The 144,179-nt window shown below is 42.0% G+C and overlaps 5 protein-coding genes across 6 annotated transcripts; 3 read left to right on the top strand and 2 right to left on the bottom strand.

Moving 5' to 3' along the window:
• The first annotated feature begins 62,777 nt into the window (after nt 1-62,777).
• Nucleotides 62,778-64,398, top strand: LOC119477597. The gene has a single exon (XM_037751753.1). It carries the CDS (start codon nt 63,228-63,230, stop codon nt 63,870-63,872), a length of 645 nt encoding a protein of 214 aa, XP_037607681.1. The 5' UTR covers nt 62,778-63,227; the 3' UTR covers nt 63,873-64,398.
• Nucleotides 64,399-79,389: 14,991 nt separating this feature from the next.
• On the bottom strand, nt 79,390-80,470 carry LOC119477601 (leucine-rich repeat-containing protein 15-like). The gene is made up of 3 exons (XM_037751756.1): nt 80,346-80,470; nt 79,951-80,086; nt 79,390-79,799 (listed from the first exon to the last, which is right to left on the bottom strand). The coding sequence occupies exons 1-3, from the start codon at nt 80,415-80,417 to the stop codon at nt 79,609-79,611; spliced, it is 399 nt and encodes a 132-aa protein (XP_037607684.1). The 5' UTR covers nt 80,418-80,470; the 3' UTR covers nt 79,390-79,608.
• Nucleotides 80,471-82,663: 2,193 nt separating this feature from the next.
• LOC119477440 (leucine-rich repeat-containing protein 15-like) lies at nt 82,664-85,922 on the bottom strand. Its single transcript, XM_037751529.1, has 4 exons — nt 85,766-85,922; nt 83,370-83,558; nt 83,036-83,220; nt 82,664-82,942 (listed from the first exon to the last, which is right to left on the bottom strand). Exons 1-4 carry the CDS (start codon nt 85,782-85,784, stop codon nt 82,664-82,666), a joined length of 672 nt encoding a protein of 223 aa, XP_037607457.1. The 5' UTR covers nt 85,785-85,922.
• A 21,233-nt stretch (nt 85,923-107,155) lies between these two features.
• rpl7l1 (ribosomal protein L7-like 1) lies at nt 107,156-112,430 on the top strand. Its single transcript, XM_037751752.1, has 6 exons — nt 107,156-107,301; nt 108,229-108,337; nt 108,463-108,626; nt 109,546-109,683; nt 110,337-110,446; nt 111,660-112,430. The coding sequence occupies exons 1-6, from the start codon at nt 107,288-107,290 to the stop codon at nt 111,866-111,868; spliced, it is 744 nt and encodes a 247-aa protein (XP_037607680.1). The 5' UTR covers nt 107,156-107,287; the 3' UTR covers nt 111,869-112,430.
• A 2,063-nt stretch (nt 112,431-114,493) lies between these two features.
• Nucleotides 114,494-142,786, top strand: slc5a6a (solute carrier family 5 member 6a). 2 transcript variants are annotated; one of them, XM_037751717.1, is made up of 19 exons: nt 115,816-115,953; nt 127,510-127,612; nt 128,946-129,195; nt 129,313-129,534; nt 132,268-132,333; nt 134,193-134,244; nt 134,394-134,461; nt 135,244-135,398; nt 135,513-135,653; nt 136,079-136,208; nt 136,316-136,404; nt 137,044-137,156; nt 137,661-137,728; nt 137,898-137,984; nt 138,070-138,254; nt 138,351-138,454; nt 139,108-139,238; nt 139,335-140,334; nt 140,729-142,786. In XM_037751717.1, the coding sequence occupies exons 3-18, from the start codon at nt 129,070-129,072 to the stop codon at nt 139,533-139,535; spliced, it is 1,938 nt and encodes a 645-aa protein (XP_037607645.1). In that variant the 5' UTR covers nt 115,816-115,953; nt 127,510-127,612; nt 128,946-129,069; the 3' UTR covers nt 139,536-140,334; nt 140,729-142,786. The 2 variants fall into 2 exon arrangements, with proteins under 2 accessions (XP_037607646.1, XP_037607645.1); XM_037751718.1 differs by lacking the exons at nt 115,816-115,953; nt 140,729-142,786 and adding an exon at nt 114,494-114,672 and having other exon boundaries at nt 139,335-139,535.
• The last annotated feature ends 1,393 nt before the right edge of the window (nt 142,787-144,179 follow it).

The raw sequence follows: 144,179 nt of genomic DNA, 5'->3' as shown, positions 1-144,179 counted from the left end.
ATGTTGAAAATGTGAGAGAGCCCACACATAACAACACGTTATGTTAAATTTAACAGTTGTGTTCCTATAATGTGTGATGAGAAACAATTTGGTCAAAACAGCACACCACACACTAACAGATTCATTCATGAACAACAAGAGTCCTGACTAAAAAAACATAGAAATCTCGCAAAATCTCTCGCGAACAAACGTGACTTTAGTGTAAACAAACATGGCGGACAATGGGCAGGAAGAATTAGCGATGTTAGTTTTGCACAACTTTCTACTGAAAATTCACGAAGGATGGATGGATGAAGTCATGGAGACAAGTTAAATAAACACTTGTGTTGTTGCCACAAATCAACAGGTTGCTCCTCCATTTCTGAGCTCAATCTTACTACTACTTTATACTTCGCGTTTTGCATTAGCCACGGCCGCCATGACGGTGGTGGTTGTCCTTCCTTCTTCAGACAGCTTGGTTCTCAATTGGCTATTGTTCTTTCCCACGTGACTGCGTCATCTGCTGTCCTCTTGAACATGTTTAATATTTAAGAAAATCGAAATCGGTGCGAAGAGGATGGACTTCCGTGACGATCAGGGGATGTAAAAAACACTCTTAATATACCTCACACCACAGGAATATCTGGAAAGATAATCTTTAGAACCATCAAAAAATCTGCGTTTTGCTGACCATTGTTGGGAGGGAGGAATCAGGCCCCAAAATGGTCTTGGTTCTTGTGTAGTGTGTACACTGCATTAAAAAGTTGCACACCTCTGGGGCAGCAGTGTAAATCTTTGACCTTTGTAAAGGAAATGAAAAGGAGCAAAGATTTTTAAATTTTTAGGAAATTTGTGCAGCAAGTATTGCACGTATGACTGTGTACATCTGAGAGACAAGAATATTACATAACGTTTACATTACTAAGCAACTGTGAATTAAAAACATTAAATTCGGCGTGGAGAGGAGGTCGTGTTGCTCTGGCTCTACCTATCTAGCGTGGAGAGGAGGTCGTGTTGCTCTGGCTCTACCTATCTGGCGTGGAGAGGAGGTTGTTTTGCTCTGGCTCTACCTATCTGGCGTGGAGAGGAGGTTGTGTTGCTCTGGCTCTATCTGTTTGGTGAGAAAGAAGGTTGTGTTGCTCTGGCTCTATCTGTTTGGCGTGGACAGGAGGTCGTGTTGCTCTGGCTCTACCTGTTTGGTGTGGAGAGTAGGTCGTGTTGCTCTGGCTCTACCTATTTGGCGTGGAGAGGAGGTCGTGTTGCTCTGGCTCTATCTGTTTGGCAATGTCGGGAAGCTGCTCGACATCCTCCTGGATCTATCTTCTCACATATGTTCACATTATATGTATTATTTTTTTTGTCATATGGATTGTCTATGTTGTTTTTTCATTATGCTGTTACTCTGTACACACGACATCTATTGCACGTCTGTCCATCCTGGAAGGGGGATCCCTCCTCTGTTGCTCTTCCTGAGCTTTCTAACATTTCGTTCACCGGTTAAAAGGATTTTTTTTTTGGTCCAGTTTTTCCTCATCCGATGAGAGGGTCGTACTGTAAAGGACAGAGGGTGTCGTATCCTGTACAGATTGAAAAGCCCTCTGAGGCAAATTTGTGATTTTGGGCTATACAAATAAAATTGACTTGACTTGACTTGAATATGGATAGATTAGTTAATCGCACAATAATGTAATTAAGCTTCTTTTTGATAACATCCCCTCCCGCATCATCTCTTAAAGACACTAAAATATCTCATCATGTTTCTCAAACCATCACATCTTAAAAATACATTCCCCTCCTCTCTTTACGCATATTTTCAGGATAAATGTGTTTTGTTTGCTTTTGGATTAAGGATTAAGCCTTTTATTAGTGTGAGGCACTAACCCATTTTATTATAAAAAAAAAAAAATATCAATTACCATAAAACCCTCAGCTGAAAGTTAAACCTCAGCAAACCAACGCTCCAATTACCTCCTGGTAGAAATGGGGACGTTAATGCATTTACCGCACATCAAAGGCATTTTTCTGCTCTTCTTCTCTCATGAACGTCTTCTCTATTCAAGGATTTGGCGCCATACTTGGAGCCCCACTCTGTATTCTACATGTTAGGCATTCATTCCACCTCTATCCACAGCTACTCCGAAGACAGAGATTAATGGAGGTTTGATCGTGTCTTACATTGATTTAACGATCTCGCTGTTAATGGCGGGAGCTGCCTTCATCTTGCCTGCCGTCACCTGGAAGTACCTCTCTACACTCACCTGGGGCTCTGCGTTGTGTTTTGGTAAAAAAAAAAACTCATTCATTCATTCACTGAAGAGCAGGAAACATGGTCAGTTAGACATGAAACATATGATGCAATCCTGCTGCCTGTCCCAGTATCCCCATCATCCGTCTCTCCCTCCATTCCTTATGCTTCTCTGCACTGTCATCTGTCGAAGAAAGCATACGAAGTGACATACAAAATAAGGAAGACGGGAGAAAAAAAAGATGCTATTTTTGCGTATTCTTATCAAAAGGATTGTAGTGTGCGTGTGTGTGTCCCTCTGTCTTCAGCCGATGACTTATTGCTCTAATAGCAGACTGCTGAGGCAGTGAAGCTGCAGAAATACAGAGCTACATTCACAAACAAGGATATCCTTCAACTTGTAACTATGTTTCTAATACACTCCTAGTTTTTTTTTGTTTCAATTCAACAGCTTAGACAGACATCTGTGATCTTCTCTTTTTTGAATGGCCTTTCAGCTAAATAAAATCAAATTAACAACACTAGTGTGAGCCAGAACTGAGATGAACCCTGGTTCACAGCTAAGCTCAGACAGCGAAGGATGGAAAAGGACTAAGCGTTTAGGGGTGGGGACGGGTGGTTTTAAAAAGTCAAAGTACGGGTTGAGCTCCTCTCCACGCTAAACAGATAGAGTCCGAGCAACACGACCTCCTCTCCACGCCAAATAGATAAAGCCAGAGCAACAGGACATCCTCTCCATGCGAAACAGATAGAGCCTGAGCAACACAACCTCCTCTCCACACCAAATAGATAGAGCCCGAGCAACACAACCTCCTCTCCACAACCAGATAGATAGAGCCAGAGCAACACAACCTCCTCTCCATGCCAGATAGATAGAGCCAGAGCAACACAACCTCCTCTCCACGGTAAACAGATAGAGCCCGAGCAACACAACCTCCTCTCCACGCCAGATAGGTAGAGCCAGAGCACCACAATCTCCTCTCCACGCCAGATGGATAGAGCCAGAGCCAGAGCAACACGACCTCCTCTCCACCATGGAACCTAGAGAGAGGACCATATTTTTGTTTTTAATTCACAGTTGCTTAGTAACGTAAATGTACGTTAGCCATGCCAATAAGCCCCCTTGGACTGAGGTGAGTTGTTAGAGAGGCTAAATCTCCCGGAGGACGGAGGTCCAGGTCTGTCATGTGGAACGAGGCACCACCAGCCGGAGAAGCCACAGCACTGTGTCTGTGTCGTGCGATGTCTGAAATATAGAGGGTTGCATGGAGATCAGAAGTAGTGTGTATTAGAGAGCCGTACTGAAACAGTGAAGTGATATGTACTATGCTGCTGTACAAAGCCAGTAACTGCTTGAGTCATGAAATTGAGAAAAATCCCCTTCAGTGTTATCTGCTATTCTGTTACAGAAGCACACAGACACTAGCTGTCAGGATACTGAGCACGATTCATTCCTTAAATTTAAAGTTATGGGAACTTTTTTAACTAACTGTAATAAAGTGTAATAAAGTGTAGTTTTCTTGGATGGTAGTCAATCCTTCCCAGCTGTATTGATATGTAGCCGACAGATTGAATCAAACTGTGTTGAAATTTTTGTTTCAACTTTACTGAACTGTACTGGGCTGTGCTATCCTGTACAAATGTTACTGATGTGAACCTCTTTGCAATTGTTCAAGCAAAAACAGACAATACTCAATTTATCTTCTTTGATTGCAGGGTGTCTTCTTCACAATTCTAATCCAATGAACTCACTAGATTATGTGTAGGGGACTTTTTTCAGCCCATAATCACAATAGCTAAAGGTATTTATTAGGGCTGTCAAAGTTAACGCGATAACGCGTTAACGCAAATTTAACCCTAACCCTGTGATTTTTAGGTTGTAGCGGGCTCAGTTTTAAAGCTAGAGTGAAGATGCTGGCATCATATGAATCTAGAAAACCTAATGAATCCTTTGGTACTACCCATCGGGTCCTTTTCACTGGAAAGAGCCAGTTTAGGTAGTTCAGACATCTGACATTCTGATCCTCATCTAGTCTAACATTTAACAAAATCAAGTAAATACACTGACCAGTTTATTTGTTCACCAACAAGATGTTAGTGTTTGAAGTTGTTGATGAACAGCTGCTTTTCTGTTGTATGCCTGCATTATTCCTGTGATGCTTTACTCTATCACATGCAGTTGTCTGTAATAAGGTGTAGTTTAAAAAAAAAAAAAAGGTATGTTTGGAAGGAAAATGTTTCTGAAACAGTATTTTAAAGCTATGTAATTTAAGTTAGACTTGGGTCTCAACTTAATACAAAGCCATAATGGCTGAATTATAATTTTTGGAGAGGCATGGCAGCCTCTGCCACCAGAGTATGAATGTGTGTGTGAATGGGTGAATGCTGACATGTAGTGTAAAGCGCTTTGAGTGGTCAGAAGACTAGAAAGGAGCTATAGAAATGCAAGTCCAGTCCCATTTAGAATCCAATGCCATTCAATACAACTTCCCTGTAATAAATAAACCCGTTCTCACTCCCAACTCATCAAATACTGCAGCTGTCATGATTCCATTCATGACTCCATTCATGACCTCACCCTTCCGAGTGTGTCTTTTCCCTTTTCCCCTTTGTGCCCATTTCCCTGTCTGTCTAGTGTGGGCGTGTCTGGCTGTCTGTGTGGGTGTGGGAGTTCTTCCCCGGCAGACTCTCTCTCTCCTTCAATGAGGCAATAAACCCACCTGAGCAACCTGCGCTGCTGCAAATCAGCTCATCATCCACCTCAGCATAAATACCCCGGCTCTCCAGTCATTCGATGCCAGATCGTTGACTCAACCCAAGCGGTAGTTTCGCCTCGGCCTCTTAGCTTGTTGCTCTTTTGGAAATCTTGTTCATAGTTTTTGATCTCGTTCGTGTTTTTTCTAACCTTGTGTTCTCCTGTGCCTAGGATCACCGCCTGCCTGCCTGCCTGCCTTGCTCATTCCAGCCTGATCATCCAGTCCTTCTGCCACCATTCATGCTTTTTGGCAATAAAGCCTTTTTGTTCAACTTCCGCCATTGTCTGTGTCTGCATTTGGGTCCAAAACTACACTGATCGTAACAGCAATCCATAATATCACCACGTTGCCATTTTAATGCAGACAAGCGTACAGTAGCTGGTGGCAGCCACAGCAGAACGGCCGCAGGACCATGAACACGGTGATTTAGTCTGTCTTAAGTCTGCTTCTATGGCAGCTAATGAGAGCTCATGTACTGACTGCACTGCACTGATTTGCCTCCTCTCTTTTTACACTCTTTTTTTAACGTCCCTGGAGGACACAGCTCTGTTCATCTCTCTGTCTGTGTGTGTGTGTGTGTGTGTGTGTGTGTGTGTGTGTGTTGCAGACCATATAACCATTTGTTGAGTGTTCACTGTTCATTAGAGAGAAGCGGAGGAGAGTTGCCCTCTGCACATTTGGATATGGGAGGGGGGTCTTACTGGTTCAGACATTTCAACCATGAAAGTGATGCTGAATGAACACACACACACACACACACACACACACACACACACACACACACACACGCAGACATACATATGTATGCATTTACAGACATTAATGTAAAGGCACACAATCACATCCACACACTAACATACATGCACAGATGTGGATGAATATATGAGAATATTTTTCACGAGTGCTTCGATGCATAAATACCAATGCAGATGGCTTGGTAACTACACACACACACACACACACACACACACACACACACAGCTGATAACAGGAACAGAAAGGGACAGGAAACGGAGTACAAATTATTTTCATCAAGCATGACACATCCATTTGACATCTCACCATGAAAAAAAGTGCTTAAGCAATCACAGTTTTGGTCGGCCAACATCGGAGCTGCTAATACATTTTCTATGGAGCTCACTGGTGCATCCCCACACACACCCTACAGTATCTGTCCTCATTTCAAAGACGACTGGAAAACATGGAGAGATTGAATGGGGAGAGACAGAAGGGAAGGTGTGTGTGGGGGGGGGGAGACAGCGGATAGGGGGGGAGGAATGGATGACAGAGAGAAATAAAGACAGAAACTACAAATCTGATCTTTTCCTTTTGGAGATATTTAGAATTTTCTGAAAATATGCAATATTTTGAAATTCAGCATCTTTTTTGGCCAGATCACAAATTTGATTGCAACCGTTTCTGAAAAGTGAAGCCAATGCGGAAGTGCCTTAAACTTGCATTCTTTCTAACAGCCAGCAGGGGGCGACTCCTCTGGTTGCAAAAAGAAGTCTGATTGTATAGAAGTGTATGAGAAAATGAGCCTATTTCTCACTTGATTTATTACCTCAGTAAACATCGTAAACATGAGTTTATGGTCTCTATCGCTAGTTTCAAGTCTTCTTCAATACAGCATGATGTTCATTCAGTAAGGATGTCAGTTGATTCAAATATTTAAGCGCAATTAATCACATGATTGTCAATAGTTAATTGCGATTTATCGCAAATTAATCGCGCATTTTGTTATCTGTTCAAAATGTACCTTAAAGGGAGATTTGTCAAAGTATTTAATACTCTTATCAACATGGGAGTGGGGAAATATGCTGCTTTACAAATGTATGTATATATTTATTATTGGAAATCAATCAACATGGGAGTGGTAACGTTAGCTGTTAGCAGCAGGTGGGCAGCACAGTCCTGCTTGGTTAAATAATGGAGCTACTAACATTAGCGGAGGTGCCATTGCATTATGAGGCGTTCAAGCTCTGCTCAGTAAAAATGACTATTGGGTGAAGGTAAATTACAACGTTATCATGATGTGTGTTCAAATGTAATCTCGTAAAAATTTAGTTTTTGGAGAGAAACTTAAATAAAACCAAGACATGATCATTTGATTATTAAAACTACTAATGCCAAGATTTTTTTAAAAATCAAAGCAAATATTTAAATAATCATAATCATTTGAATAGTGTGATTTTATGCAAATAACCACGATAGATGACAATAACAAAGTACAGTACAGTACTGTGTACTAGGGATGGAATGGTTCGGTTCCCTAGTCACAGTTCGGGACGTGTATGAATTGTTCAGTTCATTTGAAATAAGTTATGAGGCCAATTGTGTATTTTTTCATGTAGAGTTTGGCTCCCGTTTATGTCCAACTAGAAATCACGGCCTATGGAAGGAGCCTGGGACAAGGGCGGACATGGGTCTTGAGGTACAGGGTTTATCACATGTGCAGTGTAACTGAAGCTGCGGTCGTGTGTTGCTATTGGCTCAATTTCGGCGAGTGCAGAGCAGATTTTACTGCGCATGTGTTGATGAGGCATGACCCAGCCCCCTTCTCAGTTGGCCCCGATGAAGTTCAGAGTGCGGCTGTCAGTCAGTTTAGGAAATGGCGAGTGGACACAATAAAGTACAGTGAGAGGATCCACCATCATCGTTTGGCTCTGCTGTATGGGAGCATTACGGATTAAGTGTTACTTATGACAATGACGGAAAGAAAATGGTGGATAAAACAGCGACTGTGTAAGCACTGTGCAACACATGTGTCATTTATGAAGACATCACCCCGGTGTGTCCGTTGATAGCGCAAGGAGAAGAGAGTCGGGTAGGAAAGAGCAACTCCTTCTATAATTACATCATATTTATATGAAAATAACAAAGCTGCATTTTTTTTGTTTGCAGTAATACTTACTGTAGAAGACCTTTTCTTTCAATTAAGATTTGTCAATGAAGAAGTGTTTATGTTCTTTATGTAAGCCATACTTTTGTTAAGGCAAACATTTATTAACTTATTTTTGTCAAATAAATGAAAAGTATGTTGAAATCGGAAATTGGCCCCCTCGCTGTAACATAAATGTACCGAACCGAACCGAAAACTGTGACCCCAAAACCGTGATATGAACCGAACCGTGAATTCTTGAACCGTTCCACCCCTACTTGTACAGTACCCTACCACCCCCAAAAATAGGGCTCCCCCCGGAAGTTACGTTGTAATTCGATACTGTAATTTACCATGCATGTGATTTTTATGTAAAATATATTGAACATTGAATGACATCAGATCTAAAATGTTATTCCTTCATTTAGCGCAGAAATTTCAAAAGTGGCAGATAAAATCTCTGAGTGGCACTGTGGCATACTTGTCTGCCACAGTGGCAGGAAGTGAAGAAAGTTAATTTCAGATCCTGCTTAAAACTATCTAAAGTTACCGCTTTTATTCAACATTCAAATATTATTCCTTTTTTTATAACAGTCTGTTAGAGCACTTCCACCAAAAGTTTATTGCACATAATGTGTAATCTCAGTTTGAATAGTAAAAATCGGTATGAAGCTTTAGACACGTAGAATCAATGAATAATGATCTCTATCACTCATGATCTGATTGGTCACACTGACAGAACATAATTCCTCTAATATTGCAGATTATCTGTTAAAGGTCCCATATTATGCTCATTTTCAGCTTCATGCTTGTATTTTGTGTTTCTACTAGAACATGTTTACATGCTGTAATGTTCAAAAAAAACTTTATTTTATTTTTACGCTCCGTTTTAGTGCATTTTGACAGAATTGCAATGGAATTGCAACAGATTTGCGTTGCTAGGCAACAGCCTGGGTCCATGTGTACACATTTAGAATGTTTACGTTTAAAATTGTGTCAAGGGTCTAAATATTGTAGATTCGTGACATCACAAATGGCAGAAATTCTGACAGCTTTTATCAAATGCAGAGTTTCTGAATACGGGCTGTGTGTATTTCTCTGTGGATTGAGTTTTTTTCAATACTTTCACAGTATTTATATAGGACATAAGCCTGCTTTATAATAAAAAACACATGAAAATCTCACTTTTTTATAATATGGGACCTTTAATATTTGTGAGTGAGCAGGATGGGGATGCAGCTGAAGGACGGAGTTAGAAAGTGAGTTTTAAACCTGTTTTAACAGCATTTCAGTGACTGTGTTTAAATTGACTCGATTTGTTAACGTAGCTGAAATAAAGTCTCTGAATGCTGTTAAGCCGAGATCCAAATAGTTGTTTACTATTTAAAATCTACTGTATTTTAACCTTTAAATCACCAAACACATTATTACTGGATCAGATTGGTGAACTGTGTGTGGTTGAATCACTGAAAAGGAACATCGTGTACAATCACGTTTCAGAGCTGATTAGACGCTGTAATTATATGGAATAACTAGATGGCGATGGTAAAAAATAAACAAGGAGATTCTATCAGTATTGAGGAGATGTAAGTTTTACTTCTTCAAGGTTGGGAATGCTACTTTGAGAATATTTCCCATTACAACTATTGAATACCCACACAAATGACTATATAACCTACTGAAATACAAATGATGTTATCTTACTAATCTAAGACTCTGCAAGAGATACAGTTTGTCACAATCATCAAGCGTGATAGACAGGCAGGAGGAAAGCAAAGTGATTATGAAGGAGAAGAGGAAGTGAAAGGATTAATTTATACCGATTACTACTAGATTGCCTCATTTGCACATGAAACGATGAAGAGCCGGAGCTGTTTATTTTGTACTGATGAGCGTCTCCTGATTGAACTCCGTCAGGCTGTTGACTGGTTGTATTAATAGTATATCTTCTGCTTCGTTACATATGATTTATAGTGTGTTTCTATTGGAATTCCTGTCTTGAAATTAAATGGTTTTGACAAAAAGTTGTAAATTTATTAAAGGAGACATATCAGGCTCATTTTCAGGTTCATGTTTGTATTTTGGGTTTCTACTAGAACATGTTTACATGCTTTATTGTTCAAAAAACACATTCTTTTTCTCATACTGTCTGTCTGACTATACCTGTATTCATGCTCTGTCTGAAACGCTCCGTTTTAGCACATTTCAACGGCATGGCAACGGACTTGCGTAGCTAGGAAACAGCTTGAGTCCATGTTTACATCCTGTCAGCTGATGTCATTCACATACACTGCAACAAGAAATAAACTGGGACACATTTAATATGTTTACGTTTAAAACTGGGAAATGGTCGAAATGTTGTAGATTTGTGAGATCACAAATGGACAGAAATCCTGACGGCTTGTTTCAAACGCAGAGTTTCTGAATACGGGCTGGGTGTATTTCACCATGGATTGAGTGTTTTGATACTTTCACAGTATTTATATATCGCTTAAACCTGCTTTCTAATATAAAATACATGAAAATCTCACTTTTTATAGTTACATATAATACTACTCTTTAGAACCAGATTCTTTATCTCTGTTCACATTCTAGAGCGATAGGTGATGCACATAAACGCAGGAACAGTGCTGCTAGGTGCGAGTACTGTAATATATGACTTTTGTAAACATTGAAGACTGTCTCATATAATACTGTGAATTTGAGTTTACATGCAAGGCTGGTGGGTTTAGCTGTTAACATTAGCTGTTTACAGGCTAATGTAAGTGTTGGCACTTAGTATAGCAATTCATAGGCTAATGAAAAAGTGCTGCCATTAATGGTCATTTGATAAAAGGTTTGGTTAAGATTGACAAAGTGCAAGCAGTAGACCATAGACTACGGTGACCAGACATCCCGGTTATTCCGGGACTGTCTCAGTTTCAGTCCCGACAAATATCTGTAAAACATTCAAAAGTCCCGGTTTTCAACAGTCACTAACAAATTGTCCCGTTTTTCACTACAATTAAAATAATAACAAAACTAGAATGGCACTCTGAGAGCGCAGACCTCTGCCCCCCTCTCCTTCAGCTTGCGCCATTCCGAGTGTCTTTTTGTTTATGTTGACATCAGCTGTACGTAGCGGAGCATCGTAAAATGCGCGTCATCAACGCATCATCAGTTACATTGCGCATGTGTTATACCCAGAGGTCTTAATGTTCTGGCTGATTGGAGTCCTTCAAAAAATTCCTGAATAAATCAAAATCAAATGGATTGTTCATTGTGCCAAACCCCACCCCTCCAAAAAGTTTCATCCAAATCCATCGCAGACTTTTGGAGTAATCCTGCTAACGGACAGACAAATAAACCAACACCGGTGAAAACATGACCTCCTTCCTAGGCCTTCGGCCTTGGTGGAGGTAATTAAGAAAGGTGTGCTTATTGCGCGCTAAACGCCTTGAGCTTTATCGTAGCATTTATACGCCTCTTCGTGCAAACGAGCCGCTCATTCTGGCCACATTGACTTTCCCTCCCTGTCAAAGTTCATGTCAAGGTTACCATTCTGCATCAAGAGCTATTTCAGTGTGTAACCTCCCCTTCTTAATTTCTAACATTATCACAAACTATCAACTGCAGGGTCCATTATGTTTGTGTGCTATTTCTATAGAAGGGAGAATAACAATGGAGCATGAGTCACAGGGTTTTGTTTGGCGAGGCTGAATCAGTGCCGTTTTTAAAGGGAGACCCCCCGAGGTAGGAGCCGTGGGAATCATAAGGATTCCAAGACATTAAAGGGAACATACTCCTAAAAATAGAATTGATTCTATGAGGTCAGTTATGTATGTGAGCATGGGATGACTCTCTCATGGTTGGAAATAAAAAGAGCTCTTGCTTCCTTGACAGTTTTAGCATAAATGAAATTCTTACACCAAACATTCAGATCAGATGGCGCTTAAGTTAGCAGTTGTCCAGAGGCTTATGAATTTTAATGCCCAAGAAGAGAACAATACTCATTCATGTCCCTGAGTCAGATTTTTTTTCCATCTGGTCAAGGGATGCAGGCTGCCCACGCTGAGTGAAAAGCTTGACTCCAGCAGCATCTTTATTAGCACTGCAACCTCCAAGAAAGACCTTCGTGATTCAAAAGAGCCCACTGCCAGCATAAGAACACATCATACACAGTGCATAGCTCAATCTCGCTCTTTATACATCTAAACAAGACTTATTAAAGCTCTGCTAGTAACCAGAATAATGCTAGCAACCTGCCTATTGGGTTATAAGATTTATTGTGTGCAAAGTTGGCTAGATTTAATCTTGTGGTAGCATCCAAAATGGAACTTTCCATCCCTCGAGGACCATAACAGCCTTTCTACACTGGGCGAGCTTTTCTTTTTTTTGTCATCCAACTGACATGCGTCTGACGGATCAGATAACGGTCAAGTTTCAAACAGTATGCAGATGCCTGCAAAGCCAGCCCATTCGCACGAAAAGACATATAAATGCCACGATAATGCGCAGGGCCTTTAGCGTGCAATAAGTACACCTTTCTTGACTTCCACAAGTCTTTTGTGCATCCTGTACTGATTTCAATGTCAACGCATCCACGCATAAATGCTACAGTAAAGTCTCGTCCACATCAGGAATGTCAGGAGCACGTAGCGGCTGTGTTACCTGTTGTTTTTTATTTCAGCGTCCGTGTTAACAGGTTAGAGTGATCATGGTCATGGGTAAAAGAGACAACATCGGTAGGAAACAGAAAGAGAACAGTGGTGTCCAATGTTTAAGCCCCATGTTTGTTGTCCCATCCATCCATCCCATCCTCTGAGGACTTTGTCGCCCTGTAACATCACCCAAGTTCTCCTTTTGTCCCATCAAACAAGGGTCATAATTCCTGCGGCTGCTTGAAGGCTTTGTCACTTGAATGTAAGCATATCTCATTTGTAGTCATTTGCTGAAATCACTGATGCTCCAGTTCATCACTCAAGTTAAAACATTTTCAACATGTTTGTCTCAATTTGTGCCCCCCAGAGCGAATACACTCCTGTTTGCACCCACCTTTGCATTAACTTTATATTTAATCGCACTACCTCTAAACTTCTGCATCACAAATGGCAACCAGAACTCTGTCAGGTCTTTGTCAAGTTAGGCCTAAGATTGATAAATTCAAGAGAAGGACAGTGTGTGTTAGTGTATCCGTTCCACCTTGGACTCAAGGTAACTGTCATCCTTTGTTATGCTATCTATCATTTGTGAGCAGATGGAATTTTTTTCCACACAGTGGATGTCTCATTTTGTGTTGACATAATTGATTGCCCAAAGACTTTAAATGGACGGGGAGGAAATGAGCTGAGCGTGAAACCAGGAATGCAAGATCTTTAAAGACGTCCTTCTAGTTCAATGTATCCTCATAAAATAGTTTGTATGAAATCTTACGAAAAGTTATCGCGTTATTTTACATGCCTTTTCCTACGAAGGTCCAGGAAAGGAAAGTTTCGGTTAAAATAACAAACGGAATTGGTGTTACTTAAAGGGACTGTTTGTAACTTCTTACACGTTTAAATCATTGCGGGTCGGTGTCCCATGCACGCTGGCGTGTGGCTACGCTGTTCAGACTCAGACTCCAACACAAACTATACGCTCCTCCAGACCAACAGAGGTTTCCCGTGTCTTGTGAAGTGACGGGGCTACGCAGAGAGAAACGTTATCGCCTCTGACCAAAACTCAGGTGTCTCCCCTGTTCTCTCCGGCCGCGGTCAGGAGGCTGAGGCAGGAAAAGCCAACACTAGGATCAGCAGTGATTCATGGAGAGACCTCCGTCTGGTCAGCTAACATTACTGCCAAGCAGCTGAAATATAGAGTGATATTGTGGTTTTAGCTGACGTGTGTCGCCTCACTGTTTTGAGCGATGCTCGTGCATGTCTATGTAGAGCGTGCACAAGCGCGAGCAACAGGACGCTGACTTTCGCTGACTTAACGGCCACAGGTGAAGCTGTTAACAAGCTATTTCTGATTCTTACAAACAGTCCCTTTAAGTATGAAATTGGTGACGGAATACGGAAGTTGCGTGACAAATAAGTCAACGTTTGAGTTAAAATAACTACAGAGGTGGCGTTACTTAAGCGCACTTTACACAACATATAAGTCAACGTTGACAGGACACGAACTGCGGTCTCCTGGGTGAAAGTCCAGTATGTTTAAACCCACCTGCTCCCTACACAGACTTCGTCGCTCTTTATACTACATCACCTGTCCTGGCTCACAATGATGTGGATTACATATGAATTGATTATGTGGTTTATATTCAAATCATAGTGCACTACTTTTCATTGGTATATGAGAACAGCCTTCTTAGTTACACTCCAGCTTCATTTAGCATTCGTCCTTTCACACGAGCAACATTTATCAGTGACTATGAAGTATTTCACCTCCTGTTGTAGTTATTTTTCATACTGTGCAACACCATGTGACAGACCGTACATGCTGGAAATTTGAGGAGCGTCAAGGGAAGGATTCAATCTCTCAGTCATTTCATTACTGTCTGAGAGATGAATGATGGATGGATGCAGAGGAAGGGGTGTCCTCCAGCTCATGAATCATACCGCTAATATTCCTCATCTCTCTATCCGTCCATATCTAAATGTATATTTGTCCATCTGTCTGCACCCCCCTCACCATCTCTCTCTGTGCTCATGTTTTGGATTAATGAGCTGGTCTGTATCCTTGGAATGTCCTCCTACAAGACGTGTGTATTTTTCCACACCTTTGTGTAAGTCTTTCATCAGATAGAATAGTTACATGAGCGGATGGAACAATATGGAATCTACTGGAGGAGATGTATCCAGGCGGGTCATGCGGAGAATTGAAATGAGACTGTACTGAGATAAAAGTGAGATCAAAGTATGTGGAGTTCTTTGAAGGTCACTGACAGACAAAGCTCGCCTCTCTACTGGCCGGTAGTTTGCACCACTATGTCGCTGAAAAATGCTCTCACCGCTATCATGAATCTTAAACAGGAGCAAACAGGATACTGTTGGCATTTTAGATAATAATGATGTATTGTATATCTAAAGGAATCGTTTATGCCGTGATGTTAACACCATTGAAAACAAGCTTTTTACCCAAGTTTGAGAAAAATGGCCTGAAAATATTCAGTCAAAATTGAGTCAAAATGGGCAAAAATATAGTCAAGTCAATTTTATTTGTGTAAAACGTTTGTAAAACATCTATAAGCATTACCTAGATAGATGGACCAGAAACCGATTATTAAGTATTTATTAACCATTTAACAAGGTAGTATAATCATCAGTTGCAACTTTATAAGATCCATCGAAATAATGTTTACAATTTCTTTAAGGTTTACAAATAATATCTTAATCATTAACAGATACGTATACATATAATATATACATTTTTATAATGTGTGCAATAATAAACTGTTAAAATAACAAAAGAAAATAGCATAACTAATAATTAGTAAATATTATTAGTTATCATTTCATTGTTTGTTAACAGTAAAATAACTATTATTTAAGTTTAAATAATTATCAATTTACCGTTTATGAATGATGGTTATCATAAAGTGTTACCAAATTACATTTTCTTTAGTTTTTTTTCTTGTGTAGAATAAAGGGCTTGCATTTTCGTTTCATTGTGCAACCCTGTGTTGTAGAATGACAATAAATGAATTTTGAATATATCTTGTTGTACACATGAAGTTATGGAAATCTGATATTGCAGGTAATACAGTATGTATTGGTAACCACATCTGCTTCATCCTGATTCTGGTTTATTTCTGGAACACGTGTGGAATTGTGAACATGTGTGGAACAGGCATGCTTTTATTCATGACACACTAATAATCATCATTATAAAAAGTAATAAAAAGCACTATAAGATTGTGTGAGAAAGCCAAAGTGCAGCAGTCTAGCAGTTTGGATGTTGTGGCTGAAAAAAACGCCATGTTAAAAATGTTAGCGATGTTAGAAGCGAACAAATTAGAAGCGGTTAAGTTCAGTTTTAACAAGTTGAACGAGTCGCTGAAAGTTTTCCAATTTACGGAAGTTTGTCTCTAGAAGTTTTCAAGTTGAAATGTAACCATCTCTCAGCTGCAAGAGGGCTCTGATAATGATGATTGTAAGTATTTTTGACTAAACGCACCCCCCCCCACTTTGCAATCATGCAGCTGTTCCACAGCTGCACAAGTTGGTAATATACAGTAGTGTGTATGCACGTGTGTGTGTATATCCTTGTGTCGTGCATGCTTGCACATTATTTCTTTGCAGTTGCACTTTTCTTTTTTATATTTTTACTAGGGCTGGCAATCGAGATTTGTCAAGTATTTAATGCTCTTATCAACATGGGAGTGGACAAATATGCTGCTTTATGCAAATGGATGTATATATTTATTATTGGAAATTAATTAACAACACAAAACAATGACAAATATTGTCCAGAAACCCTCACAGGTACTGCATTTAGATTTAGCATAAAAAACCCATAGAACCCATTTACATTCACATATCTGGAGGTCAGAGGTCAAGGGACCCCTTTGAAAATGGCCTTTCCTCGCCAAAATTTAGCGCAAGTTTGAAGCGTTATTTAGCCTCCTTCGCGACAAGCTAGTATGACATGGTTGGTACCGATGGATTCCTCAGGTTTTGTAGTCTGTAACCACCTACTACATACTACTGATGAACGTAGTATGCCGTATGAAACAGTTAAAGGGATTTATTTAGCAGTATGCTAGACCAGGTATTAGCCTTTAAACCAGCTCTTAAAGCACTGGACAGAAAAACAAACTCGTACCACTATTACAATATTATAGAAAAATACAACTTATGCAGCAAACTGACTAACTTGTACTACTAAATACTGCATGGTTTAGCTCCACCACCCCTAAACAATTTATTCTAACAGCTCATGGTGAAGTCAGACAAACAGGATCATCAATGAGGAGAGACGGGAAATATAAAACATTGCTCAACAAAACTGCTTTTTCAGTTACAGCAACAAAACAGTGGACTGATCTCCCTCCAGATATTAGTGTAATGTTAAAAAGGGGTCATGTTGTCTCAGCAGGTATCTCTCTCACATCTGTGAGTGTGACTGGCCAGCTCTCCAGCGAGCTACGCCCACGGGCGATTGTGGAGCTTTTTGACTCCAAAAAGGCAGATGATCACAGGTTCCTGTTAATTTATAATGGACATCTGTGTTGTGATATTTAAACAAACTATCCGTCAACAAGGAAATAAAAGCCTCTCGTCTACAGACCGGTCTCTAGAGAGAGCTCCAGCCAGCTCATAGCGGTCTGTGAGCGTGACCGCCCGGCTGGCTGGCGAGGTAGTGGCCCCGGCAGGCGCTATAGCTAGCTGTCACAGCAATGTGTTGAGTTTTTCAACTTCTCAAATGTTCAATTCGCCATCTAATATTGTAAAACAGCCGATATTCTAAATCTACAGAGTTGATTTCTCACCTCAAAAATTTCCAGAAGTGAATTTAACAATGAAATAGCTACAAAAAATGTAAAAAAAAAAAAAAAAAACGAGCCGTTTTTGGCTGCTGTTGTTGTTGTGACCATAGACCCCTACCGTTCCATATTGCATTGTGGGAAACAGTAGGCAAGGCAGAATGGAGATTTTTTCCAAATCAGTACGATATCCGGGTACTTTTGGCATACTGTAGATTTTGCTTTTGTTTGCATACTGCATACTACATGCTACATTTTGGCCAAATCAGTACATACTACTATTATAGTATGCGGTTTCAAATACAGCCCTAGTTTCATGTGATGCCAATATCTTCATTCTAGCTTTAAAACTAAACTCACTACAACCAAAAAATGGCAAGTTGCGTTAATGCGTTTAAGAAATTAGTGGCGCTAAAACTAATTTACGTTAACGCGTTATCGCGTTAACTTTGACAGCCCTAGTTTTTATACATATATTGTTATTGTTCCGCTACAGCAGGGAGCTTACTGTCCCGCTCTCAAGCCTCGGACACACCAGGAACGTCAGGAGCGCATGGTGGCCGCATGGCGTGGTGGCTGCGTGATTCACGTGTCGGGCGTTCAGACCAGCTGCATTTCAGCTGCGTGTCAGCTGCTGCTGTCAGCCCTTTCTTTCTACATAGAGTTTGCCTTTTAATGGCCATTTCATTTCATTATAAATATAATTAATATTTATTTTAGACTGAGAAAGGTTAAGAAACGTGTGGTAATTTGTAAATAATAGTAATAATCCACAATTAAAACTCCGTACTATATTCATTCATGGAGCTCTCCAAGTCACTGCATGTTCTAGAACATTGTCCGGCACATATTTCAGAACAAAAGCCTCATGTTAACAAATGAAGGAATTCTGTCCACAGAAAAAGCGCTTGAGGGCTTTTATTTTGAAATGAAAGCAGGAAGTACTGATTTAAAAATAAGTCTTTACTTTTTTTTTCATCTCATTAACATATTCTACAGATAGAGACATCAAAACTGTAGTAATGTGGCTGATATGATGTCAATATACAGTCAATAGATCACTTTCACTGGCTGTTACATATTCTACAGATGTCTAAACATCGAAACTGTAGTAATGTAGCTGATATGATGTTAATATACAGTCAATAGATCACTTTCACTGTCTGTTGCTGCTGTGAGACGCGCAAGACCTCTATTCTCTAGAAGAGACGCAGCTGAGACGCGCGTCTCATACAGGCAGTGTGGCTGCTCTAACCTGTTAACACGGACACAGAAATAAAAAACAACAGGTAACGCAGCCGCCACGCGCTCCTGACGTTCCTGGTGTGTCCGGGCTGTCAGCCTCTCTCTCGTGTTTTTCCATGTGCCTTTCAGTCTGGGCTAACTTATCACTGCTGTCAAAGAGTCCAGACAGCTGCTAAATGCTGCTGCCCGGACTCTTTGACAGCAGTGATAAGTTAAGCCCAACAGAACACGGAGGGCTCAGGTGTCCTGTTTGGTTTCCTCAAATGATTCCTGTCCGCTCTTATATTCTGCCTATACTGTAATATGAACCCGACAGTGAGCAAATTGACTGTATGTGTGTGTGCTCCTGAAGAACTGCTCTGTCAAATTAGTTTTAGTTACAGCACAGACATCCAATAAACCAGCCTGAAGTTTGTCACCGTGCTGCAGACGGCAGACTCGTGCATTGCACGATAATTGATAGCTAGTTTGAAACGTCTCGATTCTATTCATGTCCCTGCCGTTTGTCTCGCTGATTTATGACAGCGGACGCCCACCTGAAATCCCAGACTGGATGAAATATCCGTGGTGAGGAAGTGAAACAGGAGAGGATGCTGGGTAGGTTTTAAAACTGAAAGGGGACACAGTTTTTAGCCTGGCTGCATTGTGTATTATCTGTTTATCTATAAGATGACAGCGCACATTCATCAACGCTGACATTTTAAAAACGTCAATGTACAAGTGTCAGGGTTATAGCTACACAATTAATTTGCACCCTGAGCGTGATCATCCTTGTTGTGGTAGCCAAACTTTGTGCATTTATAAATGCATTAACACATTCAAAATGAGTTGTATGGATACAGAATTAAAGGGGAACTACGCCCATTTTCAAAATTCCTCCATGTTATTCCTATGGTCTAAAACAGTCCAAAAAATACAACAACTCTCTCCTAAATCCACAAACTAGAATATTCTGAGTATATGGGAAAATGTTTCTGTTTCTCAACTGACAACACTACAATAGAATAAAGATCATTTGGGTATAAAAAAAAAGAAAACAAACATTCTTTGCGTCTCCCATTCATCGTCTACGGAGCAGCTCCAGACTTTATACCCTATGACATCACAAGTTTGAGACTTACTTCTGGCTTCACCACTGGTGAAGGTGGTTAGACTGAATGTGGATTGGGCTAGAGATTAATTATAATAACAATAAGTTTACAATCATAAATATATATATATACACCTTATGAGTCTTTCCATAATGACGATGAATTTCTGAACATATTAGCATTTGTTAATTCTTTTATTGAGGACAATGGTTCAACTTATATTTTTGTCAATGGGGGATTTTAATGCCGACTTGTCAGATAGCAATTCTATATTTGCAAAGCACTTGTTGCAATTTTGTAATGATGTTAATCATATTATATCCAGCAAAATGTTCCTGCCTGATAAGAGTTTTACTTACATCAGTGAAGCTCGGCACACGACATCTTGGCTTGATCATTGTTTATGTACAGCAGATGTTCATGCCTCTCTGGATAATATAGAGATAAACTATGGGAAAACACTGGCGAGATATGATGAATTGCTGTGGTGTTATCTTGTATGTTTTCTCTTTTCTTTTATTGCTATGGACCCTCCTGTGTGTCTGAAATCATGTTTGAATATTAGTAATATATTAATATTAAAACTTCTTCGTATTTGTGTGATATTACCATACGATCCTCGTGCCGAGCTCGGATTGGTTAGTAGGCGGTGCTTTTATACGAGTTGATCTCTTATCTGAAACATAACCTGCTCCGGAGAAGGTCAGCTGTTCAGCATTAAGTTACCATGGTGATCTACCCCGGTAAGAAGTGATCCACCTTCGTAGGACAGAAAACCCACAAGGGTTAACCCTGAAGTTACCTCACTAACCCCAAATCCTGCTTCGTAGTCCAGGCCTCAGGTTGAAAGTCTTGTTTGTTTGACCCATCCCCCACACCTCCCGCCCACCCTGAGTGGACTCTCACGCTGTTAATACTACGTCACTTGTGCCGACTGTTGAATAATGCACATTCGTCACATACCGTCGCTAAAGGGTGCCTCTCTGCGTCGGTTTCCGATGCCGGGGAGCACTTAACCAAACGGCAATATTTGACGAGTTGGTAGTGAGAACGGGTTGCATTGAAATATGACCCAAAGAATCTCTCTGCTGAAGATAAAAACACCAGCAGGTGATGGAGATCCTGTGGTAAACTTTGATTTTGTCTTTTCACAGCTTTAAAGTTTGGGTGGAGACGCCACACAGTCCCATTTCCATTTGGATTCATCCACAACAAAAAATATTTTCATTAGTCTGTATTATTTATGTGCAGCCCTGTTACCATCTACCCAGACCAGAGTCATCCCAATGCTTCATGGATGGTTAAGGCTAGAGTTATAGGGTTTGATCCATTGTCACCGGTTGAAATTATGGAAATATTCCAACACCTAAGTTGATGAAGTGCCCACGAAAATGTGCCATGACTCAAAAAAGAGCTTAAATTTCAGGCTAAATGAAGGTTGAAAACATATTTCCACTTAATCTTTGGAAACTAGCTCTAGATACATCATGTGCCTTTACCTTTAAGATGACATCTGCCTGAGTAATCACTGTACTTGCTTTGCTCTTCCTGCTCTACTGTATTAAACTGGTGTGCTGATACTGTCAGCCAACACTGCCCTCCTCTCACTGAAACATCAGTGTCAGCAATCAGCATCTATTTCACGGCCTATATCTCACGTCTCAGGCAGGATGTTGCACCAAACCGCTTCACTTATGGTTAGTTTGACATTTGCACAACACCCCTGAGCAAAGGCCGACTCTGTAAAATACCAAGGGTTATATAAAGGCCTGTCCAGATGGGATTAATTGTAACAGAAGAGGTCAAGTTTGTAATTTCAGTCTTGTGCAGGGAAGCATTATTTAATGAAAAGGAAAAAAATATGTGCCTCAGCAAACTGGGGGGAGGTACAGCTAGCGAACGATTCATCCAGGACGGAACATTAAATGAAATCACTGTCCTGCAGTGTTGGGATTTACAGAGCCAACACCATCCTGACGTATAGTAAAGGGTTTAATGCCACAATTGAGTGGTGGGAAACAAGTCAATCGCAGTGGTAAACAGTCTGCAGCGTTGCCCTTTACACCTCGAGAGTACACAATGAGCCTCATTGAGGTTCATTCATTTTCCTTTCCCCGTTATTGACAGCAGCATCTGGCTGACACTGGCTGAAAGTCCTATATTGTTCTACGTACATGTTTCAGCCCCCCATCCTGCACGACCGGCGTTGCTGCTTTTTGAAGCCGTTGTTGAACTGGTATGTAAATGATGAGCTGATGTAACCCCGCAGCAACTGTGTCACGCCAGAGTAAACACTGGAACAAAAAGCAACGGGAATAGTCACATTCTGAGAAAGAAATGTCTTAATTAGCTGCTGCGTCTTCTGCTCGCTGTGTGTCAGACTGTAAAAGATTCAGTTCAGTTCAGTTCAGTTGTTTTAATTCATTCTGAAGATTGCACATTAACCTCCATGTTAAATGGGTTTTAAATAGTGGCCACCAGCAAAACATGTCAATGTTAGCTCGGTGCTTAAAGTGGCTACGGTCTTGTTTTATTAACAATGTATTAAAGGTCCTATATCGTGCTCATTTTCAGGTTCATACTTGTATTTTGTGTTTCTAATAGAACATGTTTACATGCTGTAATGTTCAAAAAACACATTATGTTCCTCGTACTGTCTGCCTGAATATACCTGTATCTACCCTCTGTCTGAAATGCTCCGTTTTAGTGCATTTCAATGGAATTGCAATGGAATTGCGTTGCTAGGCAACAGTTTGGGTCCATGTTTACTTCCTGTCAGCTGATGTTATTTACATACACTGCAATAGGAAATAAACTGAGACACATTTAGAATGTTTACGTTTAAAACCGTCTAATGGTCTAAATATTGTATATTTGTGACATCACAAATGGACAGAAATCCTAACGGCTTGTTTCAACGCAATTTCTGAATACGAGCTGTGTGTATTTCTACGTATATTGAGTGTTTTGATAGTTTAACAGTATTTATATAGCACTAAAACCTGCTTTATAATATAAAAGACATGAAAATCTCAACTTTTACAATGTAGGACCTTTAAATGACAATATGATGATTATGTCACTCACAATGATGAACGTACAGAGACTAAACAGCTGAATTTGCAAGACAAAATATAGGACAAAGCATAAGTTAACATAAAATTTACATACATACATACATACATACATATACGTACATACACATACAGTACACCCTCAAGCCTTGGCCACACTGGGAACATCAGGAGCGCGTGGCGGCTGCGTTACCTGTTGTTTTTTATTTCGCCGTCCCGTGTTAAAAGGTTAGAGCAGCCATATTGCGCATCTCACGCGCAGTTCGGCTGCGTGTCAGTTGCGTCTCTTCTAGAGATTCGAGGTCTTGCCTATTTTTGACGCGAGCCACGCGGTTCACAACAACAACAGACGGTGAAAGTGATCTATTGACTGTATATTAACATTATATCAGCAACATTACTACAGTTTTGATGTCTATATCTGTAGAAAATGTTACAAAGATAAAAAAAAAGTAAAGATTTATTTTTAAATAAACACTTCCTGCTTTAATTTCAAAATAAAAGCCCTCACGGTTTTTTTTTCTGTCGACAGAATTCCTTTATTTCAGCTGACAGCTGCAGCAGCAGCAGAAACACAGCTGGTGTGAACATCCGACGCGTGAATCACCCAGCCGCCACGCGAGGCGGTCTGTCTCGGGTGTTAGGGAGGAGGTCGTGGTGGATGGCTGGGTCAAAAAACACAGGACTTACGCCCAGGAGACCAATGTTCGTGTCCCGTGTAAAACCACAAGTCAAAGTTGATTTATGTGTCGTGAAACTTCCGTACTTAAAATAGCACTTCTGGAGTTATTTTAACCTCAATCCGTGACCTCTTTCTAGCTATGTAGTTTTTGTTATGTAACTTCCGTACTTAAGTTACGCCACTTCAGGTGTTATTTAAACTCAAACCGCTATCTTTTCCTAAACCTAACTAAGTAGTTTGTTGCCTAAGCCTAACCAAGTCGATCTTTTCCTAAACCTAACTAAGTAGTTTAATTTTGAAAAGACTGGAGCAGAAATTGACAGGTGCTGGACATTCATAGGAAAACACATGATGTTGAAAGTCGTGCTGAGCGTCACCAGAAAAAAAAGGGAAATTTGGAGGAGATTGTGTTGATACTCCATATGGCTCATAACTCACACCACTCTCCTCTAGTCTAGTCTATACCACAGAAATGGATATTATCCAAACTGCAGAGCAGTGCTGCCAGCCCTTTCCTCAGGAAAAATTGCTATTTTCTGCTCTAAGCATCACTAGAAGTCTCCAGATGATGCCATACCTTATTTTGCATGTTAATATATTTGCTACAGTCCCTGCTCTTCGGGGTGATGGGGCTGGGATATGGCAATTTATCAGATTTAGAATGGATTACATAATTATTTCATGCAAATCAACATCAGCTACATCAAATGGAGTGGATACATTAGTCACTGGTGGCGGCTGTGGCTCGGAGGTTAGAGCAGGTCGTCCCCCCAATCGGAAGGGTTGGTTTCTTCTCCAGTCACATGTCAAAGTGTCCTTGAGTAAGACACTTAACCCCAAATTGCTCCTGAAGGCTGTGCCATCGGTGTGTGAATGAGTATTTAGATTAGATCTGGCGCACTGATGGGTAGGTTGGCACCTTGTATGGCGGCCTCTGCCATCAATGTATGTGTGTGTGAATGCTGACATGTAGTGTAAAACGCTTTGACTAGAAGAGCGCTATTTAAAAACAAGTCCATTTACCATTTACTAGCCACTGTAGAAAAATAAAGTAAAATACCAACGCTTGGTCAGTGGCCCTATGCTTCAAACTATGACACTCAGGGCACCCCTCTAGCGTCAGTTTTGGATATGTCAGAGACGGCGTGTCAATTTCCATCATGGACTGGATACATCGTCAAAGGCAGAGCCCTGTTCATTCCTATGAAAGTTGGTCAGTTGCGCATGAAGCAAAAATAGCTTGATTTCCAAGTATAACATTACCCGGATCTTCTAGCAATTTTCCACATCCATTGGGTCCATAGAGCAGGAGCAGTAGGGTTTCCTTTAATTCCGGCTCATTCACAAGAATGGGTAAATAACTCTGGATTCGGCTATTAGTGCATTTTTACAACTTTTAGGATGATTTAAATAAGGGCTATTCAAGTGTTCGTACTGGGAAGTTGAGTTACCTCAGAAATTCCATTTGTAAAAATTTGCTTCAAAATCCAGCTCTCCCCCTGGGGGCCTGGTTTCCACTTGTTACATGCATAGTGTATTTACAATATGATATTGCGATTCAGTTTTTCGTCTCGACGACGCATATCGCCACGTTTTTATATCGCGATATTTCGTGACACGATATTTCGTCACACCCCTAATGTTTAATAATTATTAGTAATGCTATAATTCCTTAGTTATTTTATCATTAGTCTGTGTAATATGAACTAATTAGTTTATAAATTCTATATTGTATCATAGCTGATAAGAGACAATTACAAATACATTCTGATTACAATAGTAAACTATTTATTATCACTTTATTGTTGCACACGTTATAACATTTTATATACTATATTAAGTATTTGTTAATGATTACCGAATGATTTGAAACCTTTAAGAGTTTTTTTTGTAAAACAAAAATAAATGTTACATAGATAGATGGACCAGAAACAAAATATTAACCATTGACAAAGTATTAAGTATCTATCTAAATAATGTTTATAGATGCTTTACATCTAGGGGTATTATAATCATCAGTTGCAGCTTTATAGTAGCCATCCATATAATGTTCATATCCATAGAGTTATTAACCATTAACAAAGTGTTACAAATATCTATGTAATGTTTATAGATGTTTTACGAACAATTTCTTTAAGTTTACAAATAATATCTTAATCATTAACTGATACTTATATACAGAGTTTATAAACTATTATAATGTGTGTGACAATAAACTGTTAAAATAACATAAATTATAGCATTACTAATAACTAGTAAACATTATTAATTAACATTTTGTTATTTGTTAAGTAAAAATAACTATTAACTAAGTTTGATTAACCATCAATTTACTATTAATAAATGAAGGTTAGTATACCGAAGTGTATTTTTTGTCCTTGCGCCGAGGTCAGCGGAACACTTTGCAAAATGTTCATCCTACAGAACACGATCAACATGGTGTCTGTTTGACAATAAAACATCCGTCTTTTTGTGTGTTTCCCTCTCTGTGATTTCCACTGCTCAGTCATTTCACGGATCCTTGTTCCTCCGGTTTATACGGGCCCGTCTCCTGCCGCCGCCGGGCTTAATAACTCCTGTTCCTAGCTGTGTGGATCCAGAGAGCCCCGGAGGAACATGTTGCTGTGGCTGGAAAAATATCAATAAAGTTTTATTGGTCTGCGAGGACAGGATAAGAAGAAAAAACAAATTGCAGAATGAAGCCTCGGATGTGGAGCACAACGTTACATAACATAAGCACATAAATAAGATTTGCTAGGTGTGTTCAAAAGATCTGTTGGAAGGAATGACAGACGAGACGAACAGATGGACGTTTACTGCAACTACTAGGTAGATATCTTCATAGGCTGTCTGAATCAATAACAGCAGTGATTACCTTAGATATAATCATACTAATCACCTCAGAAGCTAAGGTAATGAAACACTGCTGATGTGATTTCTCCTCCGTGCACGCAACGAGCATGCATACGGTCCCGTGAGGAATAACAAATACCTTATTATTCTGACAAAAAAGAAGCAATTTCCACCCCCAGGGCACTTATTAAGAGCTCACTTGGCCCATATTGGGGGCTCTACGAGGAGCAGAACAGTCTAACTCAGGACATTACTGCTGTCTTTCAATGCTACAGAAGACCTATAGAATATAGCCACAGGTCATCTGAATTATCCTGAGATCACCTCTTGTTATGAGGAAGTATACAGATGTGCCAGCGTCCAGCACAATAACCGTCAAAGTTAATCCTGTATGACTTCACCGAATGGGTAACATGATATGCACATCTGATATTTTTTAATCAGCATATTTCTGCGTTTAAGATGTAAAACAAACCACTGGGAGGGCCCAGGCACTGCATGCATGTTCCATATAATATATGGATGATCGGCATTTCAAATGATCATATAATAGCCTCTCTACACTTTAGCGTAAGGTACACAAGATCTCCGTTCTTATCAAGTCAATCTTTCCCCGCTCTGAATGCAGAAATACCATCATGTAATGCTTGTGACGGCTTTAAACACGACTGCATGCATCTTCCAAATGCAGTTTTTCTTTGAATTATTTATTACTAGGGCTGTCAATCGATTAAAATATTTAATTGCAAATGAATCACATTTTTTTATCTGTTCAAAATGTACCTTAAAGTGAGATTTGTCAAGTATTTAATACTCTTATCAACATGGAAGTGGGCGAATATTTGCTTATTTGAATTTGAATTATAATGCTTTATTTATGCAAATGTATGTATATATTGAAAACGATGACAAATATTGTCCAGAAACCCTCACAGGTACTGCATGTAGCATAAGAATATGCTCAAATCATAACATGGCAACAGCTGTCAGTGTGCTGACTTGACTATGACTTGCCCCAAACTGCATGTGATTATCATAAAGTGGGCATGTGTGTAAAGGGGAGGCTCGTGGGTACCCATAGAACCCATTTACATTCACATATCTTGAGGTCAGAGGTCAAAGGACCCCTTTGAAAATGTCAATGACAGTTTTTCCTCGACAAAATTTAGTGCGAGTTTGGAGCGTTATTCAACCTCTTTAGCAACAAGCTAGTATGACATGGTTGGTACCAATGGATTCCTTATGTTTTTTAGTTTCATATGATACCAGTATATTCACTCTAGATTTAAAACTGAGCCTGTTACAACCTTAAAATTGCAATTGAGAAAAAATTAGTGGAGTTAAAATGAATTTGCGTTAACGCGATATTATCGTATAACTTTGACAGCCCGTTCTCACTCCCAACTCGTCAAATGCCGACGCTTGATCTACCTGTTTGGCGTGGAGAGGAGGTTGTGTTGCTCTGGTTGTATCTGTTTGGCATGGAGAGGAGGTCGTGTTGCTCTGGCTCTATCTGTTTGGCGACACCAGGAAGCTGCTTGACATCCTCCTGGATCCACCTTCTCACATATGTTCACATTACATCTATTCATTTTTGTCATATGGATTGTCTATGTTGTATTTTCATTATGTTGTTACTCTGTACACACGACATCTATTGCACGTCTGTCCATCCTGGAAGGGGGATCCCTCCTCTGTTGCTCTTCCTAAGCTTTCTAACATTTTTTTCCCTGTTAAAAGTTTTTTTTGGTCCAGTTTTTCCTTATCAGATGAGAGGGTCGCACTGTAAAGGACAGAGGGTGTCGTATCCTGTACAGATTGTAAACCCCCCTGAGGCAACTTTGTGATTTGTGATTTTGGGCTATTCAAATAGAATTGACTTGACTTGACTAGTGGCGGCACAATTTTAACGCATTCCGTTTCCTCACCACATAAATGCGCAAACAGGAGTTAAAAAAAGCGACATTCGCCGAAAAGTGAGTTTGTTTGCATCCCTGTATCAGACGCCGAGGGGCACTGTCCAAGCATTAATATTTGATAAGTTGGGAGTGAGAACAGGTGGCTCTGAAACAACTTGCCTTTTGTTTTGAGTAATCTCCATGACGTCGGCCACGACAGCAGTTCATTTATAGCTGCTTTTATAGCTGCAACAATGTTTGTGATTTCAAAGTGACATTGACAAACTTGGCGTAGACTGTAGTTAATGGGCCACAACAGCAACAACTCCCAGTGACTGAGGGAAACACTGTCTGGCGTCCCAGCTGGTGTGACGCAGCAACTGGTGACAAAGCGAGAGGACATCAAGAGCCGGACATGACTCAGCACAAAGTTACAAGCTTTTTCCTTTAGTACTTTCTTTCTGAGAAAGACGTGACGCATTTAGGCAGCATGTCGAACTGTAGCCAACCACATCAGCCCGCTGTGAGTGACATTCAATTACTGCAGGCTCCTTTGGTGCGCTCCTCAAATTCTCTCCCATGGACAACAGTAGTCTCATTTCCATATGAAATTATCCCATCATTTCTTCTGGCAGCTGACTGTGCCTTGATGTGTTTCTCTTTTTTTTTTTAGATTTTTCTTAATTTCCCCCAAACAGGCTTAGCGGAGCCAAGAGGGGGGTCCAGGGGAGAAGTTTAAGCAGCTGCTGGAGCCAGACGAGCATTTCAAACTTCGTGAGTTTGGATGAAGGGGTTTTCTTTTAGTCCGACTGAGATCAACAAGCAGCCTCGGATTTACACTGATGGAAGGGAAAATCCGATGCCACTCTGCATTCTGGAGATAACAGCGTTTTTACAGAAAAAGTCAGCGGGCGACTTTGTTCGGTTGAAACCCGGGTTTTGTGGGCTGAGGGAGGGGGGGGCGGTGTTTGATGGGCGCAAGTCAGCAGCCATCTGGAAACGCAACAATGAGCGGGGTCAAAGGATGCGTCTGCATCCGACTGCACGTACGGCGCGTGTGCGAGTGTGTTTCCGATGTGTATGCAAATGTATTTTCTTTTGCGTATGCAGAAACTTGCTTTTTACCATATGTCTGTGCCTATGACTACAGTACAGTATGTCCCCCTGCACATGTGTGTGTTTGTGTGTGTGCTAATTAGGAGTGTAACAATCTATCAATCTGGACTTATATATCGGTTGAATGATCAACGATCCAGTATCATCATAAGAAACAGGAAGGCAATCTAGGCACTCCAAAATATCAAAAAAGTGGCAAAAAGGAAGAGAATATATGAAAAAGCCTTTATTGTAGTGGCTAAATCATTTAAAAAGCCAACATGTTTCGACCACTAGGTCTTTGTCAGGGCTTACAAACAAACAGACAAGGCGGATGTGGCCTCACCTATATGATATCAACAACCAATGGGAGGCAATCACATGATCATCATAATTAGGGATGCACCGAAAGCAGACCGAGTACAAGTACTTACATTTGGGTACTCGCCGGTACCGAGTACCGATACGAGTACTTCTCTGCGCCAAAAGACCCTCGTTAACAGCCAGCTGGAGGGTGTGAGAGACACACGGCAGGCTGGGGAGTCCCGCATACGAGGCGGTGCGCCGCCACCGGCTCTTGATCGGCTTGGAAAGGCTCGGGGCGAAGGTGGCTTGCGGCCGCAGCTTTACAGCACTCCCCACCCGGACTTCGCCACACTGTTGACAAAGGGCTCCCTGCGCCCTCTCTCCCCGCCGGGGAAGGGCCGGGGCTCCCTGCTCCCGGAGCGACTGTCAACTGCCCTCAGTGCGCCCCAACCGTGTCATGCTGCCAGGGTGGGGCTCAGCCCACGTAAAAGGCGCAAAGGGTCTGCGGCGATGTCGGCAACCCACCCGACCTGTCTTGAAACACGGACCAAGGAGTCTAACGCACGCGCGGGTCAGAGGGTGCAAGCAAAACCCCATGGTGCAATGAAAGTGAGGACCCTCCTTCTTCTTCCTCCTCCAAATGGCCGGCCCGACCCACAGCTGAACAGCAGCTATTATTGTCAAATGAATTTCTGTTGCTTTATTCATTGAAGGACATCTCTACTACAGCACCTAAAGGATTTTATACGTACTTCATGACCACACTGCTCCTCTGCAGGTGGCCACAGAGCAGCGTCTTTGGAGTAGCATGTGACTTGCCTTCCTCAAGGGCACGTTGACTGTAATTACAGAGGCTGTTCTTTCATCTTGCTGAAGGTGACGTCCTGTGAAGTCGGTTTCATATTTGTGCATTTGCATCCCGACAGTGTAAGCCTCTCCCCGTATGGCTTTACAGTACATGTTCACCTTTTAGATCTAGGAGGCTCCTCAACCCTGGTCCGACCTCAGCTCTCAGGTTACCGAGGTTCTTAATATAGCAGCTAACAGGGCTGATCTGGGGTCTGATTTCAAGGTTTTATGCTCTGACTGCATCTTTACCCTTCTATGACCTTCTATGTTTTCAATCTCTCGCACGTCCCTGGATTTCACACGTCACTGCTGCTATGATGGGATTAGTCTGGTTATATGTTCTCAGTAAACATCTAAGGGTCGATACGTTACACATCTCACGAAAAACAATAGAATCCCTTCCAAAGATTTAGTATATTGTTGTGTTTGTATTGGGGTATGAAGACCATGCCAGAATCCATCGCTACCAACCATGTCATACTAGCTTGTCATGAAGGAGGCTAAATAGTGCTCTAAACTCGCGCTAAATTTTGGCGAGGAAAAACTGTCATGGACATTTTTAAAAGGGGTCCCCTTGACCTCTGACCTCCAGATATGTGAATAAAAATGGGTTCTATGGGTACCCACGAGTCTCCCCTTTACAGACATGCCCACTTTATGATAATCACATGCAGTTTGGGGCAAGTCATAGTCTTGAGGAATCCATCGGTACCAACAATGTCATACTAGCCTGTTGCCAAGGAGGCTAAATAACGCTCCAAACCTACGCTAAATTTTGGTGAGGAAAAACTGGCATGGCCATTTTCAAAGGGGTCCTTTTATGATAATCACATGCAGTTTGGGGCAAGTCATAGTCAAGTCAGCACACTGACACACTGACAGCTGTTGTTGCCTGTTGGGCTGCAGTTTGCTATGTTATGATTTGAGCATATTTTTTATTCTAAATGCTGTACCTGTGAGGGTTTCTGGACAATATCTGTCATTGTTTTGTGTTTTTAATTGATTTCCAATAATAAATATATACATATATTTGCATAAAGCAGCATACTTGAGCCACTCCCATGTTGATAAGAGTATTAAATACTTGACAAATCTCTCTTTAAGTTACATTTTGAACAGATAAAAAATAGTTTAATCGATCGACAGCCCTAATTTTGTAATATGGACAACAACCTTTCTCACAGACGCACACAGAATTTCCAGCTACGTTCAAATGACTTTGGATGCAACCGAGCTCTGCTCTAATTATTTGTTGGTGACGGGAGCACAGTGAGAGGCTAATGAACAAATCTAATGATGCTTTATTCGCTCCTGGACTCAGTCAAACTAATGGAACAATCTGCCCGAAAAGAAGCATCCAGCGTCATCTAAATCTCCACTGTACGACACACATTACGGCCTTCTCTACTAATCTATACCACAAAAACCCGAAGCCTAATCCAGAGCGATTATACGGATACTTCGGATCAAAACTTCAACCCGCTATTTTTGGTCCAGACTGATCAATAGGCAACCTCCAGAGTGATGTCAAAGTGTGCGTGACCTTCAGCAGATGAAAGAAAGGTCAGCGTGGCTTTTTAGAAGATGAGATCAATAACTAGTGGGTGTACCAGTCCATAAAGGTATACTGTACATCATAAGACTGTGCAGACACACACATTTACCCTTCTTATATGTTATAATTGATTCTGACTGCCAGGACTGTAGTGAGAATATAATCTTGGAGGAGAAATATAAATCCTTTTTTATTTGATTTATTTTTTTGGTCTAAAAGCATTCATTATTTATTTTTTATATTTATATATAAACAGTATATTAATAGTAGTAGTATTTTATTTATTTACATTTTTCTTTTTAGTCATTTATTTTTCCCTATGCTATTTATCAATTTTTTTGCAAATTTCCTTTATCGCTCAACTTACTTTTTCTGTTACTGTTAAGATGTAGTATACTGAAGGTATTTTCTCTGTATTGCCTATAATGTTAACTTTATTTATCCATAATTTAGAATATACAATAACGTGTTATTATCTCATTGACTTTGACAGCCCTGATTAAAATATTCCCGCAAATCCAGTGGTTCAAGTTCTGAAATTCTTTAAAGGTCCCATATTGTAAAAAGTGAGATTTTCAGGTCTTTTATATTATAAAACAGGTTTAAGTGCTATATAAATACTGTTAAACTATCAAAACGCTCAATATACGGAGAAATATACACAGCCCGTATTCAGAAATTGTGCGTTTGAAACAAGCCGTTAGCATTTCTGTCCCTTTGTGATGTCACAAATCTACAATATTTAGACCATTACATGGTTTTAAACATAAACATTCTAAATGTGTCCCAGTTTATTTCCTGTTGCAGTGTATGTGAATGACATCAGCTGACAGGAAGTAAACATGGACCCAAACTGTTGCCTAGCAACGCAATTCCATTGCAATTCCGTTGAAATGCACTAAAATGGAGTGTTTCAGACAGAGGGTAAATACAGGTATATTCAGGCAGACAGTATGAGTAAAGTATTTCTTTTTTTTAACATGTTCTATTAGAAAACATAAAATACAAATATGAACCTGAAAATGAGCACAATATGGGACCTTTAATTAAAGTTCAGAAACGGACAATGTTAGCAGGCTTCATAGTCTATATGGGGCAACTGTCGTTTATGATTTATTTTCATGAATACAAATGTTTCACAAACACCCTTGTGATTCTTCCACAAATCGCACCCTGGCTGTGAGCTTGAATTCAGCCACTGCGAACCCCAGGTCCAGGGGTCTGATCCCGTGGGGGGGGAACGCCCCGTCTCCCCGCCAGATCAGCAAACGTTTTGTCGCTGCCGTTACACAGGTTAGACCCAGCGCTCCACCGCCACAGCCAGCAACTGAATTTCCGTCCAGCAGCCCCTCAACAGTCCAGCTGACAGCTGATGGATCTTTTTTTTTTTTTTGTGGATATGTAAATATCGAGTTCAGTTTCAGTTCGAGCCAGAAAGCAGAGTTTAGCAGTAAGACATCTGCCCAGTACTAGTACATTTTCCTAGCGCTGATCAACAGCCCTGGAGCCCCCCTAACAGATATACAGGGGTCATTTTGTTGCCATGAAGTCAAAGTCATATATCCCCCACCTAAGGTTGAATGAGCTAAATGTTCCTCTGGTGTGTGACCTGGAGTTAGGATACAGTGGAGTCATTTCAGTTCTGCTAATGTTATGTAACCGTGTTTGCCATGTACGACGGTGTGATGTAAGCTGTCGTGTCCTTATGTGCACTCGGGCTTTGTGTCAAACAGAGCTCTTTGGAACCAAGTCTTTGGGAGCTTGCACACCTGTGGTTCGGTTGATTTGATCCCGACCACAGACCGTATATAAAGATGGACGACACGACAGCTCCCCAAAAGTGAAGCCAAAACATCTGGATCGCCCCCTGGTGGCTGGCAGCAGTATAGGTCATAACCCCCCCTTCCAAGTTAAAGGAAGGGACATGGGCCAAACAAAAAAATCAAAATACACGTTAAATACATTTTTCCCAAAGTGTTCATTTTTCTGATATGTTTGGTTTTAATTAGTTATTTGATGCTATAAAAAGGGGGTGAGACGTCATGATTGGCAGCTGTGAGTCGCGATTGGTTTGGTGACCTCAATAACGCGGCACCACCGCCTGATCACTACTGCGCAGACTCTGGCTCCAAATGACGTCAAAATCTCAAGATGGCAGCTCCCGTATCCGGGATATTTTGGCTTCACTTCTGTACAGTGGGAGGATGTGGAGATACGTCATCCATCTTTATATATACACCAATCAGCCATAACATTAAGACCACTGACAGGTGAAGTGAATAACATTGATTGTCTTGTTACAATGCAGTGGGTGGGATATATTAAAAAAGCAAGTGAACATTTTGAACTTTGTGTTGGAAGCAGAAAAAATGGGCCAGCGTAAGGATGTGAGTGACTTTGACAAGGGGTCAGAGCATCTCCAGATCTGCAGCTCTTGTGGGATGTTCCTGGTCTGCAGTGGTCAGGACCTACAAAAAGTGGTCAAAGGAAGGAAAACCGGTGAACCGGCATCAGGGTCAGACCCGATGCCCATGCTGACCCGTGTCCAACGCCAAAAGCACCTACAACGGGCATGTGAGCATCAGAACTGGACCACGGAGCAATGGAAGAAGGTGGCCCGGTCTGATGAATCACGTTTTCTTTTACATCATGTGGATGGCGACGGGTTCGAGGTGTCGACTCGGCCTCCAAATTCTCCAGATCTCATTCCGATGGAGCATCTGTGGAATGTGCCGGACAAACAAGTCCGATCCGCGGAGGCCCCACCTCGCAACTTACAGGACTTAAAGGATCTGCTACTGACGGCTTGGTGCTAGATACCACAGCAGACCTTCAGAGGTCTAGTGGAGTCCATGCCTCGACGGGTCAGGGCTGTCTGGGCGGCAAAAGGGGGACCTACTCAATATTAACCTACCATGTGTATTACTTACATTGATTTTTCTAGGTGGGCCTATCTCCCAGGTGGCCAAAATACGCCCCTCTGCCGGCCCTGTCCACAGCACCGCATTGCCCCGCTCCGGTGTCGACACTCCTGTCTCTTTCTCCAAGCTGGGGGCACGCCGTCCATCATGATACATCTGTCACATATGGGGAAATCCTGATCGTGTGAAAACCTAGACTTTCTCATTTTTACAATTTTTTCTCACAAAAAAAAAGTTTAGATGACATCTCTCATTTTACTGCAGTTTTTGCCATTATGAATGAATTATGAGACGGCAGCCTACCGTGGGATAACATCAGTTAGGGGAGCTCACTGCACATGATTAAAAACAAAGTCCCTTGATCCTTCTGGGAATGTGCAGATTACACATGAAACAAGGGAGATAATCTTCCTTGATTGGCAAAATGTTTATCTTTAATCTCCAAATATGAACACTGACATCTCAATCAGCAATAAAGACTGAAAGCTGAAGCTCTGGATCGAACTGCACCACCTAACAGTGAGACCTGAAGAATCATTACAATATCTACACTTTCTTTCCTTCTTTTTTTCATAGCTGCTGACTGTTCGTTCATATGTAGGCTCACTTGTGTGCCGGCAAAGTCCCTGAAAAAGCTTATAACTAGTTGGAAAATAGCATAAATAGTATAGCCTTCTCAAATCTAGCCGACGATGAATCATCATGAATTTTGCGGGCTGATATTGATGACTAGATTTGATTAGCTGTAGTTAGCTGCTAGTATTAGCTGATGTGATTACTCCAACTCTGTGAGTCAACTTATGAGTGTTGATTTTGAATGCAAAACCTGTAAAAAATATGCACGTAATGGCTACGTAAGTACATTAGGGCTGCACAATTAATCGAATAAGCGCTTCCCGAACTAACAGCTAGCCACCAGGGGATGATCGGGTTGTTCTGGCTTCAATTTTGAGGAGCGGTAATGCCGCTGTGTGTGCACCATAGACTTTATAAGAAGTGGACGAAGTCACCGTGAGATCACCCATTGGTTTGTGGACGACAGTTTGAAGCCTCAAGTTCGGTATTTTGGCTGTCATCATCTCGGTTTTTGGCCATCGCCATCGTGGTTTTTGGCCGTCGCCATCTCAGTTTTTGGCCGTTGCCATTTCGTTTTTTGGCCTTCGCCATCTTGGTTTTTTGCAACCACAAGTACAACCGAATGTTGAATAAGACATTTTTAGGTGACCAAAAATGTTACAATTTCATGAACTGAAAACACACTGTGAAAAGGTTTAAAGTTGTAAGACGAAAACACACAGACGGACAACACCCAGACCGGAAAAACGCAGTGGTAGAGACCTGTCAAGCATAAGGTAGCCACGCCCTAAAGCATCCCCCACTTTATGGTCTATCTGACTCTAAATGGGACCATAATTTACTAAATGAACATCATGCTGTATTGAAGAAGACTTGAAACTAGCGATTGAGACCATAAACTCAAGTGAGAAGCAGGCTCATTTTCTCATAGACTTCTATACAATCAGACTTCTTTTTGCAAATGCAAGTTTAAGGCACTTCAGCATTGGCTCCACTTTTCAGACCCGGAGGTAGCCCACTGCTCTGAACTCTTAATGAGCATATTTCTAACATTGCTTCTGCAGGTATAAACTGATGTTACTATTACCTTCCTTTCCAATAGGCGATGCATGTATAAACTGGTCTGACAATAACCAAAAAGTTCACTCTTGTGGAGAATCTGCAGCCTGGTAAATATAAAAATTGAGTGAGTGAGTTATAAACCAGGTCCATACGGTGCTTTGCATCTAATAATAGCACTACAGTACCTGCCTAAAGGTTAATAACAGTAGAGGAAGAATGTGGGGCTAGAGTGTAGCCTGGGATTAATTAGAGTGGACTGAGTGGCTGACTCCTTCCAGGATGTTAATGACTTGTATCAGCAGTGGACAGGGATTAACAACACGCTTTGTGTGCACATGTTCAAGAGGGAGAGATCAGCTGGATGAACTTGGTTAATCCATACTGGTATTGTACAGAGAGACCCTGCTGTTCCCCATTTCTCTTCTCACACACGTGTCCAGCTCCTGCCCACTCTAGGAATATATTACTCCGGCTCGCTGGTATGATCTACCCGTAACAAGACAGAGGATGGGATAATGAGATGGAAGGTGAAAGAACATGAGACAGATGAAGACAGGATGACAGACAGAAAGAGACAATGAGGATGAGGAGTTTGCTAAGCATTGAGAAGCCATGATCGGAGTCTATGAAACAGAAGTTTTATATACTTTTAACGTCATGTCGGTTGCTCGGTCACATAATTGCAACTACAGCTCTCAGTTGACTGTGCCCGCTTGTTCTTTTATTGTGAAAAGCCTCTTCCAGAACAATAGATGAGTAAATCGACACAAGTCTCATGTCATGTGCAGTTAGTATGGAGCCAGAGTTTATTATTTATTAGAATAAATGTGGGTATAAGGGATGCTTTTAATGCATAGTTGGGTGCCTTAAAGGTGTAATGTGAAATGAACAAACATTATGTTATCGTTATCTATCTAACTATCTATCTAAATAATGTTTATAGATGCTGTACAAAGTATTTATTACCCATTTAAAGAAGGTGTTATAATCATCAGTAGCAACTTTATAACAGCCATTTGAATAATGTTTATAGATGGTTTACAAACCAGTTATTAACCATTAACAACATGTTACAAATATCTATGCAATATTTATAAACAATTTCAAAATTCAAATTACAAATAATATCTTAATCATCAACAGATACTTATATATATATATATATATATAAATATTATATAGTATATAAAATGTTATGTATGCACCAATAACCTGTTAAAATAACAGAAATTATAGCATTACTAATAAATAGTAAACATTATTTACATTCCATTGTTAGTTAATAGTTATTTTACTGTCAACAAAGTTTAATTAACTATCAATTTACCGTTTATAAATTAGGGTTATTATAAAGTGTTATCCATTTCACTTAATCATTTAATTCGTTGCTCGGGCTCTATCTGATTGGTGTGGGGAGGAGGCCGTGTTGCTCTGGCTCTACCTATTTGGCGTGGAGGGGAGGTTGTGTTGCTCTGGCTCTATCTGGTTGGCGTGGAGAGGAGGACGTGTTGCTCTGGATCTATCTGTTTGGCGTCGAGAGGAGGTCGTGTTGCTCTGACTCTATCTGGTTGGCGTGGAGAGGAGGTCATGTTGCTCTGACTCTATCTGGTTGGCGTGGAGAGGAGGTCGTGTTGCTCTGACTCTATCTGGTTGGCGTGGAGAGGAGGACGTGTTGCTCTGGATTTATCTGTTTGGCGTCGAGATGAGGTTGTGTTGCTCTGGCTCTATCTGTTTGGCATGGAGAGGAGGTCATGTTGCTCTGGCTCTATCTGTTTGCCGTGGAGAGGAGGTTGTGTTGCTCTGGCTGTATCTGTTGCTGTGGAGAGGAGGTTGTGTTGCTCTGGCTCTTTCTGTTTGGCAACGCTGGGAAGCTGCTCGACATCCTCCTGGATCCACCTTCTCACATATGTCAATATATGTATCATTTTTGTCATGTGGATTGTCTATGTTGTGTTTTCATTATGTTGTTACTCTGTACAATATACAGTGGTGTCTGTCCATCCTGGAATGGGGATTCCTCTTCTGTTGCTTTTCCTGAGGTTTCTAACATCTTTTCCCTGTTAAAAGGTTTTTTTTTTGTTAAGTTTTTTCTTATCCGATGAGAGGGTCGTACTGTAAAGGACAGAGGGTGTTGTCCTGTACAGGGGCCCCGAGGCAAATTTGTGATTTGTGATTTTGGGCTATACAAATAAATACAAATAAAATTGACTTGACTTCATTGTTGATTGAACAAAGCAACAATGCAAACAAGAATCGCGCTGGGCAGGTAGTGTATAGAGGGTTTATCAGAGACTTTGTTTTTTGCCAAAACAGCTGCCAGCTGCAGCTGGAAACAAAGCTGAAGGGAGCGAGACTGAACCAAAACAGTTATGGGCCATGAAACCCACACAATGAGCTGAAAGCGGAGGCAACCTGTAGAGTCTGTGTGTCTCTGTGGTTTCATCAACTCATTTCCATTGTTAATGTAGAAAAATACTGATTAGTGCAGCTTTAGACTTGTAGAAAAACATCTTTTCGCTGTACTGCAAATGAGTGATTGAATTGTAAGAGATAGCTGAAGGCCAACGGCCTCCAACACTTTTGTCCCCGGTGTGAAAAACCTTCACTGTCAAGGCCAGAGAGCGTGGGTGAAAACAAAATGGAAAACAGTGGATTTAGAGAGAGACTGGTGATGAAAGAAAATGAGAAACATAACCATGCCGATAACCCAGTTTGAATCTAATTGAAAAAAACAGATTGATGGAGGTAGACAGAGAGAGAGGCAAAGACGCCCAGAGACAGTGAGCCAGATGCAGACAACCACCTACGGCGACGCCGAATTTCCCCCGCTGCCTCTCCTAGTGCCTCTGCGTCTCGGATACATGTGTTCGCACTGGGGGAACGGAGCTAGGAGAAGCAAAACAAAGACAGAAATCGGGAACGACAGCACGAGAGCAGAAAGACAGAAAGACACATGGCGAGAGCAGGGAGAGAGAACGACTGGAAACAGCCGACGGGCATGACGAGAGAGAGAGAGAGGATGCTGCATCCCGAGCATCTGCTGGGACCATTAGAACACACACTGGGATTTATCTGACCCTTGCATTATGGAGAGTAACAAGAGACTGTAAGCTCTGAATAACAAGCTCCGTATATAAGGGAGGGCAAGTACCAAGGTTCATGCATTGTACGGCACACGTGCATGTAAGCTCGAAGCAGTCGGCTACCGCTAGAAGTCCTTTTGATGTGTTTGATATACGCTGCCCTCAAAGGCACGGCCACGGGGGCTAGAACAAAGGAGGAGAGAGACGAGTAGGATAATAATCCTTGGAAGGAGGATGAGAACAGACAAGGGGGAATAACCTCTCCTTATCTGGGGAAAGGAAAGCAACCCGAGTCTTCATGTTTCTGCAAGAACACGTGGTGCCTCCCCAGGCTCATCGGAAGACAGCTGGTTTCTGATCGGAACGCTTAAGAGCTCAGCTAGACATGTCTTCTGTCTGTCTTCACGTCATACCAGAGCACCTTCAGCCGTAGACTGAGACCACCGAGGTGCACCGCAGAACGCCATAGGAAGTCTTTCCTACCAACGGCCATCAGACTATGTAACTCCTCCCCCCTTCTGCAGGAAGGACAGCTGAAAACACCGGACACTGAGGACTACAATAATATCAATATCATGCGCAATATCACTGTCCATTGTGTGCAATATTCATGTCCATCATGTGCAATGTTACTTCTTTTGTCATCATATGCAATATTAACTTCCTTCTCTGTTTGTTTTAGCTTACTTTACCTTCTTATTTTACTTATCTTATTTACTCATTTTACTAAATGTATCTTACTTTATTGTTATTCCATAAGGCACTGGTGCTAGAAATAGTTTTTTATTTTATACACTTGAACTTGTTGTAATTCTGAGCAATCTCTGGCACAAGAATTTCCTTTGGGGTTTAATAAAGTTTTATCTTATCTTATCTTATCTTCTGCAGAAACAATAACTGATATCTCATTCAGTGTGACTTCCCTAGGATATGATTGTACATCAGACCGGCAACACGTCTTCCAGAGTTATAGCTCTCATGACCACGCCCCCTTTTGGGGGAAAACTGTTAGTAAACAGAAGAAGTTGAAGCATGTCTCCAAACTTCTATTTCAAACAAACCGGTAACAGTAATAACGCTATGCTGAAGAGTTGCTGTGTAGTTGGTCGCACCAACAATAAATCCAAAAAACGCTGATCTCCGATTTGTTCCCCTGCCGTGTCCTAAAAAATATATAATAGAGGGTCTTTATGGCTCCAAGCTATAGACCAGACCTGCATGGCTTTATGGGTCCAAGCTATAGACCACACCAGCATGGCGTCATCGCCGAGGCTCCTTTTTGGGGGAAATTTTCTCTCCTCGCTGTCACAGGAGAGTAAATTATGTAAAGCTGTTGTGTAGCGGGTTAAAGCTGCAGTAGGCAGTATATTTTTGGCATCACTGGGCAAAACAATCCATAATAACCTTTCAGCATATTGTAATTCAAGTGTTCTGAGAGACTTCTGCACCTCCTCATGGCTCTGTTTTCAGGCTTTAGAAAAGATAGCCCGTGAACAGAGACTTTGGCCAATCACAGGTCATTTCAGAGAGAGAGAGCGTTCCTATTGGCTGTGCTCCAGCTGCTGGGCGGTGCTTAGTATTTTTTTAATTTTACATTAATGTTGTAACTGACGTGTCTTTTAGTGACGTGTTTTCTGAACTTCTGTTACGTTGTATCCGTACGTGTTTTGCTTAGTTTACGTACTTATTTTAAGCCCAACCATGATGTTTTTCATAAACCTAGCTAAGTGGTTTTGTTACCTAAACTAATCCTAACTGCAGCCGTTACCGTAGTTTTGTTGTGTGGCGTAAAAATGACACAAAATTACTACAATGCGTCCTCATGACACACAGAATGTCCTTGTATTGTCTTGCTATTTATACACCTTCCCATGAGATTGGGTTGTCATCAGTGTCCATATTTTGCTTTTCATAATTACACTTTTAAACCGTTGTTCAGTGTGAACAATAAATAAAGTGATGTGAATGGCACATAATTATTGTGTCATTCAAAGTAACACCTGATTTATGACTCATCGTAAGTCTTAAACATCCCAGCAGGAGACAGGAGGGTTCATTTGTTTGTGGTTGACATTACAGTGGGTAGTTTGATAGAAAACATGAACTCCAGTGTGTTCGTTTAATAAATTCATACGTGTTAAGTGTGTTAAAACACTGATCAGAAGCAATGAAAACTTCAAACCATGTTAGGAGATCAAGCACATCATCCCTTGCTAGTTGTGGCTTTGATCAGTTGAATCATCCTGACAGTTATTCCCATATGATGATGATGATGATGATGATGATGTGGACGCAGAGTCAGTGAGAGGAGCTTTGTTTGAAGACATTCATCTTTTTTTACAGACAGCACTAACCACATGTGATATCCTGTTACCTATAACCTTTCCATTCATTGCTTTTACTTTATAAAATAAATCTGCTACATTTCAGATTAAGTTCATTAAGATGATTCCTAATTGCTGCTACTGTATTGATCCAAATCTAATGAATGAGAATGCCTTTGGTTATCTGGGATCGCTCTCTGGAGAATCTACGAACAAAAGCAATCAGAGAACCAAAGACTAAGAAGACATATTTTCCCCTCTGGCACAAATATACCAAAAATAGTAACATATCTGTTCTTTTTTGCAGCCATGGAAAAAAAAAATAGGAACCAACCTACACGTTTGAACTAAACCTTTAGTGGAGGTTGGACCACGAGCACACCTGACCTCACCTTTAAAGGTCCCATATTATAAAAAAGTGAGATTTCATGTTTCTTTATTATAAAGCAGGCTTAAGTCCCATATAAATACTGTGAAAGTATCGAAACGCTCAATCCACAGGGAAATACACACAGCCAGTATTCAGAAACTCTGCATTTCAAACAAGCTGTCAGGATTTCTGTCCATTTGTGATGTCACAAATTTACAATATTTAGACCCCTTTACACAGATTTAAACGCAAGTATTCTAAATGTGTCCCAGTTTATTCCTGGTTGCAGTGTATGTGAATATCATCAGCTGACAGGAAATACACATGGACCCAAGCTGTTGCCTAGCAACGCAATTCTGTTGCAATTCCGTCGAAATGCACTAAACCAGAGCGTTTCAGACAGAGGGTAAATTACAGGCATATTCAGGCAAACAGTATAAGGAAAATAAAGTTTTTTTTTAACATTACAGCATATAAACATGTTCTAGCAGAAACACAAAATACAAGTATGATCCTGGAAATGAGCACGATGTGGGACCTTTAATAACTGGGGTCTCATTTATAACCATTGCGTACGCACAAAATGGAGCCTGAAAGGGGAGTACGCCACTCCCCACGCAAAAGTTGTGATCTATAAAAACAAATTTACCACAAACGAGAATCTGCACGGAAACTCTGACCCATGCGTGTGCACATTATTGAGACGGGAAATTGGCGATGCAGATGGTGAGGTGGTGAATTGAAGCCAGATTGCGCTATATAAATGCAAGTCCATTGTATAAATTAACAAATTAACACACACATTTAATTTCACTTCACTTCATGTCACACGTTACTTATAGATCAACGTTATCATAAACATTCAATCCAGCGGTGTTATTTGTGCTCGTGTTAATGAGCCATAAATATAAGCACCTATCAGTTGAAAACTATATCAATAAAACTCAATATTAACCTCGGAATAAAAAGATATAAATCGACTCAAATGTCCAATCAAATTCCGCTCAATATTCCATCAGCACTGTCTCACCATCACGTTCCCCCAGAGCACAGAGGAAAAGGCCGGTTGATGAGCTGATGAAATTATCATCATCGGTTGCATAAATCCAAGATTATGGCAGCCCATTGCTGCCACACTAGCAAAAACAAAACGGTTCAGTATCACGTTATAGTGTGAAAAATGTATTGTTATAACATGATTTTCACGTTATAACAAGGAACTTTTCTTCTTATAATAATATACTGACAATATACATTATATTTTTATCTTGTTATCTTGTCAAACTTTTCATGTTAAAACAAGATAACTTATTGTTATAACATAAAACATTTCACATTTTAACAACAATAACAATATAGCAATTTAACACGTTATAACGTGAAATGTTTCATGTTATTATAACAATATAAATGATGATCATATTATAGCGTGAAAAATTTTATGTTATAACAATGACGTGATTTGTTTGTATGTCGTAACAGCGTGAAAATATATTCTTATAACAAACTTATCACAATATAACAAGGAACTTTTCTTCTTATAACAATAAACTGTTTATCTTGTTATCTTGTCAAACTTTTCACGTTAAAAAAATGTTATAACAATATAGCAAGTTATCACGTTAAGCGTGAAATGTTTCACATTATAACAATATAAATGATGATCATGTTATAACGTAAAACATTTTATGTTATAACAAGTTATCACATTTAAACATGAAGAGTTTCATGTTACAACAATGACGCGATGAGTTTGTATGCCGTAACAACGTGATAATATCGCTTTATAACAAACTTCTCAAGTTATAAATAGGGCTTTAAATATTTAATGATGCATTAACAAAATTTGTTTTAACGCCACTAATTTCTTTAACGCATTAATACAACTTGCGACTTTTAGATTGTATTGGGCATGGCCATTTTCAGAGGGGTTCCTTGACCTCTGACCTCCAGATATGTGAATGTAAATGTGTTCTATGGGTACCCACGAGTCTCCCCTTTACAGACATGCCCACTTTATGATAATCACATGCAGTTTGGGGCAAGTCATAGTCAAGTCAGCACACTGACACACTGACAGCTGTTGTTGCCTGTTGGGCTGCAGTTTGCCATATTATGATTTGAACATCTGTTTTATCCTAAATGCAGTACCTGTGAGGGTTTCTAGACAATATTTGTCATTGTTTTGTGTTGCTAATTAATTTCCAATAATAAATATATACATACATTTGCATAAAGCAGCATATTTGCCCACTCCCATGTTGAATATGACAAATCTCTCTCAAATAACTCCAATAACATTGGAGGTTGCTGCCTGTCTGTGCAGCGTATATTTTTTTCATGACAGCTCTGTTTTTGGATGGCACAGACGAGACAGGAGATATGAATTTCACGCTCTGCTTGTGAGGCAGGGTATCTCAGCAGATGGGACAGGGAGAAGGAGATTTTTTACCCTGCTCTCATCATCTCTAGATCTTTTTCTCTGTCTGTCTTTGGCTAATTAGCTCATGCTGTTTATCTCTTTTTAGGGCTGTCAATCGATGAAAATATTTAATTACGACAAATCGCATATTAATCTCACATTTTTTTATCTGTTCGAAATGTACCTTAAAGGGAGATTTGTCAAGTATTTAACACTCTTATCAACATGGGAGTGGGCAAATATGCTGCTTTATGCAAATTTATGTATTTATTATTGGAAATCAATTAACAACACAAAACAATGACAAATATTGTCCAGAAACCCTCACAGGTACTGCATCAAGCATAAAAAATATGCTCAAATCATAACATGGCAAACTGCAGCCCAACAGGCAACAACAGCTGTCAGTGTGTCAGTGTGCTGACTTGACTATGACTTGAGCCAAACTGCATGTGATTATCACAAAAGGACCCCTTTGAAAATGGCCATGCCAGTTTTTCCTCACCAAAATTTAGCTTAGATTTGGAGCATTATTTAGCCTCCTTGGCGACAAGCTAGTATGACATGGTTGATACCGATGGATTCCATAAGTTTTTTTTAGTTTCATATGATGCCGGTATCTTCACTCTAGCTTTAAAACTGACTACCAAAAAATCACAAGTTTTGTTAAGAAATTAAAACAAATTTGCATTAACGCGTTATTATTGCATTAACTTTGACAGCCCTATTTCTTTTATTATAATCGCAGGACTCGAGCACAACTGTACGTCATTTTTAAGTGAACCCTGAGAAGAATAGCTGTCCCTCCTCAACCATCTAAAAGCAACTCTTCCTTTCACATTCCTTCACTCCGTCCCCAACCTCGACATGTCTGTCTTTTCCCTGTGCGAATTCACAAAACACCTCCAAAAACCCCAAATAGAAAAGGTTGTCAAAACTCATGCTTGGGAAATCCCACATGGAACAATTAGTTTTTTCGTGTTCCCCCCTCCCCCCTTCTCTAATCCTCTTGCTCTCCTCATAGGGAAAATGTCAAATGCTATTTCTCCCGTGGGTGGTCTGAAAGAAAAATAGAAAAACAAATGAAAAAAACCATCCCACACATCTGAATCCAGCCTTCCTGTCAAATGCCACTCAGATAGCTTTATCTGCAACAAACTGTGAGTCACCTCCGGGTCCTCTTGTGTCCTGCTGACAATACTGTGAGTGGATCCATCCCTCCCTAGTGGACCACCGGATCTATATTGTAGTGTTCTGAGCAACCTATCATACTGTACGTCTGTCACATTCCTATCTTGTAATCTATATTCACGACTAAAGTTATGCAGGAGACATTCTCACACTTCACTAAGCCTCTTATCTCACAAACAGAGGGACTCTGTATATGTTGGCTCGCCAAACCCCCACGGGAGGAACGTCGGTCGCGTCCAATTATGCCACTCGCGCTCCCCGTTCGGTTTTTATCACCAACTACGCACTCTCCACCTCATTTCACTCGCCTTCCACCTCCTCGCTCGCTTCCCCAGTCACATCAATATCACACCACCGTTCTCTCGTCGTAATATCAAACGGTCCGCTGGGAGCGTTTTAGCTTGTCCTCGGGCAGCAGAGCAAAAGGTGCTGCACAGCCATCGCATTTACCTCTAGTCTAGTGGAAGAGCTTCCTATGCAGTTACACAGTGTGTATGCATGTTTCTCTACTGTAATAGTGCTTAAAGGATCAGCTCACACAGCAAAATGTAGTTTCTGATAGCCATGCAGACCTGTTTGCAGAGATTTAGGTAGATTGAGTACTTTTAATAATCGCATCAGCCAAGGAACACTACTTGAGGTATAGTAGGTAACACTTTCTCATCCCAACTCGTCACATACCGCCACTTTGGCATCACTTAATTTTGGCGTTACTTAATTTTTGCCTTCAAAACCACCATATTTAGGTTTAGGAAGGAAAAAAACTACATTGTTGGGCTTAAAACTACTACATTTGCACAGTGAAAATGACACTGATAGTTGTGAACACGGGACATGAAGGAACAGCTGATTGCAACGTGAAAGTGAAATTTAACACCCAGGAATGCACGGGACACGAACAGCGGATTCCTGAACATAAGCCTCGTGTTTGTTGGAGAAGATGGAAATTCTTAAAAAAAAAAGTTTCATAAATACGTTTTATATCAGCCTCGTATCACGCTTGCAAGAAATGCGAAATGCCACGTGGTTAACATTGTGAAACGCTTGGTTAGGTTTAGGCAACAAAACTACTTGGTTAAGGTTAGAAAAAAGATCAAGGTTTGTGAATGACAAGGTAACGTGACAAGGTAACGTGACAAGGTAACGTGACACCGTAACGTGACACCGTAACGTGACACCGTAACGTGACACCGTAACGTGACACCGTGGCACTGTAACGTAGCGCTACAATGGAACGCTACAGCGGAACGCAACAACGTAGCTAGCGTTACTTAAACACAAAGTCAACGTTTACTCCATACATGTCCTGTGTTTGTTTGACCCATCCACCACCCCAACCTCCCTTAGTGGGCTTTCTTGCTTGTTATACTCGTTATTATACCACGTTACTTTCAATAAGGTCACTTGATATACTATGTCACTTGCTCTACCTGAATGCCAAAAAACATTCAACGTATCTGGGGTTTTAAACGTACAATGCCAAGATTTTTTCCTAGCGAATGGACTGTCCGGCATTGGAACTGAACATTGGCATTGGATGTAAATTGTGAAATCCAAAATTGAACCATATGAACTTAATTCCTAGGATACTGGGCTGCTGTCTAGTGTCAGTGGACTAGTTGAGGAAAAACTAACTAACTGACTTTACAAAACACTCGGCAGTCACAAAAAAACTAAACTTTTTTACAGAAGTTCACCCATGTACAGTGTTGTATATGCATTGGAGTTGAGTTATTGCCATGACCCTAGCATAGTAATCGTGACATAAGCAACCTGTTCTCACTCCCAACTCATCAAATACCACCGTTTGGTAAGCGCACACAGGCACCCTTTAGCGACAGTATGTAATGAACCGGGCTTTCAACTAACTCCAATGTAAACCCACCCGCGGGTTATTCGACAGGGGCAAGTGACATAGTATTAATAGCATGAGAGTTTGTTCAGGGCGGTTGGGAGCGGGGGGGGTTAGATGGGTCAAACAAACACAAGACTTTCAACCAATATCCGGTGTTCGTGTCCCACGTGAAACTAGTCTAACTTTAGGCACATGACTCGTAGGTATCGTCAATCCCGTGAGTCCCGTGACTCGCTAGTATTGTCTGTGTTAGTATCATCAGTCCCGAGAGTCGTTAGTATTGTCAGTCCCAAGAGTCATTAGTCATGTAAATCGCTAGTCCCATGAGTCATTAGTATCGTCAGTCCCGTGAGTCACTAGTCAGTGAAGTTAACGTTAACCACAACCTTTTCCTAACCCTACCTAAGTGGTTGCTAACTTCCTGTGAAAACAGAAGTTTATTTTGAAAGGACACTATGCATGGAACGAGCGTATATTGACAGGCCGTCCCTGATCCGTCCAAAAGTAACACAACAGGGGTACCCAGTGTGTCGGCCTCCGATGCCGAGGAACACTGACCAAGCGGCGGGATTTGACAAGATGGGAGTGAGAATGTGTTGTCATACTTTAGAACCATAACAGTGAAACCAATGAGGAAGATTGAGACTGTCATATTAGTATAAACAGAATGAAAGCAAGTGAACTAAACAACTGAAGTGATAGAAAAATGTAAAGTGACTTTGCTCATGCAGCCCACTGGAAGCATTTGGCCCGCTTCACCCCGTAAGTTATTTCTAGAAGCCTTTGACGTGGCCGAGGCTCTCTGGTGATCAGCAGGGGAGACCTGGGCTTTAATTTCTACCCAGTAATCACCTCCCACTAGTGTCATTACTGGAGATAAATTGCACCTCACTTTTTTGTGTCTCTGTTTATTGGCTCTCTTTCACCCTCTGCTTCACTGTCTCTGATTGGTCTGCCTGTCAATCTACCTACCTGTCTATCTATCTATCTATCTATCTATCTATCTATCTATCTATCTGTGCTGTTGATTCTCTCTCACCATCTTGCTTTCCCCACATATCTATATGTAATATCTTCTCCCTCCCCTCTTTTCCCTCCATCCTTTCCATCCTTCTTTCCCCACCAGTGTACCGCTCTTATCTGCCCCCCACCCCCAAATAAAACGCTGACAGACATGTTTCTGAAATGGCTTTTTTCCTGTGAAAAATCCCACCGGCCAGCCAATCGCTTAGAGTAACTAAAAAGAGCAAAACTCCCCCTCTGGTAGCTCGATGACATATTTTTGATAACACATCTGGCACAGAAGCAGCTCCCTGGGAAAATCCAAGGGAATACATGACACCAGAGCAGAGAGTGAAGTTCCATGTAGCCTAAGTGGATATAAAGATTGTTTATCCATCTAGTGAAAAGTCTCACTCCATCCTCAGAGGTCGCCTTACAGGATGTCCGAATGGTCTCTTTTCCACAGCCAGTCCACATGTGTCTCACTGTGTAAACTTGTTTGCCTTTTCAAAGCACAGATGTGGAATTATCTCCTTTGGCAACAGTATGTGACAAAGTGATGCGCAAGGCCCATTGGCTCCTCAGTGGTACCGGTTTGACTTTTTGAAATATGGAAGAATTTCATTTAATTTTTTTAGGGCAGTCAAAGTTAACCTTGAGTTGCCCTGTTATGATTAGATGATTTTTAACGTCTGCCGACAAAGTGCCCTACAAAAGTAAAACTACATTATTTCTATGTTATTGTCATACTTTACTATTATAAATGTGCATACTATTATAACTATTTACTTACTTATTTTTTTATTAAACTTTTTGCCCAGCTGATTTCCAGAGGAGCATAAAGTGAGCGATGGACATAGATGAAAGTTAGAAAAATCCAGCACACAGATTTTGAGAGCATTCTCAAACGTTTTCATGTCAAGGATCCAAAATGGAGTCCAATAGACCAAAGACCACGGATGTAGAAGAGGTTGTGTCCTGTGCTTTTGCCCTGCCTGTTAGTAAATAGCCTACAACTCCATTAAATTCTGTTGATGTCATGCTACTAGCGCTACTAGCTACTGGCCGATAGCCGGTTGTTTGGGAACAGAGACGTTAATACATCCATCACGGTACAGGCTTACAGCATACAGCCCATGGGTGTATTCAAGATAATAAAAGTGATGAATTACAGTTAGCAGGATATGTCATATGAGTGTGCAGGGTGGTGCAGTCCCATGGGTCTGATGCACGTTCATTATACCGAGAAAAATAACTCTGGATTCAGCTATTAGTTCGTTTTACAACTTTTGAAATAATGATTTAAATGAGGGATATTTAAGTGTTCCTACTTGGAAGTTGATTTACCTAAAAAAAACAAGGCAAAAGTTTGCATGGCTCACATACCCCTGCTCACCACTTGACCCCTACTAAAGTAGGGCCAAAAGTTTTGCCCTTTTGGAACTAATGGAATTAGTCTGTTGAGCACAATGTAGCTTGTTATTAGCACACCTTCCTCAAGTACAGGGTGGCCAACATTTTTGAAATGTTGGGACTTCTAACCCCAAAAGGTACAACTAGACTACACTGTCAATCATCATACCAAATTTGAATATCCTAAGTTAAATGGTTTCCGAGTTCTGCTCCGGAAACAAAATTGAAGTCGAAAAAATCCCAGTTTTTGGCCAAAATTTAAAAGATGTTGGGCACCCTGGACTTCTAACCCACAAAAGACACAACTAAACCACACTGTCAACCATCATACCAAATTTTAAGTTCCTAAGTTAAATAGTTTCCGAGTTCTGCTCCAGAAACGAAAGTGTGACACGCGAACAGACGGAAGAACCAAGGGAAGGATGGAAGGACGGACACGCGGAGCGCTATATACCCCCGACTACGTTGTCACGGGGGTGTAATTATCCTCTGATTTACAGACGTCTCTTTATACATCCATGGCAATGGACTCATTGGCGTTTTCAGTCCAAAATGGCGGCAGCGCTACCGCAGAGCCATCTAGTGGCTATCGTCAAAAAGCACCAGAGTTTTGTCTCTTTGTTCCTATACTCTTTGCCTCGAATCTCTGAGTGGGGGTATGTGAGCCATGCTCACATTTGCATTGTTTTTTTTAGGTAAATCAACTTCCCAGTACGAACACTTAAATAGCCCTCATTCGAATCATTAGGTCCTTTCAAAATAAAAGCCCTTTTCTGTGGACAGAATTCCTTTATTTGTTAACACAAGGCTTTTATTCTCAAATATTTGCAGGATAGTGTTGTAGATCATGCAGTGACTTGGGGAGCTCCATGAATGAATTAAGTACAGGGTTTTAATTGTGGATTATTACTATTATTTACAAATGAGTACACAGTTCTTAACCTTTCTCTGTCTAAAATAAATATAAATGATCTTTATAATGAAACGAAATAGCCATTATGAAAGGCAAACACTATGTAGAAAGAAAGGGCTGGCAGCAGCAGAAACGCAATTGGTGTGGACACCCGACGCGTGAGTGATGCAGCAGTTCATCGAGGCAGCCGGTCTGGACAAGCCGTAAGCCCTGTTGGCGCTGCTGTGGAATCAGCCCTCTGTCAGCTGACCCACAAATGACCCTGAAGACATTGAGACAAGCACGCCGGCTGGGCAGCCTAATGGATCAACATGACTGACCATTTAGAGACGCAACATTTAACTGTATTCTTCTCATGAGTAGGCATATCATGTTTAAAACATGTTTGTCCCACACAGCCGTGAAACAAAAAAGGATTACATAAAGCTCAGCATACAGCTACAGGAGGTGTATCCTGGGTCAAGCTAATTCTTCATGACGACCACATGTCACATGTAGAAGTTTATGTGTACGTAGGCCGACTATCAGTTTTGCTGACGTTTGCAGTTCATGTAACAACATGAACGGCCGCACAAAGTTGTTTTGCTGCTGCGTTTCCTCGTGACTCCTCCTCTGTGGATAACCTCCAGATAGAGTTAATTACTTTAGTGGTGCTCCAGAAAAAAAACTAGTCAAAGATAAGAGCTGGAAACTGCTGACACAGGCTGATACGGTTAATAGTTAGCTTTGAGACCAAAAATCCTCCCTGCCTCATTATCATTCCTCTCCAGTTTTCCCTCAAAAGCTCCGCTTTTATGAGAGCGTTTCCTAAATTAAATATTAGTTATAGCAGACGAGGATATGAGGTGTGTGTGTGTGACCGCGGAGCAGCTGGAGCATAATTTAATACCGAGTTCAACTCACAAACGCAGTTTAAATTCTGTCCTTTACTGGTAATAATTATCACCGATACTTGTGACTGGAACACACCGTGTTGGTATTTCTCATCAACAAGATTTATAGGATGCCCTGACAAAGAATATTTAACTTCATCTAATCACTCAAAGCTAATTCAATCCGTGTCAGATCATTTTCAGGATGCAGCGATGCATCTGTGCTGATGCAGTGAAATAATCAGGTTTAGACAAGAGAGAAAAAAAAAACACATGAATCATCCACTTTTCTCATTATTGAGGGCTCCCTCGCTGACTGGCTGGGCTCGGCTCTGCTCTCCACTGAGTGCCCATAGGCGACGCGGTAACAGGATATTGTTTCATATTTTATCAGCCCTGCTTAGTTTGACCGTTTGATCGGAGTTCAAAGCTTCAAGAGCAGTGATTGACAGCTGCGTTGGAAACTCCTCAGCTCTGAACGGTTGTTTGCAACCATGCAAGTAGTGATACAAGCACAAAATTTGGCATGATGATTCCAGAGAGGATATGTTTTCTAGCACGCTGGATCTAATTTTCATAGTTTTAACAATTTTTAACTGCAATATGGCGGCCATTTTGTGTCTGTTTCGTGTCTGCTTCCTCATGAGAGCATGGGGGGTCACAGCATCCAGGAACTTCCTATTGTTGCTGATGGTTTGTCTCCTTGTGTCGCAATTAACCGTGCAAGATATTTCAGCTTCACACACACTTTCTCGGCGGGAAAATTAAATAGCTAGGTCTTGATGCTTGATTCTCTGGCCGCCATATTGCAGTTAAAAATTAATAAAACCATCTAAATTAGATCCAGCATGCTAGAAAACATATAATTTGACACCAAGATCATTCAAATCGACCGCCTGGATGAATTTCTATGAGAGAAATCTTTATCAGCAGGTCAATTTGGTGGCCATCTTGAAAAATGGCCGCCATCTTGGAACTTTTAAACTAACCGTTGTCGATCCAAAATAAAGACAGACTCAGCAACTGCGTTTTCAGAAACACATTTTGGTGAAATAACAGAAGTAGGTCTCCGACACGCTTGGAAAGGAAGCAGTGAGCAAAGGGGTTTTGAGTCGGTTGCAATCTGCAACCACAGCGCTAGATGACACTAAATCCTACACACTGCTCCTTTAAAGCCGCAGTAGGCACTACAAGATGATTCTGAAAACATTTGAGGAGAGAAATAGGCATTACAGTAACATAATATTGATTCATATTTGATCAGCGCTGCCTAGTTTGACCGTTTGGTCGGAGTTCGCGAGTGGTTGACAGCCGGCTCTCATAGACAGCAGCTGGACAGCAGACCTCAGATCAGCTCTTACTGCTTGTTTTCTTCCGGTCTGTGAAATCTTGCAGATGCCGTTAGGAGCACTGGAGGACACAGAGGAACATGATTTTTTTCAGATTACCTGTTCCATGTAATACTGTCACGATATAGCGACCGTTTTATAAAAATAACTTTTTTATTCATATTTGCTCCAATCTCGCCTCCTTTAGCTTTAAACAATTTAGCTCCTCAAATTTACCCAAGTTATGTTTTCTAGTTGCGAGAGTTTAGATGACCCATATGTCTTAGTTTGAAGTCCAAAACTTTGCTGCCGTAAGCCTTTTAAAAGAAGCAGACCCTTATTCTTAAGCTCACTATCAACCTCTCTCGCTCTCATTAGCGGCTCTCCCTGGTGCCTGCAGAAGCTCATTATTGGTGCTCGGAGTATTGATTATGGAACAGGTTCAACATAACATCCCCAGCCCAGATACCATGGCCTGCATTGTTTGGCTCTGTCCTCTGTGTTCCAGCAACATGGCAGGCAGACAGGAGCTCCCTGGCCAAATTTATGGACACAAGTCACTGCAACGTGCGTGCTCTAAGTTGTTCGGAAGTTAGAAAGGATGCACTTAGAATTTGTTAAGGCGTCTAGCTCTTGTTTCTATGGAGTTTGAATGCACTTATTGTGAGTTGCTCTGGATAAAAGCATCAACCAAACAAGCGTAATGCAACTTTAAGAGAACTTCCACACACAGTACGAAGTGCTCTGGCTCTTCGTGTTAAGAAAAGGTCAAGATGGCAAATCAATTTGTTGTTTTTTTCGAGATTTCTGAATTAGTGGATGATTGAATTTTCCAAAATTACCTTCGTGTTTTCTGCTGAGGTTATGAAGCTAATTGGCAGCTGTCTCCCAGCACTGTGGCTTGCGTGACTGAATGAAGAGCAGTGAGTTCAGATGTTGGCTGTCAGGTTTAGTTTTCATACTGCTTTCTCTCTCTCTGCAGTAACAGTGTGCTCTGGCTCCTGTAGGCACGCTTGTCAAATGTGCAGCCCAGAGTCCCATTTTACAGCTTCTTGTTGTTCAATTAATATGTAATGCTTTTGTGTGGGAGCAAAAATGTTCCATTATTTATCTAGAAGCCAAACAAAGATAGTATAAGTCCAGTGTGGTGTCCACAGGGCACATCTTCACTTTGTTCAGCTGTTCCTAAATCATTTTTATCACACATTGAAATCACAGAAGAAGAACTTTAAAATACTCTGTTTACTTTCCTTTCGCTTTGTGTCTTCACATATCTGAAGTTACATTTAAAAATAAATGGATTGTTGGTTATTAATTTGTTCATTTCAGCAAGTCACAAACAAAAACCTGTAATATGTGTTAACCTGGGGGAAACTGTCCCTTTTCACCGCCTTATCTCGTGTTCTCATGTTTCTGGCTTGTGTTTCCTGAAACGCAGGCTTCTCCCTCAACCTCACTGCTGTCGCCTTCGGTATGAATTTACTTTAATTTCTTGATTACAAAGCTGTGCTAAAACTGTGATGAACCTGCTAGATACCAACCTGATCTCATGGAAGAGAAGGGAAATCAACACAACAACAACATGAATTAATTAATTAACATTTAATGCCATTCCGCGTGTCATGATAACACATGGCTTTTCGCGTGTCATTAAACACCACATTGTTACCGTGAAATGGTCGCGGTTATGTTTAGGCAACAAAACTACGGTAACGGTCGCATTTGGGTTTAGGCAACAAAAGCACTTAGTTAGGTTTAGGAAAAAAAATCTCACGATCGTGCTTGAAATAAGTACATAAACAAAGTAACATAAGTACGGAAAAATGTCACTAACGTAACTTCAAAATAACTCTGCAACACTTCGGGACACGAACACCAGTCTCCTGGTTGAAAGTCCTGTGTTTATACCGCCACTTGGTCAGTGCCCATAGGCATCGGAGACCGATGCACGGGGTACCCCTCTTGCCTTACTTTAAGACGGGCCAGGGACATGCATAGTGTCCTTTCAAAATAAACTTCCGTTTTCACAGGAAGTTAGGTTTAGGCAACACATCCACTTCGGTAGGGTTAGGAAACGGTCGTGGTTGACGTTAACTTCACTGACCAGCGACTCACGGGACCGACGATACCGACAAGTCACGTGACTAACAACGTACGTGACAAAATAAGTCAACATTACTTTTAGTTTCACGCGGGACACGGACGGCGGTCTCCTGGTTGAAATTGTTGTGTTTATTTGACCCATCCACCACCACTTGCTCCGACTGTCGAATAACGAACCAGGTGGGTTTACATCAGAGTTAGTTAAACGCCCGGTTGGTCACATACTGTCCCTAAAGGGCGCCTCCATGTGTCGGTTTAAAGTGCGGAGGGGGATGCTGCCCAATCGGCAGGGTTTGACGAATTGGGAGAGAGAACGGGTTGGGTAAACAGTTACAGTCTAGGGCTTTTATTGTGAAAGGTATAAGAAGGGATAGAGTGGATCTGATATCCTCTGCTTTTGTTGAAAGGAGTAATACTGTCGGTTCATACTACGGAGCCTTTGTGTCGTACACTATAGTGTACGTTTTGAATATGTCCGTTCCGCACAACATGATTGGTTGATGCCTTTAATGACATTGCGAAAGCTCAGAAAAATCAACCTAGTTCCGAAAAAAAAGTATGTTGCTTTCACGCCACGTAATATTCATGTTCTGTGTGAAAGTACAGTTTGTCTTTGGAGAATCTTTGACCTGATGGAAGAACCTGCAATTCAGAGTTCTGACTGCCTAGAAAGCAAAGCAGTTCAGTTCCCGAGATAAGCAGTAAGAAGCCGACACAGTGAAAGAGAAACTCCCGAGGTGTCCTTGAGGAGTGAGTGGAAATGTTATCGGTCTACTTTTGCCATTCAAATTAGTGCAACATATGGTTTCAGATACCCCAGGGGGGGGGGGAATATCAGCGTGGTGCAGGGCAATGCAGTTCGAGCAATGGGTGCCTCGCGACAGGAAGCACCCTTACTCATTAGAGATCATTAATTCATGTTTTTGCTGTTCCGGTCATTAAAAATGAGCCCCAAGGGGGAATGGTTTTCATTAATGCAGATGTTAAGCGAACACGAAAAAAAACTATTTATGAACAAAAACAGAGGGAAGGTCACATACCACTCAGCCTGGAAATAAGAATATGATATTTATTGAAAGCACGTTTTAAAAATGAATTACATCAAGTGTTTCTCTGTCTCTCTCTCTCTCTCTATCTCTCTCTCTCTCTATATATATATATATATATATATATATATACATATATATACATAAAAATAGCAACAACCTGTTATAAGCTGAGTAACACTTAAGGAATTCACTCGACACAACACAGCAGTTTGTGAAATAGTCACGAAATTGAATGTATTTGATTTGCGTACATAGACACAATTTTTTTTGTGACGCCCAGCACTGACTGACTGTGTTTTTTCCTACGAATGTCCAGCAACACGTGACGCATGTGTCAATTTCCGCTCCAGTCTTTTCAAAATAAAACAACTTAGTTAGGTTTAGGGAAAGATCGCTATTTGGGTTTAAATAACACCAGAAATGCCGTAACTTAAGTACAGAAGTTAAGTGACAAAAACTACTTAGATAGCTTTCGGAAAAGATCGCAGTTTGGGTTAAAATAGCTCCGTAAGTGCCGTAACTTAAGTTCGGAAGTTACGTGACAAATAAATCGACACGTAACACACGTGTCAATTTCTGTTCCACTGTTTCCCTGCATATACATGGATTGATCATCTATTTGCAGTATAAATGCCTATCAATTTACCATTTATAAATGATGGTTATTATAAAGTGTTACCAAAAGGGCAAGTTTAGAAGCACAGTTGACTCCCCCGTAGGTTCCCTGTCCAAAGCCTGCGCCTTTGTTTTTAATTTGACTTCAAATTGACATCACTGACCTGACTGCCCACCAGATGCCGAACAGCAATCTACTTGATCTCAACAGAGACGCGGTGTACTGGAACTCTTAAATGGTGCTTTGAGACCTGGCATTATTTTCCAGCTCTCTGACCGACCTCCGTATTATTCATAAACCAACTGCGAGGGCGATGCTGAGCTCGCCCCCCTGTGTGTGCGTCACCCGAGCCCCCGTTAGTGCCCACATACCTTCAGATGATGTCAACAAATTGAATCCTGGACATCTGCAGCCTCCTTCTGATTGAGTTACTCTGTTTATTGCCTCTTACGAGTTTCCCCCCGCCCCCCCCCCTCCTCAGCCCCCCCCTCCTCAGCCCCCGCAGCCTCTGTCAGCATCCAGCAGGTGTAACGCTGCTACTGTCAAAGGTGTGAACTGCTGCGTATGCGTAGGTGAAAGTCACCGGTGTGTGTACAACACCTTACTGACTGCTGGGTGGCGGTGATAATAGTGTGTTGTGCTCACGGATGATTCCTCCTGCCTGGTTTCATAAAAACAGGAAATCCCCCTAAAAAAGCTTCAAACCTGTAGTTCCAAACTTCCCAATAAACCCATCCTGTCACATCAGCCGGTTTCTTATTCTACTGTATCCTTGCCGTATCCTGTGTCCTTGGATGTTGGTGTTGATGTGTATTAGCAGGGAGGTTAAAGCATGTGACAGCCAGCATGGGAGGAAACACATAAAGACAGCATATACCCCCTCTGCGGGGATTGCAAGGGGTTACCATAGCAACAGTGGGAAGGAGTGGTGGTGGTGAGATAGCACAACAGCATTTGGAGTTGAGCATGCTCAAAGTCATCCGTTACTTTGTTGTTGGCAACACTCTGTATGAGAGCATGCACGTTGCCCGTATACGCTGAATGTATGTGTTCAGTCTGTGGTGTAAGAGTAGGTTGGAGTATCAGAGATTAATGTGGAATGTCTTTGTGGAAGGACAAAGGAACGCTGGGCAGGAATAACATCAAATATTTTACCCCCTCCTTTAATCATATCCAAGTCTCCTGCAGCACAATTAGTAAGGTAACTAAGGTAACTAATATTAGTAAAATATTAGTAAAACATCCCCAAAACATTAGTAAAATATCTCAAAAATATTAGTAAAATATCCCCAAAAAATTAGTAAAATGTCTCAAAAATATTAGTAAAATATCGAAAACATATTTATAAAATATCGAAAAAATATAAGTAAAATATCCCAAAAATATTTGTAAAATATCTAAAAAATATTAGTAAAATATCGAAAAATCATTAGTAAAATATCTCAAAAAATATTAGTAAAATATCCCCAAAAAATTAGTAAAATGTCTCAAAAATATTAGTAAAATATCGAAAACATATTTATAAAATATCGAAAAAATATAAGTAAAATATCCCAAAAATATTTGTAAAATATCTAAAAAATATTTGTAAAATATCTAAAAAATATTAGTAAAATATCCCAAAAACATAAGTAAAATATCTCAAAAATATTTGTAAAATATCTAAAAGATATTAGTAAAATATCCCATAAGTATTAGTAAAATATCCCCAAAACATTAGTAAAATATCTCAAAAATATTAGTAAAATATCCCCAAAACATTAGTAAAATAATAATATTTTTCTTTCCTTTGTGATGCTGATATTCTGGTTCATTTTATGGATTATATAGGATAGGCAAAAATAAGCTTTGGGGCTTCCTATTCCTTTTTCGGTCAATGATTATCTGAACGATGTTGTTTGAAATGTCACGGCTCTGGCCTTGACTCCAGTAGTTTTCCGGTGTTCTGCTTCCCCTGGGTCTCCCCCTCCCCTGCCTGTGGGTGTGGCAGGGGCGCGGCTTCCTCATCAGGCACCTGGTCTCACTCTCCACTCTGCACTCTGCACCTGTCAACAATCACCTAATCAACCCACAGTACAAGAACACCAGCTTTCCTGCCAGTCCTCGCCAGATTGTTCTGCCTACCAGTTGGTATTCTCTCAGCCACTCTGTATTATAATTACCAGAGTTATTCTTGTGTTTCCTTGTGCTTCTAGTATTAACATTGTGTTCTCCTGTGTTCTGGATTCCAGTGCCAGCCTCCCATCGAGCCATCCTCACGCCGCCTCAGCTCATTCCTCCAGCCACTCCACCCTGCTCAGCAGCCTGCCTGTCCCCTGCCTTCTCCAGCACCCTCACCACCTTTATTATAATAAATCCACCTGCTTTTCAACCACCATCCAGCTGTGTCTGTGTCTGCATCTGGGTCCTAACCAACAGCCCTCACAGAACAATCTGGCCACCATGGACCCAGCAGACACAGATTCACTCCGCCAAGCTTTGGCCTCTCAGGGTGCTCTGGTTGGACGTCATGACAAAGTCCTCCATGAATTGGTGGAGAATCTGCGAGCCCTTTCCTCCAATGTCATTCGACTCGGCAGCCAAATGGACCAGGTCAACGCCCATCTCACAGCCTCATATGCCTCGTCTGCCACAGCAGCTTCACCAGCTGACCCCCCACCAGCGCTCCCCACGCCTCCACCAGGGCATGCCACCCCAGCCCCACTAGCCCGTGAGCCTTTCATTCCGACTCCAGAACGCTACTCTGGGGATTTGGGGGCTTGTGGGCGGTTCCTTCTCCAGTGTTCTCTCGTGTTCCAGCAGCAACCTACCACCTACTTATCAGATAAGTCACGTGTAGCATTTATTTTGGGGTTACTTACTGGTAAAGCTTCTCAGTGGGCTACAGCTTTGTGGGAGAGGCAGTCTCCTACTTGTGATTCTTACCTGTTATTCATAGCTGAGTTGAGAAAAGTTTTTGACCATCCTGTTCAGGGTAAAGAGGCTGCTAACCGTCTCCTCTCCCTCCGTCAGGGCTCTAAATCAGTCGCAGAGTATGCAGTTGAGTTTAGGATCCTGGCAGCAGAGAGTGGGTGGGAGGAAGTTTCTTTACAAGGAGTGTTTGTTCTTGGGTTAGCTGAGAATATTAAGGATGAGTTGGCAGCAAGGGATGAGACTGATAGTTTAGACTCCCTCATTTCCCTGTCCATTCGTTTAGACAATCGTCTTCGTGAACGCCGTAGGGAGAGAACCGGCTGCCCGCATGTCCCCACTTCTCCATTCCTGTCCAAATCTGCCCCCCGGGTGATCCCTGATAGCCAGTCCTTCACCAGCCAGCCCCTCAGTTCCTCAGCTCCACCCTCAATGGAAGAGCCCATGCAGTTGGGACGAGCTCGCCTCTCACCCTCAGAGCGCCAACGGCGAGTCCAGGCTGGTGTGTGCATCTATTGTGGCAAGGCTGGCCACTTCCTCGCCTCTTGTCCTCACCTGCCAAAAGATTAGGCTCATCCGGAATTGGAGAGGCCCTGATGAGCCACACCTCCACCTCTCCATCAGCCCCTCACCCCCGAATGCAATTTAATGCATCCCTTGTGTGCCAGGGTGACTCTATCCCCCTTCTTGCTCTGGTTGATTCTGGGGCTGACGATAATTTCATTGACTCCACCCTCGTTACCCAAGCTGGGATCCCTGTTGAAGCCCTTCCTGCTCCTAAGGATGTCAATGCGCTGGATGGAAGGCTCCTGGCCCGCATTACTCATCACACTGTTCCCCTGAGTCTCATCCTATCAGGTAATCATCACGAATCTATAAAACTGCTAGTTATTCCCTCACCTCATGCTCCTGTGGTCCTAGGTCAGCCCTGGCTTAAACTCCATAACCCCCATATTGATTGGTCCACCGCATCTATTGCTAGTTGGAGCACCTTTTGCCACTCCCACTGTCTCCAGTCAGCCCTAGCTCCCTCTCATTTAACTGCTGCTCCTACTTTTGAGCCCCCTGACCTCTCTTTAGTCCCTCCTGTGTACCATGGCTTAGGTGAGGTGTTTAGTAAGCAGCGGGCCCAAACCTTGCCCCCACATAGGCCCTATGATTGTGCTATAGACCTGCACCAGGGTGCCCCCCTTCCCTCGAGCCATCTCTATAAACTCTCCCGTCCCGAAAGGGAGGCTATGGAGAAGTACATCAATGACTCACTAGTTGCTGGCTTTATTCGACCCTCCTCTTCTCCTGTTGGTGCCGGCTTCTTCTTTGTTGCAAAGAAAGATCACACTCTACACCCCTGTATTGATTTCCGTGGCCTCAACGACATAACTGTTAAAAACAAGTATCCACTACCCCTCATCGACCCCTCTTTCGAGCCCCTGCACAAGGCCACTGTTTTTTCAAAGCTGGACCTCCGGAATGCCTACCATCTGATCCGAGTCAGAGAAGGAGATGAGTGGAAAACTGCATTTAACACTCCCGTGGGCCATTTTGAGTATCAAGTCATGCCCTTTGGCCTCACCAACGCCCCTGCAGTTTTCCAGGCCTTGGTTAATGACATCCTCCGTGACATGCTGAACCACTTCATTTTTGTTTATCTTGATGATATACTCATCTTCTCCCGGAACATGGAAGAACATGTTCAACATGTGAAGTTAGTGCTCCGTCGTCTTCTGGAGAACAAACTGTTTGTAAAAGCTGAAAAGTGTGACTTCCACGTGACTTCTGTGAGTTTTCTGGGCTTCATCATCGAGCAGGGGCAGGTGAAGACGGACCCAGCAAAGGTTCAGGCGGTGGCTGAGTGGCCCAAACCCACTACACGGAAACAGTTGCAGCGGTTCTTAGGATTCGCCAACTTCTACAGACGGTTCATTCGAGACTACAGTAGAGTGGCGGCCCCTCTCACACAACTCACCTCCCCAGCCATCCCCTTTACTTGGACGCGGGAGGTTGACATAGCATTTGACACTCTGAAACAGTTATTCACTAGTGCTCCAATTCTAACTCACTCTGATCCCTCTTTGCAGTTTGTTGTGGAGGTGGATGCCTCTGATTCAGGTGTGGGGGCCGTCCTCTCTCAGCGGTCTCCTAAGGATCACAAGCTGCACCCCTGTGCCTTCTTCTCCCGGCGCCTTTCTCCGGCAGAGCGCAACTACGATGTGGGAAACCGTGAGCTGTTGGCGGTGGTTCTGGCACTTGAGGAATGGAGGCACATGCTGGAAGGGGCCGAGCAGCCATTTGTAGTTTGGACAGACCACAAAAACCTCTCTTACCTCCGCTCTGCTAAACGGCTAAATTCCCGCCAGGCCCGGTGGGCTCTGTTCCCGGGAAGGTTTAACTTCACTCTCACTTACCGTCCTGGCTCACGCAACACCAAACCTGATGCCCTCTCCCGCCAGTCTGTCCCAGAGAAATCCTGCTCTGAGCCAGAAACCATTCTACCTCATTCCTGTGTGGTGGCCGCAGCTACATGGGAGATTGAGACCTGCATACGGGAGGCACAGCGCTCTCATACAGACCCAGGTAATGGCCCTCCTAACTGTCTGTTTGTGCCTGATTCAGCCAGATCTCAAGTTCTACAATGGGGCCATTCATCTAAGTTCACCTGCCACCCTGGCTTCCACCGCACCCTCTCCTTCATCAAACGGCGGTTCTGGTGGCCTTCCATGACCCGCGACACCCGTGCCTTCGTGTCCGCCTGCTCCGTCTGTGCCCGCAGCAAGGCCTCCCATCAACCCCCAGCTGGTCTCCTGCGTCCTCTGCCCGTCCCCAGCTGACCCTGGTCCCACATAGCTGTGGACTTTGTCACCGGTTTACCCCCGTCAGAAGGTAACACAATCATATTGACTGTGGTAGACCGTTTTTCCAAGGCTGTGCATTTTGTCCCTCTCCCTAAATTACCTTCAGCCACAGAGACTGCGGACCTCCTAGTCCTCCATGTGTTTCGTCTTCATGGCATCCCCCAGGACATCGTCTCTGACCGGGGACCACAGTTCTCCTCCCAGGTCTGGAAGGCCTTTTGCCAGGCTCTGGGTGCCACAGCTAGTCTCTCCTCTGGGTACCACCCTCAAACAAATGGGCAGACGGAGCGGGCAAACCAAGATCTCGGGGCAGCCCTGCGTTGTGTCACTGCTCACCACCCGTCCTCCTGGAGTAGACAGTTACCCTGGGTTGAGTATGCCCATAACTCACTCACCAGCGCCGCCACAGGTATGTCCCCCTTCATGGCCTCTCTAGGCTATCAACCTCCCCTCTTCTCAGTCCAGGAGGAGGCTGTGGCAGTGCCATCGGTCCAGGCCAACATCCAAAGGTGTCGGCGGATTTGGAGAGAGGTCCGGTCTGCCCTTCTCCGTTCAGCTGCCCGGAATCAACACCTTGCTGACCGCCATCGATCCCCTGCACCCACTTACCAACCCGGTCAAAAGGTATGGCTTTCCTCCCGTGACTTGCCCCTTCAGGTGGAGTCCCATAAATTGGCTCCCCGATACATTGGACCTTTTGAAGTTGACAAGATCATTAATCCCACTGCTATCAAGTTAAAGTTGCCTTCATCTCTGAGAGTCCACCCCACGTTCCATGTTTCGCTGCTTAAGCCTGTGTCTTCCAGCCCCTTGTGCCCTCCAGCCGAACCCCCTCCACCCCCCCGGATCATCGACAATCACCCTGCCTTCACTGTTCGGCGGATTCTGGACGTCCGCCGCCGAGGCCGGGGGTTCCGGTTCTTGGTTGACTGGGAGGGTTATGGCCCAGAGGAACGCTCATGGGTCCCGCGCAGCTTCTTTCTGGATGCCTCCCTCATTCGGGACTATTATCGGGAGCATCCAGACAAGCCTGGGGCGCCTGGAGGCGCCCGTTGAGGGGGGGGTCCTGTCACGGCTCTGGCCTTGACTCCAGTAGTTTTCCGGTGTTCTGCTTCCCCTGGGTCTCCCCCTCCCCTGCCTGTGGGTGTGGCAGGGGCGCGGCTTCCTCATCAGGCACCTGGTCTCACTCTCCACTCTGCACTCTGCACCTGTCAACAATCACCTAATCAACCCACAGTACAAGAACACCAGCTTTCCTGCCAGTCCTCGCCAGATTGTTCTGCCTACCAGTTGGTATTCTCTCGGCCACTCTGTATTATAATTACCAGAGTTATTCTTGTGTTTCCTTGTGCTTCTAGTATTAACATTGTGTTCTCCTGTGTTCTGGATTCCAGTGCCAGCCTCCCATCGAGCCATCCTCACGCCGCCTCAGCTCATTCCTCCAGCCACTCCACCCTGCTCAGCAGCCTGCCTGTCCCCTGCCTTCTCCAGCACCCTCACCACCTTTATTATAATAAATCCACCTGCTTTTCAACCACCATCCAGCTGTGTCTGTGTCTGCATCTGGGTCCTAACCAACAGCCCTCACATGAAATGGATACAGCGTTGATTTATATTCACACAGATTGCAAAGTTGTGTTCTTTTTGATGTATGACCGAAATAAAACTTCATTCATTAATTCATTACTATTAAATGATAAGGCCTTATCAAGAAATTATGACATAATAGCTACATCAAAAAAACACATCAAATATCCTGCTTATATGTTATAAAATTAATCATATTTAATTATTGGATTCTTTATGAATGTTCAGTGTCCATATGAAAGTCATTGTTCTTGACTGTGTAGATTTTATATGGTGGTTAAAGCTGAATAAATCAGTTGTATTTAAGACATTTATTTTTATACTCTTATCCAGACAAATGTACAAAGTGCAATCACGTAACGGTCTGTGACTTCACCAGCTGTGTGTTTCCTGTATGACTTAACCCAGAGGCATGCAGCCTGTGGGCTGAATGCAAACACAGACTACAGTGATTGACTGTAGCCGTGCCACAGCAGCAGGACAGTGCTAAACCACACTGAGCTGGAATCCCCAACCAGACGTTCACCGCTGTGTGCTTGTCTCTTCATTCTGACATGTGGCTCAGTGTGATAAATCTCACACATCGTTGCATAGTCGGTACCTCTGCAACTGGACAGGTTGATGTTTACGTTATTTAGTTATACTTTACTGTTAGCCTGAAGAAAACTAAGCACACAAAAAACACCACAACATGTGTTTGAACATGTAGTTTTTCGGTTTAATATTGTGCTATAACACTCTTGTAGGTGACATTTTTTTTTTCCCCTCTTATTTAAAGGTCCCATATCGTGCTCATTTTCAGGATCATACTTGTATTTTATGTTTCTACTAAAAAAAACTTTATGTTTCTCATATAGTCTGTCTGAATATACCTGTATTTACTCTGTCTGAAACGTTCCATTTTAGTGCATTTCAACGGCATTGTGTTGCTAGGCAACAGCTTGAGTCCATGTTTACTTCCTGTAAGCTGATGTCATTCACATACACTGCAGCAGAAAATAAACTGGGACACATTTAGTATGTTCACATTTAGGGCTGCACGGTGGTGCAGTGGTTAGCACTGGCGCCTCACAGCTAGAGGGTTGCAGGTTCGAATCCGGCTTGGGACCCTTCTGTGTGGAGTTTGCATGTTCTCCCCGTGTTAGCGTGGGTTTTCTCCGGGTACTCCGGTTACTCCGGTTTCCTCCCACAGTCCAAAGACTGCCCGTAGGTGTGAATGGTTGTCTGTCTATATGTGTCAGCCCTGCGATGGACTGGCGACCTGTCCAGGGTGTACCCTGCCTTCGCCCAATGTCGGCTGGGATCGGCTCCAGCCGCCCCGCGACCCCTAACGGGATAAGCGGTTGCAAATGGATGGATGGACGTTTAAAACTGAAATGGTCCTGACAGCTTGTTTCAAAAGCACAGTTTCTGAATACGTTGGTATTTCTCTGTGGATTGAGCGTTTTGATGCTTTCACAGTATTTATATAGCACTTAAACCTATGTTATGATATAAAAGACATGAGAATCTTACTTTTTACAATATTGGACCTTTAAGTGATATGGCGGAACTTTTGAACAGTAATAGAAATAGAGTCCTAGAATATTTACTTAATTTAAAGAAGACATATTGTGAGGGCTGTTGGTTAGGACCCAGATGCAGACACAGACACAGCTGGATGGTGGTTGAAAAGCAGGTGGATTTATTATAATAAAGGTGGTGAGGGTGCTGGAGAAGGCAGGGGACAGGCAGGCTGCTGAGCAGGGTGGAGTGGCTGGAGGAATGAGCTGAGGCGGCGTGAGGATGGCTCAATGGGAGGCTGGCACTGGAATCCAGAACACAGGAGAACACAATGTTAATACCAGAAGCACAAGGAAACACAAGAATAACTCTGGTAATTATAATACAGAGTGGCCGAGAGAATACCAACTGGTAGGCAGAACAATCTGGCGAGGACTGGCAGGAAAGCTGGTGTTCTTGTACTGTGGGTTGATTAGGTGATTGTTGACAGGTGCAGAGTGCAGAGTGGAGAGTGAGACCAGGTGCCTGATGAGGAAGCCGCGCCCCTGCCACACCCACACAGACAGGCAGGGGAGGGGGAGACCCAGGGGAAGCAGAACACCGGAAAACTACTGGAGTCAAGGCCAGAGCCGTGACACATATCATGCTCATTTTCAGGTTCATGCTTGTACTTTGGGTTTCTACTAGAACATGTTTACATGCTTTAATGTTCAAAAAACACATTCTTTTTCTCATCATGTCTGTCTGAATATATATATGTATTCACCCTCCATCTGAAACACTCCGTTTTAGCGCATTTCATCGAAATGGCAACGGAATTTGGACAGCAACACCGGTCTCCTCCCGACTGTACGTGGTGTTCGCTGCTCTCTATACTTCCCGGTTCACTTGGTTCAGTTGATTTCGTGCTGACCGTCATGAAAAAAATGGGAAATTTGTGTCTTTGTACAAAAAAAATCAATACATTCAATGTTGTGACCATTTCACGAACTGCTGTGCGACCGGGCTGGTTATCTATAGAACATTTTAAAATAATAATAATGCTGTCAGTCAAATCTATCTGTTCATTCGTTTATTGTACATTTCATCTCTTTATTTCGCAAATGAATTACACTCAAGATACGAGTTTAGGGAGGCTGAGAGAGAGTTTGTAATCTTTCTATATCTCTGCCGATTTGAGAACGTATTTTTAAACTGTAAAATATCCTGCCTCCATTACATATATATTGTCCAAAATGACATCATTGCCCGAATTTCTTCACTATCTCAGCTGCTAAAAATAACCTTTTTCATTCCCAATCCCATTTGCTGCCTCTAACACCGGGAAGCCATTCAGCACCTTTCGACCCCCTCTTAATCCCCGTCCACCTACTCTTCTCTCTCTGATAAAGACTCTGTTACCTAACCTTTGAGAAGGGGGCTCATATGTGAAACTCTTCCTCCCCGCTATATTTACAAGTCAACTTTTTTCTCTTCTCTCCACCAGTCAAATCCAGAAAATGTCATCAGACTGAACACGAAGCAAAGATGCGAGTGGACACAAACGGACGCAAATTTGCACAAATTAAGGCAAGTTTGCGCTTTTTCCAAGTCTTATGATTCCAGTACAGAACCAAAAAGAAAAGAAGAAGCATCTGGAGGAAAATAACAGGAGAAACTAGAGTATCTGGCCCAGTCTGAGAGCAGTCACACAACACATGCACAGATGTGCTCTGCACACGGGGTCTGTCCATACGTTGCTAGCTATAACTACAGCTAATGGGTACCCATAGAACCCATTTTCATTCACATATCTTGAGGTCAGAGGTCAAGGGACCCCTTTGAAAATGTCCATGCCAGTTTTTCCTCACAAAAACTTAAACGTACGTTTGGAGCGTTATTTAATCTCCTTCCCGACAAGCTAGTATGACACGTTTGGTACCAGTTGATTCTTTAGGTTTCCATTTTATGCAGTATCTTGACTAGTTTTAAAACTGAGCCCGCTACAACCACTACTGCAAGATGTGTTAAAGAAATTAGTGGCGTTAAAACAAATTTGCGTTGACGTGTTATCACATTAACTTTAGTAGCCCTAAAAAATGTGTTTCATATCATCACACTCGCAGAAACGCACAATGCCACATGGTTAATGTTGTGTAACAACTGGTTAAGTTTAGGCAACAAAACTAGGCTACTTGGTTAAGGTTGGTTTGCGCTAAAATAGTAACGTAACAATGCAGCGTAACAATGCAGCGTAACAACGCAGCGTAACAACGCAGCGTAACAACGCAGCGTAACAACGCAGCGTAACAACGTAGCGTAACAACGTAGCGTAACAATGAAGCGTAACAACGAAGCTTAACAACGATCAACAACAGCAACCTCCCGTTTTGAAAAGTGAAGCCGATGCGGAAGTGCCTTAAACCTGCATTCTTTCTAATAGCCAGCAGGGGGCGACTCCTCCGGTTGCAAAAAGAAGTCTGATTGTATAGAAGTCAATGAGAAAATGAGCCTAATTCTCATTTGATTTATTACCTCAGTAAACATTGTAAACATGAGTTTATGGTCTCAGTCGCTAGTTTCAAGTCTTCTTCAATACAGCACGATGTTCATTTAGTAAATTATGGTCCCATTTAGAGTCAGATAGACCATAAAGCAGGGGATGCTTTAGGGCGGGGCTACCTTGTGATTGACAGGTCGCTACCACGCCGTTGTCCCGTCTGGGAGTTGTTCATGTTTTTGTTCGGTTGTACACCCTCTCGTGTCATTTCTGGTTGCAAAAAAACATGGCAACGGCTTGTCCACAAACCAGTGACTGACGTCACGGTGACTACTTCCACTTCTTATATACAGTTAATGGTTGTACTCGTTATTATACCACGTAACTTTCAATAAGTCTACAATACCTCACTTGCTCTGATCAAATGCAAAAACGTCCACATTCAATGTATCTGTGGTTTGCGGAAACATACAATGCCAACATTTTTTTCTTGGCTGACTGATTGACACACATACTGACACCTATTAACAATTAGGAGCCACAGTGAACAGAACTGTGATGGTTGAATAAAAGTGGAATAAAGCCAGAAAATCCAGGCCCTGTATATTCCTGTGCTGCTGGTGCTGACCTATTTAGGTACTGCGGACAGTCACAGGACAGTTCATACTCTGCACCATTGATACATGACCCCTTTTTCTAAATGGCTTCTCAGTCACCACAGCCCAAGTTGCCCTTTAGCAAGGCATTAAAGCCCCGGTGGAGCTGCTCAGGGTAACTAAATGGATTACCTCGGGCCGTAATACAACATGTACTCAATACAGTTGAAACCAAGCCGTGAGAACCAGTGAAAAGGCTCAGTCAGCCATCTCGGAAAAAATAAAAGTTTCAAGTTTGCGAAAATGTCAAAATGTTCAATTTGATGCCAAAAACATGAAAACGAGCCATTAAAGCTGCTTTTTCTGGGTCAAGACGAAGGACACTTTGTCCCAAAAAGGTCCCACTGAGCATCCCAGTTAGTTGTTCCATTGAGCAGCTGAGGAGATATTTTTATGGACCGACACAGTAGACACATACACACAAAGCACGTGTACATTTTTGGCATATGTAGGATGTTAGGGAGTCAGAAAACTCATAAATAATTTCATGTGTGATTTCATCCTTACACCCCCATACTCTGTTGGATTCTCTAAATCCTCTTCTCAACTGTTTTCATATCAAAACACTGAGTCTCTACGAACCGTACAAAGCGTATTTTTGTACACAAAAGCAAGTACAAGAGGGGAAATTACCTATCTGTAATGTATCCCTGTTGGTATCAGGCAGTATTTTTCTCTGTGTCGTGCATTGAAAAGTCTAACCGAGCCAAAACAGTCCCATGCCTTCCAGTGAGCACTCCACTGCTTCATCCAGGGAACAATCTGTCGAGAGGGGATGGGGGGGGGGGGCATTTCCCTTGTTAACACAAAATAAATGAATCTCCCTGGTTAAATACTAGTTTTAGGTAGAGAGGGAGAGAAAAACAGTTTACCTGCTCACCTTGTGCCTTGTTTAATTAAAACAAATCGCCCCCTGTTAGTGAGATATTAGAAGCAAAAGAGCAATTGCGCTGCACTGTTTGGGGAATTATATAGTAGGCATATTTTTCATAGAACATGTGTCATACCTAAGTGCTCATATGGGACAGTATATAATGTGCCAAGGAGGGAGTCCATGCAAGGTTATACTAACATCATTTATTAAACTATGGTTAACACAAAGCCAACAATAGAGTGGGTATGTGAGCAATTGTGCTGTGAAGGCACAAAAGATAGATGATGCAGGGTGGATGTAAGCTGGTGAGATGAGGGAACACGTGGGCCAACTTTTCCAGAAGGGTTCCAGAAGGGTGTACTATGAGGCGAGATAAATGGGTTAGCGAGGTATGTTGAGCCTAAAGCCAGAGTTTTCAATGTCACGAAGGTGGCCTTCTTTTTTAACCTGGCTGGCTCGCCATAATAACTTATACTGCACACCTAACCTCCTCCGACAACCCGTTCTCACCCCCAATTCGTCAAATACCGCCATTTGGTCAGCGCCCCTCAGCATTGGAAACCGACGCGCAAAGGCACCCTTTAGCAGCAGTATGTGACGAACCGGGCTCTCAACTAACTCCAATGTAAACCCACCCGTGGCGTTATTCAACGGTCAGAGTGTGATGTCGTATTAATAGCTTGATTGTCCGCTACACAAGACTTTCAACGAGGAGATCGGTGTTCGTGTCCTTTGTGAAACTAAAAGTAACGTTCACTTATTTTGTAACGTAAGTTGTTAGTCACGTGACTCGTGAGTATCGTCAGTCCGGAGAGTCACGTGAGTCATTGAAGTTAACATCAACCACGACCATTTCCTAACCCTAAGTGGTTGTGTAAAAGAGACTACGCATGTAACAGGCGCATATGGACACGCAGTCCCTGGTCTGTTCAAAAGTAACGCAAGAGGGGTACCCCATGCGTCGATCTCCGATGCCAAGGGGCACTGACCAAGGGGCAGTATTTGATGATATGGGAGTGAGAATGCTTTGCCTCCGAAGTTATGTTCAGAGTTCCGTATTGAAAAGACCGTTCTCTTCGGAGAGAGAGAGAGAGGTTAGAGGCCGAATAGATCCATTGGCTTTTCCTGACAATATTCTCTATGAGCGATACAGATTCTCAGCTGAGGGAATACGTTATAAATGCTATAAAGGCTTGTTGAGTCGTACTTTAGTGATGCCACCGAACAAAGCAACGTATCATCATACAATGGTTCGTATCATATCTTATGAAATGGCCAGCAACACGTGTCAACTTCTGCTCATTACATGCGTACAGTCTTTTCAAAATAAACTTCTGTCTTCACAGAAAACAACTTATTTAGGTTTGTTAACAAAACTTCTTGGTTAGGTTTAGGAAAAGATTCTGGTTTGGGTTGAAAAACTACGGAAGTGGCGTTACTTAAAGCTGCAGTAGGCAGTATATTTTTGGCATCATTGGGCAAAAATTCCATAATAACCTTTCTGCATATTGTAATTCAAGTGTTCTGAGAGAAAACTAAACTTCTTCACCTCCTCATGGCTCCTTTTTCAGGCTTTAAAAAATCTACCAATGACCAATCACAGGTCATTTCAGAGAGAGAGCGTTCCTATTGGCTGTGCTCCGATCATGTGACTAGAACTTGGTGTTCCTTCAACAGATTTCACAATGGCGGCAGCGTCACAAAAAATTCTCATTTTACAGCTAAACCGTGCACTACTAGATGATTCTGAAAACATTTGAGGAGAGAAATAGGCATTAACATAACATAATATTGATTCATAGTTGATTAGCGCTGCCTAGTTTGACCGTTTGGTCGGAGTTCGTGAGTGATTGACAGCCGGCTCTCATAGACAGCAGATGGACAGCAGACCTCAGATCAGCTCTGACTGGTTGTTTTCCTCCGGTCTGTTAAATCTTGCAGATGCCGTTAGGAGCACCAGAGGACACAGAGACACATGATTTTTTTCAGGTTACCTGTTTCATGTACTACTGTCACGATATAGCGACCGTTTTATAAAAAAAACTTTTTTTAATCGTATTTGCTACAATCTCGCCTACTTCAGCTTTAAGTGCGGAAATTACGTGACAAATAAGGCAACGTTGACTTCTGGTTTCACACGGGACATAACACCAGTCTCCCGGGTGAAAGTCTGGCGCTTTTTGAGTCACCCATCCACCCCGACCTGCTCCCTGTTGCTCTTTCTACTTCCTGGTTCGCGATTACATGGATTAAATATGAATTGATTTTGTGGGATATATACAAATTACAGTGCATTACTTTTGGTATCTAGGTAGTAATAGCTATGAATGGTGTAAGAGAACAGCCTGATAGTTCACTATATTACTAATCAGTCAAGTTTACTTGCATATGAAATGCGATATAATTCCTTCATAGGATATCCTATGGTCATAAATGCAGTAGATTGCACTCATATCATCACTGGGGCCTCAAGGGAACATGAGGTCAATTTTCCTTTCACAGCATCAATTGTGTAGTCTGTCGCAGGTATATTCAGACAGACAGTATGAGACAAATAATGTGTAAAGTAGAAACCCAAAATACAAGTATGAACCTGGAAATGAGCATGATACTGTATGTCCCCTTTAATGAAACAGGGGTGGGGTAGCTTTGTTTCGTGAACATTTTCCCGATTATCGTTGATTCTGCTGAGCTATGCATGCACCACACATACAGTGTTAACACGTAACATAGGCCAGCCAGTTAATTAACAGGGCCACAAAGAGAAAATGTCAACGAATCGAGTGTTAGTCTCACTTGAAGTTGCCCTTTAAGAGGAGACCCAGAAGTCCAGAGTCTTGAGTGCTCAGCAGCAGCAGCAGCACTCTGAAAAGATCCTTTGAAATAAGACTGCATGGACCGCATCGTGTGTGTCCATTCCCTAAATATATCTGGCAGCGCATCAACACATTCATAGTGGAAGAATTGGCAGCTAAACATATAAATCCAGCTTCATTTTTATTGGCTATTTTACAAGAATGTTTAGGGTATACAGCCTTTATCTACCAAGCATGTTCCATCGCCTGAAGGATCCACGGAATCCTTACAAAACACAACAGCCTGAATAATTGAAAGAAACAGAGAGCATGCTTGTAGTATGCAGTGGGATGTTGTACCAAAGCACACTATGATAATACATTATTTAATGCACGGTGCATACGAGGGATCTTGTCTACCCAAGGCACAAGAACATGTTAAACAACTACATGTTGTGTAAAGAAAAGAAACTGGGTACACCACAACTATTCAGACATGCAATCTTCACATAGTTTCTGTGATGTTCACATGCAACACATTCTCACTAACGCGTCAAATACTACTGCCTGATCAGTGCCCCTCGGCATCAGAGGCCGACGCACAAGGTGCCCCTCTAGTGTTAGTTTTGAACGGACCAGGGACGGCGTGTCAATATACACTCGTTACATGCATAGTTTCCTTTCAAAATAAACTTGTGTTTCCACAGGAAGTTAGGTTTAGGCAATACAACCACATAGTTAGGGTTAGACATTAACTTCACTGACTAGCGACTCACGTGAGTCACGGGACTTACGTGACTCACAGGGCTGACAATACTAACGACTCACGACAATAGCGACTAACAGGACTCACAGGGCTGACGATACTAATGACTCATGTGACTGGCGACTCACGTGATTTACAACTCGCGTGACTCACAGGGCTGACAATACTAGTGAATCACGGGGCTGGCAATACTAGTGACTCACGGGGCTGACGATACTAGTGACTCACGGGGCTGACAATACTAGTGACTCACGGGGCTGACAATACTAGTGACTCACAGGGCTGAAGATATTAGTGACTCACGGGGCTGACGATACTAATGACTCACGGGACTCATAATACCAATGACTCACAGGGCTGACAATACTAATGACTCACGGGACTCATAATACTAATGACTCACGGGACTCATAATACTAATGACTCATGGGACTCATAATACTAATGACTCACGGGGCTGACAATACTAGTGACTCACGGGGCTGACAATACTAGTGACTCACGGGGCTGACGATACTAATGACTCAAAGGACTCATAATACTAATGACTCACGGGGCTGACAATACTAATGACTCACGGGACTCATAATACTAGTGACTCACAGGACTCATAATACTAATGACTCACGGGGCTGACAACACTAGTGACTCACGGGGCTGCGATACTAGTGAATCACGGGGCTGACGATACTAGTGACTCACGGGGCTGACAATACTAGTGACTCACGGGGCTGACAATACTAGTGACTCACAGGGCTGAAGATATTAGTGACTCACGGGGCTGACGATACTAATGACTCACGGGACTCATAATACCAATGACTCACAGGGCTGACAATACTAATGACTCACGGGACTCATAATACTAGTGACTCACAGGACTCATAATACTAATGACTCACGGGGCTGACAACACTAGTGACTCACGGGGCTGCGATACTAGTGAATCACGGGGCTGACGATACTAGTGACTCACGGGGCTGACAATACTAGTGACTCACGGGCTGACAATACTAGTGACTCACGGGGCTGACAATACTAGTGACTCACAGGGCTGAAGATATTAGTGACTCACGGGGCTGACGATACTAATGACTCACGGGGCTGACAATACTAGTGACTCACAGGGCTGAAGATATTAGTGACTCACGGGGCTGACGATACTAATGACTCACGGGACTCATAATACCAATGACTCACAGGGCTGACAATACTAATGACTCACGGGACTCATAATACTAATGACTCACGGGACTCATAATACTAATGACTCATGGGACTCATAATACTAATGACTCACGGGGCTGACAATACTAGTGACTCACAGGGCTGACGATACTAATGATTCACGGGACTCATAATACTAATGACTCACGGGGCTGACGATACTAATGACTCACAGGACTCATAATACTAATGACTCACAGGGCTGACGATACTAATGACTCACGGGGCTCACAATACTAGTGACTAATGATTAGTTGAAAGCCTTGTTGCTAAAGGGTGCCTTCGTGCGTTGGTTTCCGATGTGGAGGCTGCGCTTTCCAAACGGCGGTATTTGGTTGCCACATTACACACTCGGCAGCAAATGATTTCTGCTGTAATTTCGCACTTCAGTGTAAAAATCAAATATTCAGAAGTGCTGATACAAGTGAAATGTTTCCACTTTGTGAACTGCTGAGATGTTGCTGTATGATCTCAGTGATCAAAGTGAGCCCCCTTTAAAGATGATAGGTGCTTCAGCAGCCAATTAAAATAAACACCAAGAAAAGACACGGTGGGGAGGAGAAAAAAAATCTTTGACTGTGTTGTATAATGTGCAGGAGCCACCAACGGAGGCGAGAAAAGCTGCAGCTCGGAACAAAGCCTAGCTATTATATTGTTCTCGGGCGCTCTCCTATAATAGCAGGTTTAATGCAGGTGGAAATTATGGCGATTATCTCCCCCGCCGGAACGGGAGACGCTGGCGTTTTCATGTCAAAGTCATTGTGCAAGGACGTCGATGGGAGTCACCTTGTCAATTGCAGAAAGCTTAGGGCAGGATATCATGCTCTGCTATCCCCCCATCATCTCAACCCCACCAGCCCCTCACACACATCACCCCTTCACATCCCACTCTTCCTCCTATTCAGTCGATCTATTCCTGTTTCCCCTCCATAAACTGAGCTAACTGTCACCATCTCTGCCTGCTCTGTTTCTTTCCCTCTTTGTGGATGTTCAGTGATGAGGTACTGAACCTGAAGAGTGTGTCTCTGACAGCGGCATGTATGAGGAAGATTGCAACAATATCAAATCACAGTGTGAAGTGTGATGCAGGTGCACTGGCAGAGGAGAGTAATGGGAAGATGTGCTGTAGCAGCAGCAGCCAGTGCAGGACAGGTTTTTTATTTTTTTTGTTGTGTAAGTCCCTTTATGCACTTTACCAACCCGTTCTCACTCCCAACTCGTCAAATATCGCCGGTTAGTAGTAGTTTGGAAGTACCCCTTGGTATCGGAAACCGATGCACGGAGGCGCACTTTAGCAGCAGTATGTGACCAACCAGGTTTTCAACTAATTCCAATGTAAACCATCCCATGACGTTATTCAGCGGTCGGAGCTAGTGATGTCGTATTAATAGTGTTCAGGGCGGGTGGGAGGGGGGATGGATGGGTCAAATAAACACAAGACTTTCAACCAGGAGACCGCTGATCATGTCCCGTGTGAAACTAAAAGTAATGCTGACTTATTTTGTCAAGTCAGTCTTTAGTCACGTGACTCGTTATCGTCAGTCCCGTGAATTTAGTCACGTGACTCGTCGGTATCACGAATCCCATGTATCGTTAGTATCCTCAGTCCTGTGAGTTTAGTCACATGACTCATCGGTATCGCAAGTCCCGTGAATCGTCGGTATCGTCTGTATCGTCAGTCCTGTGAGTCCTGTGAGTCCTGTGAGTTGTTAGTCACATGAGTCATCAGTATTTTCAGTCCCGTGAGTCACGTGAGACTTTAGTCACGTGACTCAATGGTATCGTCAGTCCTGCGAGTTCCGTTAGTCGTTAGTCACGAGTCATCAGTATCGTCAGTCCCGTGAGTCTTTAGACACGTGACTCAATGGTATCGTCAGTCCCGCAAGTCCCGTGAGTCGTTAGTCACATGAGTCATCAGTATCGTCAGTCCCATGGTTCACGTGAGTCTTTAGTCACGTGACTTGTCGGTATCGTCTGTCCCTCGAGTTATGTGAATCTTTAGTCACATGACTTGTCGGTATCGTCGGTCCCGTGAGTTACGTGAGTCTTTAGTCACATGACTTGTCGGTATCGTTAGTCATATGAGTCGTTACTATCGTCCCCCCTGTGGGTTATGTGAGTCACTACCCACGTGAGTCATAAGTCAGTGAAGTCAATGTCAATCACGACCGTTTCCTGACCCTAAATAAATGGTTGTGTTGTCTAAATCTAACTTCCTGTGAAAACTGAAGTTTATTTTGAAAGGACACTATGTATGTAACAAGCGTATATTGACACGCCGTCCCTGGTCCGTCAAGAGGGGTACCCCATGCGTTGGTGTCCGATGCCGAGAGAGCGAGGTTCTAACTTCTGACAGAAGAAGACAGCCATGTCCATTAACCACATATGGGAGTAACGTGCAGGTGTCCACATACTTTTGGCCATGTAGTGCATCACTGCTGCCTGGGCTGCACGGCTCCATCAGCCTGGATCATCTTCCTTATATCACTTTAATCTTATTTAGAGATCACAATTTCAATAAATTTAGATTATCTCCAGCTATCTTCACTTTTAGTTTTTGGTGTGCACATCCTGGCAGTGTATCATCTCACTATCCAAAGGCCGTTAATTTTTATTTTTTTTTACATCAACTATAAAAGATTACAGAAACCATTTCCTGGAATCGGATTAATATAATCCCATTGCATGTAATCCGTCACTTTCCAAACCTGCGCAGGCTCTATGCGACAAGCAATATGAGATTATAATATTAATCTAAGTGTTGAATTTGGAGATAAGGGACAGCGCTCGTCCTTTGTTGGTGGAGAATACAACAGTGATGCACAGTCGCGCTGTTCAATTAAAACCTCATAACTCCACTTATTAGTGATTTTAACAGGTGATGTTTTATGGATGTTTTATGGATGCACCTCCAACGCTGTATCCAGTTCTCTTAATACATCCATGATAGATACTGTTTATACGTAGATACTGCATTCACTGCTTCAGCCCATTGCTGCGATACGTCAGCATTGCCGCCATATTGGTGAGGTCAGGACTGGCCTGTAAACACATTCAAGTGAACGGGGAAGCTTCCGTTTTTCTGGATAAAAGGCACTATAACGTTTACATTTCTTAAGCGATCTCAATGAGTCGTTTTTATATTCGTTTTTGTCTCCAGTAACTTAAAATCTCAACACTAGCTACTAACTGAATTACTTACGTTGTGGAAAATAATAAATTTTGCTGAGAGTCAACGTTACTGTTCCAAAACCCAAGACGTGACATCAGCTTTATTGTTTGCGATATTAGACGCATATCGTAAATTTCAAGTTTTAAACACAATATTATGTTAGACATGAAGGTCTATAAGCTAACATTAGCTTTGGTTGGAGGATAAGCTAGCAATAACAAACGCTAGCTAGGTCTTATCTGATGACCTACGGAAGAACATTTTTTGTAAAGATGTAACTTAAACTGTAATGTTGAGGATGTGAACAATTCTTAAAGGCAAATGTGTTATGAGAGTACGACTTTTTAATACCATATCAACAGACAGACCGGCCGGTGATCTATGACCCGGAAGCAGCAACGTAACTTTACTGAACCGTTTTTCACCAAAAGGTTTTTTTGTGACGGGAATCTAACCTACAGTACTCCAGGTTTGCTTGAATTGAAATCGGTTGAGAAATATAAACGTTATAGTGCTTTTTATCCAGAAACACGGCACCTCCCCCATTCACTTGAATGTGTTTACAGGCCAGTCCTGACCTGCCCAATATGGCGGCTATGTTGATGTATGATCCAAAGCCCATTGCAGCATCTACGTACAGTATATATCTAGCCTATGGTTCTCAAGCTGTGGGCGGTATATTCTAATGAGCCTTCATGTGACATAGGAAGGGGAGTCAAATCTGAGTCGCTTGTTTAATCCCATGTTTTCTGATCAAGGCAGATCAAAGGTTGGTAGACACTCCAGATACCCAAATAGATGTCAGAGAAAAAGTGAGTTTTTCATGCCCACTTTAAAGTTGAGTAGATATACTATCCTTTTGAAGCTTTGATAAAATCATATAAGAAACAAGTTCACTCTGCAAATATTAGGCTATAAATTAGGCTATACGGAGGGAAAAAAATCAGTTTTGAGTTAAAGTTCATCATCTGAAAAGAGTATAGAGGCAAAGAGACGAAACTCTGATGCTTTTTTGACAACAGCCGCATGATTACGCCATTTTCAGCATAATGAACCTGCATCAGACCCACTGGACTACACCGCCCTGCACACTCATATCCGGTTCTGTCAGCTTCCTGCTAGCTGTATGCGGCTGTAATAATGGATATATGGCTGTAATTCATCACTTTTATTATCTTCTAGACACCCATGGGCTGTATGCTGTAAGCCTGTACCGTGGTGGATGTATTAACGTCTCTGTTCCCAAACAACCGGCTATTGGCCAGTAGCTAGTAGTGCTAGTAGCATGACATTAACAGAATTTAATGTAGTTGTAGGCAATTCACTTAAACGCAGGGCAAAAGCACAGTACACAATCTCTTCTACATCCATGGTCTGTGGTCTATTGGACATCGATTTTGGAGGTTGCTCACTTTATGCTCCTCTGGGAAGCAGCCGGGCAATAAAGTCTAATAAATAAATAAGTAAGTAATATTCTAATAGTTTGCATTTTTATAATAGTTTTATTGTTCACCACAAGCCATTTTGATAGAGACGTTAAAATTATGAAAATAGAATAGAAATAATTTTGTTTTACTTTTGTACGGCATTTTGTAGGCAGCAGTTTAATGGCGCTAGTCGCTTTCAGTCCAAAATGGCGGAGTTGTAGCTCTGCTGCTGGGCGCTGACGTTGCTGACGTTTACAATATACGTTCTTTGCCCCGGGCTGTGGCCTTCATACAGGTTTTCTGGCGTTAGGCGCGGCAGAGCAGTTTATCAGCTTGAAGGCTGGAGAGGCTCTTGTTTCGGAGCTCCGGAGGACTCGTGCACCTCAGGGCGTCCCGAGGCGACAGTGCGGCCTTGGTCTGTCCCAAATACTGCGCCAAGGAGACGATGTTACAGTCGCACTGCCATGTGTTGTCGTGGAGGTAGAGCTTCTTCAGACCTGACGGGGGTCAGAAAAGACAAAATCATCATTAAAATTGAATCATCTATCACTAAACAATGTAGTCATTTCTACCTCTACTATTATGAGTCACTTCTTTTGTTCCTGTGAAAAATGGGGCCGTTAAAAGGCAGGCTGGTGGTAGTCGTACCATGCATATGGGCGAACGTGTTCCCATCCGCTGTCTTCAGGCGGTTTCCACTGAGAGCCAGCTGAGAAAGCTTGGCCGTGTTCCTGAACACATCAGGTGGCAGGTGCTCCAGCTCATTGTTCCTCAGGTAGAGTTCCTGGATCAACATTCAGCACATTTTGTTTTTTCTGGCATTCAATGCACAATAACTTATGTGCGATGCAGTCTCAGTGAACACATTAACAACTATGTGCAAGTGGATTCAAAAATGTTTACCGGTAAAGTCACCAAATTGGCTATGAATACATCTTAAATTTACAAACTAACAACAGAAAAAAACACGGACCAGATCTGATTATTTTTCCACATTAAACTGACTCTATCTGACTTTTTACTCAGATTTGTGTATATGTTACCTGTAAGTTGCCCAGGCCATCCAGAGTTGACGAGCTCAGTGTGGACAGAAGGTTGTTGTCTAGAACCAGCATCTCCAGAGATCGCAGCGGTCTGAATGCTCCGGCTGGAATGTTCTTTACACTGGATTTGGAGAGTCAGAATTCCTTAATTAACATCAATACACTGCACAACAATCTAAAATGGATGTAAATATCTATTGGGAAGTATGAAAACATAATACAAAATGTTCTCATCGTGTGATGAGGGCATTCACTCGGTGTGCAACATAAAACAAACTCTTTTCATTTTGATTGCCTCCGCACGGCTCTCAACATGGCGACAGCTGAACCGGCGGCTCACAGCTAACGATGCTAACAGTGAAAACAATGGCAAAAACGCTGACAGAGCTAACAGTGTTAACATGGGGGGGCACCGGAGATTGGGACACCGTTATCAGATGTAACAGCCGTATATGAGAGCAGTGCAGAGCGGCGGCCATGAGCAAGCCAGTGGGGCACGCTCACATGCGCTAACATGCACTAAAAGGCACTCATGGCCAGCCCGGCTATGTTAACAAAGCACGGAGAAGCTCTGACGTAACAACACACACAGAGAGACTTCATTCTCTGCTCAGGTTACATTACTTTTCTTTACATAGGTGTTTGCCGCTATATTAATAATCTGGATATTGTACAGAATACCATTAACTGAGTAGTCATTTTAACTCTCACAATGTTTCCTTAAACATACGTGTTTTTTGCGCCTAAACCTAACCAAACAGGATAGCACCAACAAATAATGTCATCCTGTTGATAGGGGCGTCAGATTGGAAAATGTTTCTACAGTATGTGTGGTTCTATATGGAAGTTACATACAACGTATTTTGTCATTTTTAATTTGGAGGACTTATAGGTCCGAACAAACTCCATCCCCAGACACAACATTGATATTGGGATATTGACATCCAATAACAATGTTTTTTTTAACGTTGAATGCCAACATTTTGAACTGATTAATTTCAACAATATTCATGTATGTCAATTATAATATAGTTAAGGTTAGGTACGACTGTGGATTCTCTGAGATTAAAGTAGTAAATTTACAACAAAAAACTCTGAAAAAGTATGGATTTTTTTGTCAAGGAACCACATCGCTTCAAGGTTGGATCAACCTCTTCATAACGAATGATGAACGGCCAACCTGCCTGCCTACCTGGTTAAGATAATTTTGGGGGAGTGGCTTTGGAGTGAGGCCTGAAGGGACGGACTGTCAGTGTTGCCGACTTGGCAACTTTCTCTCTAGATTTAGCAACATTTGGAGCTAGTGCTGCTAGCTACTTTCATTGGGAGGGAAACAGTTGGCAACATTAGGCTCAGTTTTTTGGTGTGATGACGTTGAACCAACCTTGCAAAGTAAAGTGATGTAGTTCCTTGACAAAAAAAAAAAAAAAAAAAGAGTTTTTTAGAGTTTTTCTCATAAATGTATTAATTTAATCTCTGAAATTATTAGTTTTTTCTTTTTGAATATTACCCCCCCTTCCTGACTCCTTCCTTTTTCTTTTTTTACCTACCGTGGCCCTAATACGCCATCATTGTTAGGTTAGGTAATGTTACGTTGTATATATTATGTTTAAGGATAGAGTCAAAGAGAGGTCAACATGCACATTCTCAAAATTGTTTGTGGTGCTGGGAGTAGATCCCCTCCAACGTGTACTTTTCGAAATAAAAAATGACTTGCTCCCGCACACACTTTTCTCTGCTTTATTAGTCGTTAACGTTTCGGTCACCAAGGGCCTACATCAGGACATTAAGAGGATAAAATGGTGGTGTGTGTTGTTTTAAACACCACCAAAACAATGTGATTGGAAGTGTCTGCCATCCCTATTGGTTGAGTAAGTGACATCATCACATATCCATTGCACCATGAAAAAAAAACAGGGAGATCCATTTTATCCTCTTAATGTCCTGATGAAAGACCTTGGTGACCGAAACATTGACTAATAAAGCAGAGAAAAGTGTGTGCGGGAGCAAGTCACTTTTTTATTTGGATAGGGATAAAGTTGAGCCATTAAAACACTTGCTTGGGGTTAGGTGGGTTAGGGAAAGATTGTGGTCATGGTTATTTGTCGGTGGTGGACATTGAAGTTGAACTCCCCACATGCTCATCCATAACTTACACACACTTCGCAAAATAAAGGGCGCATGCCATTCTAGCGAGTATGTAAATCATGCACTGTAGTATCATCCAACATGACATCCCAATATCCCAGAAAACTTATCTACCTATGGTATAAATAAGTGCAATATGTTTGGCATTGAGAGGATCATAGCAGCATCCACTAAAGGGGCTTATGTGATGACCTGTTATTGTCCAAGTTGAGGAACATGAGCTGTCTGAGTCCAGTGAAGGCCTTAGGAGAGATCTTCTGGATGCGATTCAGGGAAAGGTCCAGAACTTTGAGGGCGATCAGAGGCTTAAAGGCATTAGAGGTGAGCGTTGTTATCGCGTTGAGAGGAAGATCTAAGTCTGACAAGTTCCTCATTCCAGCAAACATCTGAGGTTTGAGGATGCCAATCTGGTTATTTCCCAGCATGAGAAAGCGAAGGTTCAGGAGGTCCTAGAGACACAGAAGGAACAATGTTTTTTTTGTGTTTAGATTATTGCGTTGTGATTGCTGTAAATGTAATCTATTGCTCTCCAAACTCTTTACCTGGAATCCCCTCGGTGGAAGGTTGGTGATGTGGTTGCCGTAGAGATTGAGGAGCATCAGTTTTTTTGCACCAGAGAGGGCTTGGGGGTGGATGGACTTGATGGCGTTTCGTTCCAGGTTGATACTCTCAATCTTTGGAGTCGATCTCAGAGCATTAGCCTTCAGGTCCGTGATACCATTCTCACCTTTGGACAGCAGTAGGAAAGTTGAGACACTGCTGCAGTTACAGCCCATATGGCTTATGTTTACTTACAGTAAATGTCAGATGAATTATAAAGTGTCTTGAACATCACAGTAATCTCAGTGATGATTTCATTAACGACAAGGTATTTACCTAGTTTGAGGATCCAGGCATCAGGGGGCAGTTTGGAGGGAAAGGCATGGAGACCCCTCTTATGACAGTTGACCTCTGATTTTTCTGGACCGGTCTTCCTGGAGCATTTACAGACATCGGGACAGCCCTCCACAGCCTGCACCATACCTAAGATCACCAGCATCAACCATGCCAAGTGCTGCATCTCCCCTGCAGAGTGGAGGATGTAGAGAGAATGGGACAGAGAAAGAGATTGCGTTGGGATAGCCTTGACAATGACCAGCCCAGTCGTACAGCAGTTCGTGAAATAGTAACGAAATTGAATGTATTGATTTGTGTACCTAGACACGAATTTCACATTCTTTTTGTGATGGTCAGCACTAAATCAATTAATATGTAATCCATGTAATTGTGAAGCAGGAAGCATAAAGAGCGTTGAATGACGCATACGAAGGAGGTCGGGGTGGACGGGCGGGTCAAAAAACACAGGACTTTCGCCCAGGAGACAGATGTTCATGTCCCGTGTGAATCCAGAAGTCAAAGTTGATTTATTTCTCATGTAACTTCCGTACTTAAGTTATGGCACTTCTGGAGATATTTAAGCCAAACCACAATCTTTTCCTGAAGTTAACTAAGTATTTTTTTCCACGTAACTTCCGTACTTAAGTTAAATTAATTAGTTTGTTGCCTAAGCCTAACCAAATCAATCTTTTCCTAATCTTAACTAAATAGTTTTATTTTGAAGACTGGAGCGGAAATTGACACGTGAGTCACGTGTTGCTGGACATTTGTTGGAAAACACACGTAAACTACGTTGTTGAAAGTCGTGCTGAGCGTTACGAAAAAAAGGGAAATACGATCTATGTACACGAATCAAATAGATGAAATTCTTTGATTATGTACAACTGTTCTATATCTGTATAACTGCTGTGAGACTGTGTTGGAATGACGGTTGTTGCAGACAGATTGCCGATGCTTGTGGGACGAAAATATTCCATGTGTGCTACTGGAGCTCATTACCTGTGAGTTAGGTAGGAAAGTGATGATGATTTCTGATTCAATGCTTTGTATTTTTATTTATCCAGCGTATTAAACAGCGTGGACACATTTTCTTTCCTCTGTAAAATGAAGTAGCTTTAAGTGATTTTACAGGGCAGCGCTATGAATGTTTTTCCGTTGTCTCTTCCCCCAACCCGGTCTCGTACAAATACCCCAACATTACACCGACACGTGTCATGAATAGCCATTTTAGCCTTTACGCGTGTCATTTGTATGTATGTTCATTTGTATGCACGGTAATGTCTGCAGTTAGGTTCAGGCTTATGTACTCAAAATAAGTACATACAAGTAAAATATGTACGGAAACAACATAACACAACTACGGATCCCAGCTGACATTGGGCGAAGGCGGGGTACACCCTAGACAGGTCGCCAGACTATCACAGGGCTGACACACATAGAGACAACAACCATTCCATTCACGTTCACACCTACGGGCAATTTAGAGTCAACCTAACCTGCATGTCTTGGACTGTTGGGGGAAACCTGAGATCCCGGAGAAAACCCACGCTAACACGGGGAGAACATGCAAACTCCACACAGAAGGGCCCCAAGCTTTGTAATTCATCCTGGCAATTATTATTAGTAGTAGTAGTAGTAGTAGTAGTAGTAGTAGTAGTAGTAGTATCAGAGGAGGAGAGGATGTTCCTCCTAACTCACAGTGAAAGAGCCGAGTTTTCCATGGAAAAGACAAACATGTCAATGTAATACTTCTACAGCAATACTTCTATAATCACAGGAAAACTTTCAACTCCGAAAGCTAGAGATCATAGACATGTGAATAAATATTTGTGGTCCCTCTGGATAATTTTAGGATATAACTCATACTGCTACAATGTGACCATTATCTATTTAGGAAAAGCTGAGGAAACCAAAATGTGTAAAAGCCTCATATTATGGCAAACAAAGCTGATCTCATGCAGTGCAGTATTTCAAAAGCTTTCCTCTCTAAATAAAACTAGGCTAAGTTAAGGTCCCCATTAATAATTGGAATTTACAAAACTAAAAATACAAATGTATTTAAAAAAAAAGTAGTTTCTTAAATGATTTGCCAAAGCACTCGGGCTACACAAAGGGATGTGGAAAATGTGAAACTTCTCCGCAGCTAATCCCATTTTAAAGCCCACCGTGTGCCGAGACAATCCTTTGAGACATCAGAAGGAAAGTGGCCCACTCACTTGCAGTGACACTCTAAAACAAAGAGCAGCTTTTCATCAACTCTAATACCTGATTAGAGTTTCAAAGAACTGAACCGGCTGAGGTGCGTTTGATTTCTCCCACTCAACGGAAAAAAATCCAAAGGTAGGACGGATGAGGCTCATTTAAAAGCTGTTTGTCCTCCTGCTGGTGCCACTTACCTGAACGGGCTGCCATCATGCTCTCTAAACAACACTCGGTTCTCCAGAAGTCTGTCCACTCTGTGGTGTTTGAGAGAGAATAGACCCTGTTGTCTTATTAGTATTATATTTAATTCTCTTTAACATCAGAGGGAGCAATGCAAAATGCTCGGCTCGTCCTGTGTTCTGAAACAGGGAGATGAGAGCATGCAGCATATGAAGCGCTCTCTCTAACCTGACATAAAAGCAGCTGTGAAAGCACTTTGCCAGTGTAGCAGTGTGGGAACACAGAGCAGACAGTGAAAGCAGGGTGTGAAAGTCCCGGAGACGCAACTCCTGCAATGTCACAGAGCCCAGAGAAATGTGGCATCCACAGATTATGGCATCAGTCCATGTTATTCTGCTGCCAGGTCGACTGACTGGTTGTCTGTGTGTGTGTGTGTGTGTGTGTGTGTGTGTGTGTGTGTGTGTGGGTTGGTTGATTAGTGTCGCTTTAATTCTTCAGATCCAATTTTGGGCATTCAAACTGTGGACATTTTCAGCTCTCAAATTTTAAGGATTGGTTCTGAAGCTGAAGTAGGCGAGATTGGAGCAAATAGTATTAAAAAAAGTTATTTTTATTAAACGGTCATTATATTGTGACAGTAGCACATGGAACGGGTAACCTGAAAAAAATCATGTTCCTCTGTGTCCTCCAGTGTCCTCCGGTGCTCCTAACGGCATCTGCAAGATTTCACAGACCGGAGGAGAACAAGCAGTAAGAACTGATCTGAGGTCTGTTGTCCATCTGCTGTCTATGAGAGCCGGCTGTCAATCACTCGCAATCTCCAACCAAACGGTCAAACTAGGCAGCGCTGATCAAATATGAATCAATATTCTGTTACGTTAATGCCTATTTCTCTCCTCAAATCATCTTGTAGTGCACGGTTTAGCTGTAAAATGCGAAAGTTTGTGACGACGCCGCCATTGTGAAATCTGGTGAAGGAACGCCAAGTTCCAGTCACATGAACGGAGCACAGCCAATAGGAACGCTCTCTCTTAATGAAATGACCTGTGATTGGTCAAAGTCTCCCATCACGGGTTAGATTTTCTAAAGCCTGAAAACAGAGCCATGAGGAGGTGCAGAAGTCTAGTTATCTCTCAGAACAGTTGAATAACAATATGCTGAAAGGTTATTATGGAATTTTTGCCCAATGATGCCAAAAATATACTGCCTGCTGCCGCTTTGAGGATTGAGTTTAAATGAGTGGTTCAACATTTTAGGAAATGCTCTCACTCGCTTTTTTTGAAGAAAGTTAGATGAGAAGATTGATACAACTCTCATAATCTGTTCACTAAATATGAAGCTGCAGGCAGTAGCCAGTTATCTTAGCTTAGCCCACGCAAAGACTAGAAACCAAGCAGCAACCTCCGGGTCTAAAAGGTGAAGCCAAGGCTGAAGTGTCTTTAACCTGCATTCTTTCTAATAGCCAGCAGGGGGCGACTCCTCTGGTTGTAAAAAGAAGTCCGATTGTATAGAAGTCTATGAGAAAATGAGCCTACTTCTCACTTGAATTATTACCTCAGTAAACATTGTAAACATGAGTTAATGTCTCAATCGCTAGTTTCGAGTCTTATTCCACACAGTAAATTATGGTCCCATTTAGAGTTTAATAGACCATAAAGCAGGGGATGCTATAGGGCGGGGCTACTTTGTGATTGACAGGTCGCTACCACGGCGTTGTCCGGTCTGGGAGTTGTCCGTGTTTCCGTTGTAGAACTTTAAACCTTTCACAGTGTGTTTTCAGTTCATGAAAGTTCTTTTTAAAGGTCTTATTGATAACATTTTTAAGTAGACAAATATTAAAAAAATAAGAATCTACACAGACTTTAGAAAAGGATGAATAAACGTATGGCTTTTCCTGAAAAAAATTGATTGTGAATTAATCATTTTAAAAATGTTGGCGGGTCCAAAATGAATGTTTTGTTTATCTATGTGGAAGATATCTGACATTCTGCTCCCACTTCTAACAAGGCATGTGAGTTAATAGTAAAATGACGTTGGAATCACGTGGTAAGTCTGGGTCGTCAGTTAGTGTGGGAAAAAAAAGGATAAACGGCCGAGATTGACGGTTAGTGCCTGGCAACGACTTGTTGTGAAGTAAATGCAATGGAATGGGGAAGGGAACGTGAAATATAGTGGCTGAATGTTATCGATAGCACCTTTAACTTTTTGGTCACCTAAAAAATGTTTTATTCAGCGTTTGGTTGTACTTAACTCCACCCTCTCGTGTCACTTCTGGTTGCAAAAAAAACAAGATGGTGACGGCCAAAAACCAAGATGGTGACGTCCTAAATGCCGAACTCGAGGCTTAAAAACGGCAGTCCACAAACCAGTGAGTGACGTCACGGTGACTACGTCTACTTCTTATATACAGTCTATGCTAGAAACAGAGAGCTTGTCTGGCCCTGTCCAAAAAATGCATAACAAAATGCACCCACCAGCAACTCTATATCTCACTAATTAACACGTGAAATGACTAACAATTAAATTGTTTGATCCGAAGTGCAAAAAATGACAATTCGCTGTTCGTTTGTGATGTTTCACACTACTTATTGGCCAGGAACAGCAACTCTCCGGAGTCTCAACTGGTTGCCTGGCAGCAGCTGAGAGCCAAGAAATTGAAATAACCCCACTGAAACGACAAATTAACACACTTCTGTCTATTGCCTTTAAAGGGGACATATCGTGCTCATTTTCAGGTTCATGATTGTATTTTATGTTTCTACTAGAACATGTTTACATACTTTAATGTTTAAAAAAAACTTTATTTTCCTCATGCTGCCTGCTTGAATATACCTGTATTTACCCTCTGTCTGAAACACTCCATTTTAGTACATTTCAATGGAATTGCAACAGAATTGCATTGTTAGGCAACAGCTTGGGTCCATGTTTACTTCCTGTCAGCTGATGTCATTCACATACACTACAACAGGAAATAAACTGGGACCCATTTAGAATGTTTACGTTTAAGACTTTGAAATGGTCTAAATATTGTAGATTTGTGACATCACAAATGGACAGAAAACCTGACGGCTTGTTTCAAAAGCTCAGTTTCTGAATACGGGCTGTGTGTATTTCTCTGTGGATTGAGCGTTTCGATACTTTCACAGTGTTTATATAGAACTTAAACCTGCTTTATAATATAAAAACCATGAAAAGTTAACTTTTTATAATATGGGACCTTTAAACGTGGTAAACAACTTAAAAACTAGTTTGTTTTAAGCATATTGAACCCTCGAGCATACAGTATACTTGTGGAATTAAGTTTGAAGTCCCTGTAAGTGAAAGAATGTGTCACAGTATGCACTACTATCATACCGACATCATCCATCATGATAATAAAAAGAAATAATATGATGTATTCATTTGTTTAAACATAGAGGTCACGAGAACATTTTTTTATGAACATACTTTATTGGAATGTTAGGAATCATCAAAAAAAAAAAAAAAAGGAAAATAAGTAAATAAAGATCAAATTTAATTGAATAAAATTAAACTAAAAATAAATAAATAAAAAAGAGAGAGGAAAGTGTAGTGCATGTATGCGTCATTGCGGTGCATAACAAGCTGTTTGGAGGTTTTCAATGTTCTGCCAAAATGTAGGATTCAGCTCAAAAGAACATTTTCAGCTGTGCTTTGTTTTCTAATTAATAGGTTCCACCATTCATCACTGTTTAAATGAGTTACAAGATCACAAAATAATCACACACTGAATGAGTAATGAGAAAAGTAATCTAAATATTTTAATAACTGGAGTCATGAAGGTTCATTCTGGTTTTCATCACAGTTAAAGACGCTGCCAAGGATCACACATCATATGCAAATATTCAGTAATGAAGTTTTCAACATTCTAAGCAGGTTTTCCAATAATAAAGACATCCATTATGTTACACTGAGAGTTATGAAATGAATCTGTTTCTGTGAACAACTCAACATCGCTGCTACTCTGACATATAGAGGGATTTTGCTTGAACATTTGTTCTAAATAATCGAGGCAGGAGACCAGCTTTTAGGGGACTTTTGTTTTTAAATCACAAGCAGTATTGTTCGTTACAAGTCCCCCGATATAAAGGTGGACGTGTCAGGTGAAATAGTTTTTGTGGTACATTAAGAATAGTTTTTACATGAGTGTACAATAAAGAATGGTGCAGGAATGAGGCCTAAAACCGGGAAATGAGTTAGCATTTTTACACTTCGTAGTATAGATAGCGAGAAATTCCACATAGGGCGGCTGGCAGGGGAGGATGGATGGGTCAAACAAACACAGGACTTTTGCCCAGAAGACCGCTGTTCGTGTCCCATGTGAAACCAAGTCAACGTCGACTTATTTTACCTTACTTTTGTTACATAACTACTTTACTACGTCATGAACGTAGTTATTTTACGTAACAAATATACTTATTTTAACCCGATCTTTTCCTTCAATCCCTGTTTGATATACAGTACAGGTAGTACATGCATCTGCACACTGCAAACAAAGTTAGTAGGGACATTTATTTATGATTACATTTTCGGAGGCACTGCTCAAGAATCAGAAATTACCATATTGGCTAAATTCTACTTAAAGGGACTGTTTGTAACTTCTTACAGGTATAAATCATTGCGGGTCGGTGTCCCATGCGCGCTTGTGTTTGGCTACAATTTTCAGACTCCAACACAAACTACACGGAAGCACCAAAACCGCAAAGTTCTATCTAGTGAAGCCCGTCTTGCAAAACAGTGTTAACTATTCCTGCTTCAGCCCCCCCGACCGCGGTCAGAAGACACAGAGGAGACCGTAGCTTTGGTCTCCAGGGCCGGAGTCTCTGCTGTACTCTGCTCCTTTGCCTGCCTTCACTCACACACTGCGCTCGTTCTCACTCGCTCTCTCGCTCCACCTCACGTGCATGCGCGCACACTACACACTGCAGTAGAGTTATTTTACCTCTGAGAATATCTAGTGAATGTACAGTGGACGTTTGTGCACAAATAACTGCTGCAGCTCCTCCAGACCAACAGAGGTTTCCCGTGTCTTTTCCTGCTGCTGAGTGAATAGAGTAACGTTATCGTCTCCGACCAAAACTCCGAAGTCTCCACTGTTCCTTCTGACCGCGGTCGGGAGGCTGAAGCAGGACCCACAGTATCAGCATTGATTCATGGAGAGACCTTCGTCTGGTCAGCTAACATTACTGCCAAGCAGCTGAAATATAGAGTGATATTGTGCTTTTAGCTGACGTGTGTCGCCTCAATGTTTTGACCGATGCTCGTTCATGTCTATGTAGAGCGAGCGTGAGCAACAGGACGCTGACTTTTGTCGACTTAACGGCCACAGGTGTCGCTGTTGTTAACAAGCGATTTCTGATTCTTACATAGAGTCCCTTTAATGGGCAGAGCTAAAGGACAGATTTTCTAATTAAGTAACTGGAGCTCTCAATTTCAGATTAATCTCAACCAGACTGAAAACTTTACGGATACCATTTTTAAAAAGCTTTACACACGTCAGACCATTTGAACTACTTTTCGATAGCTACACAACCATCTCATTTTCAGATTTATTACATTATGTCCATGCAGTGAGGGTGGTTGGGTAGTTGGCACATCTTTCTCTTTGGCAGTTAGTGACACAAGTTGTTTCACAGCCACGCAGACGTGGCAGCGGCTGCATGTGGAAGTGGGTCAGGACGGTAATTCCTTATGAGAGGAGAGAGCAGAGGAACTGCCAAACATGTCACTCTCTGTTACACAGCGATGAAAAGAACGAGGATGGAGAGGAGAAGAGAGGGGAGAGACTCAGACAACAGAGGAGGAGATAGAACGACGGAAACCGAAGGAAAAGAGAGAAAACGATGGAGAGGAAATGTGGAGAATTAGAGGAGGCCAGAGGAGGAGTGGGATACGATCAGAGTGAAAGGATGGGCAGGGAGAGAATGAGACAGTATGAGAAGAAACAGAGCAAATGAGTGATAGGTGGAGAACGCCAGAATAAATGGAGTGGCGCAGGAGAGCGCAGGCAGGCCAGGACTGAGCTGTGCAGCACAGCGTTGGGATTAATCGAGACATGTGCTAGGAGAAGAGAGGCGGCAGATAGACAGCTGTGCTGACTGGACTGATTCTTTTGTCAGAGAAAGAGGAAGATGAAAGATGCTTTTCAAACCTGGCCAGCGCACACACACACACACACGCACACACACACACACACACACACACACACACACACACACACACACACTGTAGCAAGCCATCTGGAAGAGTGTCATTAGCCAGCCTTCATAGAGATAAGGGAGGGAGACGGAGCAGATAGGAAGAGAGACAGAGAGGTGAGAAGGTAGAGAGCGCCAGTGTGTGTGTGCGTGTGTGTGTGTGTGTGTGTGTGTGTGAGTGCATGCGTGTGCAAAAAGGCAGATAGTACGACAACATACAGAGAGGTGAATTAAACCTGCAGTAGGCAGAATGTTTTTGGTATCATTGGGCAAAAATTCCATAATAACCTTTCAGCATATTGTAATTCAAGTGTTCTGAGAGATTACTAGACATCTGCACCTCCTCATGGCTCTGTTTTCAGGCTTTAAATCACAGGTCATTTCAGAGAGAGAGCGTTCCTATTTGCTGTGCTCCGGCTGGTGGGCGGTGCTTGGTATTTCCTCAACAGGTCTCAACATGGCTGCCGGGTCACAAACTTTCTCATTTTACAGCTAAACAGTACACTACAAGATGATTCTAAAAACATTTGAGGAGAGAAATATACATTACAGTAACAGAATATCAATTCATATTTGATCAGAGCTGCCTAGTTTGACGGTTTGATCGGAGTTTGTGAGTGATTGACAGCTGCTCAGAGATGGCAGGCTCCAGATCAGCTCTCACTGCTTGTTTTCCTCCGGTCTGTGAAATCTTGCAGATGCCGTTAGGAGCACCGGAGGACACCGGAGATTACCTGTCTCTTTCCTTAGATGCCGCCAGATGTTACGCTCTACACCTTTAAGTCTTCATTAAAGACCGATGGATGTAGAGCTGAGTGCCAAAGTAAAGCATTGAGAGACAAACTAATGCAATGTTTGGTTTTGGTCTTTTCGAGGGATTTGACAATTGTTGCGTACTGGCAGATTAAAGGTGCAGTATGTAGGATTCGGCGGCATCGAACGGTGGGGTTGCAGATTGCAACCAACTTAAACTTCTCCCCTGTGCCAAGCGTGTTGGAGAGCTACGGCGGTTGACGCAAAAAACGTGAATGGCCCCTCTCGTCTAGAGCCAGTTGTTGAAAGAGTAGAGTGCTTAGAGTGCTTAGAGTGTGTGTGTGTGTACGTGGGGAGTGAGTGGTGAAACAAGAGAGAGAGAGAGTGGCAGCAGCGACGGAAGCGAGTAAATTTATCGATCCGGCCCGAGCAGGAAAAGTCAACAGAGTTTGTGTTTTTCCGTTCTAGACTACTGTAGAAACATGGCGGACTCCACGGAGAGAGGACTCGCTCCCTATGTAGACATAAACGGCTCATTCTAAGGTATCAAAAACACAACAATTCTCAAGTGATTATACACTAAAGAAAACATACTTATTAATATTATATTCCATGTCTGCCTATAGATCCCCCTAAAGGTTACACACCGGTCCTTTAAGTCTTAACGAATAACAAATTCTGGCACTACTTAGCATGATGTATACTATAAAATTATATAATTATAAACGCTTGTCAACCTGAACGGATGTAAAAAAAAAAAATGGGGGCAAAAATTTATGCTGCTAGAAAACAACAAAGTTATAAAAGAGAAAAGGAAGAGTGACAGATAGAGAGGAACACAATTAAAAGAGAGAGAGCAAACAGAGCTGATGATGACTGGCTGATAAATGCCTCCATCCGTCTCCACACAGCCATCTGAAGCTGTTTACAGCCACTCTACCCGCAGCAGATGGTCATTCATTTTGTATGGCAAGCGTCCAATGGAAAGCGTTTGTTAACAATGGCCCGGTGCCATCAGATCAAAGCTTCTAGTGATCAGATGGCGTTTTTTTATGGAGGGAGCCCGTCATCTGCAGTGTCTCCCAGAAGCGCGACTGTCAATAAACGGCTGCCGTAAGAGGGATGGATGCACCCAAGTGCTTATTGATGAAAGGACTTGAGTTTACGTCGGGAGGGTCAATATAGACTGCAAATGGCGACAGTAAGTAATTGCCTGCTAGTGCACTGGAGCGAGCTCCTCGACATCAATGGGGGGGGGACCGTTTGTGAATTCAGGAGTGAGTGTTTATGACACGGTAACGGTGAACATGAATGACACTCTTCTTGAGAAACCTGCAGTGTCATAAACATGTAGTCTGGAACTGCTCCATTGCAAGATGGCAGGATTATGAGGGCACCCAAAGGGGACAGTCTGAGGATAACATCTCATTAGTATCAGACTTAATGAGTTCTAAGGTCAAAGAATAAAACGCCAGCATTGAATTTATGAGGTTTTAACTCAACAGAATGATAAAACAAAAAAGACAGTAAAAATGATGTAAAGTTGCTTTCATTCTTGTCCTGAAAGCATGCGCCGGTGACACATACACCAAAGAGAAAAACAACTTCCAGGGTGCACTTTGTTTGTACAGCTCAATGGCCGCTTACTCTGCCGCCCTCCCGCTGCAATGAATATCAGATGACACGGGAAGACCAGTATGGTGTGACAAAGAGGAGTTAGAGGACACCACCGTGAAGGAAAATTGTTTCTATGTCTTAAAGGGACTGTAAGTCAGTTTTTAAACGTATTAAAGGGGACATATCATGCTCATTTTCAGGTTCATACTTGTATTTTGTGTTTCTACTAGAACATGTTTACATGCTGTAATATTAAAAAAAAATATTATTTTCCTCATCCTGTGTCCCTGATAATACCTGTATTCACCCTCTGTCTGAAACGCTCCGTTTTAGTGTATTTCAACAGAATTGCGTTGCTAGGTAACAGTTTGGGTCCATGTTTATTTCCTATCAGCTGATGTTATTTACATACACTGCAACTGGAAATAAACTGGGACACATTTAGAATGTTTACATTTAAAAAACGTGTAATGATCAAAATATTGTATCTTTGTGACATCACAAATGGACAGAAATCTTAACGGCTTGGAGAAGGGGGCGCCGTTCATTCCTGTGAAAGTTGCTCAGTGGCGCATGAAGCCAAAATGGCTCGCCTTCCGTCTGGAAAAGTACCCGGATCTTGGGCACATGGAACATGCGCAGTAGCGTCCACTCGGTCACATGACTCGGTCGCGGGGGTCCCAACGTCACGCCATCGTCACGGCTTGCGCTCCAGCCTCGGTCTGGGTCTCATTCGGAAAATACATCACAAACGTCAACAAAAAACGCGTGACATTCTCACTCATGTAACTTACAAAACAAAACACGGTCAACAACGATCTCAAACACGGGTCTCCTGGTTAAAAGTCCGGTGTGGTCTTTCTTGCTTTTTATATACTACGTCACTAACTGTTAGCGTAGCATTTATACGCGGATGCGTTTACATTGCAGTCAGTACAGGATACGTGGCATACAAAAGACACGCGGAAATCAAGAAAAGCTTACTTATTACCCCCTAAACACCTTGCGTATTATCGTGGCGTTTACTGTATATTATTTATTGTGTATTTTCGTGCGAACAAGGTAGGTAGGTAGGTAGGTAGGTAGATAGGTAGGTAGGTAGGTAGGTAGGTAGGTAGGTAGGTAGGTAGGTAGGTAGAGAGGCAGGTAAGCTGCTTATTACAGTCCTGCGAACGCCACAGATACCGTATTTTTTTCTCTTTTTTTGTCAGACCGTTTGATTTATTGATTGCTGTCGGCATGTAAAGATAATTACAACAAATACAACAAAAAAGGTTTCTAAAATACATTACCAACCCTAGCTTTAATATCAAATATTGATTCGTGGGGATTTCATTTCAGAAAGTCTGAAAAGGGTGTCGTTACGGCGGTTTAACGTCAGTATCCTCACTGTGCTGTGCAAAGTAAATAAACTCAACTGTTGGTTGTAAAGTATGGAAACATGAGCACAAGGCAACAGTATTATGTCTTACAACTCCAGCTACGACCGAGAGCCTCCGAGGTTTCCGAGCCTGCTGTTAAAAGTGATGAGATGCTTTGGGTGCTAACAACAGGCCTTCTGGGCGGGTTTCTATCAGACAGATGTTGACTGCAATGATGCTCAGGCGAGCGTGGCCAGCCCGTGCACCTATTATCCATGCACCGGCTGAAGCGGTCGAGCCAAATCAACCGTCGTCTATCTAAAGGCACACTTTGACTGTTCCCTCCCGGCTATAATGGCTAACCCCACGTTAGACCCCCACAGTGCTCTGTCTCCTCCCAGATTAACTATGGGAACACTGAGCCTGCAGGGCCCAACGCTGTACCGTAATAATGAACACACATCATCACCATGGTGATGGGAAGCACTGTGTTGTGCACAGCTCTCTAGCACCACCTACTGACAGATAGTGTGCAGTACTTCTCATAGTGTCTACAGGGGGGTGTGTGTACACTGTTCAGAGGTTCCAAGGTAAGATCCTGGGACCATCCTGGAGTCCCTTCGGAGGTTCCAGGATACAGTATAAGGCACTCAGGCTTATTTTGCTCACAAGACGTTAGTGTATAGTGAGGATATTTTGATTACAGATTCCTCTTCTACTGTAATCGTTGATTTTATAGTTCCATAGTTCCAATACAGGACTGCACAGAGAATGTATAACTTTTGCTCATTTTCAACTCTTATCCCTAGTTGGGCTTTTACCTGTGCAGTGAAATTAAAATATACCTATATATCTTTCTATATCATAAAACCACAATACACTATAAATATGGAAATACAATAAAATACACATCACACAATACATCCTGGTAATTTATAGTACAATTTGCTAAAAAAAATGGATACAGCTCTGGTTTCTTTTAGCAAGCACTTAACCTTTGCTGTAAAGGACTTTATATATCTGGAATTAATTTGATTTCAGTTGGTAATGTGTTCCAGAGTTGACTCTTGGCTCTTTATGGACAAAGCTGATTGTCCAAATTTAGTTCTACGATGTAGTATTTTACAGTTGCCATTCGCTTATGCTCCTAGTTACTCTTTGTGTCTTTGGATATATCTGGAAACAGGCTCTGACTGTTAACATATTTGAAAACTAATTTGAGAAAACAAAAATTGAGTAAAGCTGTCAAAGCTCAGTAGATTGTGTCTTTTCAGTATGTGACAGCGATGCCACCGAACAGGCTGTCCGTTATTTTCAGTGCCTGATTGTATCAGGATGTGAGATGTTTGATTGTAGAGGGTAATTTTTGAGCCCACACTGTCACACAATATGAAAAAGGAGAGAAAATCATACTGTGCGTAAGAAGGCTATTAATCATAAATCCTTTTCTTGCAAGATAACAGTGATAAAGAAATATGGGCACGGGGCCCCTCTGGAAATGTGTGGGCCCTTTGACCTCCAATCACACATCAACATGATTTGGAAAATAGAATAAATTTTACTAGTCTACTAACATTTGTTTGTTCTTTAAAGTCAATAACATAATCCATTGACATAATATAAACTTCAGATTTCCCAATGGATTCTGTCATTATTAGACATCATCTCTCTGGAACTCTCTATAGCTTGAAAAGTGCGATGGGAAATGCAATTGACTCCTTGCCCAAGGAGTCAATTGCATTTCATAGCTCTATATGATATCCAGAGCATTAATACAGCAACAAACAATGATTGTCTATGTAAAGATATAGAGGAGGAATGTCTACCTGAGCAGAGAATGAAGTCGCTCTCGCTCTGTCTGTGTATTGTAATCAGAGCTTCTCTGCGCTTTGTTGGCAAGCCGGACTGGCCGTGCGTGCTTTTAGTGCATGTTTTTTGCGCTCCACTGGCTAGTTCACGGCTGCCGCTCTCGTACGGCGGTTGCAGCTGATAACGGTGTCCCGACCCAAAGCACGGTCGCAGAAGCGTAACGCCCTCCCTCTCGTTCCCCCCTCACGTAAACACTGTTATCTCTGTCAGCACTTTCGCCGTTGTTTTCACTGTTTTTGCAAGACAGGACCAACCGTTGGCTCGCCGTTGCCATGTTGAGAGCCCTTGAGAGACAATAGAAATGCTCCCAATTCCATATTTAGCACCTTTGAGTAACATAACCGACTGTGAAATAGCATCTGTGACTGTATACAAATGTTCATATCATTACCAAGATATGGTCTACATTGATCTGTTTTAAAGCTAGAGTGAAGATACTGGTATCATGAAACTAGAAATAGTACCAACCATGTCATACTAGCTTGTCATGAAGTAGGCTAAATAACGCTCCAAACTTACGCAAACTTTTGGCGAGGAAAAACTGTCATGGCCATTTTTCCAAGGCGTCCCTTGACCTCTGACCTCCAGATATGTGAATGTAAATGGATTCTATGGGTACCCACGAGTCTCCCCTTTACAGACATGCCCACTTTATGATAATCACATGCAGTTTGGGGCAAGTCATAGTCAAGTCAGCACACTGACACACTGACAGCTGTTGTTGCCTGTTGGGCTGCAGTTTATTTTTAATGCTAAATGCAGTACCTGTGAGGGTTTCTGGACAATATTTGTCATTGTTTTGTGTTGTTAAATGATTTCCAATAATAAATATATACATTTGCATAAAGCAGCATATTTGCCAAATTCCATGTTGATAAGAGTATTAAATACTTGACAAATCTCCCTTTAAGTATTATTTTGAACCGATACAAAATGTGTGATTGATCTGCAATTAATCGCGATTAACTATGGACAATCAAGCGATTAATCTTGATTGAATATTTTAATCGATTGACAGCCCTATTTTTTTATGAATTATAATATTATATTATATTATATAAAATTATAATATAATATAATAAAAAATATTATATTATATTATATGATATTGTAAATAAATAAATTATTTTTGTGTTTATTTCTTTCTTTTACTTTATATACCAATATATAAAATTATATTTCACTTTTCCATTTTTCAGTTTTGTTGTTTTGGGGTTGTCTTACCCATGTGCCATCTGGGGTGGGGGAAGGGAGGAGGGGCTATTTTAAAGACTGGGGGGGGGCAAATAAGAGCTCTTTGACGGGCAGTTTATAAATGTCAAGAATACCATGTTTGTAAAATGATCCATGTCCAGTATTGCAGATGTATGTAGATGCTGATGATTTGCTGTTATACTCAATCTAACCTCCTGTATCGAAAAATAAAAGTTTGATTACCAAAAAAAAAAAGAATCACATCATTATTATTATTATTATGAATACGATTAGGGAGTTGCCCTGTGCCTGCTTCCTGCTTACATAGCTGTTAGCTCAGATCCCTGCATCAAAAACATGGAAATCAGGTGACACTCAAGGTGCTTCTGCATCTTATGTAACAAACGTGTCCATCAAACACCTCATTATAGCGTGAATCATTCCTCTGAAATTATTCATCGCAATCCACCGTGCTGACACTCCAGATATCTAGCCTTCAAAGAAGGCACCGGTGATGAGGAGGGCTGATTGTGCCATCTGCTGCGTATGCGAGTGTATGTGAGTGAGGTGAGCCTGTATACTGGTGTGTGTGTGTGTGTGTGTGTGTGTGTGTGTGCAGTTGTACTCAGTGCACTGTACCTGCAGGGAAGGCCTTTTTTGCATCCTGTCTAAGCTGTCTGCCTGCAGCGCCTGTCACCGTGTCGTACACGCACATCTATGAGCTGAACGCTGAGCCGGCCTCCTTCTGCCCCCTGACTCATCTCGCTGTCAAATGTAAAAGATCGGCTTTTTTTTTTTCATTAGATGCTGAGGTAAGTGTTGTGCTGTTTTGCCTTCTTGACCTGCCGACAGCAGGGATTGTTGATTGGTCGGGACAGGAGAGGAGTTGCTGCAACATCCATGAGGCTCATCCTTTTTGGCAATAAAGTGTAAAATTGCCAATATGTCTTGTTTGTTCCTTGTTACTGATGGAGAGTTCAACCATCCAGGAGAATACACTGTTTGTAATTGGCAGAGCATTTTGGCAAATTTTTCTTGGGCGCAACCCACATGATCAGCTGTGCTGCTCATCCCACAAGTGCATGATCCTTACAAGTTGGACATCATTGTGAAGGTAAATAAACAGGCTTTCCAACGATGTAAAATACAATGCCAATCAGCATTGTAACAACAGAGAAATAATCCACCAAACACAAGTTTCCAAACTTTTTTTTCCAGAGTTTATATTGCTAAGAAGTGACAGTCAATTGTTCGTTCCATTGCAACATCAGCGCCCAGCAGCAGAGCTATGCTTCAGCCATTTTGGATTGAAAGCGGCTACCGGGCGCCAGTAAAACGTCTGCCTACAAAGTGCCGTACAAAAGTAAAACTAAATTATTTCTACTCTCTACTGAAATGGCCTATAACAATACAAATATTATAAATATGCATACTATTATAACTATTTACTTACTTATTTATTCATTAAAATTTTTTGCCCGGCTGATTCCCAGAGGAGCATAAAGTGAGCGATGGACATAAATGGAAGTTCAGCACACAGGTTTTGAGAGCCATCTCAAACTTTTTCATGTCAAGGATCCAAAATTAAGTGCTTTTGCCCTGCGTGTTAGTAAATAATCTACAACTCCATTAAATTCTGTTGATGTCATGCTACTAGCGCTACTAGCTACTGGCCGATAGCCGGTTGTTTGGGAACAGAGACATTAATACATCCACCACGGTACAGGCTTACAGCATACAGCCTATGGGTGTATTAGAAGATAATAAAAGTGATGAATTACAGCCAATAGATTCATTATTACAGCCGCATACAGCTAGCAGGAAGCTGGCAGAACCGGATATGTTATATGAGTGTGCAGGGCGGTGCAGTCCCATGGGTCTGATGTACGTTCATTATGCCGAGGGAAATAACTCTGGACTCAGCTGTTAGTTTGTTTTACAACTTTTAGGAAATAATGATTTAAATGAGGGATATTTAAGTGTTCATACTGGGAAGTTGATTCACCTCAAAAAAATTATCCTCTGATTTACAGACGTCTCTTTATACAACTATGGCCACGGACTCATTGGCGTTTACAGTCCAAAATGGCACCAGTTTTGTCTCTTTGCTTCTATACTCTTTGGGGAGCGGGTCCTCTTCACGGAGTCCGCCATGTTTCTACAGTAGCGCAGAACGGACAAACCAAACACTGGCTCCAGAGAGGGCCTTTAGCATTTTTTTTACGATACCTGAAGGCCACCGTAGTTCTCCGACGCGCTTTTGAAACTGCGGTAATGTGAGCCGCAGAGTGCAAAACTGTGGTACCGCCAAACGCCCTCTGATCTCCGTTGCTCCTAAAGTGGTATTATTATGGTATGGGTGGAGGCGAACGGCGTTACCGCGGTCTTGGAAAGGGAGCAACCGCACCACTAGATGCCACCAAATCCTACTATGTTGAATCAAAAACCCTGAATGGGACTGAATGGTGGTTATTGTGTGTGTGTAAGTGTGTATGAGTACCAAAAAAAGCTATTTTATGCTTCACACACTCCTGACTTCAAAGGGACTGCTTGCTTTTCCCCTTTCTCTCTCTCTCTCTCAGTACATTCACAGACCTTCACCTGAATGTTGTGATAAAACTCAGTTGCAGCAGTGGTAGCACAGCTTTTCTCTGATGTTTGATTAGAATTACTATTGTACTATACCTGCGCTGACATTTGCTTATTTAACTTTATTAATTCAAAACCAAAATGATCTCAGGCTCTGTGCAGCAAGTTTATCTTTCTCCTGTGTGTGTGTGTGTGTGTGTGTGTGTGCGTGCGTGCGTGCGTGTGTGTGTGTGTGTGTGAGTACCGTGTGCAGGCCGACAGGGCGGTGTCCAAAATGAAAATTGTTCACTTTCATGGCATTTGGAAATCTAATTTTCCTGTCTGTTGCACATATTTCCGTTCAGCGAATTGAAGTGTAAGTCCCTGTGACTGTGAAATAAGTATTACTAATATGAACTAGAAATTACCTGTCAAAGATGAACGCAATGTCCCAAACGTCACAGAGACATCACAGTCCAACAAATAAGATTAGATCATGATTATTCATATATTTCTGGATTGTGACGTCTTAGCGGCATTGACACTTCTTTTAGAGACAACAAGTCCAAATGTCACATCCCAGCCCTAGCCCTGCCTCCGCCCATTTTGAATGTTATCAGCTGATTGAATGGGTGTTATCAGCTGTTATCACTACCATTCTAATGCGTCAGAAGGGCCCAAAACTGCACCTACCACGTTGCGAAAGTGAAAGGGAAACTTAACGTTGAGAATTGAAATTGAAAACAAGTTCAGGTTTAGGCAACAAAACAACTTGGTTAGGTTTAAGAAAAGATGGTTTGGGTTAAAATAATAGGCTTGTTACGTAACAAACGTAAAAGACATGAGCTGTAGGCTATAAAATCCTTCATTTTGGATCCGAGGTCTTCAACAAATAATAAGCTCAAAATGTCACAGAGAGTGGCCTATAATATTGACAGATCTGTAGGTGAAGTTTAGGGAATGGAAACCATTTATCCTCCATTTCTGGAGGATAAATGGTGAGAGTGCCATCCGCTGGCTGTTTACTGTAAGTGTCAAAAGCTAACACTAAACACTGCACAGTGAATAAGATTCAGAAGCCGAATTGTAGTACATATATATAAATAGCATACAGTCAGACACGAAGGTAGGCTAACGTTATGGGTTTCATTTTACAAGATACCGGTAGATTAAATATGCAGTATTAACGGACGTTTTGTTAGTATTCCGTTAGCATAACATTAGCTAGCTGATCTTTGTCCGGATGATTGTGTAGTTATTTGGCTTGTAGATCTTAATGTCATACAGTTACTCTTTTGTAAATTGGACATCGGCATCCAGAGATTTACATGTTTTGAACTGCTGACAGGTGTTAACTAATGCCAAAACACATCAGTGACCGTAACGGGTGGCAAACTGTCAAGATCCTCCTGATTCATAAGGATCAATATCATTAACTAACTTCAATTTTGTATCGCCCCTTTGCCTCGGTCAGCTTCTCTTTATATACGGGTATTTGTCTTTCGCACGTACTTTATACATTTCTGGTGATGAACGATTGACAGATGACAGACGAACAGACTGGTGATATATAATGATAGTCTACCGTAGCTCAGTACGCTTCCCTCCCATTCCCTATACTTTTAAGTCATTTTGAGAAAACAAAGTTAGTTTTGAAAAGTAAAGACATTTTTTGGAGAATGAGCTCATTTTTGGAAAATGAGGATATTTTTGGAGGGAGAACACGTTTGGTTGAAAGTGATATTTTTTATTTATTTATTTTTTTTAGGTTAAAGAAATACGTACACATACTTGTAAAGGGACATAAAGACAGCAGCAACAACATATCAAAAATATAAAGAAGAAAAAGAAAACAGAAAAAAAGAAAAAAAAAAGTGCTACCCGTTGTAATAGTGCAGTGTCAAGAGGTAAGTTCATATTCATATACATACAACCAACCTGCCCCATGAGAACGAACACAGACAGCATGCATCATAAACTGTCATGGTTACCAGTAGAGAAAAGACTTGCCTTAAGCACAGCGACATTCTTTAGTAACAGCATTTATTCTACTAAACCCGAGTTTTTATACAGTCAAATTACCAGATGCAGGGACGTTCACAGTCATTTCACTAGAACAGCAGGTGATGGCCAAATCATGTTACCTCACCCAAAATCTAATGCCTTAAAAAAGACGGTCATTTACCGCGCTATCACTCACTGGAATAGCTGCCCTCTTCACATCCCTCAATCCTCTAACAAATCCTCATTCAAATACCATCTAAGAATATATTACTTAAACAGCTGATCGATAGTCCAGTGTTGGTCATGTATGGTTTTCTTTGTTTTCTTTGTTCCTTTTCCCTGATGATGGGCCTTGAGGCTAAACAAAAAAAAAATTGTGGAAGATTTGTGTATGAATTTGAAATTTGAAATTTATATATGTTTGAAAATTTGAGTGTTATTGGTGTAACACAAATGTGATGTTGTATATAGTATGTATGTGATAAATTAATGTACATGATTTCGGACCCCAGGAAGACTAGCTGGTGCCATTGGTATCAGCTAATGGGGATCCTTTTTAAATAAATAAATAAATAAACCTCATATATAGATACATATATATATAAATTATATATATATACATATATATATATATACTGTAGATATATATATATATATATATATCCACATACGCATTCATATATATATCCACTTAGGCACATTCGCTTACACAATTATCTATTCTATTATACAGCCAAAAAAAAGACATATTTACATCCCCATAGTTGACCTTTATCGACATTATTTATTTATTAAGTTTTGTTTAACTCCAATCTTCACCCTGACTCACAGTATCCCACCCACGTTCAAAAATTATATTCTCTTCTTTATTCCTGTTAACATCTGGACAACAGATGCAGGACAACAACGAGAACCTTCAGCACAACCTCAACGAGGACCTGGCGAAGAATAGCCAGAGCTGGAAATCCACAGTCCAACAGATGGATGATGAGAAGACGCTCCTGGAGAAAATCTGTCTGGACATGAAGAAGAAGAAGAAGAGAGGATTATTTCATCACAGGTATACCGAGGATCCAGAGACATCATTACAGAAGATGAAAGAGACAGAGGAGGAGCAGGAAGCTGAGGTGGAACAGGGAGCGCAGCAGGATGAGGTGGAGGAACAAAAGGAGCCGGAGAGGAAGAAGAAGGGTTTTCTTCGCTGGATGTTCAGAAAGAAGAAGAGTGACTGTGACAGTCAGGTAGAAGAGGAGGAGGCTGCTGGCTGATCAGCTTCTTCAGCCTGTGACGGTCAGGTAGAGGAGGCTGACGGCTGTTCAGCTCAGGATGGACAACAGTAGCTCCATCTTCCTCCCCCCTTCACCTCTCCTCCATTCCTCCACCCCCACCTCCGTCCTCATCTACCTCACCTTTCCTCTCTCGACCTCCCTCTCACCCCCATCACCCTCTACGTCTCCACCCTCACATCCCGTCAAAGGGATAGTTTGGGTGTTTTGAAGTGGGGTACTTTTACTTGTATGAGGTACTTATCCATAGTAGGTGTGAAACTTACAGTGGATGGAGGACCTGACACAACCCCACTTCAAAACACCCAAACTATCCCTTTAACTTTTAGGGTGACATAGTGACTAAGTGATTAGCACTGTAGCCTCATACAGACACCAACAGCTGCCGGGCTGTGTGGACTTTGTATGTTCTGCCTGTGTCTGCGTGGGTTTTCTCCTGGTGCTCAGGTTTCCTCCCACAATATCCAAAGATATGGACACTCTAAATTACCCCTAAATATTTTTTCCATTCAATCATATTTCAAGGGGTTTCTCCTGGTGCTCAGGTATATATATATATATACTGTGTATATATAATCATAAAAAAATAATTATTAATATAATTAAAAATAAATAAATAAATAAAAAACTGTCAAATACAATTTTGATATGTCTGTCTCTCTGAATAAATGTATACAATATAAATACAACTGTATGACATTATGGTGGCTATAAAGGAGAAGTACTGATATCTGTTTAAGTTGTGATTTAAACAACGCTGAAGCTGATCAATAAAACGATCAATGTTACGTAATAAAAGATGTTCTAAATGGTATTTTAGGCGCTGGTTAAAAACATGAGCCGGTTCTGTAATAAACAATGATATTTTGCAGTAAAAACCATGTGACCTTTATGACTAAGGGGCTCGTAATTATTTTTAATATTAGCATTATTTACTGGTAATTAAGTTTAATTTTTTTTTATACATTGTAAACAATATTGTAAAAGTAAAAAAAATGTATGTAGGTGAATTATGTAAAGCAGTACATATCCTACCTGAATAATAATAATAATAATAATAATAATAAATTGGACTTATATAGCGCCTTTCAGAAACCCAAAGACGCTTTACAAAGGGGGCACACAAAATCATACTAATAAATAACACAGAGGAGAAACTACAGCTAAGTAATTAAAAGAGTAATGTTTAGGAAGAGTCAGCTGAGATCAGAGGCATGGATGAACAGGTGGTGTTTGAGGTGTTTTGTGAAAGTGTCCAGGGATGAAGCATTTCTGATTTCAGGAGGGAGAGAGTTCCAGAGGGCGGGGGCCGCGACGCTGAAGGCTCTGTCGCCGAATGTTCTCAGAAATTAGTGAGGCTTTAGAGGTCAAAGGTCAAAATCTTGGTTTGAACCTGCAGCGTTTGAAAGTGGCCGGTGGATTCTCAGGTATCTCTAGAAGGGATATCCACAATTTAATTCTGACTAGTCATAATTCCAGTTCAAGATATTTTTAATTCCTCCACAATTGTAGATATCTACATTGTTCTTTTTTTAGATATCTGAAATTAAATTGTGTCTAGTCAGAATGACGTTGTAGATATCTCTAACTGGAGTTAGGGATAGTCTAAATGTAATTACAGATATCTAGAATTAGAGTTTAGGTTAAAGGACGTTGCAGATATCTGTAATTACGTCAAACTATTCAAACATGCTATGGCAGACGTATGGGTTTATGAAGTGTGTCTGGAGACAATAAATCTACAATACGCTGTAAATTTCTACCACAACTCTCTAGTGAACAAAGCTCTCGTTGGCCATAGATTCCTTGATGATGAGCTCTTTTTCTATTTCATGACATTTTCTAACTATCTGATCATCGGCGGTCCCTGAACCACTCGTCTCACAGCCGGCTGCACATAGAGACCGATGTTATGTGTCCAGCTCGGAGGACTAAAGTCTCGTTGCGATTAAAATGAGCTTGTAGCTCGTTGTCTACCTCACTACGGTTAGAAAGAGCCCTCGTTGGTGTTTTAACTATGTTTCTCTTATGAGTTATTGATCCGGGAAGTTTGAATCTGTGAATATCTTTCACACTTTACCGAACTATACAAGTTAGCGAAAGCTTCTGCTGACACTGTTCAGATGCTTTGTTGGGCCGATATCCAATACAATCAGAATCAGAATCAGAATGGTGTTTATTGCCAGGTGTAAGAGGTATACACTAGGAATTTGCTTTGGTTTTGTTGGTGCAAATAAGCAGTATTTTGTTGGTGCAAATAAGCAGTATAACAAAAGAATAGATAAAAACGTTAGAAATAAAATAAGAATAAGAAAATTGAAATTCTACCAATATACAATATAAGCTATGAACTAAAATAAACATGATATAAACAGATAGGGCAAATATTGCCCTATCTGCCCTATCAATAGACCTGTATGTATTGTTCTGTTGATGAATAGTAAATATGAGAGTAGAAATGATGAATACGGTTTATTATTGGACCATGAACAGTATCAAAATACTGACCCAATGACTAGTATATGTGTTATTGGCCGCTGGGTGGCAGTGTAAACCATGTGGTGTAAACCATGTGGTGTAAGCCTGTAGAGAGGCCTGTCTACCGGAAATGACAACACAAGGAGCTGTGACGTCATCTCAGAGCGACGGTTGAGTCTCCAGATTTCACCATGGCCGAAGCTGAGTATGTGATTGTTTTTAATCATATCTATGTCCATCCGTGCTTTATTCACGTGCAGTTATATTGTTTCACGTCTTTTTAAGAAATAGGTGTTTCACTAATTCTATTAAGACTCGTATTTATCAGACTGATGGTTAGAAAAGGAGGTTTCTAGGAGACTTGTTTTCACATGGGTCTTCTAGTGGACATGATGGAGAGATAGCTACAGCATAGCTCCTGTAGTAGTTTGTTAATATTATGGACTCGTTATGTGTTATTAAAATGACAGCTGTGTGTTCTGTATGGATGACATGTTCACGGTATAAAGTCACTAAAGTGTAAAGCTGAAGCTGCATGGAGCTAGCTGGTTACATAATAACCTGTCCTCCTCACTGACTCTGTGTTTGTGTCTTCTGTCCTCCTCACTGACTCTGTGTTTGTGTCTTCTGTCCTCATCACTGACTCTGTGTTTGTGTCTTCTGTCCTCCTCACTGACTCTGTGTTTGTGTCTTCTGTCCTCCTCACTGACTCTGTGTTTGTGTCTTCTGTCCTCTATGTTTGTGTCTTCTGTCCTCCTCACTGAATCTGTGTTTGTGTCTTCTGTCCTCCTCACTGACTCTGTGTTTGTGTCTTCTGTCCTCATCACTGACTCTGTGTTTGTGTCTTCTGTCCTCTATGTTTGTGTCTTCTGTCCTCCTCACTGAATCTGTGTTTGTGTCTTCTGTCCTCCTCACTGACTCTGTGTTTGTGTCTTCTGTCCTCATCACTGACTCTGTGTTTGTGTCTTCTGTCCTCTATGTTTGTGTCTTCTGTCCTCCTCACTGAATCTGTGTTTGTGTCTTCTGCCCTCCTCACTGACTCTGTGTTTGTGTCTTCTGTCCTCATCACTGACTCTGTGTTTGTGTCTTCTGTCCTCCTCACTGACTCTGTGTTTGTGTCTTCTGTTGTCAGGTCTAAGAAAGTGATCAAGTTAGTTCCTGAGTATCTGCTGAAGAAGAGGAAAGCCTACCAGGCCATTAAAGCCACTGAGGCCAAGCGCGCTCTGCTTGAGAAGAGAAAGGTAACTAAGCTGTGATATGGTGTCCTTTTTATTTAGCAACATGTTAAGAGGTCAAATCCAGGTGTTAAATATGCTCCTACATACTACCGCTGTATATTTACCTGTGTGTTTCTATATTATTCCAGGTATCAAGAGGCAAACCGTTGAAGTTCAAGCGTCTGGAGGACTTCTTGAAGGACAGCCACAGGAAGCACCGTGATGAGACTCGCATCCACAGATCTCAGCACCGGCCGCCACCCCCTCTTCCTCCTGCTAAGAACAAGCTGGCCTTCGCCGTCCGCATCAGAGAGTGAGTGACTTTGACTCGGATAAAAGGCCTTTTCCCATTTCCCACTCAATTCCTTTCCTTGACTCCTCTCCTCGTGTCTAAGTCCCCTCTCACATGAGATGCGAGCAGAGGAGACGAGGAAGAGACACAAGGAAAGAGGAATCAAGGCGACAGGCATTTAACAAATTAGTTGTCGCCTCGGAGACATCGTTTTAAAACGACGTCGATTAAATATGACGTGCTGTATCGGCTGTTTATTGTCTTGTTATACCACAGCTGTATTTTATGATCTCTGTCAGAAGAGCAGAACAGTGTTCATGACAACTTATAGGCTATATTTACAATTATTAATTCAATTCACAATGTGGCAAAATGTGACAAAAACGAACTGATGTTGGACTTTCTTCATCAGACACACATTACAGCCTTCATGTATTTATTGTGTGAAGCACTACAGGAAGTTTCGTGGTGATATAGTGGGCAAAACACAGGCATTCCTACGATCATCTTTACCGTGGTCTAATCTAATTTACAAGCATTCAATCAATTTTCAGACACATTTTCTCACATGCTGAAATTTGTCATGTTTGTTGTACAATCGTTCATTAGAGTGGAAATCCATGTAGTAAACAAGCTGTTAACGTGGTTCTACTTTTAATTTTCCCACTTTAAATTCAGCTTGTTTTGAACTTACCTGAATGAAGAATGGAAGATCTTCCTAATGCATGTCTAAAACCTGTCAAGGTCAAATCAGTGAAAGTCTGAGATGGAAACTTTATTACAAAAGTGACATGCTCACTCCTCTCACTGATGACATCACTTCTTGTGTGTTCCAGTGCATGTACACATGCATGTATCTTCGTATTAATAAAACCCACATGTGTACGTAATGAAAGCCCAACCCAGTTTGGTAAACATGGCTGATCCCTCTCCTGTTTAGGATTAAAGGTGTCAGTCCCAAAGTGATGAAGGTGATCCAGATGTTGAGGCTGAGGAAGATCTTCAGCGGAGCCTTCGTCAAAATCAACAAGACATCTGTATCCATGATGAAGATGGTGGAGCCCTACGTGGCCTGGGGGTGAGTAACAGGTGACCTTTTGAAACATTCGTTGCCTAGGAAGGAGGTTATGTTTTCACCGGCGTTGGTTTGTTTGTCTGTTAGCAGAATTACTCCAAAAGTTTGCGATGGATTTGAATGAAATTTCTTTGGAGGGGTAGGTTGTGGCACACTGAACAATCCATTAGATTTTGGTGGCGATCCGGATCATGATCCAGATTCAGGAATTTTTTTAAGGATTCCGATCAGCCTGAGCATTAAGACCACAGGGTGTGACACATGCGCAGTGTGACTGATGACGCGCGACCCCACCTCCTTCCTTCTTCGAGCAGAGGGATACGTGTGTGTATGTGTGGCGAGACTTTGAGGTGCGGGAGATGCTGGCCGTCCGCGGTGAGAAAGAACAAAGCGGTAGATGACGGGATGAGAGACAACGTAGTGTAACGTCATACAGACAAGACAAAGCTGCTGAATGAGAGAGGCATCCGCCGATACGTTACACGGAAACGCACCGTGTTAACAACAAGCCGACCACCTCACGGTACCGCCAGCTGTGAGCTGTGATCTGTTTTTAAAGTCAGGCACCTTGGCGGAGGTCTGTGCTCTCTGAGTGCCATTCTAGTTGTTGTTTGTTTTTGCATATTAAAAAGACGCTGTAATAATGTTTGCAACAGATTCCCCAACTTGAAGTCAGTTCGTGAGCTCATCCTGAAGAGAGGACAGACCAGGATCGGCAGGAGGAGAGTTCCTCTCACGGACAACACCTTCATCGAGGAGCACATGGGTAAGTCTTCCTCCACTGCTTGATTGAGCCACCACAGACTGATAGCAGGCACATATGGGCATGTCAGGGTATAGTCTCAATCAAGTAAATGAACCATGAGTGCAATCAGCTGAATGATATATCCACATGAGATGGAAAAGAAAAAAAAAAGTATACCACTCAAGGGGAAATTCAAAGCAAGTTTTTGCTCAAATTCTTGAAGGTTTAGTTATAAAGGTAGCGATACCCCAACATGCAATATTTTAATACCAAGATATGAGATTGGAAAAGTTGGAAAATAGTGTAAAAAGACCAAAAAAAAGTAAATTTGCCATTTGTGAAGAATTGTTATACCTTTTAACATCTGTTTAGAATTGGGTTGTGCAAGGATCTCCGTTTCCAACTTATACTTTGCAGTTCCTTGTTGTCTTTGGGATGTACGCTGGCTAATCTATTATTGTTAAAACACTCTGACAAAGAGTGGAATGAAATGTTGCTACTATTCTGCTGTCAAGCCCGATGAGTTGTATTTGTTGTGGAAGTCCCAGGTGCGTTGGAAAACCTAACGCCGTTACTGTCCGGCTTCATCATCCGGCGCATTCAGCTCGGTGAATTTCTAGCAAGTCACACGTCAGCTGAGTTTATCTGGTTTACTACTGCGGCGTGAACCCAAAATAAACAGATAGGGCTGTGATTTAATTGCAATAAAAAGGGATCAAAAGGATGCAGAAATAACTACTTAATGATGCTGACTTGTAAAAATTCTGAACTCGTGCTTCATCAGGTCTGTCCGCAAGACGACAAGCAAACAACTTTTCAAATGCTTGTTTTCTGAATGGAGTTTGGATCGATCAGAGCCAGGCTGTGCAGATGCTAACATTGTAGCTGCTCCATCGACACTCAAAATAACGTCGTCCAGGCATAAATACAGCAGCGGCATTATCGTCTATACCGTAGACGGTCAACAGTGTCACTGAGGGAAGTGATGACAGGAGGAGAATCTCAACGCTGACAGTTTTTTTGCAACAACAGCGTTGCGCAAATTTGTCGCTCGAGTTGAAAGTTGCCGCAAATTTGTGTCTATTCGCGTCTTCGCATCGACTCTGTACGTAATCACACCGCACTAAAACATTGCTTCGCATTTGGTGTGAACACGCCATTACAGTGACACTATATTGTCACGGAACGTCTGACTCTCCTTCCCATCACTCACCTCTTCTTCCTCGCTCCTCAGGTAAACACGGCATCATCTGTCTGGAGGACCTGATTCACGAGATCTACTCGGTCGGCAAGGGCTTCCGGTCCGCCAACAACTTCCTGTTGCCCTTCAGGCTGTCGGTGGCTCGTCACGCCGCCAGGGACAAGGCCGGGCTCCTGAAGGACCTGGGGAACCCCGGATTCCGCAACACGGACATTAACTCCATCATCAGGCAACTGAACTGAGGAGGAAAGCCTGCGAGATGGACACTCGGCGGCATCTGTAAGGATGCTTCGTTTCTTCAGGACACAAATGCCAACAACAAAATATTCCTTTTTTTGTTTCTTTGGCAGAGAAGACCCAGAATCCTATTATTTACCCATTTATCAGTACACCCATTCTTCTGGTTCCACGCTGGGAGACACCACGAGGACCTGAAGTGGAGTCTCTTTGACTTGTGTTTGAAAATAAAGATCATGTAGTGCCCCTGACTACAGACTGATGGAAGCAGCTCTTTGGTGAAACTCTAACAATATTTTGACTCACTTGTGAAATGTTAGTTATTGTAATATTCCTCCTGTTGTCAGAGGAATGGATCAGTACTTGCAGGACAGTAATTGAATAATTAGGATGGGTTGTCCTGCATGCAGGAGCCACAAGCCCACCTACAGCAAAACTACATTCAGTAGTTCTCAGTGTGAGAAAGTGTCTTTAAAGTCTGTTTTAACATTGATTTATGATTCATTGTTGATACACTTTGTTTTTCCAATAAAAAAAATAAATATTTCAATACTTTTGCCATGAAAACTTAAAGGTGCAGTGTGTAGGATTTGTTGGTATCTACTGGTGACTGAGTACCCCTCCGCTCACTTCTCCCTTTCCAAGACTGCGGTAACGTGAGGCGCCGAGTGCAAAACCGTGGTAACGCCGTTCACCTCGCTCAGAGGTCATTCTTACGTAATAACACTACTTTAGGAGCAACGTTGGTCAGACTTTGTTTATTTCAGTTCCAACGTTGGTAATGAAGTGATATATTTCACCGGTTGTCCAAGTTTAAGGTCAGATAATCCTTTATTATCTGTTGATGTAAAGTGTTCCAGCAGCAGAAGGACCTGTGGTATCTCTCTTTCACACATCGCGGGTGAAGCAGTCTGTCGCTGAAAGACCTATTAAATAACTCACGGAGGGGAGCAGCACCTTTTGTAGTCCGTCTTCAGAACGTTGTAGTTTCTCCACGGCAGACTCACGTCACTAACATCTGCCGCCGTCGCATCATAATGACGGAGTCTAGTTAAAGAGCAGTCAGATTCTCTGAACACCACGGTTGTGTTTTCCTAAATCCTTCTGAATTCTCCTCATCTTTCCTTGATCTCATGACGTTTTCCATCGAGGTCAAGAAGAAGTGGTTAGGAAAAGACGTTAGGACGTCATTTTTTCCACTTTTCAAACACAACCCTGATCTCAACATAGCTGCCGGGATCACAAACTTTCTCATTTTATAGCTAAACCGTGCACTACAAGATGATTCTGAACACATTTGAGGAGAGAAATAGGCATTAACATAACAATATTGATTCATATTTGATCAGCGCTGTCTAGTTTGGTCGGAGTTCGCGAGTGATTGACAGCTTGCAGATGCCGTTAGGAGCACCGGAGGAACATGATTTTTTTTTCAGATTACCTGTCTCATGCACTACTGTCAGGATATAGCGACCGTTTTATAGTAATAACTTTTTTTTTAATCGAATTTGCTCCAATTCTACCCACTGCTGCTTTAAGTGGTTACATAATTTAAAATGTATACTACACTATCAGCCAGCATTTACCTAATAACCCAGACCGTGTAGAGAACGGTAAAGCAACTTTATAGTTCCCCCATATCAGGGGTCAGCAACCTGCGGCTCCGGAGCCACATGTGGCTCTTTAGCTCCTCTCCAGTGGCTCCCTGTGGATTTTTACAAATGGAAATGAATGACTGTTTTTTGTTTACATTTTCATTTTTCTTTACCATTGTTGTAGGTCTATGGTACGACAGTACAACGGAGTATTAGGGCCACATTGAGGGAAAAAAATAAATCTGAGATTTTAAGATAAAAGTCATATTATGAGAATAAAGTCATAATATTATTAGTGTTATTTTTTTTTTTCTCGTAAAGTTATGACTTATTTCTCGCAATATTACGCCTTTTTTTCCCGTAAAGTCTTTACTTTATTTTCGCAATATTCCGACTTTTTTTCTTGTAAAGTTATGACTTTATTCTCGTAATATTACAACTTTTTTTCTTGTAAAGTTATGACTTTATTCTCGTAAAGTTATGACTTTTTCTCGTAATGTTATATGACTTTATTCTCGTAATATAACGACCTTTTTTCCATAAAGTTATGACTTTATTCTCTTAATATTACAACTTTCTTTCTCTTAATATTATGACTTTATTCTGTATATCTCAGATGTTTTTTCCCTCAATGTGGCCCTAATACTCCGTAGTACATTTGCACTTTGGCCCTCACTGCATTAGACTTATATACTATATTCTTAAACTATAAACTGTGTTACCTTCATCACAATGCTCAAATGTTTTGCGGCTCCAGACAGGTTTCTTTCTTTTTTCTTTGCCTAAAATGTCTCTTTTGATAGTAAAGGTTGCTGAGCCCTGATCTATATGCATTCTGACAGGTTGTAAGAGGAACAACCACAATCATCAGATTTATTAATAATATATTAAACTAGCCAGTAGATGGTGATGGTGATGTTTTCACAGCTTTGTTCTCCCCCCCCTGTGGTGTTACACTGTTGTCACTATTAATTCAAAGAGACACATGAGTCACCAGCTGTAGGAGGTGGAGGGGGGGTAAAGCATCCTATGCAGCTGCGCTTCTCCTAATGCGCACTGGGAGGAATGGAGGATGGCACCGGGGACTCTTCCTGAATGTCACCGAGGATGGGTTCTCTAAACCCGGAGTGAATGAGTGAATGTGTGTCAGCGGCCGGAGGAGCAGCGGAGGAGAATATTCCTGCTGAAGGTGTCCTCGACGTAGAGAAGAACAGGTAAGAACCAGACAGTCGTGTGTTGGTGTTATGCGGGCTGAGTGAGGTATGATGTCATCAAATCTATAAAAATCAATCGGCGACCATTGCCATGGTGGTTAATTACCATGATGACGATCTTCCCTAACCCCCCCCCCCCCCCCCCCACACACACACACACCTCCCCCCCAGAGCAGCGGTGGATGCACACCGGCGTCATGAATACGTCGAAACGGGTCCTTTACTGTAGATGTCATCCATAAACTGTAGATATCATCCACAAACTGTACATGTCACCATGTTTAAACAACATACACTAAACAAATGTCTAATGCTAATGTTGCACCTTCAATTTCCTTACAATTTTATTTTATTTTGGTCTCAATGGAAAAACTTGTGCTCACAAATCAATATCAGTAATTAAATAGATTTCAGACTGCCAAAGCACGAGTTGTGCTAACTTCATGGAAAATCGGAAAGGTCGAAATTTTCACAAGGATTTGGGAAAATGAGGGCTGAAAGCATAAAGCGCTTCGAAGCAGTGTCAAATAATGGCAAAACATACGTAATGACAATGACAGGAAAACTTATTGTACAGTGACATGTGTGTCTGATGTGAATCCTCCTCCTTTTCTATCTCACACTATGACCTGGCTTAAACAAAATCACCACCGCTAACCAGGGTGACCAGATGTGGGACAATGTGGGACAATGTGGGACACATTACCGAGGCTGAGGGATAGTCTACAATTTTGATATATTGTCTATCTAACTTAAAGGTAGGGTTGACGATGTTCTCCAGTCTACACTATCTGTTATATTGGTTGAAATGGTCTTTACACCCCGATCCATTAATGAGAAAAGTATTATAAGAATATTATAGCAGTTAAAAAAAGTAAAATGTATAAAATGAACATTATTGTAATGTTGCGGTAAGGACATTTAGTAAAAACAAGTGATGAAAACCATAAACAAATAAACAGATTCAAATCTTAACCATATGTGATTTGTGTACGTGTTTATATGTATTACATACTCTGATGGTTAAAATCAAAATTCATTCATTTTATTTGGGAGAGTCAAAAGTGACCGTAGTTGCAGAAACACCCATGTGTGTATTTCTTTTAAAGTGTGAAAGTGTAGTTTACGAGGAGCCCGTGAAGGCAGCACCCAGTCTAGTGTCAAGGAGAATGGGCGGTCCGTAAACGGCTGACCCCACGAGCACTGCTCTCGAGCTGCAGATGCTCGTGAAGCAGTGATGAACCGGAGCTCCAGTGTGTCGGCAGCGATGAGTAGTCAAAGGTAAGCTCACCTTTATCGAGTTAATAAAGCCACGTCCATGTACAGAGGGTTAAAGTGATCTGATGCGTGTCGTTGTCACGGAAGGCTGAAGGAGGTTGCCGGGTGATATCTCCCGGTGGTGCACGCGGTAGCAGCAGAAAGTTACAGCACCATGTGATTGGCCAACAGAGGACCATGTGGACGCAGACTGAGTTAAATACTGAGTACCAGTTCTCTCTGGCTGTCGTGTCTTTGGGTTGTGATATTATTTAATGCGGACATGTGTATAACTAAACAGCTGGTAGCGTGTTGTTACGTTAACTGCTCTTATAACCGCTCAGCAGCTCCGTTAGCAGCCGCTGTTTGGCTGTTTGGCTACTAGCTCTCTGTCTGTCACCTAGTGATGTGTCAGTCACGAACGAGCCGGTTCAAAGAGCCGGCTCTTTTAAGTGAACGATAAGAGCCGGCTCCCGTCCGAAAAACATTATTATTATTTTTTTTTTTTCTTTAATTAATTCAAGGCAGAATGATAGGACGATCTTCTCCGCGCCAGGTGCACTCCATGCACTGACTGTGATTGAATGTTGTGTTAATGACTTCTGTGTGACCAATCAGGTGATGACAGACAAGGATCATACCATCAAGCAGGGAGGGGCGGGGGTGGGCGGTACGTTGACGGTCTACAGGTACAGAGCAGGAGGGAGAGGAGGACAGAAAGAGGGGAAGTGCGGTGCGCGAATAGCATACAAGATGAGTGACAGTCGGAAACGAAGTAGCATGTAAAGTTATGGTATTATGGAAATTATAAGGTTTAGTATAATTATATTGAATAATTTACACACACATACTAATCATAGGTCAAAACAGCGCTAAATTTGGCTGAATTATAAAAGGCAGAAGTGGTAAAATGAAGAGCCATTTGGGAGCCGAAAGAGCCGGCTCTTCTTGGTGAGTTGAGCCAAATGATCTGGCTCACTAAAAAGAGCCGGAATTCCCATCACTACTGTCAGCCCGGCAGCTGTAATGAATGACATGACGGAGCGGGAGGAGACTAATTAACGGAGTCTGTCTGCGTTCACGTTGCATATTAGAATAGGAATATGTTTCTATAGTAACTTTATAAACACTTATGAGTACACGGAGAGCTTCACTGTGACTGTTGTCGGTGTTGACTGCTGGTCTTCTAGATAATGAGGTAAACAGACATCCTCACGCTGTCCCGTATAAAGCTAATATTGATCTGAATGAACCTGTTTAAGTGTTGAACCAGCAGAGAGCTGGATGGGTGTAATGCCCGGGGGTGTAGTGCTGCAGTTAACCGTTAGGACTCCATGATGAGCCTGGCTGATTAGTTTATGGACCATAGACTTTTATTGGTTTAATAAAATAGTTTGAATTGGTCTATGAAATAATATTGACATACTATCTAAATATTAAATATTTAGTTAGTAGCCTATTTCATAATTATATTATGTGTGTGTGTATGTATATATATATATATATATATATATATATATATATATATATATACACCGGTGTGTGTATACAGCTATAAATGTATGTATGTGTGTATATATGTATGTATAATGTGTATATATATATATATATATATATATATGTGTGTGTGTGTATGTATATATATGTATGTGTGTGTATGTGTATATATTTATACACATACACACTCATATATATGCACACATATACACACATATACATATATGTATGTATATACATATACAAGGGATATACCGATACCAGTATTGGGTATCGGGTCCGATACTGTGCTCATGTACTCGTACTCACAAAACGGCTTCGATACAACGGCACCACTACCACTTTGCGGCAGCGTGACGTTAACCTCTCATCACCATCTTTCGGGTCCTATCGCCACGTTCACGCTCCACCCCCACACGGTGCCGGCCAGACGGGCCTGTGGTGCGCCCGACCCCGCGAGGCCGGGATCCCATCTCAGCCGGCCCACGCCGGCCCTAACTTTCACTGCACCACAGGGTTTTGCTTGCACCCTCTGACTCGCGCGTGTGTTAGACTCCTTGGTCCGTGTTTCAAGACGGGTCGGGTGGGTTGCCGACATCGCCGCAGACCCCTTGCGCCTTTTTACTTGGGCCGAGCCCTGCCCTGGGGGCACAACACGGTTGGGGCGCACTAAGGACAGTCCGCCCCGGTGACGCTTTGGCCACGGCCCCGGGAAGCACCTTCGCCCCAAGCCTTTCCAAGCTGACCTAGAGCCGGTCGCGCCGCACCGCCTCGTATGCGGGATTAGCACCGTCTGTCGCTCACACCCTCCAGCTGGCTGTTGGCGAGGGTCTTTTGGCACAGAGAAGTACTCGTATCGGTACTCGGTATCGACGAGTACCCAAATGTAAGTACTTGTACTAGGTCTGAAAAAAGTGGTATCGGTGCATCCCTAACATATACACATATATGAATATATATTTCAGGCTGCTGTATTACGATAAGCACGTCACGTTTATAGTCATATTAAAGCAGTACAAAATAAACACATGACTAACAGTAACGTTAGTCATATCCAAAATTTGGCTCTAAGATTGGTCGCAATATCCCCTCAGTATCTCTGGTTGTTTGGTTTTACATGATTTTTGCATCATTGTAATGAGGTACGGTATAGATGTTGCTTATAGAGAATGAACAGTGGCACTGGATGTCTGAGACTTATTTCTGCCATTCGGTGGCTGCTTGTCAGTTCATGGAGTAACATAAACAGACTGGAAACTGAATTCACTGTATTCAATGCTTTGGGGAGGTCGAACACTGAGCCAACAGGTGCTCAGATTAAAGCCTTTCCCAGTGCCACCCACCAATACAGTCACATCTCCCTGTGCCGTATAGTAGTCTCCAGAGAATGTTGGACAGAGTTTGTAATGTTTTCTAATGTGCAGTGATCATGATAGTCTGTCTTGTTGAATTCTGACTGCTTTTTCCCATTCATGAATCAAGACCTTTTTCCAATCTATAATACAAAGTGCTATGCAGTATGGAATCAGTGCATGGTACCGTTGTCTCTCTGTTCAGCTTAAAGCTAGACTGGCTTGACCGCTATGTGTACGGATCCGCTCAGATTGTGGGTCAAACGCTTGAGTCAAGTTTTCAAACTGCGTACTGTATATACTAAATGAATGATGTCTGGCTCTGTCTTGTTGAATCAGAAATGGAGGAAAAAAAGATTGTAGCGGTCTGTGGTCACCCAGAGCTATGATAGTACATCATATTTGTTAGGTCTGGGACATCTCCCGATTCCATACTATCAAAATACTTGGGTGCCGATTCGATATGAATTGCAATTTTTAAGTATTCTACAAGTATTGCGATTTATTGAGATTTTTGCTAACTTTTTTGACACTACACCATTAGAAAAAGTTCAATCATACACTTCTAGGGGCTGGTGGGAAATATCTTAATTAATAAAGTAAAAATGTTTGATTTTCAGCATGTGTGTAGTCAGAGATGTCCTGAAGTCAAATATATCAGGATCATTGTCAGGAAATATTTATACAAAATTTTCCAGCAACCCAAAAATAAAAAATAAAGACATTTCCCTCACAAATTAGTGGTATTTTCTTTTTAATTTATAAGGGACATGTAATGTTTTATACTTCTGGTGAATATAATCCATCAATCTTATTTCCATAGATGTATTTTGTATATACAGTTCCCTTTGTTAACACCTTATTTTGAAAACCGGGCATAGTCACACGTGTATACTTCCTCTAACTTCTCCTTCCTGGTCGTCTCTAGCTCTCCCGTCAGCTCCGTTCTCTTTATACGTCCATGGTCAGCTCCATCGGGGCCGATTGAATGCATTTAACATAAATGTCAGTATATGGGTGCTCTACAGTTGTAGCGTCGGCCCATTTGACCACGGAGATGAGAGCGACGGCCGGCTCGACCGCGAGTTACCGCAATACGATAACATTTCCTGTCCGTGACAGAGTTAGCATGCAGCTTTAGCTGTGATGTCTAGCTCTGCTTTTCCTGTCAATGCGTGAAACCCAAAGTGTTTCCATCCTTTACTGGATGTGTAGTGTTTACCACGCTGGATTTAACATGTGAAGGTGCAGGTCGTATCCACGCTGACCCTTCACCGTTTTGTACTTTGTCGTTTTCTGGCTCGCTACGGTTTGTTTCGGTTTGACGGATACGGAACGGATATGACGTCACGTTACTCAGACTACAACAATAAAAGCGGAAACTTCCTTCTACCTCCGTATAGACTAAATTGAAGCCAATATATTGATTCTGGCATTAAAAAAATCTATTTCAAAATCCGAATAAAAAAATTGCAATAAATAGGTGAATTTTTTTTTTTCACACCTAATGTCTGATGTGATGTATGTTTGTAGTATGGTTTTGTTGTTTGGTTAAATGTATTTATGTGAAGTGTACCTCAGATAGAAAGATGTATTTCAGGCTGAACGATGCCATTCGCAACCTTTGAATAAAAGGCAATTAATATTACGCTCTTTTGGTCGCCACTGAGCAAATGTACTGACACTGGTACTCAAAAATACACACACCCAGTTCCACCTTCCCATGAAGTGTTGTGTGTATTAACTCTGATCATCTGGAGAGGGCCAACATGACCTCCAGTTATCTACTAAGAGGAATGATCTCACCTTCTGCAGACTAATGATTACACACAAGCTTCAACCAAACACCGTTCTCCTTTTAGTATTATCTGGTGTTGCGTTAACAATTGTCACGAAAGACTAACGCAGCGTTCATGTCACGTTTTGTTCGCTATTATCAGTCTTCCATGGAACAGCCCATGCATTTCTTCATTCACAGCTCTGTCTTTTAGAGCCGATAACGGCACATTAATCAGCGGTGGCGCTTTTCCCCATTTCGCTCGTCAATAGCTCTTCATCTTATGAAAACAAATGGCGATGCCTCTCGTTTGTCTACCTCTCGTCTCCCGGTCTGTGCTGTTTTGTAGTGATTTCACAGAGCAGGCCAGGGTTCAGCTGAAGGTTTAATGATTACTCAAATTAGACCAGCTGTGCCTGTATTGAAACATGCAGAGAGCATTCACGTGTATAGACTAGTTGGTAGTATACGCATGGGGATCACCCCACACCCTTCTGTATGACAAATCATGCCAGGACATTTTTTTTTGTTGCAAAATATCATTGTACTAACATCTAAATCTAAGTGCTATTCAAGAGAGTATTAACAACCTGCTAGCCCTGTTTGGGACTGTCTCATCCACTGCGTAGTCCCATATTGCTAGAAAAGCTCAGAGAAGCAGCATACATCGTCAATTTGTCTTCAGCCTTGAAGTGTTTCCTCCTGTAAAACCGAAAAATGCAGGTTGAAAACGCTTCTGAGAGAGTATATATCTCATCTTTGTGTTGCTTGTCCACAGACACTGCAGAGTCATCTTTGCCTCATGGGCTCATTGTTGCCCCCCTGAGGCTGGAGGGCAGAAAAAACATTCCACTGGTACTTGACTGTTGGTTTGGAACCGCAGTTGTAGAGTTTGTTTTGCCCAACGGCCACAAGGAGCAACCATAGACTGTATATAAAGATAGACGAGACGTCTCCACTCCCTCTCACTGTACAGAAGTGAAGCCAAAAATATCCCGAATAAGGGAGCTGCCATCGTGAGAGCCCGAGTTCGCGCAGCCGTGATCCGGCGGTGGAGCCACAGTATCGCGGTCACCCGCCCGAAACCAATCGCAAGCCAAGCACGGCTGCAGCTTGTCAGCGAGAGGGACTCACAGCTGCCAATCGTGATGTCTCCACCCTTTTTATAGCATCACACAAGTAACTAAAACTGTCAAAGTTAACGCCATAATAACGCGTTAACGCAAATTAGTTTTAACGCCATTAATCTCTTTAACACATTGACGCAACTTGTGATTTTTAGGTTGTATTGGGCTCAGTTTTAAAGCTAGAGTGAAGATACTGCTATCATATGAAACTATAAAACCTGATGAATCCATCAGTACCAACCAGGTCGTACTAGCTTGTGGTGAAGGAGGCTAAATAACGCTCCAAATATGCACACAATTTTGGTGAGGAAAAACTGACATGGCCATTTTCAAAGGGGTCCCTTGACCTCTGACCTAAAGATATGTGAGTGAAAATGGGTTCTATGGGTACCCACGAGTCCCCCCTTTACAGACATGTAGTTTGGCTTGAGTTTGCCATGTTATGATTTCAGCATATGTTTTATGCTAAATGCAGTACCTGTGAGGGTTTCTGGACAATATCTGTCATTGTTCTGTGTTGTTAATTGATTTCCAATAATAAACATAAACATACATTTGCATAAAGCAGCATATTTGTCCACTCTCATGACAAATCTCCCTCTAAGGTACATTTTGAACAGGTAAAGAATTGTGAGCATATTAGCATGCTGACATTAGCATGTAGCTCAAAGCTCTGAGATGCCCAAGGTACAGGCTCACAGAGCTGCTAGCACGGCTGTAGACCTATTTTTTTTAATATCCAGATGACATTAGCCTACATGACCTTGTAAAACCTTGACCTGAGATGAATGTTTTCCTTATAAAAAAAGACACACTGATACAAAATAAGACTGATTTCTGTATCTTCCTGTCAAGGACAATAAGAAGACATAGTATTCCCCTGGTTATAATCCCTGTTAATATTCCGTTTGAGCGCTCACACGTCGTGAGTATTTTAAATGCAGCTGTGTTTTTCTGATGAGGGGAATGAAAGATGTGCGGTTTGCTTTGAACTACCTTGATGGGATTTTTCTAAAGCGTTGGCCTCATTCAGCAGTCTGTCCTGTGCAGCTGCAGACCTGCTCTCTCACCATCAAACAGCAGGTCTTCTGCTTTCCACCATTTACACACAAGACAGGGGGGTGTAGGGGTGAAAGCACTGGTGCCGTCAGCTCAGCTCCCACTACCTCATGTAACGTACAATCATTGTCCCTGTGTTGCCAGGCAACCACAGCCTCCCTGACCTTCTTGTGTGAGTTGTGATGCTCGTGACACCACCACCTAATACGCACACACAGAGCCTAGCCAAAACACAAGCAGTACTGCACACACACACACACATATTAGTAAAAGGGTTGAACCTTTACCTACCACAGATGAAGAAGCCTAAACATTGATTAGATACTAGGACTGAGGCGTTGTGATATTGTTGGATGTGAGTGATGGATGTGTTGCCTTGTGTGGTGGAAAGGCACCGTTCTAGGGATATAGGCATCAGCCAACTGGTGCAGAAGCAAATTGCTTGCTGTGAGCCATGTTTCTTTTGTATTGAACATTTCAAAGTACTGTCTTTTGCATCATCAAGCCATAAGAGTAGCCTGTGGGGTGACATGTTGGAGGCTAAGTATCCTGTTCATGGTAACATCAAGTGAGTCAGTGCTCTTAAGCCCTTATGATTTATAAATACTTTTTTTTTTTTTTTTAAATGTATGTACAGTTATGAGTGTCTACTTACACACAAGCACTGCTTTTGACCTTGTCATGTGTTATGGAAATATAGCCTGTACTTTAAAGGGACAGTGTGTAGGATTTAGTGGTATCTAGTGGTGTGGTTGCAGATTGCAACCACCTGAGTACCCGCTCACTCTTCCCTTTCCAAGGCGGCAGTAACATCAGCCAACGAGTGCAAAACCGTGGCATCGCTGTTCGCCTCGCTCAGAGGCCATCCTTACCATAATAACACTACTTTAGGAGCAAGTAGGGATGCTAATTTTGAAAAAAAATTCGTCACCGGTAGCCGACCCTCGTTAACCGATTTATTAACCGTTAACTGACAAGATTAGTGCCTCACATGCAGCGGTGCGCCAGCTGCAGTGTATGAGCACAACAGACAACTGAGTCTCCAGTTCACCGTCAGGATAGTTAACCTAGCAGCCACGGTGCTTCGTGTAGTGACGCGGACATGCAGCCACATTCCCAGTAAAAGTCTCCAACGCACATTTATCTTAGTTTAGCAGGTTGTCAGCTGTGTGTCTGCCTGGCGTAACAACACTGTCTGCCCGGATTAACGATAGCGATTGTCAGACAAACAGAGTGTGTTTTTGTGCTACGTTAGCATTTGTATCTCTGCTGGTAGCTTCGTGCTCGCCGCCGCTCTGTGATTGTGGCGTAACTTTTGCGAGTGTCAGACTGACCATGTGTGTGTTGTCGGTGGCGTTCTAGCTGTGAATGTAGGTGTGGCAGACAGTGTGTGTACAGTTTATTTGTCGGTGGATAAATGCTGCGAGGCTACAACTCGCTCCGCTTAAGCGAGCTATAGACCGGCGCCAACTTCCTGTATCTTGCAACGCCGGCTCAGACTGTCTTAAGGTGGGCTCTTGAGGTGGACCAGCTTTGCTCCTCGAAGAGACAAGCCGCTCCTCTGAGTTTTTCTCAGCTTTTTTAATTAATTATTAACATTTCTTTTAACTGTTTTAACCGATAGCGTTAATCGGTTAAAGTTCTTAACGTCGGTTAACGGTTAATTATTAACATTCCTAGGAGCAACAGCAGTCAGACGGCGGCTGGCGGTACCACGATTTGGCACTCTGTGGCTCACGTTACCGCAGTTTCACAAGCATGTGGAGTACTATGTTGGCCTTCAAGTAATGTAAAAACTTGGAAGGCTTGGTCGTGTTTTGTTTGTCCGTTCTGGGCTACTGTAGAAACATGGCGGTTGCAATAGGGAAGATACGAAGGGAGCTAACGAAAACACAACAATTCTTACTTAGAATTGACGGCATAGCCACTGATTTGACTGACATAAACAGGACAATAAAGTCAAAAAAGTCAGCAGCTACTGGGTGTTCCTGTTCTATGTAAACCAATAATTTACCCCCCCTCCTGTGGGCTTGGTAAGTTTATACCATTACCTTTAGAACTGTAAAGGTCACTTCAGTTGGGCTGAGTTGCTCTGAGGTCTGACTGTGAGAAAGGACAGTCCATGGTTAAGAGGGAAAATTACATTATTCGTACTGTATCGTACCGTTTTAATGGCAAAGGTTTGAAACTTTGAAGAAAAAAAATCCAGTAGAGTCATTGAAGACCAGAGATGACAGTTACCTGTGTTGTCACTGTGAAGCCAGTGAGCTTCTTGTTTTAAACACTGGAAACATTTTAATAAACGGGTCCTGTGAAATTGTGCATTTTTCCACGTTGCTGCCCGTTGTAGAATGGCATCTTAACAGTAGGGGTTTGCAACAAAGGGCTGTTGGCTCCAATCCTGTAACTCTCAGCAGGAGCAAAGCTTTCTGTGACACAGCAGAACAAGGTGCACACTATACATACACACATGCCTAACTAACAAGCACTGCAGTAAATGTTTACTTATTTAAATACTGTTAAAATATTTTTCTTATGACTTGCAGTACATACAGTAGCACGTGCAAAAGATTGACGAAGTACTAGTAATGGATTGTTATAATGAATGAACTTGCCTCTGAAGTGACACATTCTGCATACCAACTTTAACATTAGTTAAAGAGCTACATTCTGTCTGTTGAAACATCCACGTGATGACGGGTGCTTTTGAACTGAACCAGTTGCACTGGAAGTTGCTCCCGTTCCCAAACCAGTCATACTCGGGCAGATTAGCGATAATAAGCCATATTTAATTGGGTCGGTTGTCTCGGCCAGTGCTTGATCTAACCGGCACGGAGTATCACACAGACGGGCCTGTCGGTACAGAACACTACTGATTGTGTTTGATCAACGTAATCTCACAAGAGACATGATACAAAAGTTTTTGGTTCCAGTGTTTCCCCTACCATTCCCGTCATATCGCTTCTGTTTGTAGTAAAGGCATAAAAAATGCCCCCAAAATGACTTAAAATAGTACATTATTATGCTGAAGTCATGGGTTTAATAAAGGGATAGTTTGGGTGTTTTGAAGTGGGGTTGTATGAGATACTTATCCATAGTAGGTGTATTACCTACAGTAGATGAGGGTTGGCACGCCCCCAGTTTGGAGAAACAGACAGGAGTACCAGCACGGGAGCAAAGCAACGTACTGCTGTGGACGGGGACGGCAGCCAAACCTATTTTAGCCACCTAAAAGAAAGGCTCACCTAAAAAACATCATTATCAGTTTAAGTGTACGCTATATTTAGAATATTTTCAGACGGAGAACTGAAAGTGAAACGTATCTATATACAGTTTTTGTCAACGGAGTCTGCTGGCTTTGGAGAAAGCATAGATAAGTTTCACATTCAGTTCAGTTCCCCGTCGGAAAATATTCTAAATATAGCGTACACATAAACAAATATAGATTTTTTTAAATTACTTTTTGCTGCCGTCTCCGTCCACACCACTACATTGCTTTGCTCTTGTGTTGGTGCTTCTATCTGCTTCTCCAAACTGGGGGCGTACCGACCGTCATCTACTGTTAGTAATACACTGACTATGGATAAGTACTTCATACAACCCAACTTCAAAACACCCAAACTACTCCTTTTAGTGAAGACAAGACAGCTGCTCACTGGGCGCATGGTGCTGAAAAAGCCTCCGCGGGATTCTTCCCGCTTCTGCATTTTTGGGCCCATAGGGCATGCTCAGTAGAGTCCTTCTTCAGCCCATCCAGTTGAGAGCACGGGCCTTTCTCAGACCGGACCATCATTTTGTCATCAAAATCTAACATTATAATTTTTAAATACATATTTAATGGTCTAATGGTCTGTCACCATGTCAGTGAATTTAAACTACTGCTTGCAATCTGAGGATATAGTGTGTATATAGAGAGAGTGCGTGTACAGCCTCTGCTGTTTTCTTACAGTCATTGAGCTATACCTGAGGAATAAAGTCTCATCATTTTCCTTTTTTTTTTACTGTGGTATCGAATTGGGTATGGAGAATCGTGGAAATTCATTGGTATTGGTATCGATTACTAGATTTCTGGTATCGTGACATCCCTATACAGGACTGTTTGACAAATGTCTTTCTTGGCCCAGGAGGAGTTCGTCTTAAAAAAGAGTTCCTCAGTCTTACAATGTCGTATCTGACAAAATAAACCAAATGAGTCTGATGCTTAAGCATACAGTAAGCTGGAGATTCATGTTCGTTTTCAAACGAAAACTGCCGTAGACGTAAGGTAAAAACATACCATAACAGTGATCCAATTCCCCACGTGTCCTTAAACCAAATGTTTTGATACTGCGTAGGTGTTTCTTTGTTCCACTCCCTGCATGCTCAACTCATGACCCTATCCTCTATGAGGGTAATTGAACTGGAGCTCAGTGGTTCCACCTCCGTAGGAGACTGCAGCACAACAACACGCTGCGAAAGAGAAAGGTGGTCTTATGTGTGTGTGGTGGAATATGAGAGTTATTATCGGATGAGCACAGCGAGGAGCTAAAAACTTGCGTGTCCCCTAAAGTGAAAACTGTAAAAGAACACCGTATCTCTTGCGAAAACACAACAACGGATTGGGTTTTTGTTTGGTTGAAATGATCCGTACCCAATGGAAAAGAAGCCACTGTTTTTGGAAAACATTGTACAGGCGTCGAATCATTTGTAACAATATTGTGACAGGTCGTTTTTCTCCTGCATTTTTTTTCTGTGTGTGTTTTGCTGAATTTCTCCTCTGCCTCCTCAGTGATCGGAGGTTGTGATGAAGATCCTGCCCTCCAGCGAACCTTCAGTCTGAGTGGCCAGTGTGTGTCGGCCAGACGGCGGCAGCCTGGACTCAGTAGAACACAGTAAGTCCTTCGCTGTTTTTCTTTGGAACCTGAGTAGTTTGTTGTTGGTATTTTTCTCTGACAAGTTGTTGCGTTTTTCAACTTTAACATTACAGTTATTAATAATGAGGTCCAGCTTTAATTCAGACACAGACGCCATGCAGTCCTTACGTTGTTGAAGTAGATGGGGATGGTGTGCTTTTGTTGAGTATGCACATGGCTGGGTGTATATGTGTTTCCCATTTAAAATGTTATCTCTTTAATACAGCTTCTGTTTTCCTGCTGTTATTCAATTTCAGAAATCCAATGACTTTTAAAAAAAAAAGATAAAACATTTTAAACCAATACAGTTAGGGCTGCAGCTGTCCATTATTCTAGTAATCAACAGGGCTCTGTGTATTGGCAAGAATCTGGCGATACGATACGTATCGCGATACAGGGGTTACGATTCAATATATTGCGATACTGTAAGTAAGGCGATATATTGCAATTTTTAAATCTAATTTTAGGAAAACTGTCATAGTATAAAGAACATCACTATATGCATGAGTTAAAAAAAGTTTACTTTGTTTATGCCAACATTCCAACATTCCAACACTCCAACATTCCAACATGATAGCACTAACTAAATGTTAAATAACGCTCCAAACTTAAGCTAAATTTTGGCGAGAAAAAAATGGGCATTTTCAAAGGGGTCCCTTGACCTCTGACCTCAAGATATGTGAATGAAAGCATGAAGCATCGTCGCAGAAGCCCAACACCATCTCTCTGGTTCCCCCCCTCCCTCACTTAAACACTATTATCTCTGTCAGCACATTTCGCTGTTTTTTTCACTACTAGCATCGTTAGCTGCGAGCTGTACCGTAGTGTATTAAAGGGAACCAGCAAACTGGGGAAGCTCTCGTGAGCGTGTTTGAAGGTTAGGCATTGACCTCGAATAGTTAAGGTAAATCGATTAACAGTCCTAATTTTTAGAAATCAAATTACCAAAGAAATAGTTTCAGCCCTAATTGCAATAATGTTTTAAACTTGACTGTGTGTGTTTTTTTTACAGTAGATTAGTGGAACTTTTTTATTCGGGGCTATGAGGTCATTGTTATCCTCAGGTTTGAATCAGGAGGAGAGGGGGGGTGGGGATTTATGACAAATACTGCAGCCAAATAATTAATGGGAAACACTGGTTAGTCATGGAAAATGAGAACCATGTGAGTTTTCCTTTTGTATCAAGCAGTAAAAAAGTCGTAGCAAGGCGTGTTTGAGTTAATTTGCTAACATCGCGGCGTCGATGCAGAAACGATGTATTGTGCGGCCCGATAGAGGGAAGTTAACTCCTCACTGGTTCTTCTTCCTCCAGCTGTCAGTGAGCCTCCCTATGGGTGAAGTTCTGTCTTTGATGTTGTGATCAGCCCCAGAGGCCGTGCTCCCAACAGCCTTCACTCTCCAGACCCCTCCCCCCCACCCCCACATCCACCGTCATTATGGGGGAGGTAGTCCTAATGCACTTCACCACCGTGGACTACGTCATCTTCGCATTGCTGTTGGTGGCGTCCACCGGCATCGGCCTCTTCTACGCCTTCTCCGGCGGACGCCAGCGCACAACACAGGTAGGCTTTTGATCCATCTCTTTCCTGACGATACTTCTTTCATTTGACACCGTTTTAACACTACAGGGTCAGTTTTTTTTAGAAATGTCTTGACACCAACCTTTTTGTTTGTCCTAGGAGTTCCTGATGGCCGATCGCTCCATGAGCTGCCTGCCCGTGTCTCTGTCCCTGCTGGCCACTTTCCAGTCGGCCGTGGCCATCCTTGGCGCTCCGTCCGAGGTGTACACCTTCGGGACTCAGTACTGGTTCCTGGGCTGCTCCTACTTCTTGGGCCTGCTCATCCCTGCTCACATTTTCATACCAGTCTTCTACAGACTGCGGCTGTCCAGCGCCTACGAGGTATACACGCAAAGTAGAGAATTAACACACGACGTGCACACGCGGTTTGACATGACTTTATCTGTCTCTCCTCTGTCTGCAGCTTTTGTGTTTTCACTACTTGTCTTTCTCAAATCTCGGCGCTTAAAATTCTTATCTGTCCTCTTATCTGCTTGTCCTTGACATGTTAACGTTCAACAGGAACAAATGTTCTTGTCTCAAGACTGAACATCTTTTAAATGGTCTTTATTGACAGCCACGCTGTTTATCTCATGAAGCTTAAGTACACAGACGAGTCGTTTGCAAGAGAACAATACTGCACTAATGTCCTGTGAACAAAGAATGAGTTGTAACTTAAAAGATCGGGGGGCCGGTTGCACAAAACACCTCAAGTTTTCTCCTTAAGGCTTAATTTCTCCTTAGCTGAGGGACTTACTTAAAGACAGGGTCGACGATGTTATCCAATATTCACTATTTGTTATGTTGGTTGAAATGGTCTTCACACCCCGACAGCGATCCATTACTGATGAGCTCTGAAAAAGGACCGGAAGAGAGCCGTGATCTGTAGCTGCTGTAATCCTGTAAAAACGTCTACCAATCATTGCCTCGCGGTACGTTTGGAAAGAACCAATCAGATGCCTCCCTGCCTCCCTGCTCGTACTCTACCCTTGGCGTGCACCAGCCTGAACTCAAAGCGCGTCGCCGCCACAAGTTTACTGGAGAATGGAAGAGAAGGCGAGGGGTCGGGGTGGGTTTAGACGTAACTCCTGAGGCGATGCTACTTTAAAATTATGCTAGCTTTCCAACATCGTTGACCCTATTTTTAAAGTGGCAGTAGACTGTATATTTTTGACATCATTGGGCAAAAATTTGTTCGTATTGGCTGGATACGTGAGGCTGATGCTGCGTTCACGTACAGTATATATCATGAAGGGGAAAGGAAAGTCATTTTCTCTGAATGAAAAAAACGACAGCGCACGGGGAAAGTACCTGTGGGTGAAGACGCCCTCGTCAAGCGGATTGATAGCGCCTGACACATGCAGCCACCTCACGCAGACCGCTGCCCATCTCCCTCCACGCCACTACCGAGGGAGAGAGAGCGAGGAGTCCAGTGCGACGTTCGTCTGCATGCACGCCTGCATGGATGCGTGCTCGCATGTCTGGAGAGTGAACCGGAGTAATGTTTAACATTTCTTTACTAATAAAAGTGCTAAAAAACACATACGAACAAATAACGTTTGTCGTCCTTAAATACAAGGTGCAAATCCTTAGTATCCATACAATCGATTTTATATCGATATACGTCTCCCGTGAAGGACAACTTGCCGAGTACCTATCGATGTAGTTGGATCGTAGGAATACAAATTGATACATTGATGTAGTAGATGAATCGTTACACAACTACTAAACAGGGTGGTCTAGTATAACAGCACCATAAATTACATTTATATGACCACAATAGCACAAACTCATATTTTCCCTTTTTATTTTAGGGTTATAAAGTCCTCAAATATGACGACAGAATTTCAAAGCTTCCTTCGAAAACTTCAATCATAGCTTCGCATGTAAAAAAAAATTACATTGGATACAGCCCAACTGCTGGCCAATCCAGTTAATCAGGAAAGAACCAGACTGATTGCAGAACCAGGCGAGTATTTCTGAAAGAGGAGGTTGTGGCAGGAGGGGGCTGGGAGAACGCGACAGGGTGGAAGTGATTCACAGAGAGCCACAGCAACAGCAGAGACTGCATATGTCAATATGTAATTTAAGTGTGTACATTAATAAAATAACCGAGTATTTAGTATTTCTGGAGCCGAGTAGCGAGGGTAGCAACGTTTTGTTGACTAATTGCAGACATCCCTAGTTGCTAAGGTATTTTAACTTTAAGGTATTCCTTAAAGTGGCAGTAGGCAGTATATTGGGCAAAACCTTTCATCATATTGTAATTCAAGTGTTCTGAGAGATAACTAGACTTCTGCACCTCCTCATGGTTCTGTTTTCCGGCTTTAGAAAATCTAGCCCGTGACGGGAGACTTTGACCAATCAAAGGTCATTTCATTGAGAGAGCGTTCCTACTGGCTGTGCTCTGGTCATTTGACCAGAACTTGGCGTTCCTTCACCAGATTTCACAATGGCGGCGGCGTCACAATCTTTCTCATTTTACAGCTAAACCGTGCACTACAAGATGATTCTGAAAACATGTGAGGAGAGAAATAGGCATTAACGTAACAGAATATTGATTCATATTTGATCAGCGCTGCCTAGTTTGGTCGGAGTTCGTGAGTGATTGACAGCCGGCTCTCATTGACGGCAGATGGACAGCAGACCTCAGATCAGCTCTTACTGCTTGTTTTCCTACGGTCTGTGAAATCTTACAGATACTGTTAGGAGCACCGGAGGACACAGAGGCACATGATTTTTTTCACGATATAGCGACCGTTTCATAAAAATAACTTTTTTTTAATCATATTCGCTCCAATCTCGCCTACTGCTGCTTTAAGTATAAGACCAAGATGAGTAAACATAAGTACATAAGTAAACATTTTAAGGAAACCTTAAGGAGAAGACTTGAGGTGTTTTGTGCAACCGGCCACCGGCTTTTGGTAATGTGGTGTCTAAACTGTCGGCTCTGATCCCGAGATTAAACATCCACAACACTGACCATACATCACAGAATGACTCTGAGACAATATTCTAATCAGCCTTTTGTTCATTCTTTTATGTTTCTTTTGACATTCTCTCTCCCCTTGACAGTATCTGGAGCTGCGCTTCAACAAGACGGTTCGCATATGTGGGACGGTGACCTTCATCTTTCAGATGGTATCTTTTGTTTGCGTCATACTTTCTTTCTTACGTTAGTTTCTGGGCCAATACTTTGCTGGAATCAGGGATCTAAACGGTAAAGACATTAATCATTTGACACATGAAAATGATGTTAAGTCATTTTTATTGCAAGTTTGTTAGTTAGTTGGCAACTATAGTCAGCCGGTGAGATAGTAAAACATTAAGGGAGAAAGGCAGTAACAGTTTTATGCTAGCTAATAAAAGAAGTGTGTTGTTTATCCTCCTATCTAAGAAGGCCAGTTATATTACAGCCTGACTTTGGCCCTGAAATTGTCACATTGACCCTTGTAAAAATGTCTCTTATGGTTTGTGTTTCTATTTTCTCCGATAAAAGCATTAACACCCTGATTGAGGGTGGGTTGCTCAAAGGCTACTCTGCCTCGTCATCAGCAAATGATGACACCTAGTAAAACAAAGTTTAACTCTCTGAACCCCAAGCAGTAACAAGACGTTTTTTTTTTTGCTCCTGTCACACTTTATTCACCTTGGCCTCATTTTCACTGCAATATAAATGACTGCGTAAGTCCTGCACCTCTATGGAAAATCATGGCTAGAAGTAGGGAGAACTCAAAAATGTCTTTTGTGCTATATAACGCCGTTATGATGCCGTAAATCATGAAAAAAAGAAACATGCGGGTTTAATTTCTTTGATAATTTATTTCACAAAAAAAATGAAAACAGTGTAATCTCTGAACATAACATTTTTCGTATAGCTCCACGTGCTATACGTATTGAACTATTTACATTTTTACGATTTATCCTCTCCTCTCTGCTCAAACAGGCTGCAGCTTAGTCAGAGTTTCACTGAATGTTTGTCATGTGACTTGTGGTCTCAGCCGAGTCATTCGTTGCTTCCCGGTTGCGCCGAGGAGCGCAGAATCTAATGTTGTTGTTTTTTTAGAGGATCTGGTTAGTGCAAACGGTTTATTTTTTGCTAAATTTGAAATGAGACGTAGAATAAAAGTGATATTGATGAAATATCGCTTAGATTTGGTTTGTTGTTTTTTCTGACGGAAGCATTCATTGCACGTGATTCGTTCAAGGGCCGTCGGAAGTTTGTAAATCCGGCGACAAGTTCTGTTACAGTTTCTGGCTGTGCTAATTTTGTACATAATAAGTGGACGTAGTCACCGCGACGTCACCCATTGGTTTGTGCGCTGCCGTTTTGAAGCCTCGAGTTCAGCATTTTGGCCGTCGCCGTCTTGTTTTTTTTGCAACCAGAAGTGACACAAGAGGGTGGAGCTAAGTGCAACCGAACGCTGGATAAGACATTTTTAGGCGACCAAAAATGTTACAATTAACTTTCATGAAGTGAAAACAAACTGTTTAAAATTCTCCCAGATCAGACAACGCCGTGGTAGCAACCTGTCAATCACAAGGTAGCCCCGCCCTAAAGCATCCCCTGCTTTATGGTCTATTTGACTCTAAATGGGACCATAATTTACTAAATGAACATCATGCTGTGTTGAAGAAGACTTGAAACTAGTGATTGAGACCATAAATTCATGTTTACAATGTTTACTGAGGTAATAAATCAAGTGAGAAGTAGGCTCATTTTCTCATAGACTTCTATACAATCAGACTTCTTTTAGCAACCAGAGGAGTCGCCCCCTGCTGGCTGTTAGAAAGAATGCAAGTTTAAGGCACTTCAGCATTGGCTTCACTTTTCAGATCCCGAAGTTGCCCACAGATTTTTGAAAACATGCCTTTCAAACCTGCTGGCGAGTTTTGGGGTTCAGAGGGTTAATTGTGTACACATAGTCGTCCAATCAAACCTGTTATTTTTAAGTTTTCCTGTTCTGAAATGTGTGTTTTTTTTTTCTCTTCCCGTGCAGGTCATTTATATGGGGGTGGTCCTGTATGCTCCAGCGTTGGCACTCAATGCAGGTAAAGAGTAGCATATATTTTGTTTTGTCATATTTCACCACAGGATCATTACACCAAGTTTTACACAAACTGTCACTGATGGTGTCACCTGGATGATTGAGTAACTCGTGAGCAGTGTTTGGTAATGCTCTCACTGTGTTCACTTGCAGTGACAGGGTTTGACCTATGGGGGGCAGTGCTGGCCATGGGGTTGGTGTGCACTGTCTATACTGCTCTGGTGAGTCCCCAAATGAATAATGTTTACTCATTATTACTAATACTATAATATGTTATTTTAACAGTTTATTGTTGCACACATTATAACACTTTATAACAATATTATCTGTATTTGTTAATGATTCAGAAATGATTTGTAAACCTTAAATAAATTGTTTGTAAAACATCTATAAACATTAAATAGATAGATATTTGTGACACTTTGTTAATGGTTAATAAGTGGTTTGTAAAATAACTATTGAACAAGTTTAATTAACTATCAATTTACCGTTTATAAATGATGGTTATTATAAAGTGTTACGTGTTAATTTCATCAATGACTACTGTGACAAAATATTTGTTGACTACAACATTTAGTTTTTCTACAACAGAAGCTGATCAATAGCTAAACGCAGGTCGACCTTTCCATACAAGAACTAATACATTTGTGAGACTAAACAATAATGTAAAAGATGAAGAAACTTTATAGTACTCAGGAAGTTTCTTTAGACAACAGCTGGTGATTACTGTCCAGAAGAACAACCCACCCTCCCCCCCAAAAAAAAACAGTTGTTCATTTCCATTTTTATAAATCCACAGGGAGTCACTGGAGAGGGGCTAAAGAGCCGCATGTGGCTCCGGAGCCGCAGGTTGCTGACCCCTGTTCTAGGAACATGGATGTTACTCATTCCATTTGTTGTCAGCATGTCAAGGCTCTGATCAATGCACGCCTTTTACAGATGTTTTTTTAATGTTGATTAATCTGGAATTTAAAATTTAAATCTACTGCTCCTGTATTCTCAGGGGGGTCTGAAAGCGGTGATCTGGACCGACGTGTTCCAGACGGTGGTGATGTTCGCGGGCCAGCTGGCGGTCATCGTGGTGGGGGCCAGTCAGGCAGGGGGCATGGCGGAGGTGTGGAGGAAAGCGGTTAACGGCAGCCGCATCGCTGGACTAGAGTGAGTAGTCGGCATATTTGAAGTCCGGTAGAGTGAAGTATTCATCATCACCTTTACATGTTGCAGTGCATAAAGGTCACATCACGTTGTATTCCCCTCTCTTGCCCCGTGTAGCCTGAACCCCGACCCTCTGGAGCGCCACACCTTCTGGACGCTTGGGGTGGGAGGAGTCTTCCTGATGCTGGCTCTGTACGGGGTCAACCAGGCCCAGGTCCAGAGGTACCTCAGCTCTCGTACGGAGAAAGAGGCCGTCATGTGAGTACCGTCGCCCTCTCACAACATAACCCTCACTGTTTTAAGAGAACATGATGCAAAGACTGTGTGCTGTGTAGAGTATTAACCCATATTAAGTGAAAAACACTGACCCCTGGCTACCGAGAGACATCCAAGCTGTAATAGCAGCCTGTAGTTCCACCTTTCATCCAACTACTTCACTGTCACGTCAAAATAACGGCGCCGGTGGCAGGAAAAACAACCGATTTTGCATCTGCGCCCCAGAGACACAGAACATAGGCAACAACTGCTGGTGTTTTTCACACTATATCTCTTACTCAGATAGATAGAGATAAGGTTAGAAATCAACACATCTTCTCTTCAATAATTCAACAGTATTTATATTGTTACTTTCCTTTTAAACATTACATTACTCTTGTTGACAGTGTTTTGGTTTGTCCTTCCAGGTCCTGCTACGTAGTGTTCCCGTGCCAGCAGATCGTCCTGTGTTTAGGTTGTCTGATGGGTCTGGTCATGTTTGCTCGCTATGGAGAGGACAGCCCTCTGGACAAGGGCTACGTCAAAACCAACGACCAGGTTCATATTAATTTGCCTTCACAGTTCTAAAGATTGTAGTGAGTACACAGTGTCTTTGCTACTCTTGACTCTGGAGGCTCATCCTGATGTTGAGTTGCTTTGTGCAGATGGTGCTGTACTTTGTGATGGACGTGTTCAAGGACCTGCCCGGGCTCGCGGGACTGTTTGTGGCCTGTCTCTTCAGTGGAGCTCTCAGGTAAATGATCCAAGACAGAACGAAATAAAAGAATCAGCCACTGTTGTATTGGAGTTGTCAAATTTGTCAAACCGCTTTTATATTAAAGGGATAGTTCAGGTGTTTTTAAGTGGGATTGTATGAGGTACTTATCCATAGTAGGTGTATTACCTACAGTAGATGACGGTCGGTGTGCCCCCAGCATCGAGAAACAGACAGGAGCATCAACACCAGAGCAAAGCAATACAGTGCTGTGGAAGGGACGGCAGCAAGACCTATTTTAGCCATCGAAAAGAAAGGCTCACCTAAAAAAATGTCTATCCTTTTAAGTGTACGCTATATTTTGAATATTTTCCGACGGCGAACTAAACTGAATTGAAACGTATCTGTACTGTTGTCGTCATCTGAGCCTGCTGGCTTTGTTGAGAGCATAGATAAGTTTCACTTTCAGTTCAGTTGCTGTGTTTCATGAGTGCATTTTCACCTCCCATCAGCTGGACATGAGATGACGGCATTTATCACTTTTTCTCTTTTAGAAGGTTCCTGATAACTACACTATTCATGCCCTGTCCTGAAGGCCTGTTGCTGTACAGACAAGCCGTATAATGTGTTAACACAATCCCAGTTGTTCATTCAATCCCATTGTTTGTCTCCCTCCAGCACCATCTCATCAGCCTTTAACTCCCTAGCAACAGTAACCATGGAGGACCTGATTAAACCTCAATTTCCAAACATGACTGAAGCTAAAGCGACGCTGCTCTCCAAGGGACTCGGTAAGACCCGTGCTTTAATGACCTTATTGTACATTCGGGGTGGGGGGGGTTGTCATGCACTACCAGATACTGTATTTTTTACAAACTTGATATCGTTGGATATAAATCTGTAGTGTACATTTTAATTGTTACCAGCCCTCTGAACCCCCGATCAGATCCAGGGCGTCGTGTTGCTCCGGAGAATTTAATGTTTTTACAGGATTTTGTTTCATGCAAACTGATTATTTTTGGCAACATTTTATATGACACCTGTAGAGTGAAAGTGATTTTGACAAGAAAAAAACAAGCCTTTCCAGCCCACCGGCAGGTTGTGGGTTTGTGAGGGATCAATGATAGTCTGTTTAAGCCACGCATTCTGTTATCATAAATAAGTAGCAATACTCAAACGCTGCTTAATGCTGCTTAGTTTAGTTAATACTTGAACCTGCTCAGTGCTGTATATATAACCTGCTGCCAGCAGGTGTAACCACTAAATGATGTCTTTGTCTTCTACTTGACCCACAGCTTTGGTCTATGGTCTGGTGTGTCTGGCTATGGCCTACCTCGCCTCTGTAATGGGATCTGTGCTGCAGGTAACTTACTGTTGACATGAAGAAAAGTGATTCATTATGTTTGTAAGGAAATGAAGAGTAAAAGATGTATCCATGTGTCTTTACATTACTTTCATTTAGAAGAATCAAACCATTTTTTGTTGTTGTTATTATTCTACACTGCCATGCTGTCTGTCGTCTGTTCTTTCAGGCAGCCTTCAGCATCTTTGGGATGGTGGGTGGTCCTCTGCTGGGCGTCTTCTGTCTGGGACTGTTCTTCCCCTGGGCAAACTCCACCGTGAGTCCTTCATTTAGCGACTTTTCGTTTGTACGAGTCTGGTTTGAAGTTGAGGTTTTGAACATCTGAACCTGTACCTCCTCAGGGTGCGGTGGTCGGGCTAGTATCGGGCCTCGCCATGGCCTTCTGGATCGGCATCGGCAACTTTGTGATGCGCATGTCCGGCCCAGTCCCGCTGCCGTCGCTCAACGCCACCGCTCTGCCCCCGTTTGACAACATGACCACCGCCGTCATGACTACGCTGCTCAGCGCCACCACAGCCAAGCCGAGGTAACGCTAGAACCAACCTTCTAGATGTGTGTTTGTGATGATCATCAGACGTGTCTAACGGCGCCTTATCTTTCGTCTTCTCCTCCTTTCCTTCAGGCCAAGGGGCGTGGAGGCACTCTACTCGCTGTCCTACATGTGGTACAGCGCTCACAACTCCACCGTGGTGGTGGTGGTGGGACTGATAGTCAGCCTGCTAACAGGTACACACACTTTAAGCCCCTTTCCCACCGGATAAAAACCCACTAACATCTGGCTTTTGTCTTCAGTGGGAAAGGTTATAATCGGCATGCATTCCCGGTACAAATGACTCTGCAGTAGTCGCGGCTATTTATCAGCTCCAGCTCCGATCGGCAGTGATGGAAACATGACACCCGGTTATCATGCTATGTGATGTCTTGAAGCGAATATATAATAAATAAAATCAACAGGGATTTGGACAATTATTATAATTTATCCCTGTTGCAAAACACACAATCATTATGCTCTCTGCGAAGCCACCAGACTCCAGTCAGAAAACAACAATTTGAACTCGCCGATCATCGAAACCCGCTTCATTCAGACTCGACAGAAACAAAATAGAACTCATCTAAAACGTCTTTGTCAGTCTTTCCACTGTTCCAACTATAAATTGTAAATTCTAAGGCTGTCAATCGATTCAAATATTTAATCACGATTTATCGCAGATCAATCACCCCTTTGAAAGCGGCCATGACAGTTTTTCCTCACAAAAACTTAGCTCAAGTTTGGATCGTTATTTAACCTCCTTCGCTACAAGTTAATATGACCTGGTTGGTACCGATGTTTGAATACGTCATCAGTGCTGCCCTGTTCATGTATCTGTCAACATGTTTAGGACCCATGAAGGAGAAGGATCTGACCCCCGGCACGGTGTTTCCGGTCCTGGGCACGCTGCTCTTCTTCCTGCCTGAGCGCTACAGGGAGAAGCTCTGCTGCGTCACTCCCCTGTCCCCTCCGGTCCAGAAGGTAACCTCCTATTTTACACTCTTTGTGTGTTTTTCCTTGTTTGTTTTACCGTAAACCCCGAGCATTTCAATAGTCTTTTACCCCTTTGCCAACCAGCCCAAAGAAATCAATGCACAGCCTTACCAGATGGCCAAGAGAGACGGCAACGGAGCGGCTTACTGCAAAGAGGACACCGTCACAGAGGACAAGGAAGCGGAGAGTGACCAGGCACAAACGGAGGACGAAGACTTGGAGGCGAGGATCGCTCTGCCTGCATGTCAACTGGCGGCTCACACGGTTCAGGAGACGGCCTTGTGATCCTTTCTCCTCCTACTTATTACGCTCACACACCCCCAGATACTGCACCTTGGGGGGGGAAGTGCAGCAACAGATGGATCATAGATGTGAAGTCGACCACTAAGTAGAATATCCCGAAGGTCTACAGCACCAAGGCTGATGGACTTCAGCATCTAACGTGGGGAAAGGGTGTTTCATTCTTAACCTGCTCCCACCTTTTTTTCTCAAGAAAAAGAACTGAAAAATCTACTTTTGCCAGGCTGGATCTGTGCACCGGAGAGCCCAACACGGCAGCCGTCAAAGAAGAAAACGAGTCCGTCGATCTCCGTTAGCGACGCGCAGGTTCGCCTCTGTCCAGATGTGTGCAGCTTGGAAGGTAATAGGAGTGGGTAGCTCTCATGCACAATGAGCTGTTCACTCTCTCCGTTTGACAAAAGAATCAGGTAGTTCTTAAATAGATATACAAGCTGTAAATGATGTAAACAAGATGTGTTATTTTTGTAGAGAAGATGGAGCCATAAAAATCCCAGAATATGTTTTAAGAGAATCTAATATAAAAAAAAAAAAAAGAAGAGAGAGACTTGAACGGAAGGCATGACCGTACTGTGATCGTGTAGTGTCTTTTAACATGGCCTTGGTTCAATGCTCATAGTCGCCTTCTAGCTGCTACTATAGATGTCTAAATACAGAGTCCACGGAGGCAGAGCTGTGTGTGTTCAGATGAGGGCAGTTACATTGGATGGAGCAAAGTAAATCCTGTTCCTACCACAGACCGTATATGGAGATGGACAACATGACAGCTCTCCAAGAGTGGAGCCAAGTTAGTGTTCTAACTAAACAAAACTGTCATCAAACGAAAGCATTATTTATTTACATTTATTCATAGCATTCACATCAATCACTCAGAATCAGCAGAGGGAGGTGTGGAACGGGCTGTTAATGCCAGTTTGTAGCGCTCTCTCTCTTTCTCTCAACTCAATTCAATATGCTTTATGAATGTAGCAAGGACAATATCTCTCTCTCTCTATATATATATATATATATATATATATACCACCTACATACCACCTAGCTAGCTACCTACTTAGCCAAACACCAAAAAGCATTAAACCACATGCCAACATACAGTACTAGTATCTACCGGTAATTTATTTACAGATTATGTACGGAAGTATAGATTATGTAAATGTTCGCATCGACTCAAAAATGTTGAGAACCACTGCAATATACAGTATACTGTATATGGAATATCAATTTTACACAAATGGCAGGCGGTAAATATGAGTGTGATTTTTGGACGCAGCCTCTGTGTCCTCTTCTCTCCTCTTAGAGCTTCTGGAAAAGATACTGACATGATTTTTAGTTAAGATGATCATGTCAAATGTCTTTGAATGCATTTGCATTTTTTCCTAGTAGCTCTAAATGCGATACTTCCATGCTGTTATGTTGTTGTTATGGGTTACTGCTTGGCCAGTGTAGAGAGAGAGAGAGAATGATTACAGCAACCAGTAACACTTCCACTACACATCATGTGTCATGTGAGTACTGTAGTACTGTACTGTGTAGTTTTCTGTTGTTTCCACAGTCCTAGTGAACTAAGCAGTGCTAACTGACAGGATGTGTTAGCCACACAATGAAGCTCTAAAGTGCCTCACTGACTGTCCTCTAATGAGCTGGTATTAACCTGGGATGTGTTGGCGCCGTCTGGTTTGGTGGCTATCAACCTGGAACGCCCCTCTGATGTGACCGCCCTGAATAACACACAGCTCTGCTCTGAACCACCTCCAGAAGCCGTCTCGGGCCTCTGACACGGACCTCCTTTAGTTCCATTAGGCAGTAACTTAATATATTTGAAGGTAAATATGATTCAGTCATCTCTGGTAATTTTGTATTTTAACCACCTTTTTGAAAGTGCCCGTCTTATTCTTAATTTTTTTTTACATCCAGGTTGTCGTCGGTGTCAGTAGATTGATTTGCTTTAGTCCATGTGTAGTTTGAATATTATCATCATGTTTTTTTGGAATCACAGAATTCTTGACCGTCACATTTTTTAGCATTTTGAAGTCATCCATTGTCATGGTGTAAGAAGAGAGGTGTTGCGTGTCCAGTATTTGTGAGTCAGTACTGTGTGTGGACTGCATGGCCATGTGACTTACCGTGTTTGATCAACATTGTTAAAGGTAAAAATCTCCGGTTCGTTCTCTTTGACGGCGATAAGCAGCAATTGCAGGTGTGTTTTTCTTTTTTTAGATCTCCCGTTCACTTGTATTTGAGGTTTCATCGTCTGTAGTCGTCACTTCTTTTTTTTGTTTTGTTTGTTCGACCGTAGTAACCGTTTACTCTCAATACTAACAGAGACCGGAAAAAAACAGTTAACGCCGCTTCGCACGCGAGTGAGTTGAAGAGCGAGTCTGTTGCGTTAGCTCCGCCCCCCCCCCGGCGGACCAACCGCGCGCCAATGGTGATTTTTTTCCCAGGAATGTCGCCACAGACTCCCAGTTCAATCACCTTCATGTTACCTCATTCACCGATAGACGGTGACCTAACAGTTATTTAAATGAAAATCTTTGAGATTATTGTCTGTCACGTTTCCAAAGAGTTTTCTACAGTTTATGGAGAGTCCTTATGAAGTACATTAATACAGATGTTTACCTACGTCTAATCTAAACAGTCGTTCTATGTCTAAGTAACGTCGTTCCATCAGCAGGTGTGAAAAAGGTGTGAAAAGACTCCCGTGTCTCTGTTGCCTTATATTTTCCTGTTTAACCCTTGTGCATCCCTTTTTAAAAAAAAAAAAAAAGTGTCTCTTTTGTCCTTAGAAGACAAAAATATCTGCGTCAAAAAAACTGCTATAAATTTAGATATTATTTTCCACTTTCACTTCAGACCTGATCATAACTACCACATTTTCATTAATTTTCTGAATTTTAGTCCCTATTTGTTTACATAATGCCGCAGTTGTTATGGGAAAAAAACACCAAAAATAATTATACTAATTGCTAGGGGGAATTTCATTTTTTTTTTTAGTCTGGGATATGTCAATGATTAGCAACAACATTTTTATTTTTTGTGCAGTGTCAGAATTTAAAAAAACAACTCCTCCCATTTGTTACCTTTAGAGGACAAAAACATTCCCTTCCTAAAACTAATATAAAAATACTGTTTATTCATATTATTTTTACACTTTCACAGAATTACTTTTTTTTTTTTTTAAACCAACATTCTGGGATGTGTCTATCCTAAGCAACAATATTGTATTTGGTGCGTTGCGTCAAGCACGACACTGCAGCCACGCCCCCTAGTGGAAACCAGGAAAATAGCATGTATTTGCCATATAGGGGCAAACATGAGAAAACGGCTCAACCTGGTGGAAGCGAGAAGTGAGCGCAAGTGTTCCGTCATCTAATCCACACTATCTCTGGTACTACAGATAGGTTTAATACGTTCAGAGCGCATATAGACTGTTTCAACGGAATTGCGTTGCTAGGCAACAGCTTGGGTCCATGTTTACTTCCTGTCGGCTGATGTCATTCAGATACACCGCAACGGGGAACACATATTTTTATAAGGTCCTCGCACTGCGACAGGAAGCAAACTGAGACACATTTGGAAAATGTACAAGTCAATCACACATTCTTTACAACATGGCAGTGGGCAAATATGCTGCTTTATGCAAATGTATGTTTATGTTTATTATTGGAAATCAATCAACAACACAAAACAATGACAAATATTGTCCAGAAACCCTCACAGGTACTGCATTTAGCATAAAACAATATGCTCAAATCATAACATGTCAAACTGCAGCCTAACATGGTACCCATAGAACCCATTTTCATTCACATATCTGGAGGTCAGAGGTCAAGGGACCCCTTTGAAAATAGTCATGCCAGTTTTTTCTCGCCAAAATTTAGCGGTTGGTACCGACGGATTCCTCAGGCTTTCTAGTCTCATGATGCCAGTATCTTCACTCTAGCTCTAAAACTGAGCCCGCTACAACCAAAAAATTGCATTAATGCGTTAACGCAAATTTGTTTTAACGCCACTAATTTCTTTATCGCGTTAACTCTGACAGCCCTATATATACAGCGGGATATTTGTGTGATTTTAAACAGCCGTCTATGCAGATTACGCTTCAACTAAACGTGACATAAATAGACCCGAAGCATTAAAAAAATTGCGGGCGGTCTTCGTGAGTTGTGATCGATACATTTGATCAAATGGAAGCGTAACTTTTTTCGTGAGACGTGCGAGTGACGGACGATTCTAAAAAACGCTCTATATGGATTGGCTCTAAGTGTCGATAAAAAAAAAAATGTGTGCCATATGCATCAACACAGTGATCAAACAATTAAAAAGCCCAACATGTCCCTAGTGATGCATAAGGGTTAAATGAGTAGAGTTGTATTTGAAGTAGATGGCAGACAATCAAAGGTAACCCAGTTTAAAAAGAAGCAGCTCAGCATGTCTCATTTATTTAGAAAGGATCGTGGACTCTCCAGACCACGAGATCTCCCCGTTCGGTGGAACGTTGACCCCTTTTTTAAACCAACGTGTTTGTACCATCATACTCCGAAATACCTCGATTTTATCCAAAGCATATAGAATATGAATTTCTTTCATATATATTTTTTTGTTTTTTTGTTTTTTACCAACAGAAGATAT

This window comes from Sebastes umbrosus, chromosome 18 (genome assembly GCF_015220745.1).
Source record: "Sebastes umbrosus isolate fSebUmb1 chromosome 18, fSebUmb1.pri, whole genome shotgun sequence".
NCBI lineage: Eukaryota > Metazoa > Chordata > Actinopteri > Perciformes > Sebastidae > Sebastes > Sebastes umbrosus.
This window is presented reverse-complemented; position numbering and strand designations above follow the sequence as displayed.

Coding starts and splice junctions, on each gene's coding strand:
- LOC119477597 (XM_037751753.1), top strand. CDS start 63,228: ATGTCCCCCTTCATGGCCTCTCTAGGCTATCAACCTCCCCTCTTCTCA.
- LOC119477601 (XM_037751756.1), bottom strand. CDS start 80,417: ATGCTGGTTCTAGACAACAACCTTCTGTCCACACTGAGCTCGTCAACT. Junction 80,087..80,345: donor ATGGCCTGGGCAACTTACAG/GTAACATATACA, acceptor ATGTTGATCCAG/GAACTCTACCTGAGGAACAA. Junction 79,800..79,950: donor CACGTTCGCCCATATGCATG/GTACGACTACCA, acceptor GACCCCCGTCAG/GTCTGAAGAAGCTCTACCTC.
- LOC119477440 (XM_037751529.1), bottom strand. Junction 83,221..83,369: donor TGCCTGGATCCTCAAACTAG/GTAAATACCTTG, acceptor TGCTGTCCAAAG/GTGAGAATGGTATCACGGAC. Junction 82,943..83,035: donor TTCCACCGAGGGGATTCCAG/GTAAAGAGTTTG, acceptor CTGTGTCTCTAG/GACCTCCTGAACCTTCGCTT.
- rpl7l1 (XM_037751752.1), top strand. Junction 108,627..109,545: donor TTCGCCGTCCGCATCAGAGA/GTGAGTGACTTT, acceptor TCTCCTGTTTAG/GATTAAAGGTGTCAGTCCCA. Junction 109,684..110,336: donor GAGCCCTACGTGGCCTGGGG/GTGAGTAACAGG, acceptor TGTTTGCAACAG/ATTCCCCAACTTGAAGTCAG.
- slc5a6a (XM_037751717.1), top strand. CDS start 129,070: ATGGGGGAGGTAGTCCTAATGCACTTCACCACCGTGGACTACGTCATC. Junction 129,535..132,267: donor GGCTGTCCAGCGCCTACGAG/GTATACACGCAA, acceptor TCCCCTTGACAG/TATCTGGAGCTGCGCTTCAA. Junction 137,157..137,660: donor GCTGCTCTCCAAGGGACTCG/GTAAGACCCGTG, acceptor CTTGACCCACAG/CTTTGGTCTATGGTCTGGTG.